General features: G+C 53.5%; 2 protein-coding genes across 2 annotated transcripts; one reads left to right on the top strand and one right to left on the bottom strand.

Moving 5' to 3' along the window:
- The first annotated feature begins 13,476 nt into the window (after nucleotides 1-13,476).
- Nucleotides 13,477-19,204, top strand: TIMM22 (translocase of inner mitochondrial membrane 22). Its single transcript, XM_052658306.1, has 4 exons — nucleotides 13,477-13,740; nucleotides 15,612-15,808; nucleotides 16,557-16,629; nucleotides 18,666-19,204. The coding sequence occupies exons 1-4, from the start codon at nucleotides 13,503-13,505 to the stop codon at nucleotides 18,740-18,742; spliced, it is 585 nt and encodes a 194-aa protein (XP_052514266.1). The 5' UTR covers nucleotides 13,477-13,502; the 3' UTR covers nucleotides 18,743-19,204.
- A 1,925-nt stretch (nucleotides 19,205-21,129) lies between these two features.
- ABR (ABR activator of RhoGEF and GTPase) lies at nucleotides 21,130-106,548 on the bottom strand. The gene is made up of 22 exons (XM_052657454.1): nucleotides 106,157-106,548; nucleotides 96,605-96,703; nucleotides 88,515-88,700; nucleotides 82,868-82,975; nucleotides 80,020-80,080; nucleotides 74,504-74,556; nucleotides 73,793-73,933; nucleotides 71,546-71,667; nucleotides 69,733-69,898; nucleotides 65,608-65,730; nucleotides 65,154-65,229; nucleotides 64,579-64,683; nucleotides 63,771-63,845; nucleotides 61,268-61,365; nucleotides 60,058-60,189; nucleotides 30,242-30,301; nucleotides 29,914-30,023; nucleotides 29,063-29,202; nucleotides 27,789-27,923; nucleotides 26,663-26,768; nucleotides 24,349-24,496; nucleotides 21,130-23,786 (listed from the first exon to the last, which is right to left on the bottom strand). The coding sequence occupies exons 1-22, from the start codon at nucleotides 106,289-106,291 to the stop codon at nucleotides 23,697-23,699; spliced, it is 2,469 nt and encodes an 822-aa protein (XP_052513414.1). The 5' UTR covers nucleotides 106,292-106,548; the 3' UTR covers nucleotides 21,130-23,696.
- Between the last annotated feature and the right edge of the window lie 17,492 nt (nucleotides 106,549-124,040).

Raw genomic sequence — 124,040 nt, 5'->3', positions numbered from 1 at the left:
CCTACCCACAGCCTATCCCGTTGGCCGTTTGTACCCCCACTGATCTCATAATACTTGTAGGACTTAACCGTCTTCACACAATGTTAACTTGGTCCGGCTAGGTCTTGCTGATCTCTCTGTGTATGTTTTGTGTTCTCTACCACAAGAGGCCGGAAGCACGCCACCTCTTGTTTCTTGCGTAGCTTCTGATCCAGTGATGGGCACATGGGAGGGAATCCATAAGTACTTGTGGGTTGATCGCAGGTCGCAGTGTGAATTTCAGTCCCCAGGTCGCCGCGGTCATTCCTCACCAACGAGTGGCTTTCTTCCATCTCCACAAATATAGGCAACAGATGCCGCGGCATCTCTAAATCGATGCTGGCTGCTCTCCTGAAACGGTTCCGTAGCGTCTACCCAAGTCTGTTGATAGTTGAGAGAAATTCTATGGATTTTTTTTTTTGCCAGCTGGCGAGATGCTACCCTATGCTTAAACTGAACCTGGATTAAACAGGTGGTCTGTGGCAAGTCTTCCGGCCTCCCCCCAACACATACACGAAAAAAGAAAAATTATACCATGCCCACTCGCAACAGAGGAACAAGAACATGCCAGCTCAGCTACCAACAACCCAGTGAAAGAAAAGAACACCCCTCTCACCGCCCTCCCCCGGCCCTTTGCAAGTTATTTCTTGGGCATCCACCGCCATCTAGTGGAAAGAGCAAGAAAAGACAGGGATACCAGCAACCAGGCAGAATATTTGTATTTTATAGCTGCTTTCCACACACACAAACACACACACAAATCATAACCCGTTTTACAAGAGTTCATTTAAACCTCATAACATAACCACAAGCTTTTTGGCACAAACATAAATTTTAATGCCTAAGGTTCCCAGTTTTTCTGGAATAGAACAAGGAATTCTACTGGTTCTCAGCTCAGTGAAATGTTACCACAGAAACTGGTGAAAGAGGTGGAGGTGGATACCACGGGTGGACTGGCAATCTCTTGAATGATAGCCACTTTCTCAGTATCCACCTAACACTGCTGCTCATTTCATAAGTAGGCTCTTTGGATTGAGGATTGCCTTTAGGCAGGCGAGAACCCTATGACAAAGGCGAATTCTGAGTTCATTCTGAGTGTCCTGGCAAAATTCTGTGTGACTGCAGAGACAGTATTATTACCAACACATGGAAAGCATCACTTTTTAGTGAAAACATATAAAAGCCATTAACATAACAGACATTAATTTGTTAGATATCTTTTTGAAATTCTGGAAATGCCCGTGGGTGGGTTGCATCAGATGCAATCCAAAGCATGTAAGACAGACTTCTATACCCTGATGCTTCCAAGTGAACGCTGAAGAGAGGTAAGGGGACCATAAGCATCTTATTGATGCCTAGAGACAAAGTATTTGTTGTGGAGGGAGGTGAGGAGGGAATTTGGGGGATTGCAAATTGGGGGAAATAGTGAAGTCACTATTATAGTACTTAACTCTGGTATACTAGGTGCAAGTCTGTATAAAAAGGTGGTTTGTTCAGCATTTTCCTTTTATTATTTTACAGGAAAGCACTTTCCACTGGAGTGTGTCCAAACCAGCATCTGGCACCTGGGAAAGTGAGAGTTTGAACATACTGTGCATGAAATATAAATAAAATTTAGAGAATTGTTGGTGCAGCAGGCCCTGGTTACATGCCAAATATTGCAGCTGCCTTTTAAAGGGGTGTGGAAAGAGGGGATTTGCAATGGAAATGATTCCAAAATCATAGTTCGAGTGGGTGTTTGTTATAAGAAGAAGCCTGAAGGACTCTCTGGGCTTGTCGAAAGCACGCTCTCTGAATCTGCGGTTCAAGAGACCCACTTAAAGAAAATACCCCTACTGGTATTTAGCTAATTATGTCACATGAATTTACTGGCTATTCTGCAAACTATTATTGTTTTAAAATATGTGTTAAGGAACCACAACATGCCTGACATTTATAGTACATACACATTACAGAGTTTTCCTTTTGAGAAATTGCATTCTAAGGCATGTGATATCAGACAAAGCATGCACTGGACAAATACATATTTTTAATCTGTAAGATTCATGAATCACATTCCTTGGTCTTCAGGACTAGAAGCATACGTGCACAAAAATGTATCTGTGTTGGGACATCTCTGGCAGTCCAGTGGTTAAGACACTGTGCCTCCACTGCAGGGACACAGGTTCGATCCCTGGTCAGAGAATTAAGATCTCATTGCCACATGCGCCAGGTCAAAGAAAAAGATGTATATGTACAGATAGTTACTGATACATTGGTGAACTTAGAAAAAGGCTGGAAAACTGTAAAGAGCCTAATTATGTATCAATGAGGAGGAATAAAAGATGGCACATTCATCATCTGGAATACAATCTAGTCACTGAAAAGAATTAAAAAGATTTCTGTATACACTGTATCAGTCTATGTTCACCAGAGAAAGAGAACCAACACAGAGATTTGCTACAAAAAATTGGTTCACATGATCATGAAGGCTGAGAAGTCCCAAAATCAACAGTCAGCCATCCAGAGGCCCAGGAAAACTGATGGTATAGTTAATTCTAGTCTGAGTCCAAAGGCCAGAGAATCAGAAGAGCTGATGGTATAAGTTCTAGTCCCTATTGAGTCCAAAGGCAGCAGGAGACCTATGTCCCAGTTCGAAGGTAGGTAGAGAAAGGGAATTCTCCCTTACATTTTCTTCTACCTGGGCCTTCAACTGATTGGATGAAGCCCACCCACATTGGAGAGGGCAACCTGCTTTACTCAGTCTACTATTTCATGTGCTGATCTCACCCAGAAACACCCCCACAGACATACCTATAATAGTGTTTAACCAAATATCCATACCCCAGTCAATTTGACACATAAAATTAAGTATCACAAGCCTCAGTTCAGCTCAGTTCAGTTCAGTCCCTCAGTCATGTCCAACTCTTTGCGACCCTATGAATTGCAGCACGCCAGGCCTCCCTGTCCATCACCAACTCCCGGAGTTCACTCAAGCTCATGCCCATCGAGTCAGTGATGCCATCCAGCCGTCTCATCCTCTGTCATCCCCTTCTCCTCCTGCCTTCAATCTTTCCCAGCATCAGGGTCTTTTCCAATGAGTCAACTCTTCACATGAGGTGGCCAAAGTATTGGAGTTTCAGCTTCAGCATCAGTCCTTGCAAAGAACACCCAGGATTGAGCTCCTTTAAGATGGACTGGTTGGATCTCCTTGCAGTCCAAGGGACTCTCAAGAGCCTTCTCCAACACCGTAGTTCAAAAGCATCACTTCTTCGGCGCTCAGCTTTCTTCACAGTCCAACTCTCACATCCATACATGACCACTGGAAAAACCATAGCCTTGACTAGATGGACCTTTGTTGGCAAAGTAATGTCTCTGCTTTTTAATATGCTATCTAGGTTGGTCATAACTTTCCTTCCAAGGAGTAAGCGTCTTTTAATTTCATGGCTGAAGTCACCATCTGCAGTGCTTTTGGAGCCCCCCAAAAATAAAGTCTGACACTGTTTCCATTGTTTCCCCATTTATTTGCCATGAAGTGATGGGACCAGATGTCATGGTCTTTGTTTTCTGAATGTTGAGCTTTAAGCCAACTTTTTCACTCTCATCAAGAGGCTTTTTAGTTCTTCACTTTCTGCCATAAGGGTGGTGTCATCTGCATATCTGAGGTTATTGATATTTCTCCCGGCAATCTTGATTCCAGCTTGTGCTTCCTCCAGCCCAGCGTTTCTCATGATGTACTCTGCATATAAGCTAAATAAGCAGGGTGACAATATACAGCCTTGACGTATTCCTTTTTCTATTTGGAACCAGTCTGTTGTTCCATGTCCGGTTCTAACTGTTGCTTCCTGACCTGCATACAGGTTTCTCAAGAGGCAGGTCGGGTGGTCTGGTATTCCCATCTCTCTCAGAATTTTCCACAGTTTATGATCCCCACAGTCAAAGGCTTTGGCATAGTCAATATAGCAGAAATCACAAGCCTACCCCTTGTCAACTTGGCACCCATATGCATCTCCTTAAACTATACTTTCTCGCCAAATAAAGATAATACCAAGATCATGATCCCACATGCCACCGAGCAACTAAATTGGTAAGCTGCAACTACTGGGACTGCATGCTCCAGAGCCCACACATCGCAACTGCTGTGCTGGAGCCCCCCAAAAAAGATCTGCATAATGCAACAAAGATCCTGAGTGCCACAACCAAGACTCAACACAGCCAAATAAACACATATGTTTTTAACAATGAGCCAGAGTGTGGCAGCCCTGATGGGAGGGGAGTCTCGAGGAGACCAGATACCTGTGTATATGCATGGCTGAGTCCCTTCACTGTTCACCTGAAACCATCACAGCATTGTTAAATGGCTATGCGTGCATGCTCTGTCACTTCAGTCATGTTTGGATCTTTGTAACCCCTGTAGCCCGCCAGGCTCCTCTGTCCATGGGATTCTCCAGGAAGAATATTGGAGTGGGTTGCCATGCCCTCCTCCAGGGGATCTTACTGATCCAGGAATCGAATCAGCATCTCCTGAGTCTCCTGCATTGCAGGCAGATTCTTTGCCACTGTGTTAAATGTCTAAACCCCAATACAAAGTAAAAAGTTTTAAAAAACGGGCCAGAAAAGGAAACCTAAATGAGAAATATACTGTCTCCAAATACCAGGGCATGCTGTAGCCTAGTCAAGTTGGCACACAAAATTCACCATCACATACACTGGTATGACATCTCTCTAAGATGTAATACAAGAGAAAGTAAGGTGCAGAATATGCAGAAAATATTAAGCAACCACTTGTAAATTTTTAAGTGGAGGAAAAAATGTATATATATACATAAATGTAAAGTTTATATATGGATGAAATATATCTGGAAGGACAGTTAAAAGTAGTAACAGGTTGCTTAGGGAAGGAAATTGAACAACTTTGGAATAAATGGGAGAAAAATCTGGAAGGTATTATTCTAGTCCAAAAAGAAAGTATATTTTGAATTTTCAAATAAGAACCTATTCGAGGTTAAGATGCTGCAAGTGGAGAAAGGAATATTTAAAGAATATCAGGACATCTCAGAATAAGAGACAAAGTGTTTCACACACACACAAAATTCAGATGCCATTAAAACAAAGCTATTAGCACACAATGAACACTTTGATTATAAAAGTTTTCCAAGTCCACTTACTTCAAGAAATAATTGAGTCAACAAAATTTGAGTCAAAACTGATTCAAGCAAAGTATTCCTTTTCGGGGAGACGGGGGGCATACTGCAAGGCTTACAGAATCTTAATTCCCTAACCAGGGATTGAATCTGGGCCCTTGGCAGCAAAAGCCTAGAGTCAACCACTGAACCAACAGGGAATTCCTTAAAAAATGTATTCCATTTAATTGGAAGTTCCCTGTAAAGTGATTCTACCTGTAAATTAATTCTCTAGTACAGTTTTTGGCATCTCCGTTATCCTTTTTTAAAACCTGGTCTTTGGTGGCAGATGTACTGATAAGGGAAATTGTTTGATAGAGAGGTGAAAGAAGCAAAATATGGAGGCAAGGCTTGACAAAGATCAAGACGAGGGAAGGGAGGAGCTTCCCTGGTGGCCCAGTGGATAACACTCCATGCTTCCAATGCACGGATAATACTCCATGCTTCCATTCCTGGTCTCGGAACTAGACTTCATGTGCCACAACTAAAAAAGATCCTGCATGCCACAATGAAGATCAGCGATGCCATGGACTGAAACATAGATCCAGTGCAGCCAAATAAATATTAAAAAAAGAAAAAAGATGAGGGAAGGGAGACAGGGTGTTGTCCTCCCTGGTTACAACAGTAGTGTGCTCCTTCTCTTTCTGGCACCCACTTGATATGTAATTTTAGGAATTCCCCATCATAGTTCTTTCTAGATTTCATTTTATCCCTCAGCAAAGCAGGAGTCTGGTCTCTCGTTTTTCAAGCCTTGTAATTCTTGTCTGAGTCAGAAATGCGAAGTGCTACAAACACATTATGCATATTTATGTTTGCCTCCAACACTTTTCAGAGCAAATCTCAGGATTACAACTTGTCATCGATGTGACCCTACTGCAGATATAGCAGTGTGTGTGATTCATTACATAAGTATTCTGGAGTCGGCTCTAACCATCCACCAGACTGCCAGGCTATAGGCCAAATTTCCAATTCAGCTTTTCATAAGCAAAGCCAAAGCAACAGCAGAAGAGATAGTAAGCAAGTCTGATTGTTGAGTCTGGGTGAATCAATAAAACCTCCAAACAATTATGCTGTGGAAGAAATCTGCTCCAGAATGTTAAGTACCCCCCCTCCTTCAGAATCAGGCTGGAGTCTAAGGATTTGGCACTAGAAACAGTACAGGACACCTCTGTTGTCACCATGGCTATGTTGTAAGTAAAAGGCATAAAGAATTAAGAAATAAAAATAAACATTTTCTGGGACTTCCTTAGCGGTCTGGTGGCTAAGATGCTGCACTCCCAATACAAGGGGACTGGGTTCAATCCCTGGTTGAAGGAATAGATCTCACGGGCCACAACTAAAGATTCTACATAATGCAATTAAAAGATCCTGCATTGCCCCAACTAAAAAGTATCCTCTGTACCACAGTGAGGATTGAAAATCCTGTATGCCACAACTAAGACCTGGTATAGCCTAAATAAGTTTTTTTTTTTTTTTAAAGATGGAGAACAGTACGGCAATTTCCTAGAAAACTAAGAGTAAAACTATCATATGAGCCAGCAATCCCACTACTGGGCATTTACCTTGAAGAAACCATAATTGAAAAAGACACACGTATCCCATTGTTCACTGCAGCACTACGTACAATAGCTAGGACATGGAAGCAACCTAGATGTCCATCGACAGATGAAAAGATAAAGAAGTGTGGTACAGATACACAATGGAATATTACTCGCTGTATTTCTACAGCTTTTTGAGTTGGTTCTAATGAGGTAGATGAACCTAGAGCCTATTATAGAGTGAAGTAAGTCAGAAAGAGAAAGACAAATATCATATATTAATGCATATATATAAAATCTCGAAAGATGGTACTGATGAACCTATCTAAGGTTGATAGAGACGGTGACATAGAGAACAGACTTTTGGACGGTTGGGGAGGAAGAAGGTGGGATGATTTGAGACGTAGCATTGAAACATATACATTACCATATATGAAACATATATGTGTAAAATGGATAGCCAGCGGGGATTTGCTGTATGTCACAGGGAACCCAAAGCTGGTGGGTGCTCTATGACAACCTAGAGGGGTTGGATAGGGAGAGAGGTGGGAAGGGGGTTCAAGAGGGAGGTGACATGCATACTTATGGCTGATTCATGCTGACGTGTGGCAGAAACCACCATAATGTTGTGAAGCAATTATCCAATTAAAAATAAAATTTAAATATATGGTGGTGGTTTAGTCACTAAGTCACGTCCAACTCTTGCGACCCCACGGACTGTAGCCTGCCAGGCTTCTCTGTCCATAGGATTCTCCAAGCAAGAACACTGGAGTGGGTTGCCACTTCCTTCTCTAGGGGATCTTCCTGACCCAGGGATCGAACCCAGGTTTCCTGCACTGCATGCAGGTTCTTTACCAACTCAGCTACCAGGGAATTCCTATATATATATATACACACACATATATATGTATATGTATGTATTGTACTATGCTAAGTCACTTCAATTGTGTCTGACTCTTTGCAACCCCATGGATTAAAGCCCACCAGGCTCCTCTGTCCATGGAATTCTCCAGGCCAGAATACTGTATATATTTACACTTGACTGAGAACTCGGCACAAATCAAAGAAATGACAAGGAGTCCTAAAGTCCAAACTCACCTCACAAACACTAAAGACCACACGTTATTGAGAATGATTCTGAGCCACCACTTCCAGATCCAAAACAGATTATAGAAAGCAGACCACTGGAAATGGAAATGTTCGAGAAAGCACTAAGCTTGGACAGAAGCATATGTCTTCCTGGGCACAAGCTGTAGAAGCAACACATCCAATTTAGACTTTACCCTGACACGGAGAAGAATTCTGAGCAGGACATACGATCACGCTTTGGTGCTGAAAGACCATCCTGTGGATGGTTTGGAGAAGAACAAGGGAGGAGGCATGCCCAACAGTGAAGAGTCAATTATTAGGTGAGAATTGACTAAAGGGCTTCCCTGGTGCTCCAGGGGTTAAAGAATCTGCCTTGCAATGCTGGGGAAGCGAGTTCGATCCCTGCTCAGGGAAGATCCCACATGCCTCAGAGCAACTAAGCCTCTGGGTCACAATAACTGAAGCCTGAACACCTAGAGCCCGTGTTCTACAAGAGAAGCTGCTGCAGCAATGAGAAGCCTGGACACCGAAGCTAGAAAGTAGCCCCTGTTTACGGCAACTAGAGAAAACTTACAGCAATGAAGATCCAGTGCATCCAAAAATTTATTAATTATTTCAGAAAAAGAAAATTGACTAGAGGCTAAATCAGAGCATTTGGAAAATGCTTGCCTGGAAAATGCCATGGACAGAGGAGCCTGGTAGACTGCAGTCCATGGGGTCGCTAAGAGTCGGACTCGACTGAGCGACTTCATTTTCACTTTTCACTTTCATGCACTGAAGGACATGGCAACCCACTCCAGTGTTCTTGCCTGGAGAATCCCAGGGACGGGGGAGCCTGGTGGGCTCAGAGTCGGACACGACTGAAGCGACTTAGCAGCAGCAGCAGCAAATCAGAGCATTGAGTCTAAAAAGGAAGGATGGGTTTAAAAAACATTTAAAAGGTGTATAGGAGATGCAGGAGGAATGGAATCTAAGACTAATGGTCTTTCCCTCTTAGATGAACCCTCTCTTCTGCCTCTCAGATCTGCTTCCTTGATCCTGGGGAGCCTGATTTGGAAATCTGATAGTTTGAGTTTTTTTTTCCTGGCTAACTGCCGCCCTGATTGGTTCAGGCTGCTCTTTGCTCTTTTTTCTTTTTTGAGGTTTAGTGTGTTTATTTCTTTATTTTGATCTTTGCTTTCTGAGGCCTCCTACTGGGGTGAGAGGCTTCTGTCCTTTCGCTCCCAGTTTACAGTCCAAAGCATTTCCTGCCAACCTCTGGTGCTGCCTCCTGACTGCTCACAGAGCCCATTTGGGGCCAAAGTCTCTTCTCTTGGATGGAGGGATGGAAGTTTCCCTCTAAAACCCAGGCTGGCCTCAGCATCCTGAGTCCTGGTCCAGCTCTCAATCCTACAGCTTCTTCTTGTCCATACAGGGCACTGATGCCCAAGCAATGCATTCAATGACAGGCTCTTATTCTTCTGTCTGCTCAGAGGCCTACCTGCCAGTGTTCCTTGCAGATCAACAGAGCTCACAAATGACTGAGCTGTGGCTAAATATGTTATTTACAATAAAAAATAATACCTGCCCTGCCTGGACCCAGCCCACAACAAAGCTGTATGCCTGCGGTGCCCCTCCTAGGACAGTTCCTTCTTCAACCCAGAGCACTCCAGGCTTTCTCAGTCATCTATCGGGACATGGAAAACTTTGGCTTTGGGGATGGTGGCAAGTGGGTAAAGGGATCACTGATGGTTTTGTGACCGTTGAGTGAAGCAATATAGCAGTACACCCAGGTAAGGGCAGCCTCTGCTCAGGTGCGGTGTCTCACCATCATTCCTTCCTAACCAGAAACTCTAGCCAAACAGGTGTGCCAGGCTTCAGGTGGCCCTCTGTTAAAGCTCACCCACTGCCTTATGTGACCACATGTGACAGGTGGTGCCAGAATTGTACCAAGTCTTTTTTGAAAATGTATTTATTATTTTATTATTTATGTTTGGTTGCACTGGGTCTTTGTTGCTGCAAGCAGGCTTTCTTCAGTGGTGGCGAGTGGGGGCTCCTCTCTAGCTGCAGTGCTCAGACTTCCTGCAGTGGCTGTTCTTGTTGTGGACCACAGGCTCTAGGCTCTCAGGCTTCAGCAGTTGTGGCACACGGGCTCAGTTGCTCTATAGGATGTGGAATCTTCCTGGACCAGGGATCAAACCCATGGCAGGCAGATTCTTATCCACTGCACCGTCAAGGAAGTCCAGGATCGTACCAAGTCTTGATTCTCAAATATCCTTGGATTTCTTCTCTGACCTACATTCCTCACATGAAGACGAAGCCATCCTGGGGATGCTGGTGGATACTGTCACCTTCTCGGGGTTCCTGAGCATCTGCTCCAGCCAGGCTCCAGCCACTTCTTGTTAGTATCTTCTTCCATGAGTTTCTCAGCTGCCATATTTCCATGCTTAGTTCCTAGCTGTCCTCTGATTTTGAAGGACATGGATCAGGGCCCTTTAAATACAAAGTCACTTATCCAGTACCCACCATCCAGGGTGACTCAGTTGGCTACCTATGTGGCCAGACCTCCTACCAGCAACGGGACTATTCAGACTAATCGCTGTTACCAAATTCACATACAACTCAAATCCACACAGGACACACTGTGCCTTTCAACTCAGACCTCCTCTTTCCAACCCACTCCTGCTATTTCTTTTACTCCCGGGCTCTTGACATGCCGAGGCAATCACAGCAGCCAGGCTCTCCCAGACACCCAGAGCGAGAGATGATCAGGCCCTCCTCCAGTGTGGCCCCTCCCCATCTGTGCCAGTACTCTTGCCTGGAGAATCCCATGGAGGGAGGAGCCTGGTAGGCTACAGTCCATGGGGTTGCAGAGTCGGACACGACTGAGCGACTTCATCTGTGCCACTACCCATCAGTCCAGGTGATGGGTCATCAATTCAGGGCATTCTGACTTCTCTGTGAATCTCATTTATCATGAAGTGTCTCCTGTTCTCTCTGACCCACTGAGATGCTGCCTCAACCCTGTATCCCCATGGCCGGAACAGACAGCCTGTAACGTGAGAGCGATTGGACTCCCGTGAGGCTGTGGCCAGATAAAGTCCCTAGACAGGCAAAGGTTCAGGCCAGGGAAACAGACATGGGAAACCACTTCTTACTTGTGGAATATGCTTGAAGAGGTTCAAGCTTTCCATCAGGTGAAACCCATTCCACCTATGGAAGGAGATGGGTGGGGGAAGAGAAGTAGCGGATCCGGGTATCTGTGTCTCGTTCTGCGATCCAGGCCATCATGTTCCAGAAAACAGGCTGGAACATGTTCCAGGCTTCTCCCTGCCTCACCATGGTACCACAGCTTTAAAAAAATTTTTTTATCTTTGCCTGCAAGTGTCTTTGTTGCTGCATGCAGGCTTTTTCTAGTTGCGGCAAGCAGGTGACTTTGATTTCACTTGCTGACTTTGATCTCACCTGCACTCTGATGCAGACTCTTCATTGTGGGATTGATTCTTGCTCTCTAACTCATCCCATGGATTAATTGTTTAGATCGTTCCTTGCTTTCCAAGGCCACCTTGCCTGAGACTTGCCTAGGGGTCTGTCCCAACCTCTCTCAGATCCAACTTTGGCTCTTAAGACCTCTGCGTGAATCAGAACCCTGGGCCTCTCACTCTTCTGGAAGGAATGGGTGGTTGGCAGGGTGTGCTGAGTTAAAGATGCCTGTAGGGAATGTCTGGTTCCCATGCTGATGAGACGGCTTGGAGCTGGAGATGAAGATTTGGGAGTCACTGCTGCAGTACAGGGGCTTACCAGGTGGCACTAGGGGTAATGAACCTGCCTGACAATGCAGAAGAGACGCCGATTCAGTCCTTGGGTTGGGAAGATCCCCTGGAGGAGGACATGGCAACCCACTTCAGTATTCTTGCCTGGAGAATCCCATGAGCAGAGGAGCCTGGTGGGCTACGGTATAGGGGGTCGCAAAGAGTCAAACACGACTAAAGCGACTTAGCACACGCGCGTGCATGCACCCTGCAGTACAGGTGGTAGTAGAAGTCAGGAACGTGGATGAGCTGCCCAGGCGGAATGAGGATAAAGGATGAAGCCCCAAGGGGACCAACAGGAAACGGTCAGGTGGAGAGGTGTCAGCACAGAAGACTGACAAGCTGGAGAGGCTTTGGCAAAACTAGGAGAGAGGAGCTCCACAGAAACTGAAGAATCTTCAAAGCAATGATGCGTCAACAGCAGCAAATGCAGCTGAGCCGGCGAGTGCAATGAGATCTGGACTCAACAACTGGGAAACTACCAGTTAGGATGAGTGGGCTCATGGTCTGGTGGGAGCTGAAGCAGGGTGAACTGTAGGTTCTGCCTGGTGACACAGACAACTCTGGCTGCCCAAGGGGTCTCTCATCCTCTGTTGACTGGCTACCCTCCCCATCTCCTGTTTCCATTTATGTTTCTCTTAGCTGATACAACCAGATATGCTGCAAGTCTGGATCAATACAATAGTTTGGGATCCATTTTGGTACCATAGAAACTACTGTGAAAGGTTTCCTGGGTTCATACACGGCGCTATCTCTCAGTTAACCTCCAGGTTCTGAGTTTGCAAGCTAGTAAACACTTTAGGTGCTTCAGCATAATCGAAGTGGCTTTCACCGCAATGCTAGGCCCACATCGTCAACTCCATTAACGACAACTGGCTGGAGGCAGTAGCAGCCTCGGACTCCCTCGCTCTCCATCTGGCCATAGCCACCTCGTGCTTAAACTCGGCTAGCTTCACTAATTTTTTTTTTTTTTGGCTGCGCGGCTCGACGGATTTTTAATTCCCGCATCAGGGCTGGAACCAGGGCCCTCGGAAGTGAAACACAGAGTCCTAAGCAGTGGATAGCCAGGGGATTTCCTTTTTTTTTTTTTGTCTTAAACTTCACTCATTCGTTCATTCATTTTTATGGCCCCTTCTCTCTCCCCTCAACGGCTCAATTACTGAATAAAACATTTATGCCATACATTCATATCACGTTAATTGGCAAAGCACCTCATCCCATCCGCATCTCACAACACACTCTAGGGCTGGAAAGACAGTCCATGGGGTCGCTGAGGGTCGGACACGACTGAGCGACTTCACTTTCACTTTTCACTTCCACGCATTGGAGAAGGAAATGGCGACCCACTCCAGTGTTCTTGCCTGGAGAATCCCAGGGACGGGGGAGCCCGGTGTGCTGCCATCTCTGGGGTCGCACTGAGTCGGACACGACTTAAGCGACTTAGCAGCAGCAGCAGCATAGACAGTGGCGAGGCGCGCGCACCCCCTGCTGGTGCCCCGGCGCGCTGCAGCCTCCCGGCCCTCCGGCCCGTCAGGAGCTCGAGAGGTGGTGGAGACCCGCGTGCCCGCGCAAGGCTTCCTGGGAAATGTCTGGGGTGTAAGTGTCTCAGAGCTACAAATTCCAGTACGCCGTGTAGAGGGCGCTGTCTGGTGATTCGAAATCTCTTGTCAGTGTCGTTAGGAATGCCTCACAAGCCTGACTCAGTATTCACAGGAGGCTTTGGGAGAACATAGCTCTTCCTCCGGGGGTGCACGGACTGACTTGACTTCCGCGGCTTCCTCGAGCTCGCTCGGTGTGACGAATCTGACGTTGCGGTACGGTGGCTGGGCGCGCAAGGCCCGACGGGAAGCTTGTGGAATCTGCTGCGGGAAGAAGAACGCCAGGGTTCCTGGGCAGCCACAGTCATGGCGGCGACCGCCCCCAGGGCTGGGGGCTCCGCACCTGAGGCGGCGGCTTCCCCCGACCCTCCGCTGCAGTACAGCCTTCTTCTGCAGTACTTGGTGGGCGACAAGCGTCAGCCCCGACTCCTGGAGCCTGGGAGCCTGGGCGGGATCCCGAGTCCAGCCAAGAGTGAGGAGCAGAAGATGATCGAGAGGGCGATGGAAAGCTGTGCCTTCAAGGCTGCGCTGGCCTGCGTGGGAGGTGAGGCGGGGCTGGTGGGGGGGGGCCTTGGGAGGCTGAGGGCTTGGGCGGCAGCGGGATCCACTGTTCAGAAGACCACGCACCTAGGAGACGAGGGGGCCCTGGGCCCCGCGACCTTGACCCAGCCCACCTGTCAGTGAACTTGAGCAGCTCCTCCCGAGACCCCGAGGTTGTCTTTCGCCTCTGGAAATTCGATCAGGGAGTCGGTCCTGGGTCGGGACCTGGGGATTATAAAATGGTTGACTTCATTCATTCATTCATTCATTCGTTCGCTTTGATATAATTACTTTTCAGCAAATTATTACTGAGCAGTTGTCACGTGCCAGGCAGTGGAAAGACAGAATGAGAGACGAGAGCCTTGTTCTCATGAAGCTAATATTTTAATATACACAGAAAGTAAAGTGTTGAGAAGGAGGACAGTGCTGCAGACCTGGGGCGCAGCACTTGTAAAGGTCTGGCCGGAAGTGACTTCAGGCTAGAAAAAACAGAAAGGCCAGTGAGCCCAATGTGACTGGTCAGCTGGAACGAGGGGGAAAGAAGTCTGGACTTGGCATGTTTTTGTTTTGTTTTTTAATCCTTTGAGGATTTGAGAATGTAGGTGTCCCTCCTGTGTGCTAAGAGGCTGACTACATTTGCAGGTGAGTTGAAGTCTCATTGAGAATGAAAGGAAATTAAGAAACGAATATAGTGAGGGTGGAAACGTGAAATTGAGCAGAAAGAAGAAAGATCTTTTTGGTTGGGAGAAGGCCACAAGAGGTGAGACTGGAGCCTGTGTCTTGAAGGATTAAGAGAATGAAGTTAGACAAAGAGAAATGGCTTTTCAAGTTGGGGTGGAGTGGTGCAGGTTGAGCTTTTTGCCTGTAGGCATTAGGACAGTCATTGATGAGTTTTTAGAGTTACCAAGAGCTTGATGACTCATGGTGGAGTGTGCAAAGGGAAGGAAAGTCAGTAGGCAGGGAGACCATAGAGGGAATTTGCTGGACTGAAGCTCAGTGAGACATGGACTGGGTCTTTGTTCATCATTGTGTCTGACCCTAGATCTCTTACATATCTGTTGAAATAATGAGTGAGTCTTTGTACTGTTCCAGGGGGGAAGTGATGAAGGCCCTAGGCTAATTGTGGACCTAGTGTCACAGGAGGAAGCAGAGAAACAGCCTTAAGTGTGCCTGAAGTTTGGCATGGGAATGACTGGAGAACAGGAGCCGCAAGCAGGGAGGTCTGGAGGGGAGGTGCCCATGATTTCATTGAACACATACTGACCTTGAGGTGGCAAGAGGATGTCCATGTGGAAATGTCCAGCAGGCTCAGGAAGGTCAGCTGTGGACCACAGCATGGCGTTTGCCATTTGGGAACTTTGTGACCTTAGGGAAGTTAGTTTACCTCTCTGAGCCTCAGTTTCTTCGACTACAGAAAGGAATGGAAAATAGTATCTACCTCACAGGATTACTGCAAGGAACAAGTAAGGCTGGGACAATAGGCAATGAAGTGTCAGTAATTGGTACATGGTACTTACCAAATGACTTTTATGAATGTCACCATTGTCAAGGGAGTGATTTCTAAAGTTGATACCTGAACTTGAGAGTCTATGTGTGAGAGTGCAGAGAGAGAAAGAGGGTTAAAGACGGAATATTGAAGAAGGTTAGAAAATGAAAGGAGGAAGAAACAGAAAAAGAGTCAGAGAAGAAGCTGCCAACTAGATCGATCTTGCGTTTTGTAATGTGGAAACCAGGCCAGTGGAAAGCTTCTGAGGCAAGAAGGGGACCGGGTATCCTCTTCACTGGCGGCCATCCAAAAGATGCAATTTAAGCATGACCCTATTACAGTGATCTGAAAAACGTGCCAAGGAAATCTTCATCTCTGTTCATTTTTAGGATTTGTCTTGGGAGGTGCATTTGGGGTGTTCACCGCTGGCATTGATACCAACGTCGGCTTTGACCCCAAGGATCCTTACCGCACGCCGACGGCCAGAGAAGTCCTTAAAGACATGGGCCAGAGAGGAATGTCCTATGCCAAAAATTTTGCCATTGTGGGCGCCATGTTTTCTTGCACTGAATGTTTAGTAGAATCTGTAAGTGTTCCTGCCTTCTGAGAAAGCCTTGCCTGTTTCCATCCTGTGAATTCTCAAGAGAAATACCCATTGCTACTAGAAAGCAGGTCACAAGTGTCCAGTACTTGCTAGATTCAGTTTCCATTAAATAGTCCCTTATTGGAGAAGGACATGGCAACCCACTCCAGTGTTCTTGCCTGGAGAATCCCAGGGACAGAGGAGCCTGGTGGGCTGCCGTCTGTGGGGTCACACAGAGTCGGACATGACTGAAGCGACTTAGCAGCAGCAATGTAAACTTCTTGTGAATTTATGATTTGGGCTTGCCTTATTTTTTATTTTTTTTTATAGGCCAGAAGTGGTTAATTAATTTTTTTATTATTGTTTTTGGCTGCACCTTGCAGCTTGTAGTATCTTAGTTCCCCAACCAGGGGTGGAACCTGGGCCCCTTGCAGTGGAAGCAAGCATGGAGTCCTAATGATTGGATCACCAGAGAATCCCTGGTTAATAATTTTAAACAAGAGACTTATTGGGCAACCTGAGAAGAGATTCTGATTACTTCTCAAATGTGACACTTGGCTCAGCACTTTGGTACCATGTGCAGGAAGCATTTGTGAACACGTTCAAATTTTAGGACTTATACTTTTGAAAGGAAAAAAAGGTTTCCTTTGGGGAGGGACTAAATTAGCCAGCTAGAAACCCTGTCTTTTTTTCCTTAGTTTTCTTGTCTGGCTTGTTTCTTTGGCTCTGAACTGCTCTTCTCCACCCACAGTACCGGGGAAAATCAGATTGGAAGAACAGTGTCATTAGTGGCTGCATCACTGGAGGAGCCATTGGTTTCAGAGGTTAGTAAACAGTTCTCACATGCTTTTCTTTGTGGCCTTGGACAACATGCTGAAGTTGAGATTTCCAAACACGAGTGTTCAAAGGACAGCTCAAGGCATATGTGGAACTTGATATTCTCCTCTCCTGACAAGTAAATCACATTTTCTGTGTTACTCAATTTTGGAAACTTCTAGTATCTAAATCAGGGTTTCTGATCCTTGGCATTGTTAACATTTTGGACCAGAGGAGTGTTTGCTGGGTGGAGGGGAGTGCTGTTCCTGGCCTCTCCCCACTAGGTGCCAGTAGCACCCCCTAGTGGTGACAAGTAGAAGTGTTTCCAGTGTACCTTGGGGGATAAATCAGTGAGTTCAGTTGCTCAGTCGTGTCCGACTCTTTGCAACCCCATGAAACGCAGCACGCCAGTACCCCCTGTCCATCACCAACTCCCAGGGTTCACCCAAACCCATGTCCATCGAGTCGGTGATGCCACCCAGCCATCTCATCCTCTCTTGTCCCCTCCTCCTCCCGCCCCCAATCCCTCCCAGCATCAGGGTCTTCTCCAATGAGGCAACTCTTCGCATGAGGTGGCCAAAGTATTGGAGTTTCAGCTTCAACATCAGTCCTTCCAGTGAACACCCAGGACTGATCTCCTTTAGAATGGACTGGTTGGATCTTCTTTAGAAAAGGCAGAGGAACAGAGATCAAATTGCCAACATCTGCTGGATCATTGAAAAAGCAAGAGAGTTCCAGAAAAACATCTATTTCTGCTTTATTGACTATGCCAAAGCCTTTGACTGTGTGGATCACAATAAACTGAGAAAATTGAAAGAGATGGGAATACCAGACCATCTGACCTGTCTCTTGAGAAACCTGTATGCAGGTCAGGAAGCAACAGTTAGAACTGGACATGGAACAACAGACTGGTTCCAAATAGGAAAAGGAGTACATCAAGGCTGTATATTGTCACCCTGCTTATTTAACTTATATGCAGAGTACATCAGGAGAAACGCTAAGGGACAGATAGCCCCAGGTGAAATCCATGGAGAACTATATCTATCTTAGAATAAAGAACTGTCCCCATATTGAACATATGGGAAGAACATAATAAGTAATCTCTGGAATGTGTTGCTATGCAGGATAGTACAGAAGCATAGTTGGACCCCATTCAGCCCTGGGAAGCCCATTTGTCCAAAGAGCAAGCTCTGCTTAACTTTCAGCTCCATCATTTCAAACAGACATCTTTCTTCATACTGTGCAGTCGTCATTTTAATTCTGTGTCTAAGTTCTCACGGTAATGGTTTTGCAGTTTAGGGTTCTTAGATCTCTACCGTTTGAAAGCCAAATATAGGTATCCTAGAAATGTTCGATTATCTACCGTAAGCAACCAAGAAACTGGTTCCCTGCCACTTCTCCCTGTTGGCGTATCTATCAAGAGTGCGGAGCAGGGTGTCAGTGACTTAACTTCCCTAACAGTGTCTGTCACTGGGCCACTCTCCATCTGCTGTGCCTGGACTTACCCAAAGCAAAAAAGGCTGTTTTCTCATTTTCTGAGAGGCAGGATGATTTTCTGTCATTAAAGACCTGATTGTCCTCCTCACACAGCCATTTGTGATTTATGGAGTAACTTCTCCTTTGGTCTTACCGTCTCTCAGCTTTGTCAGGGCCTTTGAGAGGCTCAGCTCCCTCTGGGATTGCTTTGATCACCTTCCCAGGAATTTATTCCATAAACAAATCAGAGTAACAGGCCATATGCTTTCACTTGATTCCAAGGGCTGGTTCTGTTAACCAGTTTCCTGCCTGTGAGGAGCTATTTTCACGAGACTAGAAGTAGCGGTTCTTTGGAATGAGAAAAGTTAAACGAACATACAGTTAGATAAAAGCACACTGGATCAGCTCGTGTGCAGAGCCTCACTGAAGTCTTCCAGCTCTCTGCTACGTTGAATGATGGAGAACATGTTCGCCAGCTTCTTTACATCCCTAAGTACCCAAACTTCCTGAGTGCAGCTTGACCCAGCATCTGTCACCACAGGTAATGTCATCTGTGTTTGCTTTACAGCTGGCTTGAAGGCTGGGGTCATCGGCTGTGGAGGGTTTGCTGCTTTCTCCGCTGCGATTGACTATTACCTACGGTGAGGACACTGGTGTCCGGCAAGGACGATGGCAGCCCAGGATCAAGGCTGCTCTGTGGAGGGCAGCTTCTGTACCACTCCAGGGCACTTGCTGCAGAGACTGAAGACATTTGTTTTCTCTCCCGTAGTTGGTGTCGTGAGGGAGCTGCCTGGCTGCAGTCGGCTACCTCTGAGCAGCCACGCTCTCTGCACCTGGACTCGAGCCAGGCTGTGCGGGGTAGATGCCATGCCAGATTCTCTCTTTTGGGCAGTCAAGGAGTCAGTGTGCTGACCTGTAGGAACTGAGTCCCACAAAGGGGCAGCCCCGCAGCCTGTGGTGCTGTGGGGATGGAGGGGACTTGACCCATGCCTGCAGGCATCCATCTCAGACCTCAGGGCAGGGCCGAGCGGAGCCATGCCGTCCGGCCGGTCATGTCATTTTGTTCAGTGTTCTGCTATCCTTGTTATATAGATATATGTGTGTATGTATTTATATTACTGTTCAAAAGTTTGGCTTATTTTTATTTTCAAATTCCACAACTCCCCAAAATGGTACCAGGTGGCCCAAAGATTGAATTCCAAAGAGGAAGCATGAGCCAGCTCCTGAGAAGTCTGGGAACGCTCGACTCCCAGGGTCTGCAGAGCAGCGTTATCTTCACTGAGATTGCTGCAGTGGCCCAGCCTTGCCCTGAAGAAGCCAGGCCTAAGCGTGTCCTAGGACGCAGTGACATTCCATGCATAACCCTGCTGGCCTCTTCTGCGAAACCCTAGGGCTGGCTGGTGGGAATGCCTGCGGTCTGAGGCACACGTGCGTGTTCTGCCGTGACCATGGGCCCAGGCCCGCATCAAGGACAGTGCGAGGGTTGTATTGCTGTGGTCATCCTGATGACCCAGTCCCAGCAGCCGCTGGTTACAACCACTCTGTGTTTAGGAGCTGCTCTCCACCGCCCTGTTCCTCTGATGTCAGGGGTTCATTACTTACTTAAACATTAGAGTTTTTGACTTGACCTGGTAGCCTTTCTCTGACAATAGCAGCTCAGCCTAATTGTGTGCTATACACAAAAAAACACCCTTTTACAACCGGGGTCTGCTGCAGATGCTGTGTTACTCTGGTGCCTTGGTGGCGGGATGAAGATGAACTTAGGACAAGCAGGTAGCATGGTGGGGGCCTGTAATTCCAGCCGCCTTCAGCCAGTGGAAGTGTCTCCTTTATTCCACTAGAGAGTCATTCCTTTGCCTTTTTTGGCTGTCTCCCCCACTGTGGGCCGTCTTCTAAAGCTTGCCCACCCTTACCCAGAATTCAGACTCAGCTGAACCATCCAGACATTCTGAGTGTGTGTGAGTGTGTGTGTGTACATGAGTGATGATGTCAAGCCCAGCTGGTAACACCTTCCTCTGGCCTTGTCTGCTGTTGCCTTGAGAATGAGCCTGAGCTAGCGCACAAGGCTCATGCCCTTCTTGGGGGGCGTGCTATAGAATGCCTGTTCCAGTCTTGGTCCAGAGGCTTCCCTGCTGCTAGGCTGCCTGGACAGTCCTCACAGGTCTGAGAACCAGTGTTGGAGTGGGTCCTCCACTGTCCCTGAACAAGTCACCTGTAAGCAGTTAGAGCAAGCACAGACGCTCTTACCTGCCACGTGTCAACAGTGCCAGAAGCCTGGCGTCTACCATCCAGTCTAGCGCCTGGGGTCAAACACCAAGAACAAGCAGTGCTGCCCTCGCGACTGCCTTGGCAATGATGAGTCCTGGGCATCAGTAGCCATCAGTTCAATAAGCCAAGCATTGTCCACACTGACTATTCAGTCAGGAGAGGAGATGAATAGTTTCCTGTTTTAGATGGCTAAGGAGGCAGTATGAGCTCATAAACCAAACACCAATTTTCAGAGACATCTGTTCCCGATCTCCAGAATAAACACAGTGTCCAATGGCCGAGGCTGGTGGGAGCCGACATTAACCCCACTAGCTCTCCTGAGGGAAGCTGGGCCCTCTAGGGGATCCAGCCTCCCCAAAGAGAGATTAGGCCAGCAGGCTGCCCCAAAGACCTACAACTTCCAAGGAAATTGTAGAGAGATGCTGGCATAAAATAAACCTCCACCTGAACAGACAACCTCCTGCCGTCTCTGAGGCATACCGATGGCCAGGTCTCTGGTGGGGCACTTGTATTTCATGAAAAGAACTGGCTGGTGACAGCTGTGGGCATCTGTGAAAGAGCAAGTGGGGGGCGTGGGCTCATCTCCAAAACTGCCATGGTCCCCACAGGCCGAAGGGACGCACCAGGGGGAGTTCACTAGTAAGGAGATTCTTGGAAACGCACATCTGGATGCAGCTGGAAGAGTTAAATGTTTAGATTGGTGGTCTTCTCTGGACTCCTGGGAACATAAATGTCCACACCACAGGGCTGAGTTGTTTGCAAATGTTGGGGCTTTGCAGATTTTTTTTTATTAACATTTTCCTCTCACGTGGCTTACATCAATTTATAATAATCTACATAAGTTGAAACAGAACATAGACCAAAGAAAAATATATCCTTACCAACTTAAGAAAGTCAGATATTAATGAAGGGTCCCATCATACCTGTAACAGCACAACACCGGCAGCCCGCAGCCATCGCCAGCAAGGACAGGCGTGTGGACTCCTGTAGCCTGTCTGTGGGCTCCTGTTGGCACAGCCTGCCCTGCTGGGCAGTGGCTGGGGTTCTGTACAGTCCCTGTTGCTCAGGAGAACCCACGGGCTGTTCCCTCAGCGCAGCTTAGTCCAGGTCTGGTACCCACTCCTCCCAGTTCTGGGGGTCGAGTTGATAAATATGCTGAGCCTTTTCCATTTCTCAGCCCTTCCAGCCTTCCTCCCGTTCTCATCACCCAAGAGGTTGGGGGCTGCAGTAGCTACCTGACGCTGAGAGGCACATGTCCCTGGTTTGGGGAAGGTGGGAGGCGCCCGTTAGGGGCTGTAAATAGCTCTAGGTGGGGCTCCAATTCATTCCAGTTAGTGGCCGTGGAAGCAAGAACCTTCCAGGCCACCTGCCGGCTCCAGAGTGCCAAGCAGGCTCCAGGGATGGTCAGACACGGGGGATGTTCAGACTGCAGCATTCTTTCTCCACCTGTGGCCCAAGCCCCTTATCTTAGGGAGTGGGGCTCCTCGCTCAGCTGCTTAGCAGGCAGCCAGGGCGTCAGTACCGCTCTCCTCTTGGGCATCTATCCTCCGACATGCACTGAATGTGTACCATTCTGCCCACGCCGGGGCCACAGGTGTAAACGAGACAAGGGGCCCTTCCTCTCACTGAACCGGTGCTAAGGCTTCAGGGCCCCAAACCCTTCTTTAAAACCGCCCTGAGCTCAAGCTATGGAGAGCTTGTCTCTCCAACCCCCAGGGCTTGGAATCTAGTCTCTGCCACAGGAGAGCCAGGGAGCCGTGTCCTGTAGCTCCAGCCCCTGCCGCCAGGAGTGTCTGTCCTCCCAGGTGAACTGCTGGAGGCCGGCAGCGCTGCTCAGGAGAGAAGAAACTGCATGCCGGGGGCACTTCTCACTCCTTTCCAGTGAGCAGCGGCCTTCAACGGGGATCAGACCCTGCAGATGGGTCGAGCACCCACCACCAGGGTCCCCTGCAAAACCCAGTCCCGAGAGAGGCAGGTACCTGGCACAACCCCAACTCCTAAGAGTCCCCCCGAGTTCACCCACAAGGCTGCGTTCAGAAGCCAGGGACCGGAGGCAGCACCATGACGGCTGGCTACTGCTGGACCGTGCCTGACTTTCCCAGGCCCTGGGGCGCACGTGGCCGTGGGGGCTGCCCCATGGCAGTGCTTGGCTGTGGAGAAAGTGTAATGTCTAAGGCAAAGGTACCACGAGGTACGGGAGGCACCAGGAAGGGCTAGCCCTCTCGGATGGAGCCTGCCTGTTTCGAGACGCCTGCTTCAGCCCTCATGGTTGCCCTCCCAGAAGCCTGGCTCCACCAGAAAAGCCACCACAACTCCTTGCTCCCAGCCCAAGATGCCCAGTGCTCCCTGGCACTCTCAGCAGCCCACTTGCTCTGTCTCCTTGGCAACCTGACTCTCCCACCTCCCCCGATTCTTTCCTGACCCTCTGGCTGCCTTGACAGCAGGTCTCTGGTGAGTCTCTACACTCAAAATAGAACAGCAGGAGAAAAGAAACGGAAAAGCAGGAGAAGAAACAGGCAAAGGTGCCTCACGGGGACTGGAGACAGAACAGAGTTTCTCAGGTGGAAAAAATCCCAGCAATCCGCTCTCCAGCCTGTGCTGAGCCGAGGATCAGTGCGAGCCTGTCTCCTTGTCCAACATTTGCACAGGCGGCAAGGCAGACAGGAGTGTCTCCACAGGTGAGGGGACAAGGAGAGGGTGGGGGGCGGCAGCATCGGACCGGCCACCCCCCGCCACCGCTGCCCAGGGCCGCCTCAGAACTTTCAAGGTGATGGATCAAAACCCAAAGCTGAAAATGCATGCAGGCAGGCTTGGGGAGTCGGGGGGCGGGGGCCGGGCAGGGAGGACGGGGTGGAGGAAGACCGAGGGGAGGCCGCCAGGAGACTGATCTGGGAGCAGGGCCAAGAGAGGCGAAGCTGGCAGCAGTTACAGAGCGCAAAATAAAAGCCCTTGGACCGGACTCAGGAGGAAAGAAAGTGTTGGAGGAAATGAAAGAACAAAGCAGGCTGCCTGTGTGCCCACACCGGGTTGGTCACTACCTTTTCTGCATGACAAATAGACGTAAAACAATTCCCAAATAGCACGGAGCATTAGACACGACTAGAGGAACGAGGGCAGAGCCGGGGTGCGTGGTGGGGCCGGGGCCGGGTCGGCTGGCTTTGTACAAGGTGGCACAAAAGATACATGTCTTCCAGTTCTTGGAAATCTGTGTCCCTTGGAGTGCGGAGCGCTGGGTTTGGGAGTTCGCTATTGCAGTCCTTCAAGTCTGGGTTGGGTCCCTGGCTGGAGAGGCTGGCTCAGGGCCGCCCCCCACAGCCGCTCCCACCTTGGGCTACACGTCGGTGGAGAAGTACAGTGTGTTCCGCTTCAGTTCTGCAAAGGAGATGGGAGGGTGCTGCAGGTAGTAGAGGAGGACCTGGACCTGTGGGGAGACAGGGGAGACTGAGGCTGGGGTCCTCACCCCGAGGGCCTCCTCCGACCCGCTGGGCTCCTGTGGCTCCCCGCTTCCCCGCTGGCTGGCTTCAGCCACTTCCCCTTCCCTGGAAGCCCAGGTGTGGCTGCCCGTTTGCGGCAGTAGGGGGTGCTGCAGGGCAGAGGGCAGGGTGCCCGGGGCCACTTCCCCAACCTCAGTCCTGTTCCAGACCAGACCCTGCCCTGGGTCTCACCGGGCTCCCCCCCTCGCACCCCGCCAACTTCCACACATGAGGGGAAGGCCCCAGATTTTCCTGACACCCCTGAGTTTGCTTCCTGAGGCTCAGGCAGCTCCCGGGACTGCAACCAGTATCTGGGACACCCAGCCTCTGGTGGGCTCTTGGTCTAGACGCCTACTTTTTGGCAGGACCGTCCAGAGCCCTGACTCCTTGGTGGCATCCTCCAGACCCGTCAGCCCCGCTGCTCAGGATGGGAGGCGGGTAGGAGTCCACCCCTCAGGGCGGCTCGTGCGACCCCTGCACCTGCTGCAGGCCTGGGCAGCGTGGAGGTACCTGCGCCATGACATCGTGAGACCAGATGTCGGCGGCCGACGTGAGGTGTGCTTTGCTCTCCACTTCGGAGGGTCTCAGTAACGTGGGGCCAAACACGGTAGCCAGGTTGTGAAGGGACATTTTGTTGACGGGCTCCTTCTCAGCAACCCTGAAAGGGACGGGAGGGGCGGAAACACAAGTCACGTCTGGCCGCCACATGGAGCTCCAGACCCTTGGCTAATACCGCTCCTGGGAGGATTCCCCAAGGGGGTCACTAGCCCGCCCTCTCCTGAGGGTAGAGACCGCTCCGTGAGGAGGGGACTCAGCCAAGGGCCCAAGTTCCCAGCTATGTTCCAGTACATTCCACTGACAGATTCCCAGCTCCTGGGCCACCCCCTGAACTGATGGTAAACTGCAAGAGCCAGAAGGACCCACTCCAACTCTCCCTTGCCTCAGAGAGACTATTACAGGTTCAAGAACTTTCCCTGTAATAACTCATGCTCGTCACAAGCAAGTCTTTGGGTAGGTAACAGTTTCATCCCCCTTGTAGAGATGAAGAAACCAGAGTGCAGAGAGGTCAAATGGCCTGCCCAAGGTGACCCAGCAGGTGGCAGAGCAGGGATCCGAACCCAAGAGGTCTGCTTCCTGAACCCATGCTCCTCCCCACCCTGCGCGCTGTCCACGATCAGCCCAGCCGTGGAGAGGGGCCCAGAGGAGGAGTCCCAGCAGGCAGGGGCCAAAGGCCAGAGGCTCTGCCTGCTGTGCTGTGGCAGGAACATCCCTCGTCACAGATGGAGCCCAGGGGCTGTCCTCCCAAGCTTTTCCAGAAGGGTCTGCCTCTTGGGACCCCAGAGCTGCCTCCTGGATCTTCCTCTGCGTCTCTTGCCTGATCAGCCAGATGCTCTGTAGGCTTACTTCCCCTGAGTGACAGCAGGGGCTGCCATCTGGGGCTGGTGTCCAGCAGGCTCGGTACCACCCAACACATGAGAGAGACCCTGCGCCTCCCCCTGGTCCCAGGCAATGTTTTGGGGCTGAGCCCCAAGCAGCGCCTCTGACCCCAGCTCCCACTGCAGCATCACCGCACCCTCCAGGCAGGAGCCGTGGATGCGCCTGCTGAGCGCCTTGGAAACGAGCAAACAGTGCCATGCCAGGAGGCAGCTGTGCAGCTGGCCCTGCCCCTCACCACACACACACACACACACACACACACACACGCACGCATGCACGCACACGCACACACGCGCACACACACACACACGCCAGGCGCCCAGATGTGGGAACAGACTGTGCCCGGTTCCCAGGGTGGAAAACCTAATGAATTTTCCTCCCCACTCCTCTGTGTGTCCTCCCCACAGTGCTCGCCAAACTATTTGGGGATTGGTTGGGACCTTGGTCCCGGCCAAACCAGAGGGAAAATGTCTCATAATGGGAAAAACAAGACAGCAGCCCAGGCGTTCCCAGGTCTCCGCTGGCCCTCCACAGCCTGGCCTGGCCTGGCCGAGCCTCCACTGGGGGCCTGAGGGCTCAGAGCCCCTCACCAGGGTTGCCCTGGTCCTGGATGGCAAGTGGATTTCAGGGACGCCTGGGAACATCTCCTCCCCACTCACACCTGGGACCAGTCCTGGGCTCCAAAGTGAGTGAGGAGGTCACAGTCAGGGCTAGCTTCCGTTCCTAACTTAGGTGCAGGTGTCAACTTTAGCCGCTCTTGGTTTAACCGGACTGTGGAAGGGGCAGAGCGGAAGGTGGGATGGACCATAGTTTAGGACCTGGGAGATGTGGACCCTAAGGGCAGAGCCACTGGTAAACCCAAGCAAGTCCCCATCGAGCTGGGGACTCAGATTCCCTACCTGTTTGATGAGGTGTGGGTCAAGACCAGTGGGCTTCAGACTTTTTGGACTGTGACCCATAATAACAGACACGTTTTACACGATCACCCAGCACATGCAATAGGAGTAACTGAACAGAACCATACGCATGCTTGCCGTTTGCGGTGCACCCTGGGGCTGTCTCTCCTACTCCGTTTAAAAAATGCCAAGTGGACTGAGTGGCCCAGTGACTGGAAGCTCCACCTACAGTCCTTGGCTCTAGCCCCGCCTCTCCAAATGTTCTATGGCCAATATTTGAGGTGGCCCCTGGGATCCCAATATTTCTCCAAACAGAAGAATCTGAATGCCAAGAATCTGAAGGGCAAACTCTCACCTGGCTGCGGTGGCCCAGCAGAGACCAGCACCCACGAGGAGGCGCCCAGGGTGTGGTTTTCCAGGGCATGTGTCCCGCCCAGCTGGAGCCTGCCCCCCCACCTCCCGGCGGACTGGGCAGGGCCCCTGCCCGTTACCTTTTCAAGTGTTCCAGCAGGAAGAGGAAGGTGATGAGGTTGGGGTCGGGCAGGGAACGGAGCAGGTGCATCATGCAGTTCTCCTTGGCAGCAGGGTCTGACAGGGCTGTGGGACACAAGGGCGAGGGTGGGGCTGGGCTCCGGGCGGGGAGCCCTCGGCCGGCACCCTGGGGTCAGGAGGCTGCGGGAGCCTGGGGGGAAGCCTGAGCTGTAAGGGGCCAAGGGGACAGACCCAGCAGGGATGGGGCTGGTGTTTTGCCAAGGGTGGGCTATTAACAGGTTTCTGCAGGAGGCCCCACTCACGACCTGGAACCCAGCCAGGAGGCGGGCAGGTGGGGAGCAGACACCCTTCTTCCCTGCAGGCTGTGGGCCTTTGGGGCTGGAGCCACTCTATCCCTGGTCTGTAAGGATACAAGGATGCCACTGGTGTGAATGTTCTTTTTTTTTCGGCTGCGCCACTCGGCTTGCAGGATCTCGGTTCTCCAACCAGCGATGGAAACCAGGCCCTGGACAGTGAAGGGCACGGAGCCCTAACCACTGGACCACCAGGGAATTAACTCCCTAAATGTTCTCTTTTTCAAGCACTTCTGATGCCAGAGCCTGGCAGCGGCCCTCCTTCCGCGGGCTCCTCATTCCACTGACTGGACCAGGAGAAGGTGAGGCAGGAGGGATGCGCCCAGGCCTGGATCTGGCCCAGGTTGGGGGGAGGCCACAGTCCTGCCAGGCGGGACCCTCAGCTTCCTCCCAACCCTGGGCATTGGTCAGAGAAGAGAGCGCACTCCTTCTGGAAGGCTCGGTACCAGCCAGGTCAAGTGCACTCCAGGCTCGCTTCTCCTTGGTCCTGGACCCCACACCCTCGGGGCAGATTTGCCCGGTCCTGGAGTTTCTAAATAAGGAGGTCAGTGTTCAAGGAGGAAGCACAGAGGGCAGCCCTGAGGGGCAAGAGAGACGGGCAGGGGGAGAGTGGGTCCAGCCTCTGGAGCACCATCAGGCCATGTGGGCCCAAGGCACAGAGCAGATGGGCACGCCAGGTGGGGGGTGGGCAGGTGGGCACAGATATCTCATTCTCTCTGCTGGTCAGGGAGGCCTGGCTCAGCCCAGCCCTCAGACCCCCGCCGCTGCTCACCGATGCCCTCCATGAAGGCGGGATACAGTCGGTCTGTGAGGAGGGGCTCGGGCAGCTCCCGGAAGTAGAGCTTGAGGGTGCCGGCAATGGCATTGATGTCCATGTCACTCAGCATCAGCAGGATGTCCTTGTTATCTGTCGGGGGGCGGGAGGGAAGGGGCTGTGCTGGCTGAGCCCCCTCCCACCCCCATGCAGCCCTCAGCGGGGCAGGGAGCCCCGATCTGTCCCCCCATCCACCCTGAGATGGCCTGCTCGGGGCATGCACCCCCAGCCCACTCTCTGGTCTGGTCTCCCCAGCAAAGGCGGGATGTAGGTAGTGCCCACAGGTGGTCCATGACTCAGCTCCGTGGGGGAGAAGGGGAGGGGAGCACAGTTCATTATCCAGAGTCCTGGAGCCACGTTCACACCACGTGTCACATGCCCCCCTTCCAGCTGCAATCTCCCCGCCGCTAAGCCCCTCTCTGGAAGGCACTGTACATTTTTATACCTAAAATCATGTTCTGACAAAGCCTTGGCTTCCAGGTGGCATAGAGGAGCCATGTGCCAGCCTGTCCCCAGCTCCCCCCACCCACCCCCAGGTTCCCCGAACATGTCTGCTTGGCAGCTGCCTGGGGACACCCACCAGGCCCCCTCTCAGCTCCCATAGGATCAGCACTGCCCAGCCAGTTCAGGGGTCCTGACTGCTAGCAATGCTGTTGCTGCACCCTGAACAGCAAGATGGGGTTAAGAACCAGAAAGGTCAGACCCTCCCACCAAGGGGCTCAGTCAAAGTGAAAGGCAGCAGCGCCCCTCCCAAAGGGCACTGGGGAACCAGAGAAGGTGGGGGTGCCAGAGCCAGCCGGCCCGGCTCAAAGCTCTTTAGTTTCCCTGCAGCCTGGGAGGCCAGCAACAAAGCCAGGAACACAGACTCTGGAGTCAGCGAGATCCGAGTTTAAATCAGGCTCAAAGCTTATGAACTGAGTAATCCTAGGCAGGGTACTTGGCCTTTCTGAGGCTCTGCTTCCTTATCTGTAGCAACAGAGGCAAGGCTGGAGGGCAACGGATTACGTAAGAAAATGCAGGGCAGGCCCACATCACAAGGACTCAGCAATGGTCCACCCCATGCCGTGCCAGGCTGGAGCGCACAGTCCAAGGCTCCTCTGCCATTGGCTGGTCAGGGTCTTTCCATGGAGAAGCCTCCTGCTTCTGTTACGCTCCCCCACCAGCCCTAGGAGCCTGCTGGAGCAACCCCCACCCCCGCCCCACAGCTGCCCAGCTGGGCCTCCCAGACTCACTGGCATCGAAGACGGCCTTCAGCGCCTGGATGTCTGTGGCCACCCCTGATATCCGGTAGATGCCAACCTCCTCGATGCCCCGCTTCTCCACCTCCTCCACACACTGCCGCACGATGTAGGGCACCTTGGAGCGCTCCCGCCTGGGGTTGGGGTAGAGGATGTGAGGGGAGGGAGGGGCAAGGGGATCCCCAGTGATCCCTACATGTAGCCCCTCCCTCTCTGCAAACCGTGGCTTTGGAGTGTTTTGGCCTCTGGGATCAGGAGATGGGGGACAAGGAAAGGGCTAAGAAAGAGGCCATGCTACCAGCCCCCACCCGCCGCCACAGCCCACCCCAGGCCTGGGTGCTGAGGGACAGCAGGGGACAAAGGCAGGAAGTTTTAGGAGATCAAAGCCCGAAGTAAGAGCTTTCCTCAGAACAGAGGGCTCACACTGAAATGCTATGGGGGACCCAGTGGGTCACCTACAGAGCAGGGTGGGCCAGACCCTGGAGACAAGGGGAGGGGAGGGGGCTGAAGGATGCCTTCTCCTGGGGGGCAGCCACTTCTGGATTCCAGCCGGCCGCTGCCACACCAAGACACAGACGTACAGCTGTCACGTCTCCCCATTTATTACAGGATGCTGAGGATCTGGGATTTTCACGTGCAATCTCCCAGTGTTCAGTGCTGGCTCATTTCTAAAGCATTGTGTGAGGCAGGGAACACACCTCTGCCGGCCACTTTTGCCCATCCAAGTGGCTGTTGTGAGTACTGAACTGGAGGGTGACTGCTGGGGTGCCAGACATGGGTGGGGGGCCTGGAAGGCGGGGGCCCTGGAGGGCGGGGCTGGCAGGGACCCCAGAAGCAGCACCTACTTGGTCACCACGCTGATCTTCACACCGAAGACGCCACTCTGCTTTTTGGAGGGGGTCCTCTTCAGGCTCATGTCTCGGCTGGTGAATTTCATGGAGAATTCCACTTTGATCTGGTTGGGGGCAAGGCAGGCACAACCCCTCAGGGCATGAGTGCCCAAGGAGTGCCCCCCAACACAGGGGCCCCCCAGGACTGCACCTGGGGGCTCCCTGAAACACTCAGGGTGGGAATGGGAAGGGTGCAGGCAGAGAGGGGGGAGGGGCTGGGTGGGTTGGGGGAGGCCCGGCTGCCCACCCACTGTGCAGACACTTCCGGCCTCTCCCGGCTCACCCCATTCATCTCAATCACATCGGTGTGCCAGTTCTTGGTTTCTACAGTTTGTGGATCCAGCTGCAGGGAAAGAAAGAGAAACTGAGAGACAGAGGTGACAGCAGAGACCAAACCAGAGCCCCCCGCCCCCTGCTGCTCAGGCTCAGACGCTGGCTAAAAGTTCAGGAAGATGGAACTGGGGGCTGATGCTCATCGCGACATCAGTCCTTCAGGGGCTCCAGGCCCCAGGTCCTTCCTGCCCCAGTTAGTGAAGGATTCCCCCACTCTGGGAGGGAGGCGGGGTGCGCTCTTGGACGCATTCGTCCATCCCCTCTCATCCACTCCTGACCTGCCCTCTGAGAGGTATACTATCACCCCATTTCACGGATGCACAAACTAAGGCTCACAGTCTATCAGCAACTTGCTCAACTGCCGGAACTGGAGTCAGGTACACTGCGGGCACAGCCCACGTACCTGGAGGTGGCAAACAGGAGGCCGTGCCACGCAGAAGTAAAGAAGAGCCCTGGGTCTGAATCCCAGCTCAGCCACTTTTGGCCGGGTGACCTTAGGAAGTTTCTACCTTGCTAAACCTCATTTGTTTGGTTTGTTCATTGCCAGTAAAGACCCTGCCTTGCTGGATTATTGTGAAGACTCATTGAGATAACAGGTAAGTGGCTAGTCTCCCAGGAAGCAAATAGGCTGTAGAGGGGGCCCTCAAACTGGGCAGGAGCCCCAGGGAGGTGTAGATGGCAGGCGAGGCCCAGAGGTATCCCTCACAGGTGACCAAACAGGGCCCGTTCCTCTGGTTCAGGGGCCTTCAAACTGTTTTTCCTTGTGCATCCATAAACTGACTTGGAAAAACAATGTACACCCTGGCACATTTTAAAGTCAATATCTAAACATTTCCAAATCAAGTTTAAATAGCTGCAAAGAACATAATTTCCAGAATAATGTAAATATTTACATCTTGAAACAAAACTGTTACATCATTCTCTTAAACGAATCCAAATTCCATAGCGATTTGATACCCACCATCATCCATTTAAAAAACATATAAACAAATTCTTCTTTCCCTTGTAGAAACCTGTAACATTCCTTTTTCTCCTTGATTTTGCGTTTCTAGTCTATTTCACCCAAAGAATTATGTCCTCGTTTGTTTTTTTTTAAGTCTTTTATTCTTCACCCTATTATATTTTGCTTCAACGAAAACATCTGTGTAAATAGAAATGAAAAATTTCCTGAGACCACAAGTCTCCAAATGTTCAAAACATATTCTGGATTCACTAGTACAATGATTAGCAGTATGTAATAAAAAATCTAACCAACATATTAAAAATTTTAATAAACATTCAGCAGCAAAGTACCATTTTGGTGGAACTACATCTCTTAATGAGATTGGGTGGAGTGCTTTTTCTGTTTTAGTTCATGTATGTACATGAATACTATTTTTTGCTAGGGTGAAATGGGGTTTCAGTTCAATACTTTTATTTTTTTGGTTTGGTTTTTAAAGATGTAAAAGATGAAACATCTGCTCACATAAAACAGATGGGGCTCCAAATAGTTTTTTTGGGTTTTTTTGGCCGCACTGTACAACATGCAGGATCCTAGTTCCCAGACCAGGGACTGAACCCACACCTCCTGCTGTGGAAGCACAGTCTTAATTCCTGGACCACCAGGGAAGTCCTTTTTTTCCTTTCGTTTTTGAAAATAGTTTTATTATAGCAAGGTTTGCATTTCTTTAACCTCTTTCCTGGGTGTTTGCTTTAAATTGCATATTATCAATATTTATTTTAAACGGTCTCTCAGCTGACAATTCTGCTACTTTTGTGGAAACAAAACACTGGAAACCACATGATTTTGAAAGGATCAGAAACCCAGCCTTTTGAGTCTTCTACTTTTTCAACTCCCACATCAACATTTTAAGGGGCCCCCCTGTTGCCACCGAGGGGCCCTGGGAGCCCTGGGCAGGGGTCTCTAGGGGTCCTCGGGCTCCTCTGCAGAGCAAGGGGTGGGGTAAGGCCATTCGCTGGCGAGGCAGCAACACCCAGACTGATCTGGGTCCAAATGTCCACTCACCTTTGGGGCAGCAGCACTTATGGGAGCTGAGAATCTGCAAGCTGATTCTCTTAGAATGCTCCTGACCTCGTACCGCTGGACGACTCCCACCCCCAGGGCCTGTAGAGCGTAGTCTGAACACTTCTGTTCTAACAGGCCCCTCACTAGAGTCTGGGTCCGCCCAGCGTGGCCTGGGCCCTGGGGCTTCTAAAAGCTTGAGATACCTGGTAAGTCTTCTCCCCATCTTCTATCACCACATACCTGCTGGGGACGGGGGCAGCTAAGCCTGCAGTGGGGGCTGGGGGCCTGCATCTGAGCCCAGGCCCTGCCTGGCTAGCAGTCCCCTGCCTGGAGAAGGGAGGAAATGGGGAACAGGGACAGAGGGAAAGCCACGTGGAGAGGATCGAGCATCTCCTCAAACGTGCAAAGGGAGCGTGCGGGCCCGCCGGCTGGCTGCTGCCCCAGCCCTCTATTCTGGAAGGCCTCTGGAACCTCCCTCCCCTAACCTTTATGTCCCAAGGCCTGGGGCACAGGCTGCCCCCGACAGCTTCATCGACTCCAGAATGCCAGGTCTTGGACACAGAGCCTCAGGGCGTCCCCAGCCCTGACCTCCAGCAGTGGCCACCTGGAGCAGAGAGATCTCCATTGCCCTCTGCCGGCGGAGGCAGCTGCTGCCCTTGGGACACACAACTCTGTAACGACCACCCCCTTCTCATGTAGGTCTCTCTTGGCATCAGCGTAAACCTCAGGTCAATTCCATGGTCCTGGCCCCTAGGGCCCTCCTCTGCCCTAGCTCCCCCTGGGTTGGTCCTGAAGTGGCATGTGGACACAGCCCAGGCGGGGAAAGTGCAAGGACTGAGAATCAGACTGATCTGGGTCCAAATGTCCACTCTTCCACTCAACTGTGTGAATCTGGGCGGGTCACTTAACCTCCTGGAACCTAAGTTTCCCCACAGTGGGGGGTCCACACCTGCCTCAATGTTGCTCTGGAAAACAGTAACACTGACCGGACATGTAAGCATTTCCTCTAAGTCTGGCTCCAGGACAAACCCCTTACCTACAGCATCTCAATCAATCATCATAACATGGCCCATGAGGTGTAAGTCCTCCTAGCTGTCTCCATTCTACAGATGAGAACACTGAGGCTTAAAAAGAATGAGGAGTTTGCCCACTGCCACATGTCTAGGAAGTGAGAGCTAGGATGCAAATTCAAGTCTCCCTGACTCGGCTTGGCCAGATCCGCAAGATCTCATGTACAGCACCCAGCCTGGCGCCCTCGCCTCTGGCAGCTGCTGTGATCAGTGTTTATCTGGAAGGGAGACATGAGGCCTCCACCGTCTGGCACCACAGGCTGACCTAGGGGCTGGCAGGTCGTCTCCAGTATGATTCTTTCATTCCTTCCCTCCCCCTTGCTTCTGTTCCAAATGCCAAGTAGCAACCCCACGTGTTCCTGGAAGCATCTGAGACAGGACCTTCGCAAGCCTGATGAGAAGGCTCAGTCCCAGCCCTGTTTCTTCCAGAGAGCCTCCCCAGATTAACTCCAGGCCTCAGGAATGTTCACTCCCCTCTGCCTCCCTGCCACACTACCACCCCGTCCCCTGGACCATTTGCTGTTGCTGCAGTCTGTCCCAGGCCAGGTCTGGGTAAGGTGGCACCGTCACGTTTTACCGTGAGTCTCATCACCACCCTATTCTGGACTTCCCTCTGCAGGTGCGGCCCTGGCACCCGCGTTGGGGAGGCCGACCCAGCCCCTCAGCACCCCGACAACGCAGCCCTGTCTCCTGGAAGGCCAGCACAACTCCAGAAATCAAGTCTATTTCAGGATGTCATTTAAATACAGAGAAGGGAGGGTGCAGAGTAGAGACGGACATGGCACATTTTCCAGAGAAATGATGCTGTCTGAACTGCTGTGGTTATTTATAACCCCTGGGAAAAGTGGACTTTGCTATTTCCTGATTAGATTAGTGCTGGAGGCGGAGAAGCCAGCCTCCTGGATGTCAGTGGATAGGAACGTCTGATGGCTCACCATCCAGTCCCAGCAGACAGGTGCCGTCCCCTCACCTGGGGACCAGGTACCAGGGGGAGACTAGATCACCTGCAGGAGTGAGACAGGTAGGGAGATCCCCCATCGAAGAGTGCCTCCTTCACCACACAGGCCACAAAAATGCCACGGGCCCACCCCCAGGGAGCACAGGCAGGAGACAGAAGCAGGTCCTAGAACATCCTGGAACACGTTACCAATGAGTGGCCGAACACAGCCTCTGGGAGCGGCTCAACCGTGTCCTTTCTGCCTTTGCCTTTAGACCTGGTGAGGTCTTGGCTGCACGTTCAGACCTCTCCCAAGGAGAACCTGCTGCCCTCTGGGACTGATGTCCCCGGAAGAACCACCATCCCCCAAGGGAAGGCCACATCCCAGGCAAGGCGTCCGCAGAGTCTCCCAGAGAACTGGCAGGTGGCTGGGAGGCCGCCCTCTCCTCTCTCGGCCTCAGCAGCCTCACGTTCAGGACAGGAAATGGGCTCCCCAGCCTGGCAGGGGGCTCAGAGGAGGCTGCCCTGTGGGCACCTGAACCCCCCCTGGATGGTGGGTGCCACCTTCATTTCAGAAACGTCCTCAGGGGTCCCCTGTGAGAGGTCTAAGCCCTTCCTCCTGCCCGTTTCTCCCCAGCCTGGGACAGGAGAGCCCCAAAGCCCTCCCTCTCTCTGGTTCAAGGGCTGTTCACGACCATCTCCCAGTGCCTGGGAGGCATCAGCGAATTTGGGGGCCCCCTTCCTGCTCCCTCGAGTCAGACTCCTTCTGACAGTGGGCACTGTCCCCCCACCATCCCACACTCCCTCCACCACGCAGCTCGCTCAACCCTCTCCTGGTGATTTCTGCTGCCACCCCTTCCCCTGCTCCCATCCCGGGCCTCACGTGGGCGCCTTTAATCCATGAGGAGGGGGCGGGAGAGGGGGCGGTGAGCAGTCAGAACTGGCAGCTGCAATCCCAGCGGGGGGGGCGCAGAGCAGCGGTGGTTACTTTGGCAGCTTATGTGGGGGGCTTGCAGGTGACAGGGGCCCCCACCTCCTTCCCCATAGCCCCTTGGCACTGAGCCCCTCTCCTCAGCGTATCACTGTCATCTCCCCAGCACAAGCCCCACAGGTCCTGAGGAGCCCGCCTCCCTGGGCCCTCTCCCACCCTTTCTTTCACTGAGCACACTGCTCTGCCCTCTGCACCCTGGGCCTGGCATCCGGGCCCTGTCCTGGGCAGTGGCGTGGACTTCACTCGAAGCCCAGAGTTGTTTTTAGGGCTACTGAAAATGAAGTGCAGTGACCCAGCACAGCCGAAGCTGTCCCCCTCACAGGTGAACAGGACACTGAACAGAAAGCAGAGGTGGGACTTTCCCTCCAGTCCAGGGGTTAAGAATCCACCTGCCAATGCAGGGGCACGGGTTCGATCCCTGGTCTGGGAAGATTCCACGTATGCCATGGGACAACGAAGGCCACGTGCCACAGCTACTGAGCCCGCACACCGAGCGCCGTGCTCCACGTCAAGAGACGCGGATGCACCGCGAGACGCGGACGCGGATGCACCGCGAGACGCGGACGCGGATGCACCGCGAGACGCGGACGCGGATGCACCGCGAGACGCGGACGCGGATGCACCGCGAGACGCGGACGCGGATGCACCGCGAGACGCGGACGCGGATGCACCGCGAGACGCGGACGCGGATGCACCGCGAGACGCGGACGCGGATGCACCGCGAGACGCGGACGCGGATGCACCGCGAGACGCGGACGCGGATGCACCGCGAGACGCGGACGCGGATGCACCGCGAGACGCGGACGCGGATGCACCGCGAGACGCGGACGCGGATGCACCGCGAGACGGAGGAGCCCCCGCTCGCCACACCTAAGAAGGCCCACATGCAGCAGCGAAAACCCAGTGCAGTCAAAAGGAATAAATAACTTAAAACACAGAAGGCAGAGGTGTGTGGCTGTGCTTTGGGGAACGGAGGCTGAGCGCTGGGTCGTGAAGACCAGGCCCTGAGCCAGGTGTGTTGTCCGATGGGCACACGTTTCCTGGGGCTCCCGGGTCAGTGGCTGCGGCGGCGGTCCTGGCTGGCCTTCCGCTGCCCTCCCCCAAGTGCATCCACATGCTCTGGGCTGGTCCCCCTGGGACACTGAAGCCAGCCTGTCATTGGGGCAAACCACAGGCGTGAGCGGCATGGGCTGGCAGCGGGCGGACAACGGTGCTGCCAAGAGCCTGCCTCCCCGCCCCCTCACCCCCCAAGAGGGCACTGGAGGCTTCTGTCAACGTGGCCATCCGAGAGACACTTGCAGAGAGGCAGGGCAGAGCAGGAGGGGGGCGTCGGGCCTGCACCCTGCAGGGTCAGGCTCAGTAAACTCACCCTGTTTTCCCAGAGGCCGGGACCCCCACCATAAAGCCAAGCAAGCTCTGTCCCCCCTCCACCCCAACCTGCAGGGTGAGCTACACGACGGCTTGTGGCACCGGCTTGAGGCTACTTGGCCTCTGCTCGCCTCCCCTCCCCCCAGAACTTTGAAGTTCCCAGAGGCCCACGTATGAAGGGGTCAGCAGCTCTGAATGGGGCTTTTATTGAAGCCAGGTTAGCCCTGTAGCACCCTCGGTGACCCGCATTCCAGGGCTCAGCCTGCCCTGCGATGCCATCAAGCCCTCAGGCCGAAACTTGGAGTAGGCACATCTCTCCCAGAGCCCTGGGGCCCCAGCCTCCTCAGAGCTCCGTGCCCGCCCGCCACTGCCTGCTCTGCCTGCAGACTTCACCCCAGAATCAGGCCCACAGTCACAGCCAGGAAGCTGCACCCCACGCAACCCTGGCTCAGGGACACCAGCTGGGTCACTCTTAGGAAAAGGAACTGGTCAGGGCTAAGTCAGGGCTTCTCAGTGGTAAGAACCCACCTGCCAATGCAGGAAACATAAGAGATAAGAGTTCCATCCCTGTGCTGGGAAGATCCTCTGGAGGAGAGCATGGCAACCTACTCCAGTATTCTTGCCTGGAGAATCCCATGGACAGAGGAGCCTGGGGGGCTACAGTCCAGGGGGTCACAAGAGTAAGGACACCACTGAAGCAACTGAGCATGCACACACAGGGCTAAGGTAACACAGAGGCAGCCCCCAGCAGCTCTGTCCCCAAAGGGAAAGGGCCACCCTAGAGGTCAGAGTCCCAAGTGAGAGGCTCCCCGAGGTACATCCGGGGAGTGTCATGCTGCAGCCACAGAGAGGCCAAGGGCTTCTGGGACTGTGGGCTCAGGGGCCTCCCTCTGGACTCGGAGTGGTTTGGTAAGAATTATGAAAAGTCCTCCCTTGAAAGTGACCTCATCCTCCCTGCCCCACCAGGAACACTGTCCGGGCACAGAGCCTGCTGGTGGGAACGAGGCACAGCAATCCCCTGGCCTGTGCTCGCTCTGAGGGGCCTCTTGTGGATTCTCCCCAGGTCCTCCCCACTTGCAGGCCCATTTCTAGGCTCAGCATGCGAGGTGGGGCTCCACACCTCCAGAAGCTCCCCACCCAGGGCACGCAGCCTTGATCCCGACGGGGCTCTGTGACCAACCACCAGGACAAGGAAGAAAGAGCCGAAAACTCAAATGAGCCCTGGGCTGCACAAGGGCATGAGAGGCGAAAGCACTTCCTGCACTAAGCCACTCATGGGACCTCATCATGTCACTCTCTAAGCCTATCAGCATCTTGGGAATTATCACCTAAGTCACATCAAAAGATAAGAAGGATGTCTGGAACTCAGTACATGCTCAAAACATGTCCGCATCACTAAAATTGGGCTTAACCTCCCTGGCAGCTTCCCACTGCACTTAGATTAAAAGCTCAACTCCTCCAAGGCTGCTGCCCACTCTGTCCAAGGTCGTTTCCTATGCTCCATGCAGCCTCTCTCTACCTCCGAACACACCATGGTTGCCCCGGTTCAGGGTTTTCACCTCTGCCTGGAAGGCACCCTTCCCAGATCTTTCAAGAATCTGTGTCATTTAAGTCTTAGTTTAAAATTATTTTTTCAAGTGAGGCCTCTCCCCTCCACTTTGCTCTCTGATCTGTTACCCAGTTTTATCTTCCTCAGAGTACTTGTGCAGCATGAAATGATGTCATCTATTGCCTGACTAATCCTATGGACAGAAAGTTCCATCAGAGCAAGGCCTCTGCCCTGGGCTGCCTCTGCAGTGCCCAGTACGTGAGGGTGCCCCATCAATATTCCAAGGCCAAATGAACGAATCAGGGTGTATAGGCTGGAGAAAGCAATGTCCTTCAGCTAGGGCTCCTTCGGGACAGGGCTTGAGAAGCCCCACACTCCTGCTCACCTCTCTCCTCCTGTGGTCAGTTAATGGCTGGCTGTGGCCCAGGGGTAGCCCTGCGACCTCTTCCACCCAGACTTTCCCAGCGTGCTGAGAGTTTAAGGCTTAGGCATAGGAATCTTGAGACGTGGCCAAAATCATCATATGAACTGGATCTAGGAGATCATCCTGTTCAGATCCTTCATTATACTGAGGCCAGAGAACCAGAGAGGTGAAGAGATTTGCCCAAGGTCACACAGCAAGTCAAGACAGTAGACTCAGGTTTAGAAAAACAAGGCCTCGTGACTCCTAGCGGCCCGATGCCTTTCCTTCTCTGGCCTCCTGGTTGGAGGTGGGGGTGCTCCAAGGAGGGGGCCAGAGCACAGAGGAGACACTCAGGCATTCAAGGGGAAGAGGAGCTGTAGCTGCCATGGGACCCTGGCTCTGGTCACCGTCCAGGAGAGAGGGGGTTCCAGCTTCTGGCTCAGGCATGAGTTCCACGTTCTCTTAGCCAAAGCAGAATCAGGGAAACCACTGTGGGGCTCCCTGGAGAAGGCAATGGCAACCCACCCCAGCGCTCTCGCCTGGAAAATCCCAGGGACAGAGGAGCCTGGCAGGCTACAGTCCATGGGGTCGCAAAGAGCCGGACTCAACTGAGCGCTGAGGGACTGTGGGGCCCTCCCGGCCTCTCTGCAGCAGAGTTCCCCTAGCACTCCACAGTCACTTCCCACCTCTCTACGCCCACCTGGGCAGGGACAATGGGGCCTTAGTCTAAGGCTCACTAGGATCCAGACCTGACTCTGGCTTTCTCCTGGGGATTGGGGCGAGTGGGTTCCAGATATGGGGATGTGTGTTCCTTTGGGTGCTAGGAAGACATCAGAACACAACTCCCAGTGCGATTTGATAGGGAAAAGGAAGCCCAAACAGCACCTGCTGATTAGTTCCCGATAATCTGGGCAGATGGCAAGGCCACTCAGCAGAGGACTGGGCCTGGCCAGACTTGTGTGCCCTGACCCACACCCGGCAACTCCCCCAAATGGACACCTGCAGGAGTTTCTGGGCTCTTCCCAAAATATCTGCTCTCCTGGGGCTTCGCAACCTCTGGATAGTTCTGCACCACAGGGCTTGGGCAGCACTGGCAGGCTCAGCTCCTGCTGGGCTGAGTCCATCCAAAAGCCAGGGGCACCAAGCCCGGCATGGCTGCCTGGCCAAGCCACCTGCGACTGTAGATGCTGGAGAGGGCTGGCGCCCCTTCTAGCCTCCCCAGGAGCCAAGAGACAGCAGCTTGCCAAGTGCACTAAGAGCAGGGGCTCCTACTCTGGGATCTGTGACCTTCTCAGAAACAGCACACGATAGTGGGAGTCGCTCAGTCACGTCCGACTCTGTGCGACCCCCAGGACTGTAGCCCACCAGGCTCCTCTGTCCACGGGATTCTCCAGGCAAGAATACTGGAGTGGGCTGCCATTTCCTTCTCCAGGGGATCTTCCCGACCCAGGGATCCAACCCAGGTCTCCTGCATTGCAGGCAGATTCTTTACCATCTGAGCCACCAGGGAAGCCTGAAACAGCAGAGTCTGTGCATATGTCTGGCTTTGGGCCTAGTCATCAGATTCTCAGAGTGGAGGACTCCTGCTCTGTGGAATCAAACAGGACTCTCGGGAGCCAGCTTAGGGGAGAAGTGGGAGCAGCGGGGGTCCGGAGACCACCTGTGAAGCCCCAGGAGTAAGGTCCTCTCCCTCGGGGGAATATGTGTTAACATAATGGCTGCAGGAGCACAGGAAGATCTTGCTACTCTGCTTTTCAAGCCCCCAAACCGACCAGGGTGGACACCATCCTGGGCCCACACAGAGGCTCAGACCGGGAGGAAATGGGCTGCCACCAGGGGGTCTCCAGCCCTCGAGAGAAGTGCTACTGCCCCTTTCCTGCAGCTGAGGGATGACTACAGGAGTGTGAATGGGCATGTAAATGGTGAAGACAGGATGCAGGTACCTTCCGTCCAGCAGATAAGGTGTGTGGATAAGGTGTGTGGGGTGGGTGCCGGATGGGGGAAGGGGGCAGGGAAGTGGGCAGCCGGGGCAGGAGAGATATCTTGTTGCCTAAGGTTTTAGCATCTTTTTTGATGCCCACAGCCAGATGCTGAAGGAAATGATGATGGAGTAAGAGTAAATGAGCCTGAGACATCTCTCTACCCCAACACCCTTGTACTCTCCATGCCTGGAACAGCCAGTAAATGGCAGACAGAGCCTTGGGGACACGCACGTGGCTTGCATACCTGATGCTACCTGTAAGGAAACTGTCAGGTTAAACGACAGACTCTGGGAGGTGCCAGGAGCTGACCAGTGGATGCATTCAAGATGATGAAGAAAGGGACCTCCTTGAACCCTAAGGTTCCCCAGATGAGTGGGCCAAACCCCACCCCCCCATCCTTTCTTGGGTAGCACCTCTGACCCTCCTGAGCAATAGAGGGGAGCAAACCCCATCTTAGAGCAGGTGGCCCTATCCTGGAGCTCAGCAGGAAACATCTCAGTTCACCTTGCTGGCCTCTGCCTTCCCAAGAGAAGCTCTTTGGAGTGGGTAATTCCCAGACCCTTGAAGCAGAGGTAGGACCATCAGGAACCATCCTCAGTTCTCCCCCACTCCCCTGGATCCTCCTAGATCAGCCTAAGCCTCCACCTCCAGCCAGTATCTGGCCTGGTGTGGGTCTAGATGTCTTCACTTGGGCTGTAGGGCGACAGTAGGGGCTCAGATTCCTGCTCACCCACACCCCCCACTCCTGAGACAAAAAGTTCTGGCCTGGCCACTGCCTCCGTGGGGCTCTACTAGCCTCTCTGGCTCCCACAAGTGACTCCATTAAAACCTGTGGACACTTCTGGGGACAGAATGGGATTCCTGTTTCAGCCCTTCTCCCTCCAAAGTGCAATCTAAGGATCTAGAAAGAAGCAGAATGGGAGGAAGATCAGGCACTGAGCCTGGTCTCCCTGAGCATGACTTAAAGCCAAGGGGAAAAAAAAAAGGAAAAGGAAAGTAGAAATGTGACGTTAAATGCAGAGAGCACTGGCAGAACCCACAAACTCAAATGCCACGTGTCTCCTCTGCTAAGCGCTTGCACAACAAGCCGACTGCCAAGTCAGAGGCTAGTGTAAGGCTTCAGCCCCAGGACTCCCCTCCGGGACAAACACAACCTCAACCACAGCCCCCACCCAGGACCCAAAGGAGAGTCCGCCAGCGGTCCCTGCCTCCCCTCTTCCAGCAACTGCAGACTCCTGGGGCCAGAGGCTCTATAGGTTGATAACACTGAGCTTTTTCCATTCAAACAGATTCTTCAGCCCCAGCGCTGAGTCCCCAGATGAGTCACTTGCACCTCCCTCCAGCCTTCCTGAATCTTTTAGTTAAGAGGCAGCAGGAGGGCCACAGGTGTCTCTGGCATCCACAGTATCACATCCTTGTGGCAAAAAGCTGGATGAGGAGTTAATTAGGAGACCCCCTCCTGCCGGGCTGGGCAGTACCTGGCTCCCTTCCCCCACCCACCTAAGCTGCTGTCTGAGTCCAGCCCCCTCATCTGGCAGTGAGCCTACTGCACTGAAAAAAAAAAAAAAAAAAAAGGTTAATGCAGCTGGGAAAAGAAAGGAGGTGGGCAGCAGGTCCGGTTCCACAAGCCTGCCTGCTCATCTACCAGCCCCAGGCACAGCAGGGTGAATGGATGCCCCTCTCACCCACGGTACAGACCCTTGTGTCCGTGATACTGACATACTTTGTCGCACAGCAGGGGCTAGGGAACCGAGTCATCCGCCCCACGGAGCATCCCAGAGCCACAGCCACCCTGCAGTTGTGCGGACACCGATCAGCTTGGCAGCCCAGTTTGGCTGGCCCACCACCCTTTGTCCATGGAGCTATCAGATACCAAAAGAGGCGAAGCTGGCTGAAGAATTCCTCAAGTGACTTTTTCGTTTTGTTACTCACTAATGCACAAGGGAAGAACTCAAAGTCTGGAGTTTGGGGGTTGGCAAACTGCCCTCTACCTGCTAGCCTCTCCCCCCTCCTCCCCGCCCCCTGCAAAAAAAAAGGGGGCAGGTAAATCAGAAAGCCTCTGGCTGGCACTGGGCCAGGAAACTGCAGGATCCTTTTCTTGCCAACCTCCAGGTCTGGAAATGGACAATGAGCTTAGGGCTGGTGTCTGCTGGCCTCAGCAGGGGGTGAGAAGGGGGTCCAGGCAGGGGATGGCTCCGAGCTGCCGGGCACAGACAGCTGTCTCAGCACAGAGGGGCTCTGGGAGCCGCTGAGGCCAGCAGGGCTCTGCAAGTCTGGTCCCTGGAGAGGCTGAAGGTGACACAGGGGCCAGTTGTGGGCCAGCTCAAGTTGCTGCCCAGCACTTTCCAGGACTGATGTCACCTCTGGGAGGTCACGTATACCCCCCCTGGCAGGGGATGAAACTAGGCAAGGAGCCAACAGGCCCCAAGATCACTTTCTCTTACAGGTGCCAGGAGCCTCTACGCTGCCTGGCAGTGAGGATCTGCGCAGAGGGTCCCCCTTCGGAGCCACAGGAGGATGTGCAAATCCCCACCACGTCACACAGACCAGCCCAAGCCTCCCTTATCACTGCCTTGAAGGACAGGCACCCTGCGACACTTGCCGAGGCGCCTGATTTGGTCTACAGTTATCAAGCGCTTCAGTGTGTGCTTGGTGCTGGTCTGGCTCTTGCTCAGATGCCCCATGCCAGGGCCCAAAGCCAGCCCCGCGGCAGCCTGCCCAGCTGCAGGACAGTCAGCTTCTATCTCGGATTTTCATCCCCACCCAAGGTCTGAGGCGACAGGCAGGATGGGCAGTCTGCCCTGGCATGGCTTGGTCTGAGCTGCCCGCTGGGTCAGGAAACCCCTGGCACACTGATTGAGTTGCCTGGTGCCTGGCTGGCACTGGGCCAGCAGGCCTCTGGGTGGTCCCTGAAGAGGCAGCCTAGAGCCCCCAGACCCGGCAGCACCATGACCTCCCCACAACCTTACACAAAGAAACCTCACACTGGCGTTTCTGAGGTTGCCTCTCAGCAAAGGTGCGGCCAACCGCGTTCTGGACACAGGGGATTGGGTCTGGGCTGGGCGCAGTACGGGAAACTGAGACTCAGGGGCCCCTTGCCTCTGCCAGTTCGTATTTCTGAGCCCACAGAGACTCAGAAAGGAGCCAGGCAGTACTCTCCCACAGGAGACAGGCGCCCCCCTTTTCCTAAGACAGGGACAGATGCAGAGAATGTAGGGGTGGGGGTAGCAACGGTATTACTCATATTGAGGCCACTTAGAGCCAACCCACAGCTCACGCCAGCCTCTGTCCTGGGACCCCACGGGCAGGCAGGAGGCTCAATGAGCTCCCAGAAGGGGATGCCCAGGGGCCCAGCACCCCCCACCGACCTCAGTCCCTCTCTGTCCACCCGCTCCGGCCCCCTCGCGCACCTTTTGGCGGAGAAGCTTGCTGCGCACACGGCCCCAGAGCCGCGCGCCCGTGTTGGGGGGCCGCTTGCTCCCCGGCTCCTCCAGCGGATCCAGGCAGCAGCGCTCCAGGGGCTCGCACACTGCCTTCAGGCTGCAGTCGGGCTGGGGCAGGATGTCGGTCATGCCTGTGGTGGCGGCAGAGCCGACCCAACGACAGGCGACCCAGCCTGCGGGGCCAGCTCCGTTCCGGGGACTGGAGCGCAGGCGGCCGGGGGGGTCCGGAGCCGCTGGAGGTGGGCAGGCGGGCGCAGTTACTCGAGCCGGGCAGGGAAGCGCATGGTGCGGGGCGCCCCTTTCCGCTCCCTCTGAGTCCTCCCTCCCTGCAGACGCTCGGACTGCGGTCCGGCCAGGCTCCGGACAGGCGAGCGGGCTGCCAGCGCCCGAGCTCTCCGCGCAGGCAGCGCCCGAGGCCGCCGGGGAGCCCCCGCCCCCACCGCCCCCACCGGAGGAAGTGACTCAAAGGAGGCGCGGGAGGCTGCCCCCTCCAAAACACCCAACCTCCCGCTTTTAACTCTCGGCAGGCCGGGCCTCCTCCTCACCCACCCCAGACCCTCCCTTCAGCCCCTACTAAATAAAGTTTGACAAGCAGCGAAAGCAGCCAGTCCCTTTTCCCCTAGAGCCTGGGTTAACCCCTTCCCCACCAGATGGCGGCGCCCTGGGGCTGAGTTGTTTGAGAAGGCGGCTAGGGGAAGCCAGAGGGGGTCTGCAGTGCCGGGAGCCATCAACAGCTGCCCTTGTCCCGGGGCAAAGAACTGGGACTGCCCTGGAGCTCTGCTTTCCCTCCCCCAACTCTGGTTCCAGACGCCTCCAGCAATGCCAATTCAGGGATGGGGCCAGACCCACATGGACTGGCACTCACGAACCTCCTCCTGTGTAAAGAATAATGAAGACCCCCTAGCTGGGCAGCTTCCTGCGCATTTGCAGCCCCGAAGGAATTGGCTACTACAAGTCTGCTCTGGGGACATCAGTGAAAAAATCCAAGGATGACACTGGTCACGGATGTCCAGCAAGAGGTGCTTCTTTCACGGTGCTTTTTAACCATGGCTGGTGCCCTTCACCAGAAAAGCCACAAAAGGGGCTGTGCTGCTAGGGGTGGAGAAAGTCCACTGACCGTTGATCAGTGTTCATTTAGCAAAAGGCCTGAACCCAAGATGATTAGGGTCCCAACAACCCAGAGGCATCGGGACGTCACACCCTCCAGAGCTTGACTCAGCAGAGGAAGGAAACCAGCAGTGCCAACCATAAGCCGAGTCCCGTGCAAAGGGCGTTCAAATATCCGCTTAGGTGGAAGCCTCATGACTTTTGTGACGTTGGTGTTACCGTTTAGAGTTGTGAGGACAGGGGCTCAGGGAGGTGAAATTCTTGCTTGAGGTCATGGAAACTCAGCTGGTAAGTGACAAGTCTCCTCCAAAGACCCTGGGGCTCACCACCACTGAAGGGTGGCTGGTTCTCTGGATTCAGGGGGAGGGGGAGGAAAGAGCTGGGTTAGGCCCCCAGAGCAGGTAGGCGGGGGCCCAGAATCAGCCCCTTGGCATCTAGAATACACCCACTGAATCTCAACCAGCATGCAGGTCTTTGGGTTAACATTGGAGCCCGTGGTGCTTTTGAAAAAAGCAGGGGCTTCATCGCAGAGGTAACCGAGACCTGGTCATGACAAAGTGACCCTCACTGAGTTTACTAGGCGACAGGTACCTTGCTAACCCTCCATGTGTTCTTCACACGCTAACCCTTCACAGCTCCCCTGACCTTAGGAAGTATGTCCTGGCACCCTCATTTTCCATTTGAGGAAACTAAGGGTACAGAGAAGCTAAGCACTTTCCCAGACCAGGCCGGGCCATGAAAGAGGTCTGGCTAGGCCCTCGCCATCGGGACGATGTTCCAGTGTGCTGGGGGCTGGCCCTGCACTGCCTTGTGCCCTGGTGGTGGAGGCAGGGTCCCGGGACTCTGCTGGGCTCTGGTTGTCCCTGCAGGGTGGCTGGATCAGCCACCAGGGCTCCACTATTCACACCCTCTTCTGCACAGCACAGACAAGGCTGAGCTGCCAAGGCTGCACAGACCCTCTTCCCCTACTTGAGCCCAAGTTGCTCAAGCTGGTGCAGCTCAGTGGGGCCACAGTTTTCCCAGTAACCCCTGAGGGGGAGGGGAAGAGGCCCACTGAGGCAAGGATGTGCCTATGTTCCCTGGGGCCTGACCTACTCTTGACTTGCTCCCCCAGGGAACCTGGGTGCTACCTCAGAAGAGTGTGTTCCTCTAGCCCCTTGAGGGGCCGGCAGCTTCCCCTCCTCCCCCACCAGCTGCACAAAACCCACCTCCTCCAAGGCTTCACTCATTCCTGGGGTCTTCACCTCTCCATCCCAGTCATTTCATTCAAGAGGCACTGACTTAGAGCCTAGCTATGTGCCTGACTCGAAATCACAAAGATGAACCAAAAGCCTGTGCTTGGGACTTCCCTGGCGATGCAGGATACTTGGGTTTGATCCCTAGTCTGGGAAGATCACACGAGCAGCAGAGCCCCGGTGTACTGCAACTACTGAAGCCCGAGCGCCTAGAGCCCATGCTCTCCAACAAGATGGTCCATCTTTGAGAAGCCTGATCACTGCAACAAAGAGTAGCCCCCGATCGCCACAACTAGAGAAAGCCCAAGTGCAGCAACATAGACCCAGCACAGCCGAAATAAAAAGCCTGTGCTTGATCAAGTTGACAGCCCAAGAGAGGAGAGGAGATGAAGGCTTAAACACCTCCAAATGGAAGACAGAGAGGCATTCATACATTTAGCATGTATCAGCTGTACAACTACCACGTGTCATACCCAGATGGACAAAGCACTGTCTTTCTGCCCTCAAAAACCCCATCTTGGGCCACAAGGAAAGCACAGATCAAGTGCCATGGAAGTTGAGAGAAAGGAGAGAAAAATTCTAGCCAGAGGGCATCAGGGAAGGCTTTCTGGAAGAGGAGGGGTTGGCCTGGGCCAGAAGAAAAAAAGGTCACCCTCCCCGGCTTTGTTCTGCACCCCTCAGCTGGTTGTGTAACTGGCTGGTAAGGTGCCATTATAATTGCTGACCATGCTCACCTGCTGCAGACACGTGGTCCGTGCTGGGCACTGCCAGCTGTTAACTTCAGAATTGGCCCCTCGCTGGCTTTCTAAGGTTCTCTGCCCTCTATCTGGGTCACATGCCACAGGGTGCAGCTAGGGGGATGCTGTGCAAGGCGTGTCCCCCAGCAGGTGTGTGGGAGAAGGGGGACGGTGCAGATCCTGTCCCCAAAGCCTTATACTTGTCTGTCTTAGGAACTCTAGGCTCAACACTTGTCTGGGTAAAGCGAGCTCTGATTGGATGAAAGATGGCCAACTGGTCTCCATGGTGACATAAGCACCTTAGCAGATGGGTAGCAGTTGGGAGGCTCTTCCCTTGAGATGCTCATCTTTCTTTCCTCCCGGTGGGCTGGGGGTTCTCCTCCAGGGACAGCACAGATTTGCCTTCTCTTCCCCAAGCTTGACTCACTCCTTCCTGGAAGCAGTGGTCGAGGAGCAGGCTGTGGGGTGGGGGGTAGGGGGGCTGTGCAAGACAAATGTTCCTGAGAAATTCCTCAAAAGTGGTCATCTGAGTTCTGGTCCCTCCAGCGCACCACAGACCCTTCCTCAGCTTCGCTGGGTGGGCTGGGCTCAGGGTGTCCCGGCCACCCAGGAAGTGACAGCACCCCTCCCCCTCTGTCCATCCCACCACACCTGGCAGAACCGGCCTCTGAGGATGAGCAAGGGCCCCCTGTCTGGATAAACAGAGCCTGGGTGGGAAGGCCCACACGAACAGATGTCGCTGCCTTTGGAATTAAAAACATTCCTAGTAGACCGTCCCATCCTTCCTCACCCCCCTCCCCAGGCTCTCCACCGGAGGAATGAGAGGGGCCGTCCCCAGGGAAGTGCGGGCAGGACCTCGGGTTACCCCGAGGGAGGGGGAGACACCTGGGGTGGCTGGGACTGGCCACCCAGCACAGCGGTGACAGAGGCGAAAATCGGGCTGAAGTGATCAGCAGCGGCATCGCTGAAGAAAAAAAGGTCACTGGGGAATAGCAGCAGCTGAGCTGTGTGGGCAGGCGGGGCAGGGGCTGCCACCAGGCTGCCTTGGCAACAGCGAGGGGCAGGGACGGCTCCAGGCACGTCCTCCAGCCTGTGAACACGAGGAGGAAGGTTCTTTCTGAGAACCTTGCGGAGCTGCTGCGGCTTCTCTTGAGTGACCTCCTTTTCCCCACTGGAACAGCTTTCATCTTCCCCTCAGGGCAGGCTGGAACCCTGGTTCCCAGTCCCTGTCCTCCAGCCAAACGACTTGAGGGCAGGAAAGGGGGTTCGTGAGCGGCCAGCTAGACCAAGTCCACTGGCACCCCAGCATGGACAGCCTGGGAGTAGGGGCAGGGGAGAGCCCCCAGGGGTCACCTGGAGAGGCCACGTGCTGGCGCTGGAGCCCGAGATGAGCCCGGGCTGGCGCTGAGGTTGAGGACCGGGAGGGAAGTCTAGCCAGAGAGAGAACCAGCAGGGCACGCAGCACCCAGGAGCCCATGCAGAGGGCGTGTGAGTTGGCAGGGGGGGTGGCACACCACAGGAGAACTAGGAAAAAGGGAGGCAGAGAGTCCCCTTAAGATGAATAGCTCGGGGGTCCCTGCATTCGTCAGGTGTGTTCTCACCCTGTTCTGTACCCATCCTGACCCAGACTGTGGACTGGAAGGGCAGAGATCACCAGAGAAGGAGAAAGTGAGACACATTTACGTTTCTCCATCCTTTCCGAGTATCTGCTCTGTTCCAGGCCTGCATTAGGACTGGAGATGGGAACCCTTTGCTCAAAGTCTCCAAGTAGCCAGTGGCAGAGCTGAGCCTAGAAGCGACATTTTCACTCATTTACCCAGTCACTCAGCACTGAATAGACACCCACCACATGCCAGGTGGGGAGGACCCAGGACGCAGCTCACTTGGAGCTGTGACACTCCAAACCAAGCCCTGGCTGCCCCACCACTGACCTGCCCTCCGAGGAGATAAGTGTCAGCGACTGAGGACTCTCCCAGGCATCCAGGCCAGGACTTCCGATCCTGAGTCCTGCCTGCTAACAGCGTGCACGGTGTTGCAGGTCTCTGGGCTCTGGCGCCTCGACTCTGTAGATAACTGGCTACTACTGGTGGCTTTAGATGGCCACCCAGGGCAGGCATGGGGAGCAGCTTCTGACCCGAGGTGTAAGGTGTTGGGACAGGGGGCCACCAGGATTCGAAGGCAATTGCTCCGCAGCGTAACCTCAAGGTGTACTTCCTGTCTCCCAAGGCCCAGCCGAGTCACAAGCCAGTGCAAACCAGGCGCAGCTCCCCATGCACTCTGCCCAGCCACCCCAGGCTGGTGTGTCTCTGGGATGTCTGGGGGCTCCAGGAGAGGATGAGAGAGCCACAGAGTTTGTCCACTGCCAGACTGTCCTGTTGGCGCGTCCCTGGCAACCCCGAGTGATTCTCACGGCACATTTGGTCACGGAAAAGGATGGAAAATCCACTTGAGCCTTTGGGAACATCCTGCTTACCTCAAACAAAACCCACCCAGGACAGAGTGGGCAGAGCACGCCCACCACACATCCGATCCATTCCTTACAGCACAAGTCATGATGTAATTCACGGCCAGACTGACACCCAGACCCCCTTGGCCACCTGCCTGCTCCTGCTCCCAGGAAGGACGTGCCTGACCAGGGGGGGCTCCCACACAGCAGCGGGTGGGCAGAGCACTCCCAGGCCATGGGGCCTCCCAGGCCATGTACTGAAAACATAGTAACAGCCTCAGGCAGGAGGGTTTGAAAGGAGCTCAGGGGCCCCTGAGCCTCCATGCTTTTTCCTCTTTCCCTAATATGAAGCAACTCTTTTTTCCCACCCAACACTGAGCTCCAAACAAGCAGAAGACAGTCCGAGGAGCCAGGGAACCAGGGAGTGAATCCTTCCCAGTCACTGTGGCAGCCATTTCCTCTCTCTGGACGTAGTTTTCACACCTGTCAAACAGGAGCCCGGACTGGACAAGTGGTCAGTGATGAATTTTTTTTTAAAGCAGAGGACACACCCTGCTTTCTTTCCAAATGAAATCTTATGCCAGTCTCCCCGCCCCCATCAATTAAGGGCAGAAGCAGGGAGCCCCTGGCTGAAACGGGAAGACAGGACTTGCCTCTCCCACCGCCTTTGTCCACCACTCCCTGCCTTGGGGGCATTTCAGGTCACCCCAGTAGCCCCCAAGCCTGCAAACCTTGAAGCCTCTGGTCCTTCTTTAAGCAGATGGACCGTTCCCATGAGAACTGCTATTCCTCTACCACGGCCACTGCCCCTCGCTCCCCTCCAGGGTGGGTAGATCTGGAAGCCGGGAGATTAAGGGCTTTTTAAGGAAACTTCTGGGTCAGAGTGCTGGATCTCAAACTCATGTGTTAGCTCTACTTTTCTCTCTGCTTTGACAAAACTCTGGGTCTCTGCTTTGCTGGTGTGGGTTCTCTTCGGCGGCCTTACAATAGGGTTAACACTTATCTCATGGAGTCAGTCTAGCTGGTGTTTTCTGGGTCACCTCCACCCAGAAGCCAGCGCAGCTCAGCTCTTGCCTCCAAGAGTGTGAGAGGCTATGCCCAGCTTCCCCTGTGTCAGCCCACACGGAATGGGCTGTGCCCGGGGGTCAGACCCTCACAGAGAGCTACCACTGCCCACACAGCTCCTGCCACACCAGGCTGGGCTGAGTGAGGGGTGGAGGTGGGCTCTGCAGCACCTGCAGTGAGGGAGGCCAGCAGAGATCACCTAAGGTGCCCCGATCTGCAGTCATGTTCAGCCTCAGCCCTCACTTGGGGAGTCCTTGGCAATTCCCCCACTAAATCCTTTTCTCAAAGGTTTTGAATCAAATCAAAAGCAGGACCATCCTAGGAGGATGGAGTCACAGCTTCCGCCTGCAGGGAGGTTAGCGGTTACTGGGAGCATGCAGTAAGCCAGGCGCTGTCACCGCCAAGGACTCACCTAGGCCTCACACAGGTCGAAGAGGAAGCACTCGGAGAGGTCATTTTGCTATTAGGTGGTAGAGGGGGATAAACCCTGAGTCTTTCACCTCTGAGTCTAGGGGACAACACCCTCCCTTGGTTTGTTAAGAGGCGGGATTGTTTGTTTTCAGGGCCTGCCAGAATCAGTTCCCAAGTCCTCTCTGGATCAGTTTCTCTGCTGCCTCTCACCCCTGCCAGGTGTGGGAGGGGGAGTGGGCACCACGTCCGCCTGCCAAGGGGGCATTTCCATGCGGGGCAGGAGGGAGAGAGGAGACCCGAGCCTCCATCTGCTTCCTGCCCAATGCTTCCTGTCTCCAGAACCCACTTGGCAGAGCCCAGGCTCTCCAGATCAGGAACACCCGGGAGACGAAGGTGGCTGAGCACGGGCCAGAAGAGAGGTGGTCTGCAAGTTTGGGGAGGCCTGTGGAGAGCAGGACAGGCCCTCTCATGGGATCCTGGCCCTGGCTCTCCCCCACCCCACTGCCCGCTCCAAGTACAACCAAACCGTCCAGACCTGCTGTGAAGCTGGCAGGTGAGGCACTGAACAGAGAATGGATGCGAAACAGCTCTAATCACCTGGGCCCTGGGAGGAGGAGGGGAGGGTGTTGGAAGCAGGGAGAGGAACAGTCCTGGTGCCTTCGGGCTGGCACAGGGTGAAGATGGCAGCCAAGGGAGGGGCCCCCTGGGGACCTGCTGAGAGCGGCTGGCAGCAGGGGTCTAAAACACGGACTCTAGATGCAAACGGTCCCCAGGACTCGCACACCCAGCCCACTCTGGGGGCAGGGAGAGGCCCATCTTCCAGGGGAGAGCCTGGAAAGCCACACCCGGCACGACCACTGTGGGGTCCCGGGACAGGGAGCTGCCTAGCCTGCGAGGTGCCAGGCTGGGCATTCAGGGCTGGGATGAAAGCTCTGACTGCCCCTGCAGGCAAGGTTTTCTCTCAGCTGCCCCCCATCCTAGTCAAGACCAGACACTCTCGGGGACAGGGCTCAACTGTGGCAGGTGTGCCCTGAAGGATGCCTGGGAGAAGGTGCCAAGGACCCACGGTAACACCCCTCTGGTCATTCCACCCAGGGAGGGAGGGAGCTGGTACCACAAGCATATTGTGGTACCAGCTCTGAGGAACCAGAGCAGAAGGGGCTCCAGGTCAACCCAGCTAGCACCCCAGAGCCCAGCTCCCCAGGCAATAGAGCTGGCACGCTAGACCCTTGGGCAGAGTCAAATGGGGACAACAGACCCCTGGGGAGGGAACTGGGCTTGAGCAGCCCTGGACGGCCGCCCCAGCAGGCTCCTGACCCATGCTCACTCCCAACTCGCGTATTCCCTGCAGAGCAATTGAAATCAGACGCAGCTCCCTCCAACAATGACCCCTTATTCCCAGCTCATCACTCGCTCTGGGCCTGACCACACCAAGCCAAGGTGAACACGGCTCCAGGGGGACAAGCCTGGAACTAATTAGCCTGGGGTGGGGGCACAGGAGGGAAACTTCAGGCTGTCAGGCAGTGAGGACCCCCACCTTGACCCCCCGCCCCCTCGGAGGTTGGGTCATCAAAGCCCGTCTGGATCCACCAGCCTAAGAAAACAGACGTGGCCTCGGCCAGCCTGAGGCCCAAACACAGGGGCCACTCGCAGATGACAGCCTTTGGAGGCAAGAAGGCTTTGACAAGCTACACGCAGAATCCCCACAGGAAGGTGGAGGACGTGGACCTGGTCCTGCTTGGCTCAGGCAAAAGGCTGACGTCACTAGACAGACTCTGTGCCAGGCCCCGCAAAGGGCCTCATGCACTTTCCCATTCAGTTCTCTTGACAGCCCATTTTACAGGTAAAGAACCTGAGGCTCGAGGTCAACTAACCTGTTCTCCCAACTAATAATGAAAGCTAGACTGAAGCCCAGATCCATCTGGCCTCAAAGCCCCTTCAACGCTGACTGAATGATCCCAGTTCTCTTCTGCTCTCTTCACTACGTGGGGAGGTCCCGTTCATCCTTTGCATCCATTGCACAGTGCCTGCCACTTAGAGGAAGCTCAACAAGCAGAAACGCAGGGATAAACTAGTGAAAGCGTGGATGTGCACTGACAGCTCTTTCAGTGACATTCCATCCTTTGAGCCTCATGTCAAGCCTGTGATAGAGGCAGCATGGGGGTAACGGTCCCCATTTAACAGATGAAGAAACTGCGGCCCCCAGAGGTCAAGGGACCTGGATGCTTTTTCTGACTCTCAGTCCAGGGTTCTTCCTACACTGTCAGGGTAAATTGCACTCCACACTCAATCTTTCTAAACCACTGACCAAACGGAGGGCAGCCAGGTAAGGAAAGGAGACCGGAGGGGACAGGGCCTAGCCAGGGTGGGGGTGGGGCGGGGGGAGAGAAAGCGGTGGGACAGCTCTTTCCTTTAACTAGAAGACGCTAATGATGAGCAATATAAGCTTTTATATATAGAACGGATAAATAAGAAGGTCCTACTGTATAGCACAGAGAACTATGTTCAATATCCTATGATAAACCATCATGGAACTATGCCGCACAGCAGAAATTAACATAACATTGTAAATCAGCTATAGTTCAACTTAAAAATGATGCTTTTTTTTTTAAAAAAGAAGCTAATGGTGACCAGTTGTGTCCTGGGGGTGTGGAGGCCTGCTCTCCTATTACATCCGGAGAGAGATGAGCAACTATGGGTGGAGGAGGGACATGGTGACCCTGGGCCTGGAGGGAAGGAGCAGAGAAACTTCATCCTCAGAAACGATGCTCTTTCCTTACTTAAATGTAAGAGAGTCGGGGACTTCCTTGGTGGTCCAGTGGTTAAGAATCTGCTCTGCAATGCAGGGAACGCAGGTTTGATCCCTGGTTGGGGAACTAAGATCCTACATGCCACGAGGCTTGTGCCCTAACTATGGAGCCTGAGAGTGGCAACGAAAGATCCCACATAACGCAGTGAAGACCTTACACTAAGACCCGATGGAGCCAAATTAATTTTTTTTAAAAGTAAAGTCTAAGGTGGAAACAGCCCAAACGTCCATCGATGGATGAATGGATAAGCAAAATCCAGTTTACACATATAGCGTTGTTCAGCCTTAAAAAGGAAGGAAAGTCTGTTGTTCTGTCAAACTATGTAGACCAAACTTAAAGACACTGGGCTGTATGAAGTAAGCTGGTCACACAAGGAGAAGCGTTGCAGGATTCCATTTACATGAGATACCTGGAACAGTCAAATTCAGAGAAGACAGAACGCTGGTTGCCAGGGGCTGGGGAAGAGGAATGGAAAGCTTCTGTGTAATGGGTATGGAGCTTCCATTTGGGAAGATGAAAAAGTTCCAGAGACGGATGGTAATGATGGCTATGCAGCAATGTGAAAGGACTTAACGTCTCTCAAGTGTACACCTAAAAATTATTAAAATGGAAAATTTCACAGTATATATATATATTTTATCACTGTTGAACCAAAAAGTAAGTGGGTCTAGATATTGTCAGATGAGCCAATCTGGGCTCTGAGAATACTCTTAGTTCTGAAGGCAGGGGACTGGCCTTCATGACCTCCTCACTTCTAATAACTCTAACCCCTCACAAGCTTCCAAGTAGCCAGGTCAAGAATGTCAAAGAAATTACTCTCCTTTCCCGCTTCAGACACAGGCTTCAAGCTCCAGATGGGAAGAAGACCAGAGGGTGAGAGGGCGGAGGCTCTCATCAGGCCTGAATGTTGCAATCAGGGCTGGGGGAGTGGGGGGCAGCAGGGGGTAGGCGGGGAGTTATCCCTCCAGGCATCAGGACAGCTGGGGCTTCCTTCTGGGCCTGGAGCCCTGCCCCTGGCTCACCCTGGGGTCTTGAGTTCTCCTATGTCGGGGGAGGGCGGCCCCCAGCCGGCTCACAGGAGTGTAGCTGCCTCCCACCAGGGAGAGTAGAACTGAAGGTTGGAGGCCCATCCCCAGGCTTCTGGCTGAACTGGGAATGGGGGAGCAGAGCATGACCCCTCTCTGGTCTGAAGTCAGTGGCAGGAACTGAGCTGTGAGATCCTTTGGGAGAACTCTCCCCTCTGGCCCGGCCGGTCAACAAGGGCTGGACCCTGGGAATAAGCTCACGGGCCAGCAAGCAGGTCCCAGTTGAGACAGCACATCTGGAGCCCGGAGCGGCAGGGCTGGAAATAGACGGGGATAAACACGCAGGAGTCTCCTGGGGCCGGGCAGCCAAGGCGGAGGAAGGGGGGCCTCCTGGCTGAGGGGTTCCTGGGCTGGGTGGGGGCGTGGCAGCAAGGAGGCAGTCTAGGGAAGGAAAGCGGGGCTCAGAGACGCTCCAGGCAGCAGGGATCTTCTACCAAAGTTGCAGCTTCAAAGGGCAGACCCCTGAGAGTCAGGGGCTGACGTCCCAGTCTGCCGCTGCTCCATCCAGGAGCATTTTTTCATTTCCCTCATTTGGCCAGCAGCCGATCAAGCAAGACCGAACTGGGACCAGGACCCCAAACCTGGGGCCCCTGCTCAACCACCCACGAGCTGTGTGACTGCAGCTATGTCACTCAACCTCTCTGGTCTCAGCTTCCTGCTCCCTGCAAATCAGAATTGAAAAAACACCCTCCAGGATTCCTGCTGACATAAACGCTATGAATCCCTCCTCTTTTATTCATTCCTTCAACCGCCCTCTTACTGGCACTGCTCACCATAACTTCAGCGCAGGGCAGGCGGGCTCCTTAATTTCCTGGGACACTCCCCGTGCATTCCTGCCTCCCTGCTCTGGGCCACGTGGGCCCTTCCCCCGGAATCCCCACTCCTTTCTGCTGATCCAGAGCCTGCCCACCTTGCTAGAATAACAGAGCCTTAAAATGGCAATTAATGGGCTGGCCATTATGTAAAATGATTTTTTATAAAGTACTTTTGACAATGTAACCCCCAAACAAGGCAATTATAAAGACTATCTTCAGCCCTAGAAAAAAGGAGGTTTATGATAATGTTACGTGGAAATAGAAAAAACAAGACAAAATATGCACTTATCATTAAAACTACATAAAAATCTATATCCCAAGGAAGGGAAAAGGCACAAAATAAAATGGCTGGTTCAGAGGAGTGGGAGTCAGGACGGTTTGTGATCGTGTTTCAAGCCTCATTATTATTATGGCAATTTCCTTTTAATATAAACACAGCTTTGGGAATTAAAAAAACCCAGCTCTCAAACCTCTCTCACTCCACCTCCTCCTGGAAGCCTCCCTAACTCCTACCCACCAGGATGACTCCTCATTTGAATTCCTGGGGCATAAGTTTGTGTCTTATTATGCAGGGAACAGTGGGGGAACAGAGAACCCTGGGGAGGGCCAGGCAGGGGCCCTGGAGAGTTCATAGTCTCCTACTTAGCTGCCTGGCCTTCGGCAGGTTTCTTAACCCTTTTGTGCCTCAGCTTTCTCAACTTTAAAATTGTGAAGGGGACTTCCCTGGTGGTCCAGTGGATAAGACTCGGAGCTCTCAATGCCGAGGACACAGGTTCAACCCCTGGTCGGGGAACTTAGATCCCACAGGCTGCTAGCAGACAAGCCGGCAGACTGCAACAAAGACCCAGTGCAGCCACAAAGGAAAACCAAGAAAATTATAAACTGATTACTTTCCTACCCCGTCGGAGACTATGAAGGTCCCCTGGGGTAACCGCTGTATTAGCCCAGTGCGGGTCAGAGAAAGCTCTCTGATGGGAGGGCTTTTATTCCCAAGCCCCACCCCATCATCAGCATCATCACCCTCCCATCATCATCACTGGCATCTTGCTTTGTGGCCGAGCGGCGTGGCATATAGTGATACGCTTGTCTTTCCAATAGGGCAGTAGATTCCTTGAGGCTGGGCCCCCACACCTCAGAGCAGCCAGTCAGTACCAGGCACGCAGCAGAAGCAGAGGAAGTCCCCCTCCCCTGCTCTAGTCCATGAACACTCGTTCTGCTTCCTTCCAGGTACACCAGGCAGCAATACATGTCCCTTGCTGGGAGGTAAGAGGACTCCAGACAAAGGAAGCCCTTTGTTCACCGTGTGCCACAGAGCGGGCTTCCCAGGTGGCGCAGTGGTAAAGAACCCGCTTGCCAATGCAGGAGACACAAGAGACATGAGCTCAATCCTTGGGTTGGGATGATCCCCTGGAGAAGGAAATGGCAACCCACTCCAGTATTCTTGCCTGGAAAATCCCATGGACAGAGGAGCCGGGAGGGCTAGAGTCCAGAGGGGGTTGCAAAGAGTCGGACACGATTGAATGACTGGGCACACACAGAGGCCAGAGCAGGATGTGGGGAGGGGAAGTCACCCCGGCTCCTTCCCCAGGCCACGAGCCACGCAGTGCCCTTCACCCAGGCTGGGGGACTCCCTGATGAAGGCCTGGCCCATGGGGACACAGTGTAGAGAGCGGGGCCTTTCCTGCACTGCCAGTGGAGACGCCAGGGCCGCACTGTCCTTGTCTGTAAATGGGGCGGATGCGACTGTCCTTTTCCTGGAAGAGCTGTTACAAGGACCACATGAGAACATTTGGGAACAAGCCTCCAAGAGTGCAAGTGCTGGACACACACACTGGTGATTAGCGCTGCCGTTTGTCCTTCACTACAGGCCGCCCCTTCCTCGCTCCTAGCCTGCCGCTCTAGGGTCCCTGCCCCCACTGCCAACCAGAGAGGGAGGCTCACTTGGGAGGAAATGTTTTGGGGTCTCCGGCTGTTCCCTGGATGGGCTGAGCGAGGAGGGCCTTAGGAAGAAGTGGGGGCCACAGGGGGTGGGCCTTCTCCCCCTGCTCTTCCTTCAGGCCACCTGAATGGCCCCAAGGCTTCGGCCCCTACTATGAGGCCACCTCACTAGGATGGCACTAACATCCTCGGCACCTGCTGAAGGGGCACAGAACCAAGTGCCAGAGGCCGGTGCCAACTCCCTTCCTTGGACACCAGTGGGAAAGGGAGGTGGGAGCGAGCTGTGGGAACAGACCATTCCATGGCTCCGCGGGGTCCGGCCACGTGGAAATGGCTCAGTGTAGCCTCTCCAACCCAGCCCGGGCATCCTCAGAAGGGTGAGTGGACTTCATACGCACGGCACACCCCTGGTGGGGACAGACCACCCCCTCTCCGCACCCCATCCATAGGAAGAAGGCGGGCAAGACGGCTCCATGGCTGAAGACCAAGGGCTGGGCCTCAGGGGGCTGAGGGCTGGGCGACTTCAAAGCCCTCCAGAGGACGCTGGCTCTGAACTGGCCACTCACAGGCCCAGGTCAGCTGGCAGCAGGAAGGTTTGTGTTTCTTTTAATATCAACTCCCAGGCGTTTAACATTCCTCGAAGCTTAAACACAGAAACATTTTCCTTACCAGACTGCACTCTCGGCTTTGCCAAACATAACCTGGCTTCTTCCCCTTCCCCCACAACCTCCATCTGCTCCTGTCTCCAAGATGTAATGATTTATGGTGTTTCCCCTGGGGCCCATGCAGCTGACAGCAGTGAGAGGGAGGGAAGCAACAGGACTGCGAGTCCAGGTGGGGGCGATGCCATCGAGCCCTGGAATCTGGGTTTGCAGAGCCCTGGAGGTCAGCATCCATGGTGCTCCCTGAGCTGGCTGCTCAGAACACCGTTTTAACCCTTCCATTCCATAGTTACTAATGGCCTGGAGGGCGTGGGCACCCGTCATGCTTTTTGGCTGGGCATCTCCTGGGGCCAGATGGGCAGCCCAGGGACGTGGACATGGGGCTCCCAGTCCTTATTCTGCAGGAAGTTGCTTCCTGGGACTAAATCTAGAGCTTGCTCCCATCAGCTCCTGTTCCCTAAATAATGAAGGACCGGCTCCTGGTTGCCTGGCAGCACCGTCTCCCTGGCAACGGTGCTGAAGAGTGAGGTGCAGGTCCCCAGCATTAAGAAGGGATATGCTCAGGAACATGGGGTGTCATAAGGCAGATGGCCGGGCCCCCACCGAATACTGCCATCTTCCTTGTTCAAACACAGGCACCTGAGACAGGGTAGGGGGACCACACGAGTCCCCAAGGGGACTCTGCCACTGAGGATACCCAGCCAAGAGTCAGATACCAACCTCTGCGGCCTCAACAGTGCATCAGAGAACAAACGCTTCCTGGGAAAAAGCATCATTCAGCTTCAGCTCCCGCACCCAGATGACACCTGGCACAGCTGCTAAGAAGCCCAGAGCACCCAATGCCCACAGCTCAATCCCAGGGCGTGTCAGTTACAGATTCCCTTGATTGCACGGTCAAAGAATCCACACCCAAACCAGGCCACTTGTGTGATAAGCACAAGGCCACATAAGGTGTCAGATGGAATGTGGATGGCTCCACACCAAACGTCACGCCTCCAAGCCTACATCCCTTTGACAGGTTAAGTGAACAGCAACAATCTTTAACAGAATTTCCAAAAACACAGGCTGCAAACAAAGCCCTTTTCCCTATGTACATTTAAGCTGGGGCGGCGCATTTATCTCTCATCTGGACTCAGGACCTGCCCCTGCCTGGACTGCAGGACCCACCCTAAGCCAACAAACTCCTGGCACAGGCGAGTCAAGCCCAGCACACCTTGCAGTGGGGTCAGAGACCAGCCCCTAGCAGCCCAGCTACATCCCCAACCCTTCCAGGAAAGCGGCACATGCTTGGGCTCTCACTCCTTCCATGGCAGACAGCACTAACCTAATACGGCATTCACAATACAACCTCAGAATCCTTAACACAGTATTTCTGGAAAAAAGCCATCAGAAGGCTACAGACGGGATGTGTAAATAATGGCACTGTCATCCTTCCAGGCTACCCTGCAGGAGTGTGGATGACCCAAGTGCACCAGATGTGGAAGCCCAAGGAACCAGGCACACACGGGCCTCTGGGGCTAGAATACGACACCATCTCCAGCAGCGGGAGAATGACGACCTCGGGGAACTTTGCTCAAGATAGCTGTGATCCCAAGTCACAAAGGCCAATCACCTTGACCAAGAAGGTAGAAGAGAAGGACACCTTCCCAACTGGCACTGCCTCCCAGGCACCCTTGCCTTGGTGCCCTGGCTGCGCCTGCCTCTCACCTGAATCTGCCCTTTGCCCATGATCTTATCCACGATCTCGTTGTTGTCCTTGTTGACCTTGGTCTTGTCATAGCACTTCTCGTAGCACAGGATCCTTAGGGACTGAGAGCCCTCCAGCTCAATCTCGAACTCCTGGGGAAAGACGAGACAGGATGCTGAATGCCTGCAGCTGACCTGGGCTCCCAGCAGGGGTGGGACCCACCTTTGCAAGGGTGAGAGGGGGTGAGGGGGGCCCGTGAGGACCACATCATGAGGTCTGGAGCAGCTTCCTCATTCTCTGGAGCTCCGGAGGCCTGGGAATCAGTGAGGAAGGGGAGTACAGAATCTGAACTGTATGCACCATATCTCGTGTGATCTTGGAAGCTAAGCAGGGTCGGGCCTGATTAGTACTTGGATGGGAGATCCCAAACTATAATCCTGTGCAGTTCAGTTCAGTCGCTCAGTCGTGTCCGACTCTTTGCGACCCCATGAATTGCAGCACGCCAGGCCTCCCTGTCCATCACCAATTCCCGGAGTTCACTCAGACTCACGTCCATCGAGTCCGTGATGCCATCCAGCCATCTCATCCTCTGTTGTCCCCTTCTCCTCCTGCCCCCAACCCCTCCTAGCATCAGAGTCTTTTCCAATGAGTCAACTCTTCGCACGAGGTGGCCAGAGTACTGGAGCTTCAGCTTTAGCATCATTCCCTCCAAAGAAATCCCAGGGTTGATCTCCTTCAGAATGGACTGGTTGGATCTCCTTGCAGTCCAAGGGACTCTCAAGAGTCTTCTCCAACACCACAGTTCAAAAGCATCAATTCTTCAGCACTCAGCCTTCTTCACAGTCCAACTCTCACATCCATACATGACCACAGGAAAAACCATAGCCTTGACTAGACGGACCTTAGTCGGCAAAGTAATGTCTCTGCTTTTGAATATGCTATCTAGGTCGGTCATAACTTTTCTTCCAAGGAGTAGGCGTCTTTTAATTTCATGGCTGCAGTCACCATCTGCAGTGATTTTGGAGCCCCCCAAAATGAAGTCTGACCCTGTGTCTAGACACAAACCCACGATCAGAAGCCAGATGAGCAGGGAGGGGAGGGCAGAGGGGTCAGAGGGATGGAGCTGGCCCAGCAGCAGGCTTGGCCATCCCCAGACGATAGGACAAGAGCACTGGGAGCAGGGTGGGCATGGTGGGGGATGAGCCCGGGGTCCCTGTGGGGACCACTCACCTCGTCCCACTTGGGCTCTGTTGTGTCGCGGAACACCCTGGTTTTGGCTTTGCTGACAAAGTAGCCAAAGGAATCCACCTCCAGGGTACAGTACAGGTCTGTGGGGACAGGCAGAGACACCGAATGAGGCCCGCGGCTCAGAAACCCAGGAGGGAAGGGGGATCATGCATCAGTCTTCCCAGGGTCCCCATGGGCGCTCTGCAAATCCACACACGTCCGCCCAGCCTCAGGCCCCGCAGCCTGCCCCTCCCTGGGCGCTGCCTAGGTTGTTTCCCAGGGTAATGGTGTGTGCTGGGGGGTGACTTTGGGGAACCACAGCCAGTCCTCTAGTGTGAATCAGGGGCAGGGGGCAGAGGTCAGAGGGTGGATGTACATGCCCCTCCCAGGCCCCAGGAGCTACCCAGCTGGGCTGTTCGCCATCAGGACTCTCCTGCAGAGCTAAGTCTGGGGAGAGCTGTCCCTCACTGTGTGATGCAGACTGGATGTAACCAGGTATCTGAGCAGCGTGCAGGTGAACAGGCGAATGAAGCAGAAGGCCTAATGGGCCCCCATCAGAGCAGAGAGCACGTCTGGGCAGCTGAGAGATGGATGCGTATGAAGTGTCCCTTCACTGGCTTCCCTGTGAGGGAATCCCCCATCAGGGACTAGTTCTGGGATAAAAGGGAGGGCTTTGGAGTTGGCCTGTCTGGGTCAAATCCTAGCTCTGCGCAAATCCTCTCTGTGCCTGACTGCTCTCCTCTGGAGATCAGGGAAGACGATGGTGCCTGCAGGCCAGGCCGGACTGTGCGGACCTATCAGTTTACTAGGACAAGCAGCCATGACTGAAGATTCACAAAGCCTGAGTCAGAAGGAATGTCCGAGTGGGTCAGGGGGCTGGCGGAGGGAGGAGGTGAGGACTGGCTGGAAGCGAGGGGTGACTCTGGAGCCATAACTCACCCCATGTCTGAGCACCCCAACCCACTCTGAGAAGTCGGACCCCTGCTCTGGGGGAGTGGGACGCCCCACCCTAATGGGTCTGCTCCTGAGGCCCATCCGAGCCAACAGGAGGCAGAGAGACAGGAAGGGGGAGACATCTGGTCACCATGGAGACATGAGGGCCCCTGTCCAGCTCAGTGGGCTGCAGACTTGGTATGTGGAGCAGCCCCATGGAGCTGACTGATGAGGAATATTCCCAGGCAATGCCCCCATCAGCAGATTCTGTGGGTCTGGGGGCATCCAGGAAGCTGGTGCTGTTCCACCAGCAGAGCCCGAGTGATGCATAAGGGGTCCTGGCCACACTGAGAGAAATGCTGCCCTAGAGGGGAGAGCGTGGGCCGTGGTGTCAGAAGGCATGGATTCAACTCCATCACCTGTGTGCCCTGCTGAGCCGCCCTGGGAAAGTCCCTGGAGCTTTCTGGCCTCAGCTTCTTTGTGTGACAAGTGGGAACGGCATCAGCGACCTAGAAAGGGTGCCAGGAGGCTCCGAGCAGATAATGCACCCGAAAAAGTTCTGAATGTGCCAACCACTGTCAGCTCACTGGCCACATCTGCATTTTCTCTAGCACCTAGTAAGAGACCCGGTAGGTGTCTGGAAATAAACTACTTCGTTCAGCATTTTGAGCTCCTGTTCACTCAGCGATGAAGGAGACGTGGCTCCTGTCCTCTCAGAACTCACAGTGCATGAAGCACATTTTAAGTGGCAAAAAAAGTATGACAGGTGCTGCCCCAGGGTGATGGGAACACAGAGAAGGGAGGCAGAGCTGCTGCGGGAATCCAGGTGTCACAGAGAATGTTAACCGAATGACCGTTTGCAAGTCAATGGCATACCCTCTGCGTGGTGCACTGCAGGAAGAGAGGCAGAGGGGGAGAGAAGGGAGTGAGACGAGTCAGGTTTCTGATCCCATATAATATTAAGTCCTTTTATTTCTCTGTGACTCAGTTTTCTCATCTGGCAAATGGGAAGAAACTATTAGCCATCTAACTCACAAATTCCTACAGGGAGAAAAGTTAGATAAAAATGTAACTGTATCTTGTAAAATACTAAGAACTGTATGGACACAGCAGATGGTGATAAAGAAGGAAAAAGAATGTGTGGTAGCAGGGCGCTGGCCCTACACATAAATGTCATGTTTAAGCCGGCTCTTGGGTAAGTATTAACAAGCACGATTGCCTGTTTTCTAGAAAAAAGAGAAGGCTCAGAGAGGTTAAGAGATTTGCCCAAGGTCACACAGCTTGTGATCTGCGGATGTGAGATTGGAGCCCCATATTTCTAATACCTGGGGAGAGAAGGGCTTAGGGCAGAGCAGACTTTGGAGACAGAGAGCAGGGATGAACCCCTGCCAAGAGGAGCTAGCTCTTGGCCTTTGGGGGAATGCCCCACACCTCAAAGCAGCTGGCAGGGCCCCAGCCTGGGCAGACCAAGGCAGAGCAGGTGGGAGGCCCCACGCAATGGGTCCACAGGGACTTTCTGTGAAAGACAGAACAACGAAGCCTCTTCCTAGGGCAGGCGGTCATGGGTACTTACTGGCAGACTGCTTAAACCCCTTGGCAGAATGGACGATGACATGGAGGAAGCCATAGAGCCCTGGAGACTCATCATCTGCAAGAGAGAAAAGCCCCCCAGGGAAGAGGGTGATGAGAGAGGCCTGCTTCCTCCCCGGCCTCACCCCTGGCTGGTTGGTTACACAAAGGATGGGAGCAAGTCTGAGCCTTGGTCCGACAGCACCACCTGGTGGCCAGAGGGAGAAGCGTCCACAGTCCATTACTCCCCGGAGCGCGAGCTGACGCACTCCCCCCAGTCTGCCTGGGCGGCCAGTCCACACCTTCCTCCTGAGCCAGGACTAAGTCCCGATCCCTGGGGGCACTTTCCCTCCTCCTATGAATCCTGCCTATCCCACTGCTGCCCTCCTCAGTCTTGCCTTCCAAAGTGGAAATTAACCAACATAAGTCACTCTGCCAAAGAGTGGGTCCAGCCTTATATCTCACACACTACTCTAACCCACCTAACCTTGCGCTCCACCACCACCCTGCCCCAGGCTTAAGCCTTCTGCTTCCATGAACATATTAACATCACAGTCCCAGTGCACCAGGACACCAGATTCTTCTCTTCAGCCAGAGGTCGCCAGGGAGGAGTTGGGCGCCATCCAGGGCCTCAGCAGAGAAAAACATCTGTTCAAACTCCCTGTGTATCTGGCAACTGAGTCTTCCCAGCCCAGCAGAGCAGAGGTCAACTACTGGTAGCCAAGTGACTGGCTAGGTGTTTGTAGAAGGCCCTGGCAATACCCCAGGGGCTTGGACCCGCTGATTGAGCAACCTCGGATTCCAGGTCTTACCGTCTTTATTGCTGGTGACAGGGATGTTGTGTACAGTCCTAAGTTTGAAACAGGATCCTGTGAGCACCTGGAGTTCCACCGAGCTCAGGACAAAGGCCTGAAGATCTGTAGGAGGAGCCAAGAGAGAGCGGAATGTCGTCACAGGTCCGCTAGGACCCACTGCTCTTCTTTGAGGGCTACTGCAGGAAAAAGAGATTAGCTCTAAGGGCAGAGTTGGTCATTGGAAGGGGGAGTAGACACTTAGCTGGGGAGAGTCAGGGGTGCTGCCAGAGGGGTAAGAAGCGCAGGGTCTAATTGGAGAGGTTCATGAATTATGTACATGACAGAAAGACAGACTTTGGGCTCTTGGTCCAGTCCTGCTGACAATTCACTATACATTCTTAAGCAAATCACCTAAATTCTTTGGGTCTCAATTGATCAGTAACATCAGTTAAGAACCGCCTGCCCTGGCATTTTCCAGAGTAACTAGGAGGGCTAAAGAGGAGCCAGCGGACATCGAAGTGCTTGGAAATGCAGAAGGCCCTCTCTTGCCATGGACACCAGCAGGGCAGTGTAGAGCAGAGGTGGGGCGTTACCTTTCTTCTGTAGCTTCTGGATTGCTTCTCTCCACTCTGACCTCTCATAGTCTGAGGACAGTAGGAACAGGTAGCTCTGAAGAGAGGAGATGAGAATTCACTAGAATGATCACAGTCAGGCCTAGGACATTTTTGGATTCTGGGGCCCCCAATAAAGCTCCTTTGTACCCAGGCACCCTTACGCTTGGAGAAGAAGGCAGGTCGGAGGAAGGCCTTCCCCCTAGGAAGCCTGGTGATGGGAGTGGCAGTGCCAGTGATGGCCAGCAGAGGGCACTGGCTCTCCACACGTGGGGAGAGGCAGTCCAGGGCAGGAGTCATGCAGCCTTGTTGGGAATGGGGGTTGGGGGGCACCTGAAACCCTGATTTCCACAGGTCTGGTTCAGGGCCAGGAGCCACAGAGAGTGGGCAGCCCTGGAGGAAGGGGGCTGTCTGTCCTATCCCCGTCCTTCCTGACCTTTCCATTCCGATTGTGGATCCGAAACGGGATTGTGGGGGAATTGAGCAGCAGTAAGAACTCATTCTCAAACATCTTCTTCTTCAGGCGTTCGATGGCCCGGCTCTGTCCTTTGTTGGCTTTCTGCAGGGGACAGAGGGCACAGGCGGTTCTCCTTGCACTCGGACTCCACTTGTCACCCCGTAGTTCTACATACAGCATTCCTCTGTCTAGTCTTTTTTTTTTCTATATTTTATGACAATTTGATGTCTTGGGAAGGCCAGTCAGCCACAGAAAAAATGCTCCTCGCAGGACACGCTAATTCCTAGGCCAGTAAATGACTTCCCTGCGAGTGCATCTTTCATGTGCAAACCAGTCAGTCTGGAGTCCACAGACCCTTACCCTTTCCTTTAACACAAGCCAGGATTTCTTCTGCCCTAAGTAACCCAGGGCAACTAGACACCACCACTCTAGCCCAGGGCCTGCTGACTTACTCAGATTTGCCAATCCTAAGCTGTTTCTTGTGGAAAACACAATCTAGGCTCTGGGCCATGCATGTGCCATGCTCCTTCTGCCCCCTTTTTTTTTTTGCCCACGCAGCATGGCATGTGGGATCTTAGTCCCCAGACCAGGGATGGAACCTGCACCCCTGCACTGGAAGCACGGAGTTTTAACCACTGGACCCCCAGGGAAGTCCCTCCTTCTGTCTTTTGACCAAACCCCATGCTTTCCCAAATAGCCCTGCATGGTGTGGCATGCCACCTACTCCTGGAACTCTAAGTAATAAAATAAATCTAAGGAATAAAAATCTTCCAGTGGCATCAACATCTCTAGGCTATCACTCAGTCAACTCCATAAATTAAATTCTGGGTACCACCAAGACACCCTGCTTAAAAGCAGCAGACACCTTTCAGCAATAAAGCCCCCACTACCTCTGGCCCCATGGGGCCTCCCCAGGGCTGGGTTCTAGCTTCCACGCCCGCCACATGTCCCCTGCATCTTCCACCCCAGTCTCACGCTATTATTCCCTGTTCTCTAATAAGCTGCTCCCCGTCTCAGCTGGCTCCAATTTTTCCAGTTTGTATCGTATCAAGGATCCCTTCCCTTTTATGAACCACTATTATGCTTCACATCTCAGTGCCAATGCCATCCTCAAGCTCTACAGCTAGAATTCATCTCTGCTTTTTTTTTTTTTTTAACCCACTAGACTGGCAGAATTGTGACAATTGCTCACAGCCGGTGCTGTGACACTGTGGGGGAACAGAGATAACACACTGCTGGAGGGAACATGATCGGATGCAAACTCTGCAGACGTAAACCTGGCGATGAAACACGCAAGCCCTTTGCCCCAGACATCCCACTTGTAGGGGATCTACCGGAAAGAAACAGAAGTGCCGAGGAAAGAACGAGAAACCATCTAAAGACCCAAATATGTTGTGCTGTTGAGTGACAACAGGATGCAGTTGTGAAAAAGGATCTGACAGATGAAACTGCAAAACGGCACATGTAGTCTAATCTCATTAAAAAATACAGACACACACGTGTGATCACAGGAGCATCTAGAAGAATATATCTCAAACTAGGAATGAGGGGATGGTAAGAAGTTCTATTCTACACACTCTGGTATTGTATTTCTTGTTATAATAAGTCAGTGTGACACTAGGGATTAGGGAAAAAATTAGGCTTAAAAATATTATTAAAAGAATACATTGCTGCTGCTTGTGTGACTCAGAGAACACCGTGCGTCCCCAGTGACTCTCATCACGCTGTATCACATCTTGTGGTCACAGAGAAGAATGTGCGCCTTCTCCACTGGATAAGGAGGTCTGTGAGCATCTGGCGCAGCCCTGCAGCCAGAAGTCAGTAAGCACGGATTCAATGAAGCAGAAGGCCACGTCGGCACACCTGGGGCGGGACGGAGGGCCCAGAGCCTGCAGCTCCCAGGACCGGGTAAGGGACACGCATGCAGGATGCCCCTGATGTGCAGATGCTGGCAGATCCAACTGAGAAAATAGGCTCCCCTGAGGCAGGGTGGGCTGGCTGTTTAGGAGGACACCTGTGCTGGTCAGGGGGCTCCCTCTGGGCAGGTGTACCCTAGTCCTAGGACACTGTGTTAAAGTGAAAGCTGCTTAGTCGTGTCCGATTCTTTGCAACCCCATGGACTTATACAGTCCATGGAATTCTCCAGGCCAGGATACTGGAGCGGGTAGCCTTTCCCTTCTCCAGGGGATCTTCCCAACCCAGGGATCGAACCTAGGTCTCCCGCATTGCAGGAGGATTCTTTACCAGCTAAGCCACAAGGGTAGGACATTCCCATGATCCAAACATGCCTGGGTTATTACTGTGGTTTTTCTCTCCTCTGTTCAGAAAAAGATATCTGGGTTGAAAGAATCCTTAGAAGCCATCTGGTCATGTGTCTTTCAACAACTGTTCATAAAGCACCTATTTATTACATGTTAAGTAGCAGGACATAGGGGACTTCCCAAGTGGCACAGTGATAAAGCACGTGCCTGCCAATGCAGGGGATGCAAGAGACGTTGGTTCGATTCCTGGGTCTGGAAGATCCCCTGGAGTAGGAAATGGCAACCCACTCCAGTATTCTTGCCTGGAGAGTCCCATGGACAGAGGAGCCTGGCAGGCTAGCAACTGAGCATTAGCACACAGAACTGAAGAAAACAGTCCCCTCCCTGGAGCTGAAATTCTAGTGGGGAAGAGAGAAAGCAGAGTGTGCAATAACAACTCAGTGCCAATAAAGCCAAGCAAAGAGGTAAACATCAGGAACCAGGAAGCCAGGCACCCAACCGAGACCCCCGACAGTGGGGAGACAACGGGGAAGGCTCATCTGGGGACTCGAGGCCTAAGCCAAGCCTGGATGGGTGAAGAGGAGCGACCAGGCCAACTAACCAAACCCCGCCATGCTCGTCTTTCCATTCTTGGGGAAGGCTCCTTCTGGGTGTTTTCCTCTAGCCACTGTTTTCAAATATAATGAATTTAAGGCCATACATTTTCCTCTAAACAGTGCTTTGGCTGTATCCCCTGGGTTTTAATATGGAGTGCTCTCACTTTCATGCAGGTCTAAATAACTTCCAGTTTCCCTTTTGATTTCCTCTTTACCTGGAAAGTCTTGACTTCCCAGGTATATATTTAACTATATTCTAGTTGTTGATTTCTAATGTAGTTTGTCAACATGACCAGTACGCTTTTTTTTTTTAAACTTGAGATTTCCTATTCCAAAGAACTGACACTTCTGAACTGTGGTGCCAGAGAAGACTCTTGAGAGTCCCTTGGACTGCAAGGAGACTAAACCAGTCCATCTGAAAGGAAATCAACCCTGAATATTCATTAGAAGGACTAATGAAGTTCCAATACTTTGGCCTTCCAATACTTTGGCCATCAGATGGAAGAGCCAACTCATTGGAAAAGACCCTGGTGCTGAGAAAAACTGAGGGCAGGAGAAGGGGGAAACAGAAGATGCGATGGTTGGACGGCATCACTGATTCAATGGACATGAATTTGAGCAAACTCAGGGAGACAGTGAAGGACAGGGAAGCCAGGTGGGCTGCAGTCCATGGGATCACAAAGAGTTGGACATGAACTTAGCAACTGAACAACAACAAAACACAGCGCAATACATGATAAATTATCTGTAAATGTTCCATGTGTGTTTGACAGAATCTCAGTTCTCTATCAGGATACAAGCTTCTGTGCATTTTTAGACCAAGTGATCTTCAAGGCCGCCTCTGTTTACTTATCTGCCTACTTGATCTGTCAATTTCTGAGGAGACTCTCAGGCTCTTCCTTTCTCATACATCCTGCTTTTCCTTAAGAAGGACTTTCTCTCCTCTTGCTTTTGCAGTGTTTGGCATACACTATTCCCCAGGAAACTTCCCATAACTAACCCCACAAAATTCTGAGCACTGACTCCTTGGCCTGCCCTCTATCTGCCCAGTGCTCATCTGTTGTGGTCAGACATGTTATCTTGAAGATTGTAAAGAAAGGCCTTCCTCCTCTTACATCCTGCCTCCCTTGTCAGACTCCCAAATTTTATCACTTCTGCTTCCTCCATTTCCCTGGCACACCCAATTCCAAGGTCCACAAGGAAAACGGCCAACTTCTCAGCCCCAGCTGATGCCAGGCTCTGCTCACCTCCTTCTGGATTTCACTCTTAAGGGCAGAGATCTTCATTTTCATGTCCTCCAGCTCGTGGTCTGGGAAAGGGTGCACCTGGGGACTGGCTTCAGACTCCTCAGGGGATGGAAACACTAGGTCAGCCAGGGGGATGTACCATTTGCAGTCATATTGCTGGTGCTTCCTGCAAACAAGTCAGAGGGAGATGTGAGCCACAGAGGAACTGGATCTTCAGGCCTGAATTGCTGGAACCAAAAACCACCTGAGAGGGATTGACTGAGAACTCGTCACAGGCAAGAATGATCCCTGCCCTGAGGAGCCTGATCAGGAAACATTTGTGGAATAATGATAGTCAGGCTCTAGGGTCAGGCAATGGCAACCCACTCCAGTGTTCTTGCCTGGAGAATCCCAGGGACAAGGGAGGCTGGTGGGCTGCCGTCTCTGGGGTCGCACAGAGTTGGATACGAATGATGCGACTTAGCAGCAGCAGCAGTAGGGTCAGGCAGCGGTAAGGGCTCTGGACCTCGGGCCTGCCATTCTTCTGGCCCAGGATGACTGACATTCTTAAGCAGCCCGCACCTCCAGCGTCTCAGCAAGAGTGGTCTCTCCTGTTCCCCATCCAACTCGTCCTTCCCTTCCAGCTTCTCTATACATAACTTACATTCTTTGTCTTCTTAGCTAGAGATACAATACAGATTAATTTTGAATGCCACCTCTTATCAATAGGAGTCACATGGGATAATGAGTTGAGGATTATAAAGCCACATCCAAGTCCAACGAGAAATAGTGCTGTGGTCCACTAGTAATGTCTGCCGTGGGCAAAGGACTTAAGGCAGAGGTATGTATGCTTACGACTGTCACCTCTACTTTAGAATCATCTCAAACGTCATCCCCTCTACTGAAGCTCATAATAATAACGTCTCCTCTCACTTTCCCCAGGACTTCGTTTTGTACCTCCCTGCAATATTAAGCCTGTGGCTTGCCTCCCTCAGCACACTGTAGCTGGTAAGAAAATAAAGGTGGAAGACCTAGGGATACATATGGAAGAGCCTTTTCTGCTTGTGACAGAGACACTAGTCACTGGGTACAGAGATGGAGCTCAAAAGAAGCTTTCAAGTCAGATTAAGGCTCAAATCCTGTCTCCTCTACTTTAGTTCTATGACCTTGGGCAACTTATTTCACTTTTCTAAGCCTTATTTCTCATCTGTGAGATGGGGATAATAATACCTACTTTATGAAGTCACTGGGGAGACTAGAAATAATATATTCAAAGCATTTGCCGTGGCACCTGGCATGGCACAAGCACTCAATAAACGGTAGAATCAGATTTAATGAATATTCACTGAACTGCAGTTAGCAAAAATTTAGAGCTGTCTAATAAAAGGAGAATGCTTAAGTAAATTACGGCATATCCACTTGTAACATCATGCAGGAAAGTAAAATGATGATTATGAAGATTAGGCAGCAATAGGGAAAATGCTTATGACGTGAAATGGAAAAAGCAGAGCCCCAAATTGGGTATTCACTCTGATTACAAGTATATGAAAAAAATAAGAACATTTAAAAAAAAACTGGAAGGAAATATAGCAGCAGGAGACTGGTGCTTATGTTCGGGTGGGTGACAGGGTTTATTTCCCTGTAATTTGGTTGTATTATATTTATAATTAAAACCATGATTTATTTTTAGAAAAAGGCTATGAAGTAAAATAAAAGTAATTAATACGTTTTTAAAAACGGGGAAAAAAATGCAGATAACCCCAGGCTGCTGACGGGCTTCTCCAGGGGGCGGGGTCTAGTTACCCCCCGCCCACCAACCCTCCTGCACACTCACCCCGCTGATGTCTTCTTTAGCTTGGCGCACAGGAGGACGTCGGTGAAGAGGAAGACGTGCCGCAGCTTCCGGGAGCCCTCCGACACTTCCACTAGGAAGCCGTCCTTCACCAGTTGCCGCGTCTGAGAGAGATGGCACACCCACCCCCGCCTGCTCAGGGGGAATCAGCCCAGGGCCCAGCCTGCACCCATCCAGCTGTGGGGGTGGTAGTGGGGCTCCAGGGAGGGACCCTAGTGCCTTGTGGTTAGCAGCACTGGCTTTGGAATTCCCAGGTGGTGTCATGGTAAAGAATCCACCTGCCAGTGCAGGAGACGCAAAAGATGCAGGTTTGATCCCTGGGTCAGGAAGGTCCCCTGGAGTGGGAAATGGCAACCAGCTCTAGTATTCTTGCCTGGAAAATTCCATGGACAGAGGAACTGGGCGGGCTACAGTCCATAGGGTTGCAGAGTCGGACATGACTGAGTTCATACCTAACACCTAATCTAACACGGGCTTGAATCCAGACTCTGCCACTTCCTGGCTGAGATCTTGGGGGTAAGTTCCCCGACTTCTCTGAGCCTCAGTCTTAGCATCTGTAAAATGGAGATAATGACATTGGCCCCCATAGCACAGGAGTCATGGTATACGTAGAACAGTCAGTATAGTGCCTGGCATGTAATATATGGCCCACAAGTGGCAGCTTTCCACTTCTCTGCAGCCCTCAACAGCTCACCCCTGGATGGACCCACCCTGGGTCATAAATACCCCACCCACCTCCACCCTAGAGATGCCTCCCTAACTCTGCCTAAGATGTTGATCTTGTTTCAGCTGAACTTCACCTGCAGAACCACTCAGGCCTGTTTACATGGCCTCTGAGTGGCTTCTGCAACTCCCCTCAGGCGGCTGGATGGGGAACCCTGGGCTTCCCTCTGTGGGGCTGTCGTAGTGTCCTGAGGATCCTGCAGCTGTCTCTACCCTGGGCTTTGGCTGCTCCGGAGCATTTCGCTCCACGCATAACTTCCAGAGCCTCCTCCCCACCACCCTGAGCCAGCGGGCCTCCGTGGGGCTGTCACGGTCTGTCTCAGACTTCTCTGTGTGACCTATATATGCTGTGTATGTAGGTGAGCACGTAGAGAGCACACTATTAAAACGATCCCAAACTGGTCGTGCTCGAGGGCCTCTGGAGATCTCTCAGACATCCCCAGAGTCAAACCAGCTGGTGACATTCCAGGGTCTGCAAACCGGGGCTGGGAGCTGCACGCTGGGACAGCGCGCTGGTCCCATTAGCCAATCCCCAGAACCTGTCCCTCGTTACTTCCCTCCCCAGGAGACACTGGAACCCCATAAACACTACAAAGGAGCAGAAAGGCAGCCAGCCTTCACTCCTGAACGCCACTTAATTACCTCTTCTGGACAGGAAGCTCCACATGTGGGTCAGGCTGCTGACCCACGGGGCTAACTGTCCCTCTGATTCTTCAAATTGCTTCTTCTCACTGAGGCACCCCCCACTCCTCCAGCAAAAAGGGCCCCCAGGGAACTGGAGCTGCTAGCCACATCCAGGCGCCCACCTGGGACAGTTCAGTCACCTGGCAGCTTCAGCCACCTCTCCCTGACTCTCCAAGCTACCTCAGCCTGAGCCATTATCTTCCAGGGGACCCTGAGGACATCATGCTGCCCAGAGGAGGCGGTTGCATTCAAGAACAAGACATACAGAGCCCTGGTGTGGGGGTCAGCGCCTGAGGCTTGCTGACAGAACACCCCAGCTATAGCTGCGGTCCCCAATCTTTTCGGCACCAGGGACTGATTTCGTGGAAGACAACTTTCTACAAACCGAGGGTGAGGGGGATGGTTTCGGGATGATTCAGGCACGTTACATTTACTGTGCTCTTTATTTCTAGTCCAGTGATGCTGCTGATCTGATAGGAGGTACCAGTCCACAGCCCAGAGGTCAGGGACCCCGAGCTAAAGGATCCAGTTCCGACACTGATAGCCAAGAGACTTTGTGTGGGAGATCTGGAGAGACTCTCCAGGCCCCAGTTTCCTCATGTGCCTCCGTGGGCCATGATGAAGAGTAATGAGATGCTGGACTTTAAGCTGTTGGCCCAGGACCTGAAGGCCTGTCCTTGGCTGGGACTGGGGGGTCAGGGTTGGAGAGCCACCGGGCATCGGGCGGTGGTGCCCACGTGAGCAGGAGAGCAGGAATGGGTGAGCTGGTGCCGGGCACCCTCCTCACCCTGGGGGCCAAGCCCCACTGGGTCCTGAGCTCACCTCCCCCTTGGGGGTTGTGACTGCAGTCCGACGGGGGTCGATGTCCTCATTGATGCTGGACAGGAAGTTCTGGGAGATGCGGAGGGCATCCTGTAGCAGCGGGTAGTCTGGGTGGTCCACAGGTGTGTGCTTCAGCAGGTCCTGGGAAGGATGGGGTGGTGAGACGGGGGGGAGCGGGGTGGGGCTTAGCGAGAAGACAGTGGGGAGAACTCAATCCTCACTGAAAGAATTCCAAGGCGGGCAACTAGGGACCCTTACTCTAACTTGGTCATGCCTGCAAACGCTGAACTACGAATTAGGGTTAGAGCAGCAGGGCAGTGGTGCCCTTTTATTACTGCTGCAGTCATTATTCTTGTCCCTGGCAGTGCAGACCAGGTGGAGTCTCCTCTCACCAGGCAGCTGGGAGAGACACCCCCCACTTACCCTACAGCTGCTCCAAGGACACTGGAGACCAGGCAAGGAATGAGGAGGCAGGAAGTGCCTGCCTCCCAGGGAGCATTTGGCCAAAAGTCAAGCTTAGTGGCCAAGCTATTTTTAGGCCCTGGGCCCATCAGCATGGCCACCACAGGCCAGGCAGGTGCAGTCAGGGCCCAGGGACCCTCTGCCCAACTCCCCGCATGGGCTATTGGCAGTGACCAGCGCTTGTGCACCCTGGGCTCGGTCCCCCCCACTCCTAAGCCCTCCCTGGCCACTCGGCGGGGAGACACTCACGTGTAGGACCAGGGTGCTCCTGGTGACTCGGTCAATGGGCTTGTAGAGCAGAGCTGTTGGGGAAGCAGGAACAGGGACAGGTCAGATGAAAGACAGAGAGCAGTTTGAGACCTGAGGGGCCAGCCTGTGCCCTGAGCCGCCTCTCTCCCCTGCGTGGACGTCCACTCACAGGAGGCCAAAGTGGATTCCACAGCAACCGCATCTCCATTCTCACCCTAAAAGACGGGCACACAGCTCTCTGGTGACCTCAGCCCCCTCCCACCCACCTCCTCTTGTCTCCCACTGGACATGATTTCTTGAAGGGCTATTTGTCCCCCAGGCCTGTCCCAACCTGACCAGGCTCCTAGCAGACACAAATGCTCCTCTGGACCCTCTGCTGAAATTACACAGCCTCACCCCTAACAGCTCTGGGACAATAGGGGTCACACCCAGGACCCCAAACTGCAGGAAGGAGACACTGTTTTCCCAGGGAGAGTGGTGTCCCCATATCCCATCATTCTCATATCCCTCTGGTCCAAGGCCTGGCCCCCCCCAGCTGGGAACGTCATGCTTTGTTCTGACCCACGCAGTTGACCTCATCTCCACGAGGAAGACCCCTGTCCATGCCCTTAACGCCCTCCTGGCTGAGGACCAGGGAGGCATGCCTGATGGCCATGGAGAGGCTCTGTTCTCAAGCGGCAGCTGATGGGGTAAAGATTTCCGAAAGGAATTCAGGTGGGGCCTCGAGTTAGAGAGCCCCTGAAGAGGCTGGGAAAATGCAAGCTCAGCAGGACCCCCACACACACCACGGGCCACACCCTTCGGCGACCAGGACACCAAATGAGGATTGCCAGGATTCAAGGGAACAGGTGAAGGCGGCAGCTGGCCGACCAACACTTCCGAAGAAAACTCCTGTGGCAGCTGCGCCCTGCCCCTCCCAGCCTGCGTGGTTCAGCTCTGGTCCTGCACCTTTGCCCACGGGGTCACGACCTCTGCCCTCCTGCTGTAGGAGCAGTAAGAGGCAGGATGCTGGTCTGGCGAGCAGGACCAGAGTGGGTGTCCCATGGCATCGGGCTGTGACAGGTACCAGGGCTGACACTCATGTCCCAGCCAGCCCCCAAACTGAAGAGTTCCCCAAGGCCCTGGATATTAATACCCTGTGCATTGCTAAATGGTCACTTTGGGAAACAATCTGCTGGCTACGGAGAAGATGCAGTCTCAGCGGTGTGCCCTGAGCCTCATCTGCTGGCTTTGCTTGGCTGCCTGTTAGAATCAGTGGGGAACTCTCAAAAGATTCGGATGCCTCTTTCTCCCTCTCCCATCAGCTAAACATCAGGCTCTGCTGGGCAGAACCTAGGCATCAGCATTTTTACAAAGCTCCTTTGTGGATTCTGAGATGTCATAAGGGTTGAAAACCACTGCTTCATGCAAACACACCTTCCATGATTTATTTGCAGCCTTTTCTTAAATCTAGCAACTTCTAGAACCCCTCCCCGTCCAAGGGCTATGGGAGCTAGAATGGACAAGATCAGGTTGGCCTATCCTAGGACAATGAGGTTACAGATTAGTCACCAGCCCAGGAGGGGCAAGTTCTGAGGCTGTCTAGGGCAGTGGTCCCCAACCTTTTTGGCACCAGGGACCAGTTTGCTGGAAGACAATTTTTCCATGGATCAGAAAGAGGGGCATGGTTTCAGGGTGATTCAAGTGCACTGCATTTATTGTGTACTCTGATTTATTCTTATTATTATATCAGCTCCACCTCAGATTATCAGGCTTGAGATCCCGGAGGTTGGGGACCCCTGGTCTAGGGTACCCACCTGTGGCTCAGCCCATCTGCAGGGCAGGGGGAAATCACTCTCTGAGAACCCCAGAGAGCCAGAGAAAATGCAAGTTCAGCAGACACCAGCCAGAGTGGGCCCTCGAGTTCCCACCCAGAGAAAGCTGATCCTGCAGTGTCAGCCCCCTCCATCCCTCTGCTGGGTCCCAGGAGGAAGAGGTTTCTGACTAAGCTCAGAGGTCTGCACAAATGGCGGGTTGGGTTTCAGAGGGGTTATTAATATGCCTCGAGTCACCTCAAGAGTCCACTTGATTGTGGCCATGGAATGAGTCCTAATGTATCAGCCCCAGGTTGGGGAGGGGCAGCTGGGAGGAAGGTGAGGAGAGGCCAAGAGCAAGGACAGGGCCCCGGGGCCGCGGTCAGATATGGAGGGAACCAGGGCGGCCGTGACAGGCGTGCTCCCCACGCCCCACACCTGCTTCCCCTGAGAATGCAGAGTGCACAGCCCACCTTCTCCCGCCCATACACACCTGCTCCCTGCCTCTGCTTCTCCCCTTCTAGACCCTGCTCCTCAGCGTGTGGTTCTCATTTCTGGGGCCACACGGTTCACCAAGCTGCAATGCCCGTCTCTTCCCCTCCTCCTCAAAGCCTTCCCCAATCAGGGCTTTCACAACCAACATTCACAGTGCCTAAAAGACAAGCCATGACCTGTGCAAGGTGGGTCTCTCTCTAGCTTGCTGAGCACTTTACTCCGTGTCCAATGGCACTGTTTTACATGTGCTATTTCCTTTTAATTAAAAAAGGAAGGGACTGTCCTGGTGGTCCAGTGGCTAAGACTCCACGCTCCCAATACATGTGGCCCAGGGTTCTACCCTTGGTCAGGGAACTAGACCCCACATACTGCAACGAAAGATCCTATGTGCCACAACTAAGACTGGGCATAGCCAAATAAACAAACAAAGGAATAAATACACTTTTTTTTTTTTTTTTAAAAAAAGGAAAGCAATGATCACTAGTCCTATTTTACACATGCAGAAAATTCTCCAAAGTACAGAGAAGTTTTATGTAACTTGCTCACAATCACAAAGCTGTAAGAGACAGCTGGGTTTTGAATGTAGGTCTACCAGTGCTCCCTAATTTTGAGCCGTCCCCCTCCATGGGGGAGGGCAGCACCAGCAGAAGCCCAGTGGTCCTTGAGAGGGTTCTGGGAAAGATTCATCAAGGAGTGGATGAGCTGGCCTCTCTTGTTGGCAAGGTGAGCCCCCTCCTTAGGGGCCTGAGTCAGACTTCCTTTGCCTCCCACCCCACCAACCATGTTTGGCATGGAGCCCTGGAGGGTGGACATTCGGTTCATAACCACTAAGGCAGACAACTGCAGTGGTGGTGGTTTAATTGCTAGGTCCTGTCCGACTCTTGCAACCCCATGGATTGTAGTCCGCCACGCTCCTCTGTCCATGGGATTGCTCAGGCATGAATACTGGAGAATGGGTTGTCATTTCCTTCTCCAGGGGATCGTCCTGACCCAGGAATCAAGCCCAGGTCTCCTGCATTGCAGGCGGAGTCTTTACTGACTGAGCTACTACAAGGCAAGCCCAGAGTGAGCCCTAAGCCCCTCAGCCTCCCTGGGGCCTCAGACCAGCACCCTTTGGAGGGGCTGAGAAGGTTCAAACAGTGTGGTCAGTAAGGGCCCCTTTGCACCTGACCCCGCACACTTTGAAGCTGACTTCATCTCAGGGGCGGAAGAAACCCTGAACTTCAGGTCCCGGGCCTGTTTCACTAAAACTAAGCTTCCTTTTTGGGGAAGAAAGAGGAAGCAAAGGGCCGACTGTTTCCTCTTCAGAGAGGCAGAGTGGAGACTTGACCAGCTCCCGGGCCAAATGGAGAAGGGCATTTCCCCTCCGATCTTCAACCAGGCCAGCTTCAAGTCCAGACTGTCAGGATCTGAGCCGAGGGGTGGGGCCCAGGGCAGCCTCTGCCCGCTGACTAGTGCTCCCCGCGCTGTCCAGCTGGCACAGCCAGAGAGGGGCGACCTCAGGGTCTCTCCATCATGAGCAGTCTTCTATACAGGACATCTAAGAAGGGGAGGGGGCAGCTGACCATGCAGAGGTCACAGGGAAGAGCCCGGAAAACCTCAGCATCGCTCCTCCGGCAAGCTGCCGCCCCCCTCTGTTCAGCCTTCAACAAGGAGCTCCAGGTTACCACGGAGACATGAAAGCAAAGTGACTGAGAGAAGCCGAGACAAAACGCCTGCCTGGTGGGAGGGAAGACGGTCCTGAAAGCAGCTGCCCGCCCTAGGGGCCCAGAGCAGCAGGCCGGGGGCATCACTTGACCCTTATGCCCCTGCCAAAGCAGCCTGGGTCATCCTGAAGGTACCTCTTGCCCTGGAAGGCAGGGCCTGCTGGCTTCCGGACACCTACCTCTTCGCCTAGGCTGGTGCCAGCCTCCTCTGAGCCGAGAACCTGGGTGGCAGCACCCACCTGTCTCGGGACCCCTGTCCCCGAGGGAGCTGCAGAGGATGCTCTGTCTGGCCCCCGGCCCCCCACCCATTGTACGGTGGGGGTGTGACCTTCACAAAGCAGCAACCTGCCACGCCCCCCTCTCCCACCAGCACTCACGGCCGACCTTCTGCACTAAGTGACAAGACCTCAGCTCGAGGGTCTCCAGTGGTGAGGAACGAACCCACTGGGGGCTACCCAATTCCTTCTTTCCACGTTCTCCCGTCGCCTGTTCACAGAGGAGAGGGCCAAGGCAGCGTGTGCGCTCTGAGCACACAATACCCTGGCGGCTCACCACCCTCTCCTCTCGCCCGAAACAAAGAGACTCCCAACTTCTCCCTCCAGCCGGAGCTGGCACCCTCCGGGCCCGAGGCGCTGCCACCTGGACCATCTGGCCCTCTCCGATCGGCCCCAGCCGACCCCTCTCCAGCCCCGGGCTGGCCACCCCTGTGGGTGCAGCCTTGCCACTTTTTCTCCTTGACAGCCTCTCCAGGAAGTTGCTCCCAGCCTCTAGAGCTTAGCTGCGAATTCCCCTCAGATCCTCGGAGGAGCCTGGCACCTTCAGCCCGGTCCTCCCATTTCCAAGCCCCTCTGCCTGGAGCGGCCCCCAGACTTCAACTCCAGGTTGGAAGCTGGCCGCCTGGGGGTTAATACAAGTCCAGCCACTTGTTCCCCTTCCCTGCCCTGCTGCACCCCCCAAACCTTGCCAGCCACGTTTCCGCCCCCTCTATCCACCTCCTCCATCCGGCCCCCAGAGGTGGGAGGACACCCCCACCTCCCGCGAGAGGGGGCCTGGGTTACCATAGGTGCAGTTACAGCAGAAGCGAATGATGAGAAGTATTTCCATGGCAGCCTGCGTCCCCGTGGCAGGAGCGTGCGGCCATCGCTCCGGGCTCCCCGGCTCCACTCAGCGGCCCGGCCACTCAGCCACCTTCGCGGCTGCGGCTGCGGCTGCACAGCCTCCAGAACCAAGCAGCCGCTTCTGAGTGCGCCTCTAGTCAGGGGGAGGGGAGGGAGGGCGGCGCGCGTGGAGCGGGGAGGAGGAGGGGAGCGAGGCGCCTGCTGGCATCCTAAGGAGGAGCACGTTTGTAGCTGGCCAGCTGCCTGGGGACAGAGGCTGGATTCCTGCTCGCGTGCACGCGCTCACACACACACACACACTCACACACACACGCGCATGCGAGTACGTGTGCACACACCTACAAGCCGGGCACAAAGCCAGACAAAGGAAGGTGACTGTTAATCCAGCCCCTTCCCCATAGTACCTTCCATAGTGACTGACGTGTGGCTGTCCCTGGAGTCCTTGGGACCTTTCACCTTGAGTTCCTGCCAAACAGAGGAGAGGAATCACTCTACCGGGCCCAGCCCCAGCCCGGGCCTCCCCATTCCCCATGGTGAACACGGCAGGAAGCAGGGCTCCGAGACCCAGGGGTGCAAACAGCAGCAAAGGGACAAAGACCGACAGACACGGGGGCTCTGTTCTGCCTCTCTGGCCCCAGAGCCCCTGGGCCACGCCCGTCAACTCCTGGAGCCTCCTGGGGTCCAGCGGCTGATGCAGACAAGGAGGGACTCTGGGGACCAGAGAGGACTGTGATTGCGGCTGGTGCTCCTCAGGCCTGTCCCCTAAAGCCCCTCCTCAGCTTTAGGGGGGCCTTCAGAGGATGAGCAAGAATGGGACCACCCTTTCCCCACCCCCAGCAGCAGCCACTGCTGCACAGCAGCTCAGGGCGCACAGGGTTTTAGTGGACAAGCACCAGCATACCAGCTGGTCTTTGGGCATGAGCAGCCCTGGAGAGAAGGAGACAGGGGTCCCACATGCCTTTATGCGGGCAGCAGGGAAGTGGTGCGCCTGGGGCCAAGGGGTGCAGGGCAGTCCGACCTCTACTTCACCCATATCAAGAGGGACTCACCCAGCCACCAGCCCCAGCTGCACTCCCCACCTACTATGCCTGGGCTGGACATCCGAGCCCACAAACTGCCAGGAAGGAAACAGCAACACCCCTCGGGATGCCACACAAAGTGACAGGGGGTGCTGGCAACAGGCCCCAGGGATGGCTTATCTGATCCTAACCTCTCTCATCTGCCTTCAGGACAGAGGTTCCAGCTCCGGCCCTTTGCCAGTGGACCAGTGTGGCCTGTAACTGGAGTTGTAATGCAATCTCCCCTTGGAAGACTGAGTACATGGAGTGGGGGCTCCCAGGGGACTGTCAGCAGGAAGGCGGGGGTGAGGTGAGGCCAAGGTCAGGGACCAGGTGATGCTGTCTGCTCTGCCTGGGAGGAAATGCCCAAGCAGCGGGCGCTCCACACTTGCTACTCCTGCCTCAAGCTGTTTCTAGACAGAGGAAAACCCCCAGGGATGAGCCTGGGGCATGGGGATGGGAAAAAGTGAGGTTCCTCAGCTTCTCAAGGCTGTGTCTCTGGCTGGTGTCTAGATTCCCAGCTTTAGGGAATTTTTCTCCATGCCCGCTTCCAGTGCAGCCTAGAGGTACAAAATCACTCAGCGGCAGAGGAGAAGGGCCTAATTGCAGTAATGAAGTGGCAGCGCTAGTAGGGAGCAACTGCGACCGCGCGTGAGTCAGGGTGAGAAGCCACTGGCAGCCGGCCACGGGCCTCGCTCTGCCCTTGTGGGGCTGCTGGCTTTGAGGCAGGCTTGGCGATGAGCACAGGGGTTTCTGCTGCTGCTGGGGTAGGGAACAGAGAACAGGCAGCCAGCCCAGGCTAAGAGGAGACCCTCTCCCACTCTCTAGACAGTACATGACCCGGGCACCCAGGCAGCCTTGGCAGGGCCACTCGAACACAGACAGGGACCACCCTTTCTCCAGCCTCACTGCTCCACGTACTGGGACCTTCCTACCCCTCGCTCCACGCCATCCTTCCAGGCAGAGGGTGACTCACCTGACCCCTGGGTTTGGGGGATGAAAAGGAGCTCAGCTCTCCTCTGTCTGCCCCCGTGAAATGTGTTTGCAAGTGGAAGGGAAGTGTTAGCAAACCCAGTGTGGCTACAGATCACATCCACGTTATTCCAATCCAGCTTTGATGGGTAATCAAGCTCACACTTTCATCTCCATCTGCCCAACACGTGTGTTCCCTCTCGGCTGATTTCAAACTTGGGTATAACCCTTATCACCCTAGTAGCTTCCCGAAAACTATCCTGCATCTCACCAACTTTTCTAGCATTGGAGCTGAGAAAGCAAAGGATAGAGAGAGGCCTATACAGCAGGACTTCCAAAACTGCAGAAAGAGCTCCCTCTCCTTGGAACCAGACATTCTCTTACCCTGAGCTTGGAGCTGGGGACTTTGATTGTAAAGCCAGTGCCTTAGGCCGGGGGGTATCCCTGAGATCTTTTTGGCTCAAGGGGTGAGCTGGGCTGTGCTCCTGAAGAATTCTAGGACACTTCCTGGACACAAGTGTTGACGGCAGATGATGTCACATCTTTGCCTTGTAGAGGAAGATGGAGGCGGGGCTGGACTCTCCCCAGAGACAGACAGGCATATTCCCAGCCAGAGGGTCTAAGAGCTTCTTCTCCAGATAAGGGGCCCTTGTCCTCTCTCTGTGAGATTTCAAGGATCTTAAAGGATCACCTACTCTAGACTCCTTCAAGCCTCTCTGATTATAAAAATCACCTGGGCAAGCTTGTTTAAAAAAAAAAAAACAGACTCCTGGGCCCCACCCCAAACCTTCTGAATTGAAGCTCCAAGGAAGGTGCCTGAAGATCTGCATTTCAGTCTGCAGGTGGTTCTTGTCAAGCAGACTTGGGGTAAGCTGGACCAATCCAGATAGGTCATTCTACAGCAGAGGACGTACACCCAAGAGAAGGAACTGATTTGCTTAAGGTTACCCCAGTGTGGAGGAATTCTGCCTTTTTCCTTTTTGCTTCCCCTGTTCTAACACAGAATAACCTAAAACAAAATAACAAAATCATATAGAAATCGATATTCTTATATTAAGAAGGAAAATGTCAAGGGCAAACAAGCAAATGTCAGGCTGCTACCCATCAGGAGAACTATTTTTCTCATGGCCAAGCAGAAGAGGAGAGGCTCTAAGTCTGGAAGGCTCTGACCAGCCCCTCAAAACCCTGAGTCGTAGGGGTGGCAGTGCAGGGAGCTGCCCACCTCGGAGATCTTCTGGAACTGGTTGTTAGACTGGCTGCACTTCTCAGCTGTCTCCAGAGCGACTTTATAGTTATCCACAAATGCTTTGTACACACCAAGCTGGCTGGCCTGCAGGGAGAAGAGAGAGGAGGGCAGGAGTGGGATGGGGAGAAAGGATTAATGAATGGATGAAAGCATAACCAGAGCACCTGGAGCTCCCTTAGCACTCAGAACCTCTAACTCAGTCCAAATGGCTAGCTGGGAGCAGAGAGAAAAGGCAGGAATGAACATACTACGGTATCCCTTTGAACTCCACAGTTTCCATGGAAACTGGCTCAGCCAATAGGGTTAACAAGGGGGTTTGGGGGGTTGGGGGGAGCAGGGCAGGGCCTTTGTTGGCTTGCTAAAACTCAGCTCATAGCAGCATTTGGCTTTATTTAGCATCATCAAAGTCTTGCACAGTTTGAAGCCCCTTAATGCCTCACACGTCTTTCACATCCTGGAATTAGCTGAAGCAGGGGGAAACAAGGAGGGGGGTGGGCACATGTGGCTTGCTCAGGGCTCCACTCCCCGTGCTGAGAGTGGGGAACTGCATTTAAAGGCACAGTCCCCACTTCCCTTGGCCTCCAGGTCCCTGTCCCCACCTCCTCAGCCTTCGAGGAGCCAGAGGTCCTTCTTCTCTACACATCTGCATGTCAGTCTGCACCTAACACAAAGCTTTCCCCAGCTTAGGACCACACAGAGCCTCGTCTTCTCAGGGAGGCAGAACAGATGCCATCAGCCCTTACTGCAAAAGGGGAAATCGAGTTTCATTAATTCAATTCTGCAGATGTATTTATGGAAAGCCTTCTCTGTGCTGTGCATGTGTGTTTCCTCTTACAGGAGCAAAGGGTGGAAATTCAAATTGAACCACAATGAGATACTATTTCATCCCCATCAATCTGGTCAAAATTTAAAAGTCTAATGATATTAAGAGTCAGAAAGAATGTAGGAAAACAGGAACTTTTAAAGACTGCCTGTGGGTGGTGCAAATTGGTATAATTATTTGGAAAGTAATTTGTCAATAACTAATAAAGTTGAAAATACGTACGGTTCAGCCTACTACTGAGCATATCCTCTTCTACATACAGACCCCAGGGCTATGCTGTCCAATACGGGAGCCACTTGCTACACGTGTCAGTCATTTAGTCGTGTCTGACTCTTTACAACCCCGTGGACTTGTAGCCCACCAGGCTCCTCTGTCCATGGAATTTCCCAGGCAAGAATACTGGAGTGGGTAGCCATTCCCTTCACCAGAGGATCTTCCTGACCCAGGGATTGAACCCGGGTCTCCTGCACTGCAGGCAGATTCGTTACCGTCTGAGCCACCAGGGAAGCCCTGCGCATGGATACTGAGCACCTGAAACGTGGCTAGTCCAGATGGAGGTGGGCTGTCAGTGCAAAACACATACTGGGTTTCACAGGCTTCGCATGCAAAAGAGAATGTAAATTATCTAATTCCTTAATCTTGACTGCATACGGAAATGATCATATTTTGACTCTATCAAGCTAAACAGAATATATTCTTCACATTAATTTCACCTGTTTATTTCTACTGAGTGTGGCTGCCGCTAGAAAAATTTACATTATATATGTGGCTCACACTATTATTTTTACTAGAAAGCACTGCTCTAGAGAAACTTGCATGTGTGTGTGCACAAGGAAATGTAAACACAGGTATTTTACCCACTTCATTTTTTCTTTTGTGAAAAGACTGCAAACCAATGCTCACAAAGAAAGGAGCCCATACACACTGTGCAGTTAAAATGAATGAACTAGATCTCTGTGTAGCAACGATGACAAGTTTCAAAATGAATGCCGATGGAATGGCAAAATATGATACATATATACACACTTTTCTACACTTTAAAAGTAATTGCAATGCTTTAAGAAGATACAGATATGTAGCAAAAACCACAAACTGCAGCCTAAAAGACTACACACCAAATTCATGCCAGTAGCTGCTTCTAGATTGAGAGGAAGGGCAAGAGGAAAGGGTGGCAGAGAGAGAGACGAACTTCATCCCCATTTGCAATGCTTTCGCTTCTTGATTAAAAAGTCTTTCGCTATATCTTCAGAGAGTTGCTGTAGCTCAAACCGTAAAGAATCTGCCTGCAATGCAGGAGACCCATGTTCAATCCCTGGGTCAGGAAGATCCCCTAGAGGAGGGAATGGCAACCCACTCCAGTATTCTTGCCTGGAGAATTCCATGGACAGAAGAACGTGGTGAGCTACACTCCATGGTTGCAAAGAGTCGGACACGACTGAGTGACTAACACTACTACTATGAAATCTTCAGAGCTTAATGTCTATTAATTCTGGGAGGTGAGTGTATTGCCGTTTGCTACATTATTCTCTAGATTTTCTGGTTAAGTTGTTCGTCAATGAAGTAGCAAGGAAATTCAGGTGCTGGGGCCTTCTACCCACCAAGGTGTGGGGATGGGGGTGGGTAGGGGAGGAAGTGTGCTGCCTCTGAGCCCTGCCCAGACAGACTCTGCTTTCTGCAGAATAGCTGCACTCCTCAAGGACCCAAAGAGGTGGGCTAGGGGACCTGGAGCCCTCCAGGGCAGAGACAGCTCAAGGAAGCTGGCAGGTGGGGCCCAGGAAAGCCAGAGGAAAAAGTGAGACCCGAGATGCTTAAGAAGCCAGGGCCAGAGCCGTGCAGGTCTCAGCCCCAGCTGGGCCAGACTTTTCAGAAATGGGCAGGGGTGGGAAGGGACGGAGTTTGCTTCCTCTTCCAGGGAGTGTCCTGGCCCCTGGTGTCCTAGGCTACAGGGGCGTGCTAGACAGTTGCTTCCTAAATCAGGATTACTGATATCCTTCCAGGTACACATCCTCCTTGTCACCTTTCCATGAGAGGGATACAGGCTGGGGGCTCAGGGTGGAATGCTACCTTCCTAACCCACTGCCAAGGGTGTAGCCGGAAAGAGGCTGCAAGCAGGAGCCCCCTGGGCAGAAGGCCTGTGTGCAGGGGTCACCGGCCATCCAGGCACCACCATCTCCATGGAGCCCCTGAGTCTGCCGGGCCCGATGCCTGGCCCACCTGGGCCATTCCCTGGGAAGTGGAGGTTGCTTTGGAAACAGCAGCTTGGCACGGGGGTGATCTCATAAAACAAATAACAGAGATGCTAATTCCCCTCTCTCGGTAATGGATAATCAAATACCCAGAGACCAGCTGGAAAGAAACTGCCTCCAGATGCCTGGCCTGCCCCGGCCTTCTCCCAAGCCTGTAGCCTCAGGGGCTTCAGATGTCAGTTCATGAGGCAGGGGAAGTGGAGTGGGGGTTGAGGGCTGGGGTAGCAAATTCATGGCCAAGCCAGTGGAGCTCAAACCAGAAGGGGGAACCCTGGTGACAGCAGTGTCTAAGTGACAAAGATAAATCAGGCAGGCATTCCACTATGCTCCTGGCTACTCACTCCTCCCATACCCCTGCCCTCCCCTCCCCTTCCCCCCAGCCCTCTCTGGGTTTGCTCTCTTCTGCCCTCCTGAGGGCTAGGAGAGGCTCCCCCTCAAGCCAGTCAGCACAGGCTCCTGGACCAGGTGGGCACTGATGACTGGGTGTTAATCATCCCTGAATGGGGGCCAGTACTCTTAGGCTGCCAGAACCGGAAGTGTGGGGTTGCCTGGCAAGAACGGCTTTTGCGGATGCCTCTTCCTAACAATAGTAATAACAGCAGTAATAATAGTAATAACAGTAATGATAATGACTAAGTATTAAGTATTTCCTAATTTACTACACTCCAGGTCCTGTTCCAAGAACTTTTCAGGTATTAACTCACTCAGTCCTCACAATCCAACAAGGTAAACACTATTATTATCCTCATTTTTACAGATGAGGAAGCTGAGTCAGGAGAAACTGGCTAAGCTGCCCAATGTCACACGTTTACATTTAACCTGTGGCAGAGCCTGGATTCCAACTCAGCTGTGACCTGGATCTAGAAACTGCGTTTATCTCTGTGTGTCCCTCAGGACATGGACCTCAGGTCCTGTGATGTCTCCTGAATGCTCTTCCAACTTCTACCTGGCCCCAGGGGCCAAGAACAAGGTGTACTCAACTCACCCACTCATTCATTGGCTCATTTGTTCACTCATTCATTCACTCACTCACTCTTTCACGTATTGAGTTCTAGACTGGTTCTCAGAGTCCAAGCTGAAGAAAACACAGTCTGTCCTCCTGGAGCATATTCTGGGGAGTCAGGCAGTTTAGTGTTCATGGAGGGTATAAGTACAGCAGCGGCATTCAAGGGGCTGCAGAAAGGTCCTCCACAGAGGTCACTTCTAAACTGGAAACTGACCAGCGATGCCAGACCAGACAGAGAAGGACATCTGAGGCTAGAGCCGCAAGTACAGAGAGGTCAAGTGTTATCTGCGGTGTGAACTGAGAGACCAGAGGTTTCAGGGTCTGGGTCGGGGAGGCAATAGCCAGAGGCCAGGGTGGATTGAGGCCAGCATGCAAAGGGTCTCATAAACCAGACCGCGGAGGCTGGTCTTTATTCAGTGGGTAAGGGGGAGCCCCCTGAAGGGATGTGAGCAGGGAGGAAGTGAGGTCCAGGCAGGAGTTTAGGAAACATTCTCCTGTTGCAGGTTGAGGCAGGCCTGGGGCAGAACGCACTCCTGAGGCCACAGCAGTGGTCCAGATGAGGGCACCAGCGGGTGGCTGTGAGCTTTAAAGAAGTGGACTCCAAGGGATGCAGGGAGGGGAGGTGCCAAGGATGAGTCCTAAGAAGTCACGGATATCCATCCACGGGATGTGGCCACACCCACTGAGACAGAGGCAGGGAAGACTGCAAAGAGCCTCAGAGCCAATGAGTTCAGTTTTGAGCATGCTGAGCTTGTGGCCCTGGAGCATCCAAGCAAGATTCTTCTCTGGGTAAGAAAAGCAGAGGCCTTGTCCACTCAACGGGTCCCACCCCTGCAGAGAGGTCCTACCCCTGCTCCCTGCCCCCCACCACTTACACCCAGAGGACAGAACCACGACTCCTGTGCTCCATCCTGCCTGCTAGGCTGGCGAAAGTTATGGGGGGCCCATGGGTCTGACTGGGGGACATGGGCAGAGACAGACACTGAGCTGGAGCAGACGGTGTCACGGAAGCCCCGGGCGCTAGATGACCTTGACCTCAGACAAGGCCACACGATACTTCTGCCTCCTCCTTCCTTCTCCCTGCCCTGCCATGGTGAGGGGCTGGGCTCTTAGTGCTTTCTGTCCAGGGTCCTCAGCAGAGGATCGTTAGCTGACACTGTCTCCCTCCACCCCAACTCTTCAGAGGCACCAAGGAAGTGAGGAGAACATCTGAGGTCTCAGGGGAGTGATGCCTGCCCCTCCACCCGGCACTTGCCCCTCCATCAGCGGAGGCTTCAGTCCAGCCCTGAAGCCCCCTTCCAGGGGCACCCATGCATATGGCCTGTCTCCGGCAGCCCTAGAAGAACTCTAGGGCTTCCCCGGGGAGGGCCGAGCGCCCAGGTACGAGGCAGGTTCCCCACAAGGCAAAAGCCTAGGCTTTTCTCCAAGACTCAGAATGACCCAGGCCTTCAAGAAGGCCAAGGAGGTCTGGGGCCGATCGATTCTCTCTCAACACCAGCGGCTCCACTGAGGCCCCAGGTAAGTGCCTTCCATCAACGGGAGACTCACCAGCTTCTGGAAGAGGTGGCCCATAGTGACCTGGCTGTCCCATTGTTGCACCTTGGGGCAGAGGTTGTCGTAGAACTCCTTGTGGATCTCGTAAATGTCCTGGATCTTGTAGAAGATGGTCTCGATCTGCTGGATGGTGAGTACGGGCTGGGAGGTGGTGGCAGTGGCCTTCAGAGGTTTCATGGGCTAGAAGAGAGAAGGAAGAAAGAGCAGAGGTGAGAGGCAAGTAAACTGGAGGGTCAGCAGGCTCAGGGCCCAGGTTAGGCCTTCCTGCTGGCCAAGTTCTCCCCAGACAAGGCCACTGAGGGCTGGGCACTCAAAGTTCGGTTTGGATCTAGCAGCAGATGTCACAGGCCCCAGCAAGCCACGTGCAACTGCAAGAAGAGGGCATCTGACAGCCAGAGCCTGGCCCAGCAGCTCTGCCAGGCCCAAGGGGTAGTGCCTAGACACACTCCTCCGACCCCTTGTCCCCCGAGGGGGCCCAGGTTCCCAGCCTGTTGCGGGTTTGCTTGAGGGTCTAACAGGATCCAAAGCTTTCTTCCCCAACGGCCTCATGCTCGAAGTCATAAATCCCTTTGTTGTGCTTCAGTGGGAAGGAGGGTTGACTGAGAACTCAATCCCTTAGCTGTTTCCTTTCAAGAAACAGAACATGATTCTAGGACTTGGGAGACAGAGTTTCTAAGGGACCAAACCGATCTCAGCTGCACTGACATCTTAAGTTCCCATCACTCAGTATACAGAGGGTGAGCAGGTGGCAGCCACACCACTGTCCCACCTCCCAGATCCGTGGCAGACATTACTAAGTGATCACAACCACCCTTCTCATGGAGCCTGGCTGTAGCCTCAGACCCGTTTCTCAGTGCCAAGGCTGACATGCAAGGCCATCTGTCATCTCTAACTGTCTACACCAAGATGCTCCCAGGCCTGCTGGTGGAGAGGGTGAGGTGACAGACAGAAACTCTAGACCATTCCCAACACTTGCCAAGAGCTGAAATCATTTTAAGCCCAGCATTAAGGGAAAAGGAATCTTGGATATGTTTTCTTCAATGTGATTTCGGTATTTTTGTTTTATTTTTTTTAGCTCTGCCATGAAGCATGTGGGATCTTAGTTCCCCGACAAGGATCGAACCCATGCCCCTTGCACCGGAAGCATGGAGTCTTTGTTTTGGAAGCATGGAGTCTTAACCTCTGGACTACCAGGGAAGTCCCTGTATTTCCTAAATTACCTCCAATGAGTAAATATTTATTTTCTAACCAGGGAAAAATAGGTATTAAAATGCATAGTTGAAACAAACAAAAAGTGATACTGAAGGGTAAGGAGCTCCTCCATGGTTGCTCTTCATTCAGCCCTGAAGTCCCCAGAGATGCCCAGACTGTCCACCTTGGGGGACAGGGTCTGGAAACCTTTCCCACAGAGAAGGCACAAGGGGGAAGGGTGTGGGGGGGCGGAAGGTTTACCTGGAAGAGAGAAGCCTGAGTCAGACGTGGTGGGTGTTCTTCCTCTACTGTGTAGATAAAGGGCTGGGTGAAGAGAGGCTTTTGACTTAATCTGGGTCATTCTGGAGACCCAGGAGCAGAAAGGAGAAGTTGCAGGAGCAGGTATGGGCTCATAAAGCCGCCCTCCATGATCTCACAGGATTAGGTAGTGAGCTTTCTGATAAGAGCAGCATTCAAGCAGAGGATGGATTCAAGGAACACCTCCACTGGAGGGAGGCCCAAGTTATTGCTGGCTCACCCCGAGAAAAGACACCTGCCCCCCAAACCCCAGCTCGAGCCAGCCGCAGCAGCCAGATGCCCAAGCCAGGCTTCCTTGTATCTTCCCGTCTATCTGTCCACATGAGGAAGTCTCATCTACTTAAAAACCCAGACACCACTCTGACTTCTGGTTCCCTGTCCTCCCAGCTCTAAAAAGTCCAGACAGAAGGATGACAGCAGGAAAAAGCAGAAGTCCTCCTTCTGACCCTCCTAGTGCTGGAACCAACAAGGCCTTCGCGTCCAGCCCTTTGCTGGGAATGCTGGATGGGGTTTGACTTGGTGCAGGCCAGGCAGTGTGGGCCAGAGTCCCAACTTTGCCACTTGATAGCTCTGGGCAAGTCACTTAGCATCTCTGGGCCTCAGCAGCCTTATTTGTGGAACTGGGATAATATTATCAAAGCCATAAGCCATAATTTATATAAAATACTGAGCGTATGCCTGGCACATAGGAGGCAATCAATAAATGCTAGCTGCTACTATGATTACTATTCACTCCACAAATAATGGACCAAGTGCCTACATGAGGCCAGACCGGGGGTATGTGGGAGGGTATTCAGTGTTTCACTAGTCACTGCCCCCATGGGAGCATGGAGAAGTAGAGACAGACAAAACACAAGGACACACTCAAACACGAGATCGTACATGAATGCAGTGAAGGAAGTAAGAAGGGGACATCGTGCGGAAGGACACGCAGGGGATGCTGACTTGAAATGGAAGCACAGGGGCGAAGGGGACAATATTCTAGGCAGATTTCCTCAACGCCTCAGACTGAGGCAGGAATAGCTTGGGAAGAGAGAGGAGCTGCGAGCAGGCTGGTGACCCTGCCTGTAGCGAGCGAGGGGGTTGGCAAGCAGAGCCCTAAAGCAGGGCCGGAGGGGTGAGCAAGGCATGGATCACACGGGGGAGGGAATGCGGCTAAAAAGCCCGTGAAATGACCTGGCTTTCCCTGGAGGGATTGACAGGGTCCAATTTTCCCTTTGGAGATTATTTGTATGACTCACAGTCCTTGTTCTGTAGAACGTTATAATCTATTCGGGTAAGGTGAACCAACATAAATGAAACGTTCTTGTGCACAAAGCAAGATACGGTTATTACTCAACTTGGACTGCAAATACCAACCAACAGGTGCCAAGGTTGTCCTGGCCCAGCTTGGAGAGGGCTTCACAGAGGAGGTGATGGGAACAGGGCCTCAGAGGGAAGCTCTGAGCAGGTGGAGAAGTGGGGCCTGGGCAAGCCTGCAGGTAGGAAGGATATAGAGGGAATCTGGGCCAAGAAAAAGGAAGAGCATTCTCCCCACCGCAGACAGGTGCCCCATCCAGCTCATGGTCCCAGTGCTCTGTGAAGGATACTGAGCTGGCTCTTGGGACTGATCAGAGTTTATCCTTAACTTTTTTGATGTGGACCATTTTTTAAGTTTTTATTGAATTTGTTAAAACATTGCTTCTGTTTTATGTTTTTGGTTTTGTGGCCCCCATGCATATGGGAATCTTAGCTCCCAGATGAGGGACAGAACCCCCACCACCTGCATTGGAAGGTGAAGTCTTAACCACTGGACCACCAGGGAAGTCCCAGACTTCATCTTTTTTACCTCTATCTACCCATGCCGATGACACCACCCTTATGGCAGAAAGCGAAGAGGAACTAAAGAGCCTTTTGATGAAGGTGAAAGAGGAGAGTGAAAAAAACTCAACATTCAAAATGCTAAGATCATGGTATCCAGTCCCATCACTTCATGGCAAATAGATGGGGAAACAATGGAAACAGTGGCAGATTTTATTTTGGGGGGCTCCAAAATCACTGCAGATAGTGACTGAAGCCATGAAATTAAAAGACACTTGCTCCTTGGAAGAAAAGCTATGAGAAACCTATACAGCATATTAAAAAGCTGAGACATTACTTTGCTGACAAAAGTCCATATAGTCAAAGCTATGGTTTTTCCAGCAGTCATGTATAGATGTTGAGAGCTGAATCATAAAAGAAGGCTGAACGCCGAAGAACTGATTTTGAACTGTGGTGTTGGAGAAGACTCTTGAGAGTCCCTTGGACTGCAAGGAGATCAAACCAGTCAATCCTAAAGGAAATCAACCTTGAATATTCATTGGAAGAACTGATGCTGAAGCTCCAATACTTTGGTCACCTGATGCGAAGAGCCGACTCATTAGAAAAAGACTCTGATGCTGGGAAAGATTGGGGGCAGGAGGAGAAGGGGATGACAGAGGATGAGATGGTTGGATGGCATCACTGACTCAAGGGACATGAGTTTGAACAAACTCTGGGAGATGGTGAAGGACAGGGAAGCCTGGCGTGCTGCAGTCCCCATGGAGTCGCAGAGAATCAGACACGACTGAGCGACGGAACAACCACCACAACCCAGGTCCAGGTGAGGGGCCAAGTCACCAGAGTCCCTGTTCCTGCTGGGGTGTAATCCCACCCAGGGTGGGAACAAAGGAAATAGGAGAGAACAGCCCTGGGAAGGCAGGGTGGTCAAGATTTCTCAGAAACTGAGGGGGAAGCACTCGGGGCTATGAAGAGGCAAGACACAACCACTCTGCTTCCTCCTAAACTCCCACTCTCTCTGCGAAAGGGGAAGAGCCGGCGCTCAGCAGGGTGGGTCACATGGACAGGGCCGGCTCTTGGGCGTCAGGCCGGCTTCTCAGGACATGGTTGGGGGCCTTTTGGGGAGGGGAAGTGCTGCATGCGTGCCCCTGGCTGGCCTGAGACCCTTGGAGGCAGTTATTTTTATCTGGTGAAGCTCTGAAAATAGGCCTCGGGCGGAGAGGGCTGGCTGAAAGGCACAGGCGGCCCCACACTGAGCTGGGCTCCGGTCCTGCTCTCCTGACAGAGCACACCCAGTTAGCCCTGCTTCTAGAATCCTGCAACAGAAGATGGGGTGCTGGCTCCCCATCTCATCAGTTAACTCTGGCTCTGGGTGTCCTAGAGAAGGAAATGGCAATCCACTCCAGTATTCTTGCCTGAAAAATTCCACGGACAGAAGAGTGTGGTGGGCTACAGTCCATGGGGTCGCTAAGAGTCAGACACGACTCAGCACGCTCCATGGGGTCGCTAAGAGTCAGACACGACTCAGCATGCATGCACCGAAACAAACTGGGTGTCCCATGAAGGGCTCCTCAGGGAGGTAGGCCAGGCGGGCTTGAACTTGTTTGTGACTGCACACTGTCATTTGTTCGCTCTGTCCCCCAGCAACTTGCCTTCTGCCTTTCGAAACAGGGGAGAGAAATCGGCCCACTTCCTCCACCTCTGATTCCAAAAGGCTTGGAGGCTGCCACATGCAACTTTGCTAACTGCCACCAGAGGCTGGGGGTAAGGGGGGCATCTTGAATCTATTTTACAAATAAGAGACAAAGCAAACTCCAGAGGGGAGTCTTGAGAGAGGGGCCCAGCGGTGGGAGGAGCTCAAGGCCCAGGAAGCCCACCCGCAGCACTCAGCTCACTAACCCGCCTGGAGACACGCAGCGTGCCTCCCGTCTTCCACCTCAGCCCAGGCTCCCAGACCCTCTTCCTTGTAACCTGAGCCCACCAGGAACCTGGAAGGTTCTGGGAGGTTACCAAACCATGCCCAGCCAGCAACCCAGTCAGCGCGAAGAGGCTCCTGCTGTATGTCCCCAGTCCTGGGTGTACACACCCAGCCGTTTGCATAGCAGGAAGTGTTAAACCAAGAACAAACACACAGAGGAGTGGAGCTGTGGGAACGGGGCGGGGTGGGGAGAAGGAGCGCTGGGCGTGGGAGGAGGAGGGAGCTGGGGAAGGCAGGTTTTCTTCTCCAAGCCCCTTTGTCAGATCACCTCTCAAGAGCCAAGGGCTTAGCTCCTGGAAGGGCCCCAGCTCTAGGAGAGAGAAGAGGGCTTGAGTCCTTAAAACCGAGGCTTATCAGCTGAGACTTGTGCTGTGGGGGAGCCCACCAGTCACAGCCCAGGCCGCCTAGCTCATCCCTCCCTTGCCCTTGCCTCTGCTCAAGAAAGAGCCAACCCAGGATGAACAAGCTGGGGGGAAGTGAAGGGACCCTGGGTCACACCCTGGGAGTGGGAGCCCCAGGCTCATGGTTTTTGTCTTGAGAGCATGAGCTGTTAGAAAGGCGAGCCGGGAGGGAGTGTCTTGGACCCTAAATCTGTTGTTATCTTTACCCAAACAAATGGAACTCAAATCAGGCCCAGCGACAGATGAGAACCCAAGCTGGAGTCTAAGAGGGGCCCACTTCCAATGGGAACATGCACCTCCGCTTCCTTCAGGGAACGGGTGTGTGGACAGAAACAGGTTCTAACCTGCGCTCTCTCCCAGGATGGGAGAAAACAATAGAATACGCTCCCACCTGGGCTCCAAGAGCTTCCCCTACAGACTCACTCACCCCTCACAATGACCTCAAGAAGAGAGGATGAATATGAGTATACCCAGTTTGCAGGTGGACAGAATGAGGCACAAAGGTCCATTAATCTGCTGAAGGTCTAGAGCTGGCAGGCGCTCAGGTGGGGATTCAAAGCTGTTCCTCTGAGCCTCTTTCAAATATGCATCCTTTTATTCATAGTAATGACAGCCATGCCCCTTTGTTTAGCACAGCAATTCACAGTTTATAAGGATAAACTTATATTTCTGGGACTTCCCTAGTGGTCCAGTGGTTGAGATGCCAAACTTTCACTGGGGGATTGGGTTTGATTGCTGGTCAGGGAATGAAGGTCCTGCATGCTACACGGTGAGGCAAAAAAAAAAGGCTATAAGGTGGATTTTGGTTGCTTGCCCTCCCCTTCCTTTGACTGATATTTGAGTGTCTAAGAACCTAGCATTGTACTAGGTCCTCAAAATGATCTTCTCAACCCCATGAAGGACAGAAAGAAGGTAATGGCATTGTTCTCATCTTCAGATGAGGAAACTGAGGCTCAAGGAGGTTATCCATGGCTTACCCAAAGCCAGTGGGTTGTTTTTTTTTAATTTTTAAAAATTTAATATTTTTAACTGGGTGGGGGGCAGTGTCGGATAGCATGTCAGATTATAATTCCCCAATCAGGGATTGAACCCATGTCCCTTGCACTGGAAGTTCAGAGTCTTAGCCACTGAACAGCCAGGGAAGTCCCATCAGTGGTTTTTAAAACCAACAACACACATCAGAAGGCACGTGGCCCAGTACATACATACACATATCCACACAAACCAAAAGCTGCCTGAAACAGTACTTATTCTTACTACGTGGGATGCATGCTGACATTTTCTTTCTCATTCGTTTTAAACTGTTGGTTCACCCCACTTTGCTGCCTGAGCAATCCACTAGCAATCAAGACGCGTAGTTTGAAAGGCAGGGCAGTAAGTCCACTACTCATGGCAGCGTCAAGTCTTGCCCCAGCTCCGGCCCCAGACCAGAGTCCTGATCGACCTGCCAAACTGTTCCTCCCTTGAAGAAATAACTGTGAAGACCAACAGATTCCCAGTAAGACTGACCACCAACTCATTCCCCTGTGTTACAAAGCAGCGGCACACCTCAACAGTTACTCCTGGGGTAACAAATGACAACAGCTCACATCACAGCAAGGACATAAATGCGGATCTTACAGTACTCCCTACTGATCTACATCTTCATTTCTTATTCCTCCTTGTTCTGATATCATCTGATATCTCAGTCTGCAAAACACCCCGGGAAGAGAACTTTCCACGCACAATTACTCTGCATAATATCCAGACGCCTCTAATACACACTTTCTTCAGAGGCAAAAACATCTTACATCTGTGGTTACTTCTACCTTTGAAAACACTGTGTTATTCCCCTCCCAGTCCGATTCTCACAACGCCTCCAGCTTGGAGAAGAAACTAAGGCACATTCACAGAGGGCGGCGGTCTGTTTAATGCCTCAGAGCTATGGTGCTTCTGAGAACGACACAGCCAGCCTTCCACCTCATTTCCTGCCAGAAGGCCTCAGGATGGTGCTAATAGTTCACTACTCCAGGGAGGAGGAAGGACTGGGACCAGGGATGACAAAGAGGCCCCAACGTGATTGATTGGTAAAGACTGCCCACAGCATCAGTTGGAGGCAGAGGCTAAGATACCACCTGGACAAAGCACTGTGATCCATTAGTAACGTCTGCACTATAGTTAGGAGTGATGGCGTGTTTGCCATGCCTAACCAGGTGGTACTTCTTCTTCCACCTTTCCCAGGGTAAGTAATGGAGAATTGGAGTCGAGAGGCACAGGCCTCTTCTGGCAATGACCTTGGGTGCCAAGCCGTAGGCAGAGCAGTTCCACAGACCCCGGCCCTGGGAAGGACTGGCCCACCTCTCTCTCTCCCAACTCCAAACATAGTCTCAGAGCACAAAGACCCTAAAATACATACTTACCAGCAACAGAGCTTCCAGCTGGTTAATATAGATCTCTTCGCTGGCCAGGAACCCCGAGAGAACCAGCTTTCTCATCTCCAGGCCCTTCCCTGCTTCCACCTGTAAAAGCAGATCAGAATCTGAGCAGCCTGTTTTCTTGCCTTTTTCCCCCTCTTCTTTACCATTTTTGTAAGGGGACAAAAGCCAAATACTTATTATAGAAAATTCGGAAAACATAGAAATATAAAAGGAAAAAAGAAATCATCCATACTCCTACTGCTCCCATCTTGCTTAATTTCTCTTCCATCCTTTTTTTCCCCCATGCTTCCTTATATGATACCCATCTATCCTTTTATCTTCCTGTCCCCAGGAGCTCAAACCCACAGCCAAGAGAGGAGCCTGGCAGGCTCCAGTCCATAGGATCACACAGTGTTGGACACGACTGAAGTAACTCAGCACAGCACCCTTATAATGGCTTCCCTGGAGGCTCAGATGGTAAAGAATCTGCAGTGCAGCAGACCTGAATTCAACCCCTGGATTGGGAAGATCCCCTGGAGAAGGGATCGGCTACCCATTCCAGTATTCTTGCTGAAGAATTCCTCAGACGGAGGAGCTTGGTGGGCTACAATCCATGGGGTTACAAAGAGTCCAACACAACTGAGCAACTTACGTACTTTCACCCTCATTAATAGTGAGCCAGGTAAAAAAAGAACCTGAGCCCATGTGTGGGAGCAATTTAATGGAGGAGGGGAAAGAGACAGTGAAGGGAAATCAGAGTCATGACTGAGATGGGCATGGTCACCTGGAGAGCATAGCAGGGGCCAGAGAAGGTGCTCAATGGAAGATATGTATGAACAGAGAGGAGGAGTAGGGTCAGAGATGATGGGATGGAAGTGGCCATGGGACTCCCGGCCAAGCAGCCTTCCAGCTACACCTCTAACTGTATCTTCCTGCCCCCGGGAGCTCAAGCCCTCAATGGAAGGTGCTGGCTGTGGGCCTTCAACCTTACCCCTTGTACCCACCCCGCCCCCAGCATCTCCTGACCCCATCAGGCCTCCTCCCCGCTCCAGAATTCTTTCTCCTCTATGCCAGAGATCATACCCCATTTAGCCTTGAATGGCCACCAACTAGCCAATGTTTCCCGTTGTATCTACAGGATAGGTGGGGCCTGTGTTGAATGGATAGATAAATGAGTGAAGAATCTACTCAAATTCCCCAGTAATCATTTTTTCCAGTATTAAATGCCACCAACAGTTCCTGGCACAGAGAAAATGCTCGAACACTCTTCCTGAGTGAGAAGACATATAATTCTTGTCATCTAAGATCCCCAAGTCACTCCTAGCCTCTTCTCTCCTCTCCTCTGCCACACGGAGTCCCCAGTCCCTTCAAAGTGTTCTAGCTCATCTCTTACGAGGATTCCTTCCTCTGCTCCACCCTCTTCGCTGCTGTAATTGAGGCCCACAGCAGCCTAGTCCCCACTGGATTCGGATTGCCTTCTGCTTCTCTCTTCTGCCTCCACTGCACTCAGAGTCAGATCAGTCTTCCCAGAATGCCAGCCTACACCTGATGCTTATCAAAGACTTAATACCGCAAAAAAGTGGTTACTGGGGAATTCAAGTAGGTTCTTCGCTCGTTTATTTATTCATGCAACACATGCCCACCTATCCCGTAGATACAATGGGAAACAAGCATTCAATAGCCCTTACTTTCATGTGGCTTATAATCTAGTGGGAGAGAAACACGTTAAAACCAAAGCCAAGGACTTCCCTCGTGATACAGTGCATAAGAATCCGCCTGCCAGTGCAGAGGACGTAGGTTCGATTCCTGGTCTGGGAAGCTTCCACATGGCATGGAGCAACTAAGCCCACAACTACTGAGCCTGTGTGCCCCCACTGCTGAAGCCCACTTGACCTAGAGCCTGTGCTCTGCACCACAGAGAAGCCACTGCAATGAGAAGCCCAACCCACAACTAGAGAGTGGCCCCTGCTTATCACAACGAAAACCCAGCACAGCCAAAAATAAATAAAGCAAACTAGCAACAAAAGCCGAGTAAGTATCAATATATGACTATAAAGTGTGATGCTAATTGCTAAATCGCTTCAATCGTGTCCGACTCTGTGCAACCCCATAGACGGCAGCCCACCAGACTCCCCGGTCCCTGGGATTCTCCAGGCAAGAACACTGGAGTGGGTTGCCATTTCCTTCTCCAATGCATGAAAGTGAAAGGTGGAAGTGAAGTTGCTCAGTCGTGTCCGACTTAGCGACTCCATGGACTGCAGCCTACCAGGCTCCTCCATCCATGGGATTTTCCAGGCAAGAGTACTGGAGTGGGGTGCCACTGCCTTCTCCGATAAAGTGTGATGGGGTCCAGCTTATTCTTTCCTTAAACACCTACAATGGCTCCCAGCACCTCTCCCCACCCTTCTGATCTCTCTAACAGCTGTCTGCTTTTCCAATAGGCCAGAGTGCTCCAGCCTCCAGACTTGGGTTCTAGCCGACCCTGCTCCCTATAATGCCTTCTCCTGCGTGAGCACTTCTCTCCTGAAGGCACAGCTGAAGGCCCTGGCCCTGCAGCTTCAGCTCCCAAGGAGGGAGTCTGCTGCCCCTGACACGTGCCTGATCTTGTTACCTGCCTGGTGATTTTGCAGGGCCTCTGAAGCACCCGTATCTTGCTCCTCCGGACGCCGCCCCCTTCCCCCACAAAGCCCAGCACCATGTGATGCTCCTGACATGTGGGCACCTGACACTTATTAAGCCTTGTAAGTTCTTTCCACTCTCTCATTCAGCTTCATTGCCCTCTCAAATACCTCTCCGAAGGGGGTACTATATTTTTCCATGATACAAATGGAAACAAACAAATAAGACTTAAAAAGAGGGAGGGGACCAGTCCAGAATCACATAGCCAGAAAGTGACAGAGCTGGGACTCCCTCCTCCTCCCAGGTCCTTGACCACCAAATTCAGGGCTCATCTCCTGCTCTGATGATTCCCTCACTCTTGTGTTCCTTTGTCAACCTTCAGATGCTTACCTAGAATCTCAAACAGCTCCCTCTTTGGGCATTTAAGCATAAGCTGAAGCTATGCTAAGCTTCATATTTCTGAAGCTATGCTAAGCTTCATATTTCTGAAGCTATCAGAAATCTCCTAGGTCCCAGGAGAGTTGCTTCCTCCCTGCTGCTTGGCTGCCCAGCAAGTTCTCACAGGCCTTGCTACCCTTTCCCCAGGTAAGAAACTTAACTCTTGACCTGCTATCAGCAAACCAGTTAGCAATTTTGCTGGAGGCGGTCTTTCCCAGAGTCTCTGAAATAAAACCTGATCTTATAACTGGACATCCTGCCAAAGATGTCCACCTCCTCAGCCACAAAACCTGCCATATGTCACCTTCGTGGCAAAAGGGAATTTGCAAATGTGACTATGGATTTTTAGGTGGGGAGGTTATCCTGGGATTATCAGATAGAGCCCAGATAAGAGACCTTTTGGGGCTTTCCGATGGCTCAGTGGTAAAGAACCCGCCTGCAAGGCAGGAGCCACAGGAGACCCGAGTGTGATCCCTGGATCGGGAAGATCCCCTGGAGGAGGGCATGGCAACCCACTCCAGTATTCTTGCCTGGAGAATCCCAAGGACAGAGGAGCCTGGTGGGTTACAGTCCACAGGGTCGCAAAGAGTTGGACGTGACTGAAGCCACTTAGCACAGCACAGCATGCATGCAAGAGACCTATGAGCAGGAGGCAAGAGGGTCAGGGTCAGAGAAGAGGCGACTAACTCACAGAAGGGGGGGGGGGGGGGGTGCGGGGACAGGGAGAGACTGAGTGAGAAACTGAAAGATGTGAGGACCAAGGATGGGACCACGAGCCAAGGAATGCAGGGGCCTCCAGAAGCCGGAAAAGGCAAGGGAACAGGCCATCTTCCCTAGAGCTTCTAGGAGGAATGCAGCACTCCTGACCCTTGAGACTTGCAAGAGAATAAATCCGTGTGGTTTTAAGCCACCAAACGTGTGGTAGTTGCTTTCGGCAGCATTAGGAGACCAGTATGGGTGCCAAGGTTTAGGGGAAAACAATAGTTACTTACTGATGGGTTCACAAGTACCAGGCACAGTTCTAAGTGCTTTCCGAGGATTAACTCTCTGGAATCCTGCAATCTGGATGGTGTTATCATTATCCCTCTGAGGAACAGAGAAAAGAAACTGCCAACTGTCTAGAGCCATGGGAATCGCAGGCAGGCAGCAGCACCATCTCTGAGGAATGAGACTGGAGCTTGGAGCAGGGCCCACAGGCCCTGGAGGCAGAGGTCAAGGTCAGACCCTGCTGCTTCTGCCTGACAAGTGGAAACTAGCCCTCTATGTTAGGGGCCAGCACTTCCCTCCTGTATCCCATTCCCTTCCTGTTCCCTGCCAACAGGGGATGTGCCCAAGGACTTGGCAAACATGCTCTCAAGAAGTCACCTGGGGGCACAGTGTGAGCTTAACTGTAGGCCTGGCTGGACCAAGTCCAGGGTGAAGAGCTGGTGACTCATGGCTCCCACCAAGCCTTTACATTCCACCCCAGGCACGAGCACAGACCCTGGGGTCAGCCCCAAGACACCCCAATGAAGCAGGACCCCCTCCTCATGAGACTCCAACCTCGGAGTCCAACCTTGAAAAAATCCCCACAAATGCAGCAAGTAGTCACTCCCAAGCAGCCCCACTCTGGGCTGTATTCACTCTGATGTTTTGGCTGGTGAGGGGATGGAGGCAATGGAAAGGGATGTGAAATTAACCATTTTACCAACAGTTAACCTGGTCTCAGTTAACACCCCAATCCTCTTCCATCTTTGCTTCCTTCTGACCATACCTGTTCCTGGTTTGGAATTACCTGGAAATTCACAATTCCTTTTTCAGTCCTCCTGGGGCTACTCTCATCCCGTAAAACACCAGGGCTCAGGACTTCCCTGGTGGTCCAGTGGTTAAGACTGTGCTCCCATTGCAGGGTGCATGGGCTCAATCCCTGGTCAGGGAACTAACATCCCGCCTGCCGCACGGTGTGGCCACAAAACAAAGAAGCCACCAGAACTCAGCATCCATTCACTCATTCCTCACTGTGTGCCCAGCACTGGGGAAAAAGAGGAGAGGACAGTCCTAACCCCCAAAGAGCCCCCCAGAAGCACCTACATGCCCAGAATCACCGGGGGGAGTTCTGGGGAGTTCAGGGCCCCCAGAGCCTGTGCCAGGCTGCCCGCCAGTCCTGCACACGGGGAAGCTGCCTTCTGGGCGACACTGTCCCCACTTCCTCCCCAAGCAGAGCTTATGAAACTCAGCAGCCATGGTGGGCTCGATCATGGCCAGCATTTTACACAACCTGCTGGGCTGAAAGGCTGTCACAGCCTGAGGCCCCAAATCCAAGAGGTCAAGTCACTCTGAAGTGGACAATAGCTGCAAGTTAGGCTCAGCTGGCTCTGGCCTGGTCTTTTACAGTCTGGGCTAAATAAAGCCTCCAAGGCTTTGGCTCCAGGCCAAGTCAAGACACTGTCTCCAGGAGCCTTAATCTCCTTCAAGACAGCAATGCGGGCTGAACAGGCAGAACCTCCTGCAACTCCCAAGTCTTAGGCCAAGTGGCTCTGCCGACAGCAGAACTCAGCCCATTGGCCACACCAGTCTGCAAGGGGTACGGAGGTGGCGGTGGGGCTGTCTGGCCAGAGTCGATGCCTCTGAGTCTAGGCACTGGGTCCATGCCGAGCATCAGCCTCAGCATAGCCGGCCCCTCCCTGAGTTGAGTCGATACAGGGAACTCAGCCATTGTCTCCTCTTCCCAGCCCTAGGCACCGGGAAGTTCTCTTTCAGTTAGTTCCTCAGCAGAATGGAGGGCAGAGGACAGGGACCACTGCTGGGGGACTCTGCTGAAAAGTGGAGTCCCATATTCTGGGCTGTCTGGAGCCACAGGCAGGCCCCATGGGGTCCAGCAGTGGTTCCATGGTGCAGTTGTTCACATCCCACATCTCTGCAGTTGGGTCATACTCACATACCACCAGCATGCTTACTTAATACTGTTCTTTACAACAACTGGCTTCTTAAAAGCACAGCCTTCGGCTTCCCTGGTGACTCAGAGATAAAGAATCAGCCTGCCAATGCAGGAGATACGGGTTCAGTCCCCGGTCCGGGAAGATTTCACATGGTGCAGAGCACCTAAGCCCATTACACCACAGCTACTGAGCCTGCCTCTAGAGCCTGGGAACCACAGCCACTGGGGCCCGTGTGCTCTAGAGTTTGTGCTCCCCAACAAGAGAAGCCACCACAACCAGGAGCCCACAGACCACAGCTAGAGAGTAGCCCCTGCTCACTGCAACTAGAGAAAAGCTTGTGCAGTAACAAAGACCCAGCACAGCCAAAAATAAATAAGTGAAATTTAAAAAAAAAAAAAAAAAACAGTCTTATCCCAAGCATTATGTTTGAAAGCACAGGAAAGATGTACAAGTTAAACCCGCACCAGCTGCAGTGGAAGCTCGGCATCTTAACCACTGGACCACCAATCGAGTTATTATTTTTTTTCTAAAATACATTAAAATGTATGCCTAACTGTTAAAGTGCAAAATCTATATCTAGGTGCTACCTAAAATCATCTCTCAAATCTTCTCATCTGTGGCACACACTTCAGGGAAAAACCTGAGTAGGAAACACAGGCATGGCCATCACTACACATGGTCGGGGGGAGCAGAGATTTGGACAAGTGAAACAGAAACACAGGCAGTTGATAATCCATTAAAAATTGGCACAGAATTCACCTGAGGAGTTAATCTGCATTACAAAAGGATTTAAAAATTCCTGACAACTGAGTTCCTTTAAATAGCAGCTTTCACATAGCAAGGCCTCTATCAGCCCGAGGTACCTTTAGGTACCTTTAAATAGAATCGTATGCAAGATTTGGAGGACGTACACAACACCTTACAGAGGGGAGGCGATGCTGCTCTCCATATTCATGCATTATTCTTAGTTTGTAGACTTTTAACTCCCCAAAGGGAGGTGTGGGTTGAAACACACTGCAAGCTCCAGCTCCAAGCTCCATGGAGAAAACCACGGCCATCTTCATACCTGTCCCCTGGGCAAGATGAAGCATCTCAGAAACGACACTGAAAACAGGACTGATTTGACCTGTATAGTAGGACTGCTGTTTGGACACTGTTGAAGGTAAGTACTCCTGAAGTAAAGTAATAACAGCAAAGACAGAACGGCCTAGACTCCTACCAGCTGTCAAGAAGAGTCTACCAAGCAGGAGCGTGCCAAGCCCAGGACAGGAGCACACCCTCCGGAAAGGAGCCTTGACTTCACAGGTGTACATGCCCACCCACGCACGCACACACACACACACACACATCCCTGACTCAATGAGAAGCGTTCTCTCCTAATCTGAATTTAGTACCCTTTTATCAGAACCCTTCTCCTGGCTCTGCCTACTTTCTCATTATATTCCTATTATCTGGGCACTTGCCCCCTTGCTCTGAACTCTTTATGAGAGAGGATCAAGTCTTTCTCATCTCCTCTCCTCTCCTCCCCAGTGCCAGGCACCCTGCTTTGACTAGAACAGAACCTGAGTGTGTGTTGAATGAATCAGCGAGCTTTCTGCCTGCTGTTCCCTCTATAGATGGCCAAGCCTGGTGGTGGAGAAGGGCTTCCTAGATGTGTTCAGGCTGAGACAGGGGGCCTGGAATTCTCCAACACTCAGGAAAGGGCCCTTCTCCCTGGAAACAGGTAGGTCCAGGAACACTGCTCCGGGAGGAACAGCATTTTTAGGTGTGATGTGTACCTAAGCCCCCATGACATCCACATGCTTTCTTCTTACAAGGCCAGGGACATCGAGCCTCACTCATCCCACCAATCCACTGGACACCAGCCACACACCAGGCTCTGTGCAGTGCCCACCATGAATACAAGAGGGCTCTGCCCTCAAGGAGAACAGAATCAAGAAGGCAGAGTCTAGAGTTCCAAACAGAATGAAATATGGGCTAGGCCAGTATAAACCAGGGAGGAGACCCATAAGGCAGGACAGGAGTGGGGTCCCATCTGTGCTGGGGAGGGCATCTCAGGGAAGGACCATTAGGAACCCACGTAGGTCCCATCCCACACACCACTAAATTCCCAGCAGGTGCTCTTGGTTCATAACCAAACTTTTCCCCATCCTGCTCCTGGGATGGCTGGTCAGACCCCAAGGCCAAGGCCTCAGGGGCCCAGTGAGAGACATGACTTACTCCAGTGTGCCAGGCTAGCACCAGATGAGCAACCCAGGGGTGGGGCATCAGCCACTGCCAGCCTCCCATTATAGCTCCTCTCTGCCCCACACCCAGGCCTACAGCTACTGCTCCACCCCTTCCACACATCAGCCATCTACCGTGGGCCTGCAATCTATTTTTACCTCCATTAGCTCCTCCTCGGAACCAGACTGCAGCCCGGATGGGGCAGGGCTCTCTGATGCCCATCTTCCAGGAGGGACAAAGGGGCCCAGGGAGGCTCAGTGACAGTTGCTTCCTGACCACAGCAAGGCTCTGTGCACCACGCCCTCTGGGGTGAAGTGCTGCCAGGGCAGACGGGCCGGGGCCCCCAGACAGGCACTCTCTGTTAGGTAGCCTGGATTGCAGCCTGCGAACTCCCTGCCAAACGTTCTCACTGGCCCTCCCTTCAAGCCACAGAACAGGGAGGAGGTGAGCAAAACACTGAGGTCAGAGCTCTTAGAAGCGGGCCTAGGTGAAGGAAAGGAAGCATATAGTGTGGTGTGCAGCACTGGTGTGCTTTCAAGGGGAAGCCCAGCCCCTGGGGCACAGGTGAAGAGAAGGGAGGGGGACTGAGGCTGCCCCGCCCCTCCTACTCTATCTTCAAGGCAACTTCTCCAGACATAAGGGCACCACTGCAGAGAAGGCCCATCGCCCAGCGCCAGAGGCTGTTATGCTTCCTGCCAGTGCCCACCTTGGGTAAAGTGCCTTAGCCACCCAGCTCCAGCCTCCAAGCCGGCTGTTACCTCCCCTTTCCGGCTCATCCAACTCTTTTCCTTCAAGGAAGCCCAGTGACCCCTGGTTCTGGATCCCTCCAAACACCCGGAGCCCTGGCCCAGATGCTCCAAGTCTCCTGGCTGGGAAGAGCAAGGGCCCCCTTGGCCTGAACTTCCCAAGTGCACTTATCCCCCTGCTGCCATGGAAACAAGGAATTATAGCTTTCTGGTTTCAGATCACCGGCTCCTGGGGTTGAGAGGGCAGGGGCAAGCAGGCTCACACCCCTGGCGTGCCCCCTAGGTGACTCATGTCACTGCCAGAGAAAAAGACACTGCCACCGCCCCCCTCCCCAAGCTGGTCTGGGGAAAGCCAGCAGCCACTCCCCTCCGAGGACAACTGGTCCAAGGGGAGGAGGCCGGCACTGCACCTCTCCCCCGGGAACAACTGCCCAAAGCAAAGCCCCTCTCATCCCCTGAGGGGCTGGCGACCGGGCGCCGGCCCCCTCTCCGGTTGGGGTGCTCCAGCTCAGCCACGAGGCTGGTGCGCAAACCAGCCATTTCTGCAGTCAGAGCTGCGAGCCCTGCCCCCTCCCCCGACAAGCATCCAGGGCGTGTCACGTTCCCACCTTCACAGTCACCAAGAAGGGGGACCCTGAGCTGGGGCTGGTCGGGGTTCCCAGCTCGCACTCCTCCAGCAGAAACACATCTTCATCCTCCAGGACCTTGTCCAAAAAGCCTATCGCCTCCTCTTCCTCTTCCATGGCAGCCGGAGCCGCGGAGGGCAAACAGGAAGCGGGGTCCCGGCGGCAGCAACGGCAGCAGCCGTGGCCGCCGGCGCCCGGGAGGGAGCGGGGCGGGCCGGCGGGGACGGGAAGAGCGCGCGGGGCAGGCCTACACCAGCACACGGGCCTCCCCGGAGTCCGTCCTGGCGCCCGGCCACCGGCTGCCGATGAAAGGGTCCATTATGAACCTTCTCGGGCCGCCGGCTCCCGGCCCTCCCGGAGAAAGGGGAAGCGGGGCGGCCCCGCGGGTCCCGGCCGCCTCTTGCGGGGAGCTCCAGCCGCCGCCGCCGCCGCCGCCGCCGCGATCCTGGGGCCCGCGCGCCCCTGCCCGCCGTGCGCGCCGGCTCTCCGGGCAGGCGGGGCCCCGCTCCCCGCGCCGCTCCCAGCCCGGCCCGGGCGCCCCGCCGCCGCGGCCGGCCGCTCGGATCCCGCCCTCCTGGACGCCGAGGCTCGCGTTCGCTCTCAAGGCAGGAAATGCACGACTCGACGGGCAAGGTGGAGCCGTTCCCCTCTCTGCGGTCGCCGGGCTCGCCGGCCGGCGGGAGGCTCCGGGAGCGCGGAGGAGGGGCGACGAGGCCGCAGCCGGGCCGGGCGCGGAGGGGAGGTCCGCTTCCCAGAGACAGGCTTTTATTTACAGCCCCTCACCGGCCCCGCGGGCTGGGCGGGCCGGCGGGCGGGGGCGGAGCGGAGGAGCAGCTGCCCGCCGAGCCTCGCGGGCCCCCGGGGCCAACCTCGGTGTCACCTTGGGATGCCGACCAGCCCCTAGTCACTTCCGCCCCAGGCTCTGACACCTTTAGGCCTGGTGAGAAACCATAGTTTCCATCGCCACCGTGGTTGGGGCTTTGTGCAAAGGAGGCCTGACCTGCTTTCCCGAGGCAGAAGCACGAGTGCCAGCCAGGGGTTGCAGCGGGGGCCGCTTGGGGCCGCCAGAGGGACCACACCTCCTTCTTATAGATGCTGCTGACATTAGCAGCACCACACCTCTTTGGGGCTCTTCTCCTTCAAGAAGGGCCTCTGAGCCCAGCAGAACCAGCCCCGCAGGGAAGGGTACACTGAAGCCAGGATCACGAGCAGCGCCAGCCTTGCCCATCCCAGCCTGCTTCCCCTGGCTTCCCATGCTTCCAGAAGCTGAATGCATCCGCACATCCCCCGGTCCCTCTGGCCCCATCCAGAGATGCATCAATACATCCACCTACTCTTGCCGGGAAGGAGTTTCAGGGCAGCAGCTGGAAAAAGCTCTTTCACAACACAACATCTAGGACAAAGGTTGCAAACTCCAGGCCCCAGGAGGGTGTGGGTAAGATCGGTTAGTGAAGTGAGCCAGGTAGGGACCAGGTGAATTCAAGAAAGTGTCACTCAGCTCCAGCTGCTGGCTGCCAGGGGCAGTGCAGGCTCACGGTTAACACCCCACCCCCCACCCCCAAAGTGAGAGCTCTCAATTTAAAAATGATGGCAGAGGGACTTCCCTGGCAGTCCAGTGGTTAAGACTTCCCCTTCCAATGCAAAGGGTGCCGGTTCCCTGGCCTGGGGGCTAAGATCCCACATGCCAAAAAAAAACCAAAATATGAAACATAAGCAATATTGTAACAAACTCAACAAAGACATTAAAAATGGTCCACATCAAAACAATAAAAATAAAAAATAAACGATGGCAGGTAAATTCTATTTAAGAAACAAGGTGCAGTCTAAATGAAACGTCTGTGCACTGAATCGGGCTTACAGACAAGACTGCTGCCTTCTTGCAACGGGTTGTTTCTTTGAGAGAAGTTTGGGAGAGTGTGTGCGTGTGTGTGTCTGTGTGTGTGTGTGTGGCGCACGCATGCGGGTGAGGGTGGGGGGGGTGGGAAGAGGGTGTTGGAGGATGGTCCTGGAATATTACCTCTGTCCCATTTCCTCCTGGTATCTTGGAATCAAATTCAGCTTCACACATGACCAGTCTACCATTTTGTAAACCTGTACAGTAAGTGCTACCAACCAGGCAAGTCAAGTGAACACTCTGGATTCTGAGTAATGAGCCCTGAAGCTCCAACTCCTCTCAAGCACCCCCCACCTGCCCCTACCCTGCCAATCTCCCACCAGCCCCCAAAACTATGTCTCTAGTCGGGGATTTCCTCGAAATCTTCCTGGTGCTTCTAGCTCACAAGTGACTCTCAGTAAACAGTTGCCAGGACCAACCAGTGTGGTTCTTAATGACGCAGTGTCTGAGTTGTCCCTAATGCCTTGTGTGTCTACCAGGACCTCCTTAGGCAATGGTGCATTTCCGGCTGGTGGCAGGTATATGCCCATAGAGGGTAGAGTCCAGCTCTTTGGGACTCATTTGGAAATGCATTCCAAAGTGGGGGTCAACCATGCGCCACCCTGGGCCCACCTGGGGTCATCACCTCTCCTTCCAACTGAGTATCTCAGCTGAGAATAGGGTTCTTGGTTGAGCCTCCAGGCTGGGTAGAGGGGTTGAGGAAGAGGGAGGAGGGAAAAGGAGAGAGGTGGACGTGGTTTGTCATCCCAACTTCCCCCAAAATCTCTGAAAGTTCTGATCTCTAGGTGGGGCTCCTGCCATTCTGTTACAGCTGAAAACCTGTCTTCTCCAGTAAAAGATTTCTCCCTGTCACTATAGCTGAAATACAGACCAAGGGATTTGGTGTAAGTTCTCTGGGGCCTCAGGGCTGACGGGGTTCCACAAGGGCATACCCCACCCTACACCCGCCCTCTCCATCAGTCCCTGTCCCTGCCCTGGCTGGGTTATATATAGCCGGGGCACATCAGAAGGACCACAATTCCTCATCTGTTTGGGCGGGTTAGGCTGTTTTCTGGGCTTGGGAACAAACAGGACTGGCATTCCCCAGGGCAGAAGTGTGCCAGCCCAGGGCTCTCTGCCAGTCTCCCCCGCTGCAGGCTCCGGGTGCATGGCATATGGGGCTGCCCTCACTGGTCGGACAAGCAGGTGGCATGGGAGAAGGGCCTAACAGCCCGGGAGCCCCTGTCTGCCTTCCCCCACCCAAAGGAACATGAGGGGCCCTGAGGGGTCTCATAGAAGTATCCCCTTCTGTTTCCCCAGGCTCCTCCCCAGCAGGGCAGGATCGACACCCACTTTTTCCGAACGCTGAAACCTCTCCTCTCAGAAGCTGTTCCTTGAATATCCAAACATCTCCACTCCACCAGTGCTGGCGTTGGCTGGAAATTCCAGTGAGTAACTCGAATGCCCTTCTATCTCCCCCGGGGCACACAGACTCCACTCAGAGGCCCTCAGCCCTGCCCCTGGTGGGAATGACTCACAAGTCCCAGGGGGTGTCCCCCCCTTTCCCTGGCCTGTGCCCTGAGCCAGCCCTGGACCGGGCTTCCTCCCTGTGTCCTCTGCAGCTCCGCCTGCTCCGCCTAGCTCCCAATCCTCCTCTCCAGAGAAGCCGCCTGCTCCAAAGGCCTCGGAGCTGCTGTATTCCCAAGTCACAGGTCCCCTTCTCTACTCCTTGCTCTCTGCAGTCTGGACACTCTTAAACCCCTCAGCTCCCATGGCCGTGTCGATGCTGCCTCTGACCACTCTGGTTTAGGCTGGCCCTTTTCTCTCCTAACCCCTAGAAGATGGGAGTCACCCAGTTGGACCCAGGCCTCCACACTTTGCTCCCTACCCTTGGGGAACTCATCCCCTGTCACTGCTAGCCCGTCCCCATCTGCAGCCCCAGTGTCCTGCTCTGCTCCCAGTGTGATATCTGAGCTGTCAGCTGGTCCTTCTCACTTGGAAGTCCCACTGGCAGCCCCTCAAACTCCACCTCTCCAGACCCAACAACCTTCTCCCTCTCTCAGCCAGCTTCCCCTTCTGGCTTCTCCACTTCTGTTGGCAGGGTCCCCATCTTGTGACTGTTCCTTCCCTCAGGCCCCACATCCTTTTTACCAAGTCACTTAGTGCTTCCTTCTTTTCCTTTTCCAAAGCCACCACCCCAGCCAGGGTTTGCAGCATCTCACACTACACAACTGCAATAATATTCCTCTTTGACTCCTGATCTTGTCTGTCCATCTGACAGTTCATTCATACCCAGAAGGCCTGGGTATTACAAATACACAAACCTGGGGGACACAGCCCTTGCTATTAGAATGCTCTCAACTCAAACTTCCCTGGTGGTCCAGTGGTTAAGCTCCCACTGCAGGGGCCATGGGTTCAATCCCCGGTTGGGGAGGATCCTCTTGGCAAAAAAAAAAAAGAAAAAAAATGAGGAATGCTCTCAACTCAACTCAGAGAGGGTGACGGGCCTATAAACAGATGAGGCAGTATTCTCACTGGTCAACATAGCAGGAACAGAGGACAAAGGCACTAATCCTGCCTGAGAGGAAAAGCTTCACAGGAGAGTGGTTTCTGAGCAGCATCTTGAAAAGGGGAAGGGTTTCCAGGCAAAGGGAGGAAAATGGTTTGCAAGGAACCCCAGGAAACACAGCAGGAGGACAGAAGAGAAAATGGGCAGGTGATGAACTTGGAGGGGTGGGCGGGAACCACTCCGTGGAGGGCGAGGAGCGTGGGCTCCCCCATGGGCAAGGGGCACGGACTGAGATTTCGGACACCCGCCAAGCCTACACTTTTCCAAGCCACCAACAGTTTACTCTCCCCAAACCCAGCAGTCTTCTCTCACACTCTTCTCCATCCCCTCATTCCCTTACCCCCTCCATCAACAAGTATCTGTTCATTGCCCACAGTGCCTGCCAGGCACTGGGGTAGCACTCAGAACGTAGCCACCAGAAGGAGGATTTGTCTACCTCCGTGGAGCTGCCTGTCTCAGGGACAGACTGGCCACCGCTCACCAAGGCAGAGCCAGGGGAAGGGTACAATCTCAGAACTATCGGGGTGAGGTACAACCCTTTTGGAAAGAATAACTCGGAAATATCTATTGTGATTTAAAATGTTCACACCCTCTGACTCAGCACCTCCACTTTAAGGGATTTTTCTGCAAAAACATTTCTACAAGGGCTCAAAGATCTTTGCACAAAGATGTTCACTTCAATGATGGTTAAACCAGTGAAAGACTGGAAACAGTCCAAATGTCCATTTGAAGGGGACTGGCCAAGTGAATTATGGTGCATCCGTTAAAAGAAACACCACATACAGTTGTGAAGGAGAATGAGGTAGTCTTTAATTACTGATATGCAAGATGTCCAAGACTTATTAAGTAAAATAACCAGAGCAAATTGCATAAAGTATCAATAGCATGATCCCACTTTAAAATATATATATGCATACACACATGTACACATATTAGAGAAATGGCAACCTACTCCAGTATTCTTGCCTGGAAAATCCCATGGACAGAGGAGCCTGGCGGACTACAGTCCATGGGGTCGCAGAGTTGGACACGACTTAGCGACCAAACAACAACGATATATACATATACACATATATATAGAATGTGTTTATATATGTATAATGCATATATAATGTATTATATATAAATATATAATGTATAAGTAAATACATATGTATTATATAATGTATTTATACTACTAAGTTGCATCAGTCGTGTCCAACTCTGTGTGACCCCATAGACAGAAGCCCACCAGGCTCCCCTGTCCCTGGGATTCTCCAGGCAAGAACACTGGAGTGGGTTGCCATTTCCTGCTCCAATGCATGAAAGTGAAAAGTGAAAGGGAAGTCGTTCAGTCGTGTCCGACTCTGTGCGACCCTATAGACAGAAGCCCACCAGGCTGCTATAAAAACGTATTTTATGTATATAATATCTTACTCAGAAAAATAAGGAAAAATACACAACCATCTCTTAACAGATATTCTCTCTGTAAAAGGGGACTTAAGAAGACTTTCACTTTCCATATTATACATTTCCGTAAAATTAGAATTTTCAGTGATATAATCAAAAAATAAAGAAGTTAAAAAAAGAAGTGTGTTAAGTGCTACAATTGGGAAAGTAGACTGAGCTCTGGGGACACAAGACACGCACATCTAACGCAGCAAAGGGGAGTCGCAGGAAGTTCTCCAGAGAAGGTGGCCTTAAAACTCCTACCTGGGACTTCCCTGGTGGTTCGGACTCCACACTTCGACTGCAGCAGGGGCGATAGGATCCCCGGCTGGGGAACTAAGATCCAGCATGCCACAAGGCACAGCCAAAAGATTAAAACAAAAACAAAACTCCTACCTGAAAATGAACAGGGACTAGCCATGCCAGCGGTGACTTGCGGACAGACAGGATAGCATGAGGCTCAATGAAATGAGTTCAGTCTGGGTGGCAAGTCTTCATTCATTCAACCAGTACTTACTGGGCATCTCTGACGTGCCAGGCACAGTTCTAGGTACTAGAGTTTACAATGAGCAAACATTTCAGTACAAAACTGACAAAGCTCCATGGCTTTGTCATGGAGCTCACATTCTAGCTGGAGGGCTGGTGATGAGGTTGCAGAGGTGGGCAGCAGTCAAGCGGTCAGGTTAGGCATGGCCTTGACAGCATTGCTAAGGGCAGGCATGGAAAAATCTGACCGGGAGTGACCGGACTGCGTTTCAATGTGTCCCTCCCGCTGACATCAGATTACTCTTTCTAACACATTGCTCACTCTGTGTCCAGCAGGAAGCCACCAAGTCAGCCCAAACAAGGACAGTGGGGCCCTTGCTGATGACTCAACTGATCACACTGTTGACAACAACCACCTCTGCTGTTTGCTGTCCCCTGAAAGGGCCAGGCGCAGTCTCGCCTCCAGGCCTGATCCTGGCTTGGATCCCCCTCTCCCTCTTCTCTGCTTATCCCTGGCCCCTCCTACTTCCTTGGCAGGAACTCAAGCCCCACCCCTATGTTTTCCAGAGCTGGTCAGACCCTGGGCCAATGAGAACTGACCCCGGGGGGCCAGTGCCACGGGTAGACACAGGGTCAGCATCCACCACAGATACAATCAGGTTCATCATCTTCTTGATAATCAGCCTCCTCCCTCTGACTTTCCTTTTTCTGCTATAGCAGAAGTCACTACAAACATCAGATAGAGTTCAATCACATGAAGCAAATGCTGGATATAAGCCAGTACATGACACTGTTTACACAGTAAAACAGAAACAAAATAAAAAAACTCTCCTGGATTTTAGACTGCAATCCTTGTTCTGCCTCTTACCAGCTGTGTGACCATGGGCAAGTCATTCAAACTCTCTAGGCCTTGGTTTCCTCATCTGTAAAATGGGGATAATTCTAACAGCAACTCTAGGTTTGCTGAGGGTTTCCCAGGTGGCACTAGTGGCAAAGAGCCCGCCTGCCAATGCAGGAGACATAAGAGATGCAGGTTCGATCCCTGGGTCAGGAAGGTCCCCTGGAGGAGGGCATGGCAGCCCACTCCAATATTCCTGCCTGGAAAATCCCATGGACAGAGGAGCCTGGTGGGCTACAGCCCACGGGGTCGCACAGCATCGGACACGATTGAGCAACTTGCATATTGCATAGCACATATGCTAGGTCTGCTGGGAGGACCTGTACACGAGAGGCAGTGTCTGGCTTGTGTCGAGTCTTTGGCAGGCAACAGCTAATTCTCCTCTCCTTTGGCAGGGGTGCTGAGGTGTGGAGAGTGCAGGAAAGCGAAGCCCTAGCCCAATCCCAGCCTCACCTCCCACCTCGTCCAGTGAACCCAGTGCTCCGGCCCCACCAGACCATTCCCCTCTTCTCACACCTCCAGAGGTCTTCCCACATTCCAGAACGTAAACAGCCCCCTTTATCTAGAATGTCCTTCCTGACCAGCTGCCTCCTCCATGCTGCCTTCCTTGATTCCCCCACCTGAGGCCACATGGCTTCTTCCTTGAGATGCTGTATTAATACATCTCTCAAGCCTTGAAATTAAGGGACTGTGTGCATGTGTGTATATGTGTGTGTGAAGGGGGGTGCGGTGAGGAGCAATTCCTGTTTATCCCATAGCACCCAGAACAAGAGCTTATAAAAAAAAGGTGTGCCCTGGTGGTTTAGTGGTTAGGACTCTGCGCTTTCACTGCCATGGCTTGGGTTTAAAACCTGGTCAGGGAACTGAGATCCTGTAAGCTGCAAGGGGCGGCCAAAAAAAAAAAAGGTAGGTGCTCAGAAAAACACATAGTGAAGAGGTTTACAGGGCAAGACAAAGGGTCTCCCAAGAAGATAAATCAAGAGGTTCAGGTTGGGTGGATGGTACCTGTGGAAACCGGGCATCCACCGTGACACCCTCCAGAGGGGCCTCTGCTTCCCAGGCATGCCGGGGGGCGGGGAGGGGGGTGGCGCTGAGCCACCTCTGCTAGGACTAGAGTGGGGGTGGGAAGGCCCAAGGACAGCCAGAGCTGGGGACCCACGGAGAACTGGGTTCACATCCAGGGAGAGGGTCAAAGACAATCACCTGAGGAGCTGTCCTCCTGGGGAGGCAGACTGTCTTTCCACAGTTGCTGTGTCTCTTGGTCCTCCCAGCAGCCCTTCCAGATAGGAGGGATCTATCCTTATTTACAGCTGTGGGGACTAGGACTCTACAGGTTGTTTCAAGTTACAGAGCCAGGAAGACGTCCATCGAGCGCACCAAGGCTTGTCCTGGACAGCTGGCAGAGAAGCACGGAGATGAGCAGCCACCACTCATCAGCTCTGGGGCCTCGGGTGGGTTGTGTCACCTCTCTGTACCTCAGTTTTCACATCTGGAATGTGGAGCGGTCACAGTGCCTACCTCCCAACGTGTGCTGAGGACTAAACGAGTCAGTGTTTATAAAGTGCTCCAAGAGGGCCCAGCCTTCTGTAACTGCTAGGCAAGTGTTTCTCTTCTTTCTGTCACACAGGCAGGAGGGTGTGTATGTGGGGGGAATCTGTGTGGCCTTCCAGATAGAAGCGACCGGATCATAACCCTGTGGGAGGAAAGTCCACAAGAACAGTGGTCCCCAACCTTTCTGGCACCAGGGACCAGTTTCATGGAAGATAATTTTTCCATGGACTCAGGTGGGGGGAGATGGTTTGGGGATGAATCAGGTACTTTACATTTATTATGCCCTTTATTCCAATTATTATTACATTAGCTCCACCACAGGTCATCAGGTTATTAGATCCTGGAGACTGGGGACCCCTGCACGAGAGCATCATCAGAGCATCATGGTGGAAAGAAAGCGCTAGCACCCACTAGTGGAGGAACCAGGTGCGTGCATGCATGACGTGCTAGGTCACTCAGCTGTGTCTGACTCTTTGTGACCCGCGTGGACTATACAGCCCGCCAGGCTCCTCTGTCCATGGGATTTTCCAGGGAAGAATCCTGGAGTGGGTTGCCATTTCCTTCTCCAGAGAATCTTCCCGACCCAGGGATCGAACCCGCATCTCCTGGTGGATTCTTTACCACTAGTGCCACCTGGGAAATGGAAGGAACCAGGTGAAGATGATGGAAAAGAGTCCGTGGGTAAGTCCAGCCTGCCGCAGGGACATTCCTTGCCCTTCTGTGCCCTGATAGAGCCCAGAGGCCATCCAGCCTCTGCCCCTTGGCGGCTCAACTATGTGGCCAAACGTCTCAAAGTTAAGGCATTCTCGGGGCAATTTCACATCTGTTGGTGTGAATTATGCAAGTCAGTTGGCCTCCCTGCTCCACCCCCAAAGACTCCAGAGCTTCAAGGGGAGAGGATGGGTCTGGCTTGGCTCATTCTCCTATCCACCGTCCTGGGATCTGCAGGAGATGAACCGACCTTCACCAAATACAGGCTGCTTTGGAAGTAGCCTTACTAGCAAGTGTGAAGCATGTTAATGAACCATGATCTCAGCACACTAGCAGGGAGAGGGAGACCCCAGACAGGCCGTGAGCGCTGCAGGGATGCTCCAGGTTGGCCAGGTGTGGCAAATCAGGGAAGCCCAAATTCCATCCAGATATGAAGGGGTGGGGGGGACGCGATGATGAGCCAGAGAGGCCAGGGAAGGCCAGCTGTGGAGGGGCTGAGGGTCACAACCAAGGCACTGTGTCTCCCCACTTCCTATTTACATCCTCCTCGACTCAGATAAGCCAAGCAGCTGCCTGAGCCATAGATTCCTCATCTATAAAATGGGGGCTCCTCCAGCAGTTGGAGGGCTGGGTGGCAACGAAGCCAGGCACCCAGTGCAGCACCTGGCATGTAGCAGGGCCAGACAGGCTCCTTCTCTTTGCAGCAGGGACCAAAGATCCAGAAAGGAGCCACGAGGAGCGAGGCTGCAGAGGCAGGAGGTTGGTAACTTGAGGAGCGAGGCCCGGTTTTATCTGTAGCTGGGAACCCCTGAGAGATGTAAAGATCAGGGGCAGCCCCAAAGCCTCCCAACCCAGGCCTCAAACACCATCCGAAGGGAGCAGACTGGGAAGCCAGCTGAGAGGCTCCCGGCTCTCCACGTGGCTTCTCCTTTCACCTAGAAGGAAGTTCCTTGTCCTGCAACCTCAAATCCTGAACTACAAGCCTCCGAACAGATCAGTAAGGGAAGAGGGGGCAGCGATTCATCCCAGCTTCATCCCCTGAGACTGCATCCACCTAACTTCCCTGCTCCCGAGCCATCCTGGTGCTGATTGGTTCGATTCCACAACACTGGGTGAACACCCCTAGGTGGCCAGGAGTCGCTGATAGGGTCCACAGAGATGACTGGGGATCGGAGCTCTTGAGGTCACGGGGAGAGGTGCCCTGCAAGTAACTGCACACTCCCCAAACAGCAGAGGGCTCAGCCATGGGCTGGGAGACTGTCAAAGGGAGGCGTCGTCTGACTGGACCTGGCAGCACCTCACAGACTCCAGCGTCAGAAAAACCCACCTTTAGGGACTTCCTGGCAGTCCTGTGGTTAAGACTGAGCGTCCAGTGCTGGGGGAGCAGGTTCGATCCCTGGTCAGGGAACTAAGATCCCACATGCCATTATGGGCCAAAAATACAAAAAAGAGAAAGACCCAAGTTTAAATACACCTTTGGCTCCTCTGGCTGGTCTTGGCCAAATATGTCACCTCTCTGAGCTTGCATTTCCTCAGCAGTAAAAATGATGATCATTGCACCTACCACCTCGTGGTGTTTTGTTAGTCGCTCAGTCGTGTCCAACTCTTTGTGACCCCAGGGACTGCACCCCTCCAGGTTCCTCTGTCCATGGGATTCTCCAGGCAAGAACAGTGGAGTGGGTTGCCATTCCCTTCTCCAGGGGATCGTCCTGACCCAGGTGTCTGGACCTGGGTCTCTCACATTGCAGGCAGATTCTTTACCATCTGCACCACCAGGGAAGCCCACATAGGGTTGTCGTGAGCCTTACACAAGACAACCCATGTAAAACACTCAGGGTAAGTAGCTGTGGGGAAGAAAGGGTGTGGGGGGAGGGGAAGGGATGAGAAGGATGACAGTGGTGATCATCTCAAATATCCCCCACCCATCCTTAAACTATCCTGCCCTCTGGAGTCTGAAGCCCTCAATTCAGCAGCTGGTGCAGTCCTAACACGTACAGACCTTACAAAGCGCTCCACCTGGCATCATCTTATGGGAGCTTCCTGACAGCTGTGTGAGGTCAAGAGACAGGGAAGTCTCAGTGTCTTCACCTGACAGATGAGCCAACTGGAGCTCGGAAAGGTTCAGTGACAGCCCTTAGGTCACACAGCTAGAAAGTGGTGGCACTGAAAGGACACCCAGATATTCTCTCTGCCTTGTGCCCCTTTGCAGTGTGCCTCCCGAGAGGGGAATCAGAGGAGTCCATGGTTTGCAGGGCGCACGCTTTTCTGTAAGACCAGGTCCTGGCGGAGAAACACTTAGCCATCTTGTCTCTGAGAGCAAGTCCGGCCCCTCCCTCCCAGGGTGAAAGCAGGCCCTCTGCTGAAGCCACCAGAGGGCGCTGTGCTCAGCCCGGGTTCGCGGGAAAGGAACGCTCTGCACGGCGTTGGGCTTCTCTTTTGACACTTCACTGGCTGCACAACGGGGCACGTCTAAGGCACGAAGCACAGTGAGGCTGCAGCGGTGAGCTGGGGAGTGAGGAGCATGTGTCCTGCCGACACCAGAGACTCAGTTTCATCTGGGCTCCTGCAAATGCGAGGACAGATCCAACCCCAGAAAGGAGATTGCAAAAGCAGAGTCGTTGTCCTGCAAACATTCATTAGACCGGGTCCTTACCCCTCTTAAGGCTGGTAAGGAGAGTCTTGTGGGCCGCTGTCACCAAGAACTGAGGACCCACAGCGCAACAGGCCCAGCTCTACAGGGCTCACCAGGGCTATCTCAGTCTGTCCTCTCAACAACCCTGCAGGTATTCAGTCCTATTTAGACATGAGGAAACTGAGGGTCAGAGGGGTTATGACACTGGTTTAAGGTCCCACTGCTAGAAAGCAGCACATGTTCATCTATCCAAAGCTCATGGCCCTACCATTCTCTGAGCTGCTGGGAGAGTCTGACCGTAGGGTTGGTTTTATGAACGAAACCGACAGGACTACAGGTGCCCAGACATTTGGCCAAACATTATTCTGGGTATGTCTGTGAGGGTGTTTCTGGGTGAGATTAATGCCTGAAACAGCTGACTGAGCAAAGCAGTTTGCCCTCTCCAATGTGGGTGGGCCTCACCTAATCAGCTGAAGGTCCGGATAGCCCAAAAGGGTGACATAAGGGAGAATTCACTTCAAGGTGGCTCAGTGGGAAAGAATCCGCCTGCCAATGCAGGAGATGCAGGTTCAATCCCTGGGTGGGGAAGATCTCTGGAGAGGAAATGGCAACCCACTCCAGTATTCTTGCCTGGAAAATTCCAAGGACAGAGGAGTCTGGTGGGCTACAGTCTATGGGTTTGCAAAGAGTCGGACATGACTGAGTGAGTGAGCATGCATACACAAGGGAGAATTCACTCTCTGCCTGTCTTCGAGCTGGAACATAGGTCTTTTCCTGCCTTTGGACTCAATACGGACTAAAACTTCCACCATCAATTCTCCCGGACTTGGACTGTAACTAACTATTCCATCAGTTCACCTGGGCCTCCGGCTTGCTGGCTGCAGAACTTGGAACTTCTCAGCTTCCATGATCTAGTGAGCCAGTTCCTTTTAATACATCAATTCTTCCTCTGTATCCTAAAGGTTCTGTTTCTCTGGAGCACTCTAAGGCAAAGACTTGTTCCTTGGGCTTCCAGGAACAAGTCGGCTGCGTATTTGGCTGTGGAATATCCCGGCTGCCAGAGGCCATATCTCTGAATGTCTAGAACAATCATCTGATTTGGTCCAAAAGTCCCCTTGTTCCCAACGCCCCAACAGGAAGCCTGGCAGGGAGGGGACCTGGCTGGCCACATGAGCAGAGCCAAGTAGCAGAAACCTTGGCTTTCTTTTTCTTTCCTTCTTTTTTTTTTTAATGCTGAAACATTTCCTAAGTACTCAGGAAGAAGTGTGTCAACTCTCCAGCGCCCCATTATAAACAGCAATACTTTCTGTGTCCACTAGATGGGGCCAGTGGCACAGCAGAACGGGCAGAAAGGCAACTCAGGAGAGAAGGGAGGCAGGCAGGGGGGTGCATGGGGCTGGAATCTTCAGTTGGGATCTTCAAATTGGATTAATGCTCCCCAGCCCTATCTTGTATCACTTCTAGCCAATGGTGCAAAAGTTAATCCTGGGGTTTCCAAGCCCTATGGTCAGTTTTCACTGTAGCATCTCTTGAATTTTAGTCCTCAAACCTAGTTCTCTTGTGAGTCACCAAGCAAAATAGGCAGTATTGTAGTAAAGGAAGTCCTTGCCCAGAAGCCCCAGGGCTCCAGGCAGGGGCATCTCCCTGTTATGCCTGGGATCTGTTTCCCTAGAGAAAGCACCTGAGTACCCTTCACCAGGGCATCTAAAAGTTGATGGACAAGCATTCCTGCAAGGTGGTCATGTGAAGACAGGAAGTAAGGAGGAAGGCAGAGAGGGGAAAGGAAAGGTTCTAATCTGGCCACATGTTCTCAGCTCTCAGCCAGCATTCCTGGTGCTGGGTTGAGCCTGCAGTGAGTCTTTCTGTGCCCGCTCACAGGGGCAATGACGGACACTCCCCGGGATGTCGCTAAGCCCTGATGTGGTCAGAGACCCAAAGGCAGTGCTGGAAAGCAGTTTTCACCTTGCCTTCCCTGCTTGGAGTCAGTTCAGGTCCCAGAACACCCTCTCCTCCATCAGTAGCACATCCTGCCCTGCAGGTCCACGATGGCTGTCTCTCACCTGCCACCCTTCCCTGGGACCACAGGACAACACCCCAGAATGCTGGTTGTGGGGGGCCTGAGCCTGACCAACATCCTTGCCCATCATCTCCTCCTCCCACCTGCCCCACCCCCCTCCACCATCCCTTTCCAAACTTGTACTGCCTGGCAGCTGATAAGCTCTGCCTAGGCCTCTGTTGCCATGACAACAATGTGGCTTCCCCCAAGTGGGAAGCTGGTTGCCAAGGCCCTTGTTGCCAAAGGCTATAACAGCCACCCTGGTGTGTGAAGAGGGGGTGAGAGCTCTCCGCAGGGGTGGAGGGTGGCCGAGGAGGTTGGGAGGAAGGGAAGCAGGGGTTTCTCAAGAAATGGTAGAGTCCAGGCAGCCTTCCGGCTGGGACGAGCAGCACTGGGCCCTGAAGGAGAGAAACAAGTATCTCCTGGCATCTCAGCAACTGCTCCTCAAGGGTATTAGAGGGAGGAAAGGGGACCCCCTACAAAACACAGCCGGACAGGCCCCCTAGTAAGCAGGACCGAGCAATCCAAGCCCCTCCCCGGGCAGAAGAAGAAATGGTTTTGATTCTTCCCAATTTCAGAAGAACAGCCCCAGGAACCCCTCTGTCTCACTTCTCTTGTGTATCAGACACGCGCACAAACTGGGTCCAGATAGAGCCGGTCCCTGTGGCTGGAAACAGCATTAACTACTAGGATTGCAAACCTCCACATGTCTTATCCCCAGCCCTGTCTCAGAGCCCATCCTCAGTACTGCTCGTGAAATGCTTCTCTTTGGAGCAGAGCTCTCACCAGTGGACAAGAGGAGAGGAGGACACCATGAGGGCTTATTCCCTTCCAGAGTCAGCAGAGGAGGGCTGGACGGGGCCAGGGTCCTCAGGGAATGCTACAGAGGCTGCTCACCGCCCCCCACCCATGGCCAGCCTTGGTTTGCAGAGCCGGCGTTTATGCTGTTTACAGCCTTCAGGTCACGTGTGGAGTCAGTGCCCGGCCCAGGCCCAGAGAGGAGAGCCTGTTCCCTCCATGAGGCCCCATCCTGCTAGAGAGGAGCTGAGAGAGAAGGTTGAAAGACGTGAGGAGCCCAGGAGGCAGGGGGAAGCAGATGGCTGGTAGAGAGGCAAGGACAGGTACCGGGTGGCACAGAGGGTAGCAGGTGGTAAGGGGTGATGGTGGAAGGCTAGTCTGAGAGCCCAGGACCAGAATGAGATGCCCAAGGGCACCAAGAAGGGCCAGTCCCCAGTTTCCCAAGTCCAGCACCCCAGGAGCACCCTAAGCAGAGCCTGGCCCACAGCACCCATGCCTGCCTACCCCTCCTCTCCCCCAAAACTTCCTCTTCCCCAATCTGGAAGGAAAAGCAGGGGTACCTACCCCAGGTGCCAGTCCCTCGGGTGGGGTGGGGGAGATGCTGTCCCCGCCGCCCTGGCTCCGGGCGCTGAGCTGCGGCGACATGGTGGGCGACTCGTCGATGTACGGCATGGTCTCCGAGCCCTCCGGGGGCCCCTTCTGCTCCTCATTCCCCTCTGCGTCGTAGTCGTCTGCCCCGTAGCTGAAGTCTGAGACAAGGAACAAGAAAGGCCACTGAGAGTCCTCCACCAGGGCTGCCAGGGACTGGTAGCGCAGTGGGCGGCGGCGGCGGCCCCCGGCTGCCATGGCCCCGGCCCCACCATCCACGCCCGGCCCGGGCAGGGCTGCGCGGTCCTGGACGCCGGCAGGCACCCGGCGCTGCGGTTCAGGGGCCCCGGGGAGTCCAGGGGGGGCGGCTCCGCGGGTGCCACCCGCTTAATAACATGTCAGTCGCGTACTTCGAGCTGCTGTTTCCTTTGCCTCCTGCCTAATTCCGAGTCTAAAAATTAGCAGTGGGAGCAGGAGGCAGGACGCTTCCAACTCTCCTCTGAGTCACCATTTTGCTTTTCATAGGGAGCAGGGAGGTGGGGGCGGGCCGAGCGATGTCACTTCCTGCGCCCCTCCTCCTTGGGTACCATTTGTACTCGGAGCCCCATCCCTGGCTGGTGGGGAGCAGGGCAGGGTTCGGGGGGTGGGGGCTGAGGAAGGGCCCCCGAGGGAGCCCTCGCCCCTCCGAACAAGGCTCCGCGCAGGTCGGAGCCCAGGGCTGGCAGAACGTGGGCGAGAAGGCGGCCCGGGCCTGGCAGGGACCTGGTGGAACAGCAGAGTCCTCAAAAGCCAGCATTTATTTCTGTAATTTCCACGGAGGCTTCCTTCGGAGAAGGAGGGCAGAGAAGGCCGTAGGGAAGTCAAGCTGCCGTTAACCCTGCTGGCGCTGCCAGCACCACTCGGAGGCCAGAGCCCACGCACAGACACCCCCTCCCGGGACAGCAGGCCGGGTCCGTGGGGCAGTCGGGACAGGACAGCACCTGAGAAAGGCCTCCATCCAACTCCATCGGTGTTGGGGGGGGGGGGGTCTCTCCTCCACCCCCACCCCTGGCGGGGTCTGTCCCATCACCCGCTCGGACATCACTTCCTCCAGGGTGCCCTCCCTGGCGTCCCAGCTTGGAACTCCTACAGCGTGTGGCCTTCTAGCACCCCTGGTGATCCAGCCCATCTGTCCCTGAACCCCTGGGGTGAGGACTGGGTGTCAGCCCTCGCTGAGGGCCCAGCACCCGCGGCCGACATGCAGCGGGGCCTTGGGCACGTGTGCAGAGAGTGAATGGGCAGAGGAATGCACTGTGCCGCTTGGGTCCAAGGCTTGAGCCAAGTTCTCGGTGGGGGCCCTGGCTCCTCCGCTGTCACAACATGCCGGCGCCCGGGGCAGCCGGCAGCCTGAGAATGGTGTCAACAGGTCACCAGGGCGCCGGGCCACGGCCACACTCAATCCAATCTGGCCCTTTGGCAGCTGAGGCTGCCCCCCCGCCCCCCACGGCCTCACTGCACCTGTTCCTGCTGACTTCCTGTCCTGTGCCGAGGGCCCATTAAGCTGTCAGGGCCATGAGCTATTATTTATTTATTTTCCCAGGACAGGCACCCACGTGAAGAACCACCGGACCTAGCGACCCAGCCGCTGGGATACGTGTGCCCTGCACTCGGGAAATGGGACCCACTGATGGGGGCACACAGGAATTCTGCTGTTTCCAGGGGCCGAGAGGGAGGAAGAAAAACCACAGCATTCAGCCTGCCCGAGTCTGGCACTGTGAAGGGGCCTGGTTGTTTGGTGAGACCCACTTACTCTAGAGAAGCACAAGGGAATGAAACGCCACATTAACTCTCCGTCTGTCCTCCAGGAGGCTCCAGGCTGCCCTATTAGTGCCTGGAGTCAAGGTCAGGGGTGTGAGCTATGGTGAACCCTGCTCTGGCCAACAGTTCAGACTCCAGCAGGCTGCACTGATTCTCCTCTACACTGACCAATTCCCAGGGGTCACAGGACCAGCGCCTTCACTCTCAGGACATTTCCCCAGGGCAAGGGCAGAGGGGCCACAGGGAGGGTGGTGAGGCTGGACTCTACTGCAGAGTCTGGAACTGTCTGGGTCATGGCAGGGTGGGAAGTTTGCTGCCAGCTTCCCCGATGTGTGCCCAATTCATCCGTATCAGAGTGGGGGCCGTGGACCACAGCTCAGCCCAGCCACGTCGGTGAAGCTGCTCTCACTACAGACAGTTCACAGACAGAGTCTCTGAGTCTCAGAGAGCTTTGCACAGAAAGGATCTCAACCCAAGTC

This window comes from Budorcas taxicolor, chromosome 19 (genome assembly GCF_023091745.1).
Source record: "Budorcas taxicolor isolate Tak-1 chromosome 19, Takin1.1, whole genome shotgun sequence".
NCBI lineage: Eukaryota > Metazoa > Chordata > Mammalia > Artiodactyla > Bovidae > Budorcas > Budorcas taxicolor.
This window is presented reverse-complemented; position numbering and strand designations above follow the sequence as displayed.

What these genes read in the sequence shown, in the direction of transcription:
- ABR (XM_052657454.1), bottom strand. Translation starts at nt 106,291, where the DNA reads ATGGAAGAGGAAGAGGAGGCGATAGGCTTTTTGGACAAGGTCCTGGAG. An exon ending in CTAAAGAAGACATCAGCGGG is followed by an intron (nt 69,899 to 71,545) that starts GTGAGTGTGCAG and finishes ACTTGTTTGCAG; the next exon opens with GAAGCACCAGCAATATGACT. An exon ending in CTGCTGGAACACTTGAAAAG is followed by an intron (nt 24,497 to 26,662) that starts GTAACGGGCAGG and finishes CGTCCCTTTCAG; the next exon opens with GGTTGCTGAGAAGGAGCCCG.
- TIMM22 (XM_052658306.1), top strand. Translation starts at nt 13,503, where the DNA reads ATGGCGGCGACCGCCCCCAGGGCTGGGGGCTCCGCACCTGAGGCGGCG. An exon ending in TGCGCTGGCCTGCGTGGGAG is followed by an intron (nt 13,741 to 15,611) that starts GTGAGGCGGGGC and finishes GTTCATTTTTAG; the next exon opens with GATTTGTCTTGGGAGGTGCA. An exon ending in AGGAGCCATTGGTTTCAGAG is followed by an intron (nt 16,630 to 18,665) that starts GTTAGTAAACAG and finishes TTTGCTTTACAG; the next exon opens with CTGGCTTGAAGGCTGGGGTC.